At 43.2% G+C, this 144,179-nt stretch overlaps 1 protein-coding gene across 1 annotated transcript; it reads right to left on the bottom strand.

Moving 5' to 3' along the window:
* Positions 1-27,036: 27,036 nt before the first annotated feature.
* Positions 27,037-119,948, bottom strand: sema5a (sema domain, seven thrombospondin repeats (type 1 and type 1-like), transmembrane domain (TM) and short cytoplasmic domain, (semaphorin) 5A). The gene is made up of 21 exons (XM_061093947.1): positions 119,801-119,948; positions 110,027-110,126; positions 106,792-106,837; positions 97,620-97,682; positions 94,391-94,489; positions 89,889-90,102; positions 87,530-87,815; positions 86,113-86,248; positions 81,478-81,682; positions 77,561-77,768; positions 75,653-75,770; positions 72,824-73,005; positions 71,495-71,638; positions 67,425-67,572; positions 57,387-57,612; positions 42,006-42,215; positions 38,661-38,831; positions 38,233-38,388; positions 35,797-35,841; positions 33,915-34,126; positions 27,037-27,851 (listed from the first exon to the last, which is right to left on the bottom strand). The coding sequence occupies exons 1-21, from the start codon at positions 119,946-119,948 to the stop codon at positions 27,732-27,734; spliced, it is 3,237 nt and encodes a 1,078-aa protein (XP_060949930.1). The 3' UTR covers positions 27,037-27,731.
* Positions 119,949-144,179: the final 24,231 nt, after the last annotated feature.

The following is a 144,179-nucleotide window of genomic DNA, read 5'->3' as shown; positions in this document are numbered from 1 at the left end:
ATCCGCTCTCCTCGGCTTGCTCAGAGGGGGGGGGCAGAGCACGAGGAAGAACAGAGGGGCTTTCGGATGTCTTTAGACCACTTGGATGCTTTTTAACTTCCGCCCTCACTCGGAGGAAATGCTTGAGTAACTCACCCGGGGTTCCCAAAGGACTCAAATATAACATCGGACGGTATCTAGATCTCCATCTCCTATGTCAAGGAAAATCCAGAAATCCAGAAGGGTGATCCCAGGGAATCTGAAAAACCTGGCAGAGTAAACTTCTGACACACAGGAAAAGATGTGAAAAAATGACCATCGCTTCCATAACCACGCATTGTAACTGAACTAGTGTCACAAAGCACTCATGTTGTCCCAGTTATTCGATGCAATCAAAACGCCCACCTGGAAAAGGCAGGACTTCCTCCCCCTCTCCAATCAGAATCTGCATTGCCTGACAGAACCAGTCAGACCCAAGCCTGACACGTTTGTCACAAGAGATTTAAATAGAAACTAAACTAATCATACCTGGTTACACTTGACAGTTCTTTTTCTGTCAGGCGGAAAAATATGAACTCACCCACTGCAGGCCATTTCACAGGCCAATATCCTGGTGTTGCATATATATTGTTGGTGCTGCTGCTGCCAGACACAGCCGCACGGAGCCAGGTAACACCCGGGGTTGAGAAACCTCAGCTTTAGTGTCGGCTTGAGATCTGTCATCTGTGTCTACTTCATGTCGACGGTAATAGGCCGGCTCCCTGTTCCTCTGCCTGCCTGATCACATCTCCAGCCCAGGTTAAACATTGCAGCGTTGGGAATCTACCTGCGGGACCTCGGCTGCAGGAGAAGGAGCCTCACTTTGTGTGCAGAGACCTTCAGCCATCACTCTGCTCTCTTTGCTCCCCCCTCGCCTCACCGCCCCAACATTCTGCTCCTTATCTAGCCGGCGGAGGAGGCGCAGAGACTTCACTGTAATTGCTATGGAACAGAAAATTGGAGAGCTGCCATTCTAATTGCTTCCAATGCTCGGAGCCCATTAGTCAATGGTTGGAGACACTCTCAATAGCTTTGACTTTAATGAAGGTGGTTCACCTTTGTGTGGCTACAAGGTTTGTCTATTATATTTGCTGTGAGTGAAAATAACCCGGTTGAAACCCCCAAATAAGACGTTATAGAAAATCCCAGAGGGAGAAATGCTCTCGATGTCCAGATCTGCTGGGATTTAAAGAAGGTTGCAGCAAATCAGCTGGAATGATTCTTCACATGGACACGATTGTTCATTTCTGTTTCTTTTGGTACTTTGGTATAAAGCCATAAAAGTTGTTTACTTGCATGCATGTACCGTTTTCTGTTTCCCACCATTGCAACCTTTTTAGTACAAAGCTGGACCTCGATGAAATTCACACCGCTGCCATCGTCTTCTACGGAATCCAACAGGACGAAGACATGTGAAATAATGAGCTTGGCACTTTCCCTGGAGCCTCTCGCACTGAGTTGCTCTGAAATTTATGTTGAGGGCCGTTCCCGATCAGAAATAACTTGGCGCCATCCTTTCCACTTCAGTGGTGCGGAAATTGTCCTTCCATTGCTTTTCAGGGCTACAGCCGATAACTCCACGTCACATCAACCTGCGCCGTTGCATAAGCTTTGCAGAACACATGAAAACTTTGGAGAAAATGGAGATTGTTCCCCAGACTCCTCCGGCAACAACTGACTCAAATAGATCTTTACTGCGGCTTCCTCTCAGCGCTGCTGTAAAATGAATCTTGAGCGAGGGATACTGAATACTAAACACACCGAAAAGGTCAGTCAATATCTAATTGCTTTGTCAACTCAGTCTTTATTCATATCTTAAATATTTAATATCACCATTAACAATTCAGAGGGGCGATAGTCTAGTTTGGAATTGGGAGGTAGTATCGGGAGGGATCTCATTAAGCATTTTTCATAATGAATGACATCTTTCCTGTGAGTAACAGGCTGCTCAACATGGGCACTCACACCTCCAGGAGGGATCACCTTGTCTCCAGCGTCTCAAATGTAAAACAAAGGAAATGAGAAAAAGGTTTTATCTTATCGGGAGGATAAAAGATAAGAAACCGTGCGGCTGCTGCAGGCGTAGCAATTCAAACATTGTCTGCCTCCAGCTGGGAAATGTGGAAATGTATTTATTTGATGAGATTTGGGTTTTTTAAAAAGGTTCGCTCGACTCCTCTCTCGCACTCATCAACCAATTTGGGACGTATCTTTTTTTTTCTTCTTCCTCTCTTCCCATAGATGATAGACTTGCCCTCCGTGGTCCTATCAGCTGTAAGACTAATGCAGCACATGCCAGCGAGGTGGTCCTGGCAGGAGCGGAAACCAAAGTGGTGCAGATAAAACGCTGTGAGTCACGCGCCGAGGAGCAAACTTTGTCAAGCTGGATTAACACTCACAAGCTCCCGAGCAGGAAGGCAATTACTTGTGTTAACACTGATATCCACTGTAACGCCCCTTGACGACTGATTTCTGTTAGTGTGTGTGTGTGTGAGTGTGTGTGTTTGTGTGTGTGTAGGAGAAAGAGAAGAGATAAACAGCTTTCTTCCCTTCTAGCCTAACACTGTGTATGTATCCCATAGAGGCCTGCATGCAATAAACGCAAACAAACAGTAATGAGGTGACACAGTGGATGTGTGTGTGTGTGTGTGTGTGTGGAGGCTAATTTGCACCTCTTGAGAACTCTATGACTTCATTTTAAACTCCACTGCATCGCGACTAGATACCTGGGAAAGCTACCAACCTCCTTTCAATTAAAAAAGGAATAGGGGCAACAACAAGGAGCGGTGCTGCAAACCAACCAGTAATTGAGATTTTAGGCTCATGCATAGAAAACGTGGCCTTCCAGCTTCAAACGGCTTTTTAAGACTGATGGTAATATATTGTTGAGTTAGGTGTTTTCCGACGAGTTAAGGTGTCGGAGCTGCGATGAAAGTTTTCATGATGACAACGGATAATCTTTTGTTCTTATGGTTATTTTCTTTACTCTTGACACGGGGCATTCGTGCCTGAGAAGTTATGAAACATGAAACTTTCCCCAAACTTTCCCTGTAGAGTTTTTTTTGTTTTTACACTCGTCCCAATCTTCTGTGCTCACTTTTTTTTGTCTCCTACTTCAGAGGCGCTCAGATGTTGTTGCCGTGCAGCAAGGTCACCCCTATCCCCGCCATCACCACCTGTGTTTATCTTTTTAGGCCTCACACTGGCAGACCCCGCCCTCACACACACCCAGCACCCCCCTCCCTGCACCACACAGACACACACAGACACACACAGACACACACACACTTGAGCACGCAACTCAACATGCACTCTGTTCCCTGCATGCACGCCTCCCTTCCTGCTCCAGTTTGATTGACAGCTGATCACTCCGACTGACCTTGGCAGGTTATATTTCTGACAGAGTCTGGCAGAGACAGAGGGAAAGAGAAAGAAAGAGGTGTGTGTGGGTGTGTACGTGTGTGTGTGTGTGTGTGTGTGTGTGTGTGTGTGTGTGTGTGTGTGTATATTTGAGTCACTACCACAGAGAAACAATAGAAAGCCAGAGAGAGAGAGAGCTGACGAGGGAGACAAGGAGCATGAGACAGAAAGAGATGCAGACAAAACAAGAGAGAGACGGAACAAAAGACGACAGAGGTGGAGATAAAAAGCGAGACCGGGATGACTGAGTGTGCATGGTAAAGACTGCAATGGCTGGTGTGTGTGTTTCTGTGTGTGTGTGTGTATTTCAAGCTGTGTGCAGTCGAGGTAAGAGCGTGCATGAGAGCTCGCAGGTTCACGAGCGGGTCTCCTCAGAGGAGAATGGGGTGCGTCCGTGGTCACAGCCAATGAGGGACCGCTGCCCCCATACAGAGCCACTTAAACACTACACAGCCTCTTAATGTGTGTGTCTGCAGGGCGAAAAACATGAGACCTCGACATGAAGTGCCATCATATCCCTCCCACACACACACACACACACACACACATGCACCCACTCGCTAACTGAAAAGCCCATTTTCCAAGTGAACCTGCAGAGAAGCCGGCGAGCCAAATCAAGGTGAGAGCAGAGTGAACAGAAAGTTGGGAAGGACGTTTCTCTTTGTGGAGCCGTCGAGGCCGTGGGGCCAGGCGCTCGGCATTTACTTTTATTTGAATGAATTATTAAGAGTTTTTTTAAAAGAAGAGAAAGCAGTTTTATAACCTGCAGGATCTGAACACGTCAGTGCTTTAGTGAAATAATCCCTCACCCTTTTACGTGTGACATTACCTTTTGTCTAGTTTCTTAATGTTTCTTATCCTTTTTTTTTAAGGTTTTTGGTTCCTTCCTGTTCAGTGTTTCTTCTTCTTCCTTTAATGTTCCCTTTGGTTCATCTTCTTCTTTCTCTTTGTCTTTCCCCTGTTTATTATTAAACTCGATTGATTTCTTATACAACGCAGAAGACTTTGTATGAAGCCTTCGCCTTCCTTCCTCCTCCGCACGCACCCATTCAGCTCTATTATTGTCTTTTACCATAATGCATCTCTTTCTTTCAGACTTTTATGAAAAAAAGTGATTTGTCACAAAAATATTCTTAAGAAAGAGATTGTCTAGTTTGAACTTTTTCATATGTGTGATCGATTTGAAACGACGAGACAGAAATTCTCAAAGTTCACAAGTCAATATTCAATACACCCAGCAACAAATTGGACTATATACACAGTATATACACTAAATCCTGCAGGTTTCAAGGATTTATTATTGTCCACACTGAAAAATGTATCCCACAAATTCATTCTTTAAGATTTGCCTCTGAACACCAACCCTGCCTGTGTTGTCTGTGGTGTATCGATCGCTCGCTGCGGGACATCTCCATTCTTCTTCTCCTCCCGCTCGTCTTCATGCCTCAGCTTGGAGATCCATCTTCCCCATTGCCATGCTTAGCTCAAGAGAAGAAGTCATCGTGGACACGCTCCGGCTCCAAGCTGAGATCAAGCGTCTCCTCTGGCTTATTTCTTCACTCTGTTCTTCTAAATGAGATGTTTTCCGAGGCACTGCCTGCACATCCAGCTGTAAAACTGAATTTTAAAATTTGTGGAGTTCAGAAAAAAAGGAAGAAAAATCATCGCAGAAGTTTGTTATTTTATTCGAGGATCACAAGACGGACGCTTGATCCTCGCGCCTCTTCTCCAGCTGGAAACAGCGCGACAGTGTTGGTGGAGCTGAGGACGTGTTTCCTCTTCTGGTCCCATTATCTCCTAATGATGAATCTCCTCCAACAGTCGGCGTCTCCCGTGCTGCTCCGCGGTGCTCACAACGGGCTCCTTGTTAATTGGCCTTTTGACAGTGATGCCCACCCACCGACGGCCAACTGGGATTTGATAAATGAGGTGCTCACTTTAACTTGCACTACCTCCACGCTCGCTGTTTTCGGAGTCGAGTGAAGTGGGTGTTTGTTTTTCCATTGCACTTTCTGAAAGGCGAGGCACGCTTTGATGCGCACAGCCACTCGGAAGAAGAACCCCAAGATGAACGATGTGCGTTTGTGAGTGTGCGTACACTCCCTGAAAACGATGATGGGATGATCCAACACTTGTAGTGACTCAGCAATTACCTTTTGCATTTCCGCGCCTATACTGTCGTCTGTCGGAGTGTTGCATTTGAGAGATAAGATGTGCACAAAGCTGAATATTATTTTCTCAATGTGTTCGGCTGCAGAATATTTCCCAGGTGTATCAACCACTGCTGGTAAATGTCAGGTTCTTTCTTCAAGGCTCAGCATTCAGCAATCAAACAAAAAAAAAATCCATCACAAAAGAAGCAAAGATAAAAGTTTATTAATGATAAACCTTGGAGGACCAGCATGCACTGCAGCCTCAAAGCTCCGGTATCTACCCTGGAATGACTTTCAGGCTCTTTACAGAAGATCTACACAGACGACAGTTTCAAGATTCAATTCTTTACTATGCAGTTATGTAGGAATAAAAATGCATCTCTCACTGGTGTATGGCACACAAAAGAATACAAGACAGTACATAAGACACAATGCATGAGAGAAAAATACAAAATACTGAATAAAAATGGGAGTAAAGATTCAAAAGGAAGAAAAAGTCTCAATGAGACCTTAAGTACAGGGAATTCTGAACCTTCAATCCATTGTCTGAGAGTGGGTCCGTGTGCAGCCTGTGATTTTACATCCCTGGTCGACCAGTCCGGAGTGCTTGGCTCTACTCTCCACAGACAGTTGACTCATGGTGCTGCATCCTGGGAAATGTAGGAAACCATTACCTAAAGGTCCCTGATCCCATAGTTTTCTCAATCAGCATCTTACGGTGAGGGTCTAATATGACCAGACAACTCCGGCGAAGCTTGAACAATAACGATTTTAAAAAGAATGAGAATGGGATCATCACAATGTTGATGTAGGGTTTGAGTAGTGAACTCTAAACTAATTCTAAAAAAATTTGTTCCACCACACTTTAACTTTGATTGCAAGTGAATATGCGTCCCTCACAAATGAGCAAAGTTATTAATATCGTAGAAGCAGCTGAAATATGACTATAACCTGCAGGGGGCACTGAACTACTAGATTAACCTCAGGTCAACGTAATTTATGAGGCGGGGTGCACCGACTCCAGCAGACACTCTCCTGTCATAACTCAGCAGCGTTGCATTATTTCATATTTTCTGGTTTGACTCCCTCTTTAATAAAACGTCCCCGTCCCTGTGTCCTTGCATCCTGAGGAAACATTAGTTCAAAATACACTTGCTTGTATTTGAATGCGATCAGGAGCAGGTCAGTTCACAGTACTTTTGGCTAAACCGCTCTCTTTAACGCCCTTTCTGTTTTGCGTCATTGTCTTGAATTCTTCCACCACCGTGTGTCTCCTTCAGTTTACTTTTAATTCCTTCTTGTTCTCCCCTCCGCACGCCGCAGCTGCTTCCTCACGCGTGCTGCGTCCTGCCTCTTAATGGATTGATGTGAGCGCTCTCCCGGTGCTTTGCAGCTGCTTGTTGTTCTTTATTACAGCAGCGGCTCGGCCTTGAGGCGCTTTCCTCTGCTTGTCCCTCAGTGGGGCAACGACTGATGCCCTTGATGAGGTGGCCCTAGTCGCAGTCACAATCGTTAGCCAGCAGATGTGTTGTGTCACTGTTTATCCAGGCATCGGGTGCCGGCGGATAGCGTTTTTGCCAAAGTGTGACTAACACATCAGATTGTGTTTACAGACTCCTCTCTCCTCAGACATTATGCAGTCGGCACCAGTCCTCCCTCTCTGGCACTGTACAAACTCAGGAGCCACCGACCTGCCTGAGGACACATAACTCAGCCGGTCTCCATCACCTTGCATCCAAGTTTACAGTTGCCAAACTATGCGTGGTGACACCGCCCTCTGCAAGACGCCCGTCCCTGGGTAGGACACGTCAAAGTGTGCGATAACATCTCAAATCTCGGCAACGGAGGAGGAGCGCGTCCTCTGGCTTCCCTCCAAATCCTATTTGGATGGAGAAACTGATTAGAGGCTCCCTGTGAGAAGGCCAAATCAGATCATGTTTGCTGCCCCCAGTTTGATTAGGGATTAATTGTAATAGGAACCAATCCTCCAGGGAGTGGAGTGGAAATAACAAGGGTTACGAAGCTTCACACACACGCCGCCTCCTCCTCTGTCTTACTTTATTGCTTTTTGGTTTGGCTGTCCTGCCCTAATACTGCCTCATCAAAGGTGAAAGAACAAAACAGCTCGCATGCACAGTCATCCATACTAATTGCTTGTAATAATAAAGCGTGCTGCTGGCTCGCTTTTAATATCTAATGCCCGTTGTGTTTAATGGTCCTCCCGTTTCATACGACCTTAACAAGAACAATAAAGCTGCTGGTCATTTTTACCTCAAAGCAAAACTTAATTTATTGTGAAATTACTGGGAAATTCTCAGCCACTAATTACTGGCAGGTTTTACAGGGTGAAAAAAAAACATATCCTGAGTTAATTGAATCCATTGATGATTCACTACGGCTTTGTCACTGTTGCCGTCTATCAAAGAGGAGCTGGCTGTTCTCAAAAAATGAAATATGACGTCACATCACAGCTTGTTACGGTGCTAATTGCAAGAAATCTGTGGTTTGCATTATGCCCCACGAGAAACCACGAGGATCTTTTAGCAAGAAGATTGTTGTTCATTAGACGAAAGTAAACTAAATCTAGCTTCAACCTTCTGCTACGAGGATTTATTTAGCCCAATAATTATGATGGTATTGTTAGTAGCGTTGTTAGCATCTGAAAACAAATATGACATATTTTTTGGGGCAGATATTTCAGATTAAAATGAAAATAAGTCACTGCTCCACTAAACGGTGAGAGTCAGGTGTGTGGGCTTTCACCACATGGAATCAAAATAAGTGAAATCTGAGTTTCATTCATCTTCGTTATTATATTAATTTCCGGCAGCAGGAGTAAAATCTCAAACAATTAGAGCCTTGATGTCGATGAATCAGTAACATGCCAGATTTTATATTTTCAATACTGTGACAGTCTCATCTGTCAGTTACACTCATCATCTTCTCTTTGTTTTCCATACACAGACACAACCAATTATCGGAACACACCAACCAATATCCGATTATACATTAGCATTGAAGCGCCATTGCATCCCATAGTTGGTTAACCAGCCATCAATGCTCATTATTCCATGTGAGCTGACAGTCACACAGCACAGAGACACCACTGGATGCCAGGCTACATGCCAATATTCAAAGCAGCAACAGATGCACAACATTTAGCGCCGCGTTGCTATGTATCACATACTGCGGTGTAATGAGTGGATCTGATAACATCTATCTTCCATAACAACATCTAATCCTTTGCTCTCTTCCTCTCTTCAAATTCTCTCCCTCCCTCTCGATTCATTGCATCACAACATTGTAGGTCATTTGCACATCGGTGTTTCTTGTACTCAAGTCTTATTTGTGATTATTTACACAGCTTTCATCATGTGTTCCTTGGAAATCCATGTTTTTATAAATAGTTGATGTTTGAAAAAGTGCTGTATATCCAGAGTCTAGGCCTCAGTGGAATTAAAACCAGATGGTAACATCTCTCTGTCTTTCTCTTTCTCGGACATAACAAGTTGAAGGTAGCAAGTAGATGTGCTGCCTGACGGACACACAGAGGTGCAGAAACCTGGCTCTGTTTTTCAACAACACATTCCTTCATTCAGTCTAACTGAACAGATTCAACACTAAGTGCTTACTTCAAGGTCTCTGAAGCTTTAGTGCTGTCCCGCAGTAATAACTCATCTTGTATAAAAGGGCCTGCTCAGTGAGTAAGTATAAATTAGAAATGAATGGATCCATTTTTGTTTCTATTGAATTTGAGAGTAAAAGTCAAAGTACAGCTATGTGGAAAAAAAAACTTTTGAATTAGAGTTTTATTTGTAAGTAAATCACAACTATTCAACTGCGTAATGCCTAATCAGAACAGCCAAAGTACGGGTTTGGTCCCTCTCTCTGTTATTTTATTATAAATGGCATGATTGGATTATCAATAGCGAAGCAACATTGCTTTCAGCAGCATGTCATTTAGGTAGAGACAATTTATACACGTCAGGGTTTAAGGTCATCAGGAAAATCAGACGGGTTTAAACAAAAGTTCTGATGTAGAAATGTTGACCTATTTAACTTTTCCCTTTGCTATTTAATTTGTTTCTGAGCTTTTCAATCACTTGAAACCATGTGATCAATTTTGATTGAAAAAAACACTTGTATGTGTTGAAGCAGTTAACAACTAAGATGCAAAAAGACAAAAAGATCAGAAATCACTGGTTTAATCTTTGATCTGTTGCATTTAAAAAGCTTGGCGTGTTATCAGTTGTGTGATATATTTATCTGACAAGTAATTTGTCAGATAAATATATTGTAGCATAGAGAGAAAATATTCAAGTGGCTCAAAACTGTAGCTGAGTACATGTACTTAGTTACTTTCCAGCTAAGGGACTCATAGTTTAGCCAAGAGTCTTTGGAAGCATCAAGACAAAACTTAAGTTTGACATCAGACTTGCCAACTTTTTTGTTTTAATTTAGGATCTTAAACTGTGTGATCCTTCCATCACATGACGCCATGTGTCTGTGCTTTCGGAATTGGAACATCTGAATTTTGCTGAGGTTAAGACCAAGTGTTCCTCTGAAGGATTTGGCCTTCAGTTCAGTTACTGTACCGTATCTAGACTTTGGCACAAGTTCCTCAACAGAGTTCAAGAGAGATTGGAGTTTTTCAAATGAGTGTCCAGAGCAAGAAGTACATCAAAATGATACGTGATGGCATCCAGACAAGCATTTAGATGCAGAGTTGCTGTGATTGTAGACAAGTTGTTGAAAGGACATTCTGATTTGCTACTGGAGCACAAACGTGGTTTATCTATGAACATCACCACACTGTGATGTTCCTGAGGAGAAAGAGGTGTTCCTTTTAAATGTCAGTCTTTCAAAATCCTAAACCTCAAATGCCATAATTAGAACACACCACTGAATAATGTACATGTGCAACAAAGGAAGTATTTAGTAAAGAACATGTGAGGTTCGGTGTGACCATTCAGACTTGGGGTTTCCAACAGTCACTGCACAAGTTAAAACCCCTCTGATCTCTCCCCCCCCAGCGGGGCTGTATTATGATTGTGTTACACTGTGAGAACTGCCTGATGCTCAGTCACTGTAAAAGGCTTGATTGCTGTCGTGCCATTTGCAGTGGGTCTACTAGCGTTGGGGTTGCTTCATAAATCTCCCTCGTCCAGCCACCCCTGCTCCTCTGATCCCTCGCTCCCCTCGCGATGGAAGCCACTGACCAGGAGCAATAATAAGACAAAGTGCTTTAGTCACGCCCCATGAAGTTGCACTTCCGCAGACGCCGAAGAACGCAGGGAGGAAAAATAATTTGTCGTGTTTCTGGATTGTTTCAAAAGGCATCTCAATGTCTAATGAAAGCTAAGACAAGCAAACAATTTCAGTGATCCGAAGGCACCAAACGAATATTTGAGATTTGGGTTAGAGATCAAAATTGATGACATTATCTTTCATCACGATGCAACAGGGCTGTTTTGCTGGCTGCGTGGTTGATGATTTGCCGTATGTGAATTAACATAACCAGCTTCTGAGAGCAGCGAGACATTTGTTGTGTTAAGTACGTGTGGGTCTAAGTCGGAGCTGTTATTTGCTGCCTTCCGTCCTCAGTGGAGAGTTTCACGTGTGTGTATCTTCAAGGATGTTTTATCTAAATTATCTACTTGCCTCCATCTATTTCCTCCCATCATAGTGCCTGTGTGTTTGTATGTGTAGAGTATATATACGCATTCATAGTGTGTGTGTGTGTGTTTGACTGTGTCCTTGAATCTTTGCATGTGGATGTCAGTGTGAGGGTGTGCATTAATGCACGTGTGTGTGTGTTTCTCTCCATCTCTCTCTCTCAGGATGAGCAGTCCCATCCGTCTTCTGTGCTCAGTAATGGGGGCTCAGGGTGGCTCACGCGCGGCCCCCCTGATCCGTCCTCATTTGGTTGGCATTTTGTTACGGGCCAGACACTCTTCCCTTGACACAGAAAGAAACCCAGACTACCTCCCCCCCTCTCTCTCCACCTGCCAGCCTCGCCACTATTTGTCTTTTCCTTTTCTATCCTCCTTTCTCTCTCTGACTAACACTGACACAAACAAACACACAGACGCGCACATTTTCTTCCCTTGTCTGCGTCTCAGCTTTCACAGGATGAGGCAAAACGAGGACAAATTGATATGAATCCTACGGGGAAGAGGTCGAGGCGCGAAATAAAATAAAATAAAATAAAAAAGCTAGCGGCGCCCGTCTGCGACGCATCTGCAAGTACAAATCCAATGATATACTGCTGTGGTGTTTGCACTGCAAGTGCGTCCATTCCTCATAATGATGCCCGGTCGCACAGGAAGAAACTTAAAGGACACTCCAATGTCACAGCAGCATCAGATGCAGTGGGTCAGGTTTTAAGAGTTTGCTGTGAAGTCAGAATGCTCCCAATAGAAAATAATTTAAGCAATTTGATTTGAGCTCAGTGGCCAGGTTTCTCCTCCAGACTGATGTGTCCACAGTGGATTTAAAAGGGAGAGTGTTACACAAGTAAAGGCAAATAGAGTCAACCTGGGAGAGGTCATCTGCCTTGCCTGGCGAGGGACCACGGATAACACATAGAGGCGGTGCGCTGCAACGCACGCTCAATACCCTGTGGCTGAAAACTGGAGCCGACAGCGAGCTGAGACAAACCTCATCTCGGTTAAAGGCAATTCCCCTTCATAGTGGCTCTCCAGCCCTGAGCCTCTGGGCGCAAAACAAAGCCGGTCAACCTAATCATGAGAAAAGGTGAGTGGGGAAGGGAAGGAGTAAGAAAGAGATGGAGGTAGGCTGAGAAACCGCTCTCTGTGTATAAGGGTCTGCACATGAGAGAGTGAGTGGGAGATAGGGCTTCGCTACATCAATCCTGTGAACTCCAAGGCCCCTGGCTGGCTCTCAGTGGTGTTTATGTGTCTAAACCCCAGAATCATTGTGTCTGCTGCTCTCACAGTCGAACATAAAACCTACGAGATGTGCAAGTACCTGCTTTTCCTCATCCCACTCTTACACTTCTCTGCTTTCAGGAGTGAAATATGGACATTCTCCTTTTTTTTGCATACCCACACACACACACACCGCATCTACAAAAGTGTACTTACACCGACCCTCACTTTCATCCGGTGGAAATTTATGTAGCCTTTCAACTCAAAAGCACATCGGCTCATGCACGGCGGCACAGTCGAAGGGGCACACACCTGCGCACTTTTAAGCTTTCACTGCAGCGCACGGGAATAAAGGTCCATTGTGTGGGTGTGTGCGGCCAGATGAGCACTCAAGTCTAGTCAGCACATGGCTCCGCCGAGCTGCTGGATAGACCTACTGCTGAGCGCTGCAAGTACAGTACATCTCAATTTGTTCTGGAAGGGATCAAATTCTATTGCCTTGCAAATCTCACCGAGCAGCAGGCGAAGCACACAATGAATAAATGGAGAAGTGTAGGAAATATAATAGAGCTGTGTTGGAACCACTAGAGTCCAATCGGAGCCTGGATATCTATGTCTATGAACTATCTGTGGGGAGTCTGGCCCGAGTTGGATATGAAGGAAATCGATGAGATCCTGGATAATTACAGACTTCACATCAGACAGAATTGCTGATCATATTCCCATCTCGGAAGGGATATACAATGTAAACATCACTGTGTAAGTGAACTATAAAAAAAAGGATTACGCTCTTATCCTCCAGTTGATTCCGGTCCAAAGCCTGATTAATAATCGCGGCCGAAGTGAGGGACGTCATTAATCTTTAATTCAGAACTGGCCAGAGACAGAAAAGAAAAGTCCTTCCAGGTCCGGAGAAGGTTGAAGAGCAGAGGTTGAGAAAGGACGACTCTATCATAATTACCATCATCAGTCACTCTCGCTCCTAATGTATCTGATCCTCTTCTGGAAATTAAAAATCTCAGCACTTACAAGTAATATCACTTTGCTGAGGAGGAGTTTCACCGAGCAGGACAATTCCGTGCGGGTATATGATTAAATTACTTTTTTTGTCTTCAAGGTGCTCAGAGGTGAAATTAATCACAATTTGTTTTCAGTAGGAGAAGGGCATGTTGACAAACTAGCATTGATGTCACATGGGGTAATGATTCGGTTACATTCATTTAATAGGATAAGCTGTTTGGTCTGTGGCTCTCAGATCGATGGTGAATAAGTCGTGTTTTATTTCCATGCTACGACAACGTGACTAGACTTTTGTGGAAGTATTTGTTTTGAGGTAAGTTTCTAACAAGCTGAGTGTATTTCGCTTGTTAGCTATATTTCTGAAGATGAGGAGATTTACAACCGACAATATTCTGGGGCCTTTTCGCCAAGATGCTATAAAGTGTTGACTGGAATGTGAAGCCAACATGGGAGTGTCTGAAACCTGAATTCTCATGAATTACCACTAGAGGGCCACTCCACTCATTGCAAATACAAAAGGATATTGTAAAAATCAGCAATCATTTTCGTGGGCGTGCAGTGTCCTCAAGCCCTCAGTTGAGCCCACACTCCTCCAGATGTGATCACTTCTGGTTTAAAAAAACAAGAAGGCCCTCGACAAAACTGTCAATGTCAACAAACCAATAGGTGGTTTTAGTGTTAGCGTACTAGAAGGCTAGCTGATAAATTTACTTCTATGTGAAATCAAAGATCCGTTGTTTAAAAAATGATACACACAGGAGCGGTGTTCCTGCCGTTATTTGGACCACACCTGAATCGACTGCTTGACAAGCATAGCAACAGTGACTGAGGGGCTTAGTGAAAAGTCAATTGTGAGTATTGGAAATGAAAAAATGTGTAATGAATAAGCCCATTAAACCCAGTCTGAAAGTGCGGACTAGTTTCTTTTTCGGTTGCGTTTTGTTTGGTGAACTTCTCTCTCTCTCACTTCCTGACACACGTGCCGTTGATCAATAGCTCATCACAGGGCCCATTAGCAGAGCGGATGAATCTAATGGTGTGGTGAAATGAAGAGTTGGTTTAATCTGAAGCAGTAAAGCCTAAATCTAATTGATAGTTGTGAGGAGATGAGAGAATGGGTCGCTGGTTGCTTTTCTATAGGGTTCGGCAGGGGTACGAATTGATCGCTAATTACTGATTAATTGTCAAAAACACTTTTGGCGAATGAATTCACTAAATCCGTTGCAACTGGCAAGTTTGAGTAGAAAATAATCGCTCCTTGCAAATCAAGACTCTGTGATATTAATGTTTAATTTTGTTCTGTGCTGCAGGTTAATCAGCATTTCAAGGAGCAAATGAGTGTTTTTTTAATGATGTTTTACTCTCACTTATTAGAGCCTTAACACCAGAGTTTTACAAAACATGTTGATTGCTTTCCTGGCCCCTGTAATGATCATGAAGTGAAACAGGTGCCCAGTCGTTACACTTCCTCATTCTCCATTGTTTTCTAGTTAAAGGTAATCAATTTTCCTGTGTGAATGAATCCCCTTAAGTGTTCCTCTGCCCGTGTTGAGTGGTTCATTAATCAAATAGACAAACCATACCTCGGAGGGATGTTTGGTTCCCCCGGTGTAAATTCTGAAAACACCGGTGAAACAAAAGAAACTTCATAATGTGTTAAAAATGAAAGATGTTTCGGCAGCAGAAGAGACAATAATACGAGTAACTCCCTCTGTCTTGTTCCCTCTCTCGCTTGCATCCATCTCCACCATGGCCGCCGCCGCCACTCCCCTTTGTGCAGACTCCACTCTTCCATCATTTCTCTCTTTCATCTCCTCCCTTCCTCATGAGCGGGTTCATTCGTTATCCGGCAGGTGAGGAGTGCACCGTTCTTCACTCTGACCTCCACACTGTCACTAATGTCCCATCAGCCATGCGTCTTCATGCTCCCGCAGCCAAGAGTGAGTGTTTGGTCAGGTAATGTTTGAAAACATTCGTACTTTCAGTTTGCGTATCCCGTTCTTAGACACCAGCTGTGTCCACATGAGGAACTGTAATAAACAGTAGAGACTTGAAGCTGTCACGCAGACAATAAAGCACGAGGGAGGAAATGGGTCTGCGTTTCTGTGATTGACAACTTACCCGACACTGTATGAATGATCTTTATGCAATAAACTGCAGCCATCTGCTGAGGCAAACCGATAAAAACACTGGGAATGGGGCCCGCAGCTAATTATGCAAATAGTACTTTATTCAGGTTTGATGCAGTCACATCAACACCATTATATACATATAATACTCAGGCATTTATGATACAACAGCGGCATCAATCTCATCGGCCCGCCACCTACACGCCACAAATATCAGCTCCTTTGTCCCTTTCCATCAAAGTCAGGTAAATGTGCGTCTCAGTTATTAATGTCACACCTCAAAAGCCTTCCCATCCAGCGCTCCTCGCCTGTAACACCACCACACGCATAATGTCTTTTGTTAAAATTCTAACATCCAAAAACGTCAGTCTTAATAGATTGTCATGCGCTCTCTGCTCGACCAGTCACAGGAGAAAGAGAAAACCAGTCAGATAGCGGATGTAGTAATACAACAACAATTTTATTTTATTTCATTTATTTTTTATTTTTTTTTAGATGGGGCCTTAGATGGAACATTGACATGAACTTTTAAACATTCAAGTACTTTCTCATGAGAACTGCAGGTGCATATTTATAGCTTTTCATGAAACACGTGAAACCTCTTTTTAACCTGTGCAAAACAAGATATAAATCATATTAAGGAAAGTTTCAGATTAAATCAAGCCTGACATCGACCTGGGCACAAGTCACGTGTGCAGTGGAGATCCATTACATGCATGTATGAATGTAATCATTTACACCTGCAGGGTTGAAACTTTGTCCTCCCGACCCAGGAAAGATTTCTTTTTGCCAGGAATGATGTCATGAAATGATATCTGTCTATTTGTCATTTCACAATGGTAACCAATGTTACATCTTAAATCTGATAATGCTGAGGGACGTGTTGGTTCAGGCTGTTGGACATGTAAAGCAAAGTGACATCACATTTGCAGTTTCAAAAACACAAAGAGAACATAATGTCAGGGAATTTTCCAGCGTTGGCCATGATCAGGATTCAGTTACAGCCACGAGCTGTTAAATATACTGCAAACCTTGTTTAGACAAGAGCTGACAGGGCCATATAATCCCAGGTCTTAATACAGGTCTTGAATATTTAAGATTTATTGTTACCATGTGAACAGGATTCTTTTTAAGGCTCAGGATGTAAAACTTCCCCTGGCAACAGTCTCAGAGAGATGGAAGCAAAGTCTTTAGGACTAGTTTTCATTTTGGGTAATATGCACACTCGCTATCTTGCTGAAAATTAGATGACAACATCGATTCCACACTTGTGTATCGATCAGAAGCGAATCCAAAGATCTTAGACAAAGTGTGATGTGATCAAATTTTGTTCTCGCTTGTTAGGATTTCTGCAGAAATATCTTTTTATCTCGACCAATGAGAAGGGTACTGCAACAGTCCCACCAGCAAGATATAAAAACTTATATAAGATCTTCTGCATCTGCCTGAGACAAGAAGCCTCTTTGGATGTATTCTTTGATAGAGAGTTGAAGCCAGAATCAATAAAGAGAGGCTCGAAAAGAACACATTTCCAACTGCAGAGGATAAGCACCAACTAAGCTCAACTTGAGGAAGTTGCTGAACATTCAAGTGTTTGTGCTTTTGATTTTTTCAACCGGGAAACTTGACAAGGCTGAAGTCTCCAAGGGTCAGGAAGAGGACATACCTGTGTGTCATAAGCAGAATGATGGCAGTGAATAACGAAGTATTATGGTCTGTGATATAAAATATTCCACCTAGATCTACTAGCACGGATATATAACTGTTTGCCATTATCTGTGATTACATCGCGGCGGGTTATTTCAGTAATACAGTTTGTCTGGAAGTGTGATTTGAAATGCATGCTGAGTCAGATGCGCTACCAATTGTGCTCACAAACAACATTTTTTATTATTAACTAAGGATCGGCTTATTGGAGATTGAATGGTAATTAAAAACTATAGAGGGGTTTAGACTTTTCTTTTTTAATATTGCACCAGTGCACATTTTAGAGGGCTGGGCAAAGTTCCAGATTACAGAGGTGCTCACTGTAGTTAAAACAGTGTTGAGGAAAGAAAAGACCCTTTTAAAAATGCAGGAGGAACTGTGTAGAGAGGGCAGGAGGAAGTGCTGAGGTCCTCAACGATGTTCCAGAGTGACAGCAGAGCAGGTGGACAGAGCAGCAGTGCTATGGGAGGGAGGGAGTGAGGGAGGACTATCTGTGGCAAGAGTAGAAATCTGGCCTCAACTTCTTAGAGCTCTAAATTTAACTGACTAATTGAAAATAATTGGCGTTAAAAATATCCTCTGAGTTTAGAGGGAGAAGTGTTTCTTTAAACTTCTGGCAGAGATGGTTTCAAAAGAGAGAAGCTGTGGCACCACATACAATACAAGCACAAACACCAGGTTGAGTGTGACTGGGTTTACTGGTAGGCCTTGTGCACAAAAATGGGAAAAATAAAGAAAGTAGATAAAAAGAATAATGTAACTAATGCATTTTATTTCTTTCTGACATGCAGTTAAAGATTGTATACTGTAACTTTTAGTATAAGGCTTTGTAATGCTATGTTCAGTGCCATGATGTCTTCTTCTGAACTACAAACACTCAAGATAATAACATTAACAACAACAATAATAATACAATTCAGTAATTTAATTTACGGGTAAACAATTCACAGTTAACAGCAAACAGAAAACTATTCAAAGCTATTTGAGGAATAAAATTGAAAGATGTTAGAATATATAAAATTTTTACAGAAAAGAGTAAAAACTAAATAAAATAAAACACAAAAATTATTGAAATAAGACCAAAGCTAGGATTAGAAACAAATAAACACTTCTAAAAATGTGTCAAATGGATCTCTTGTTCCCAACACGGTACTTTACTTGTTACAAACCATTAACCAAAATGGTTAAAAGTACCAGTGTTAAAAGCTTTTTTCTAATATATATGAACAATGACTGCCAGAAGGAAAAGTACATAAGGAAAGTTGAGGGGAAGTGGGTAAATCTCAAACCAGCTACATAAACAGATGATTTGTAACAGCACTGAAGAATTGCTTCTTCTCAGGATGGCAAGAAATGGGACGGTGTGTTTGTCGACACAGAGATAATATGCTCAGTGATTTACTCGCGTATGGCTTCATTCCCACCTCAGTAACTGTCAGCGCTGCACTGATATACATGTGATCTGGATGTAAAAGTTCATACAAACAGTTTCCACAAGACAATATTCTGCTTTGTTTGAAGTCTCGCTTTAATATATCAATTTTTACAACTTCCATTGTTTGTCTGATATTGTTTTTGTTTGAAAGAGTGATTCAAATATTTTATGCCATGAATACATTTCCCTCGAGGCTATGTTGAATATTTCATATTGGATTTCTTGTGATATTAGATACAGTAGGTTGGATATGTTGCATGCAAATGTACATTAGCAGGTTGGGCTTCCCCCCCTATTTGTAATTCTAGCGTAATCAGCGGAGAGGAAAGTGAGAAAGACCGAGACAATCAGCCCAAGTGTCCCCTTAAGGCACGGAGGAGAGCAGAGTCTCAAGTGCAACTCAAGGGGATAATTCTCCAGGACTGAGATCAAGCAAAAAACCCTCAAAACAAAACAGATAGGATATTGGAAATGATCCTTAAACTCCCTCATTAATTCAGAATAACAAATTTCATTTTGAAAAATTATTTATGCCTCTTAGTTAGTGGGACAAACTGGAGTTACATTATTTTCCTAGATTTAGTACTGTTTTTAATCTTACCTTTTCATACTTCAAATATAAGACTAATTTGTTTCAGTCCTCACATAAGGAGGAAATTGCTCTGCCAGTTACAAAGACAATTTCATCCTTCAAAATAAATGAATGAGGGATTCAGGGATGTGATGTTTCTTTTACTTTATATTTGTCAGTAATAAAAATGATCAGAAGAAAGCAGACGTGATGTCGTGCACTTGAAAGCCAATAAAAATGTTTTTAAAAAAAGAGTAGAGGAGAAGATGGAAGTGATGCGGGACTGAGAGCAGACAGGAACAGCACCATGACTGAACTGCAGCTACCGAGAAAATGACATTTATTGGTGATATTTCATGTCATCATCAAGCTGGAGGTAGTCAGATAGAATATAGGCGACTATAAATGTCTGTGCCAGTTTTTTAAAAGAACACCTTTTCAGCCAATCTTCTAAAACAAAAGGTTGCTCATTTTGCTCAGATGATAAGAGGAGATTCAATATTTCAGAAAGAACCTGAAGGCAGATATAAATCTCAATTACCTTGTCTCAATTCCAACAATACTATGAAGGACGCAACACACAATTTAAACGTACACATAAAAGGATAATTTCCAGTTACTGATTACCATCTATCCCCTTACAACGTCTCACAATGCAAGGCACATGCCACTAAAAATCAAGCACTGGTTATAAAGAATAACTTATTATTTGCAGTATTAATACATATATTTTTACATATACCAAATACTACACAATGAAAATACACAAAACTGCTTTAAATGGAATCATCTGGTGAAGCAAAACCAAACCAGTTAGAAAACATGTGGTTAATATATACTTTCCTCATTGCAACATATATCCAATCCATCCTGGTGAAAGCTGTCAGTGCTCAGTTCTCTCTTTGCCGTATACCTGCTGCTGCACCAGTCACCTAAAGCTACGCTCCGGCTGCTGCTCTTCATATATATTTCATAGATTTCTGGGTTCATACATTTCTAAAACCAGAAATGTTCTCCACCCAAGTTTTAATCTGAGCTACATGAACTCCAGTTGACTTGTGGTTGTATCCAAACCAAAGAGACCATGGAGAAGTTGGTTGAGGGCATAACTCACACAAAGTTTATATCTTCAAAAGGTGATGTACAAATTAGCTGCCCTTGCCTTTTCCAACTTGTGTAATGAGATTATTCTGAGATCAATATAAATATGATATTCATTTCTGACATGTACCGAGTTTGGCTAGAGATAAAAAATTTTAAAAATGATATGGCAAAATAAAACTTATCATCCTGGAAAATAAATGAATACATACAAAAATAGGCTTACACTTACTACACATACATAGCACAAGTAGTATAATTTAAAATTAAAAAACAGATTTACACAAAGAATTAGTAAAGTTCAAGTTTGACATTTTCTAAAGCACAATCTTATCCAAAAGCAATTCAAAGCTAAAACTGTAGCAAGTTATTTGAAATAAAGTACAATGACAAAGCTAATGTGCCAATAATAAGAACGTATTATGTTTAACATTGAAGAATTGTTAATTAGGACTTAGCACAGAGTATTTTAGAAGTTGTCAAACATTCAATTAAAAATACACAATGAATTCAAGTGCAGGGTGCGGTGATTATTGTTCTAAAGTATAAGCAATGTACAACTCCTGTACAGAAAGGTGCATTTAACATTATTGTACAGTAAAGTCATATTGTCACAATAGAAAACACATTTCATTGCATTAAACATTTTGTGATTCCAGTTGGCTAAACTATTCTACAGATATTGATTCATTTGAAATCTGGATTGATCATCACAGCTCTGTCGTCGTACTTCTATGATCAGATTAATCAATGTGTGCTGAGAGAGAAATCTGATTCCAGACACTTTCCCACTATTGACACAATTCCCTGTAATCAAACACCGCAGCAGCCATCAATAGCCCTTGTGAGTGAAACTAGCGCTGACAGAGCTCTTCTGTTCTGAACGCCCTCCCTCTGCAGAGACACCGAGGAAGCGGAGCAGTGCCAGAGCACCTGGGCCCTCGGAGGAGAACCGGGGCTTGTGGGGAAGCTGGCAGGGAAACACCGAGGAGACATGGTGGGTAATTGGAGCGCGGCAATATCCGTCATCTTGGCCCGTTCCCTAAATAACAGCTTTGATTGAGGTGAATAGGCCCATAAAGGGTTGTGGTGGCACTGATAAGCTCCAGTGTGGCTTGGCTGGTGTTGCGAGGCGCTTGGCATCCACGAGGACACTTGGCTTCCTGCGGCTTAGACCTGGATCAGTGGGACGGGCACCTGGGATTCCAGATGTCTCGGGGTGGAATCTACGGTGGCATCTCTCAACTGGCATTAGCGCCCACGGTGACATTCATCCTTCAGTCTGGCATGTTGGAACCGGCAGCGTCGTGCCAGCTTCCCATCTACCCACACATATCTGAGTGAGCGCTTCTGTCTGACGCCGAAGAAAAAGCATTCGGGGCTTGTGCCGGAAACTGGACCGCTGTGCTATCTGGAAACTTGGAGAGCTTCGCCGACAACAGATGCTAATGAAAGTGTGGGATTCATGGCGGAGTCGAAGAAACAGAATTTTCAGCAAAGACGTTGGTGGATTGAAAAATATTTTTCTTAAAATGCTGCAGCCAGGGCGTAGCGGAGATTAAGAGGTACTTTGAAGAATCGCTCGCATCTCTTTACTTTGAATACGTGGTAAAGTTAATCTGGACGAAAGCCGCATTGAGGAATGTTTGCGCCAAAAAACATTAAAGCTGAGAAAATATACTTAAGGGGATGCTTGAACCCATTGGGGGATAGTTAGAGCATATTCTGTCTGAGTGGGTCTATTTGCAAAGTGGTAAACCCACAGCAGTGCTATACTGCGAAAAGTACACAGCGTCTGTGTGTGTACGGTTAAACCCGCACTAAGTGTTGCCCCTCCCCCTCCATACACTGAATGACAGGCGTCTGTAATCACTGTTATTCTCCGACTGCAAAAATACAACATTTCACGACAGCTCATAAATGGTTGAGTAGTTCTTCCGTCTTCCCCGGGGTTGTTCAGTCAACATCTACTTCCATCACTTCTCCCAGCGAGTACAAACACAACGCTACAGCCCACATTCGTCACTGGGTTCTCTCCCTCAAAGCATTTCTCAGAGTGCTACTGTGCTGCCTGCATGGGGTCTCACTCCCACACGCAGCTATTACTTCTTCTGGTTCTCCCAGCAGTAATAAATGACTTAACAGCTCTGGCAGGATTATCCACTGGCACCGAACACGACCACCACCACCAGCAGCAGCTGCGGTGCCCACTCGTAGACTGGGGTGGTCATTTTGAGACATTTGTTTACCGGTTTCCCGCTCGGGGAGGCGCTGAAAGGCCAGTTATCAGGCACGGTGATCAGTGGGAATGAGAGGAAATAAGCCCCGAGAGGAAAAGGATGAGGTGTTTAATGGGATGTTCATGCTCTGTTACCTGCCTGACAGGAACCATTTCACTCCCTCACCTTGTTTGTCACTCGGAGGCCTCCGTACGCAGGCTGCTAATTAACACAGCTCCTGCTGCTCCAATGAAGACATGCAGAGAAACTGGGGGGAAGAAAAAGGCCTTTTTTTGTGAATGCATTTTGTATTTATCAAATAAATATTTACTAAATTACCATACAGTGTTTCAATCGTTAATATTTTAACCAGCATCATCATATAATTGAGTTTAATATCTGTGTTATACAAAACGAGGATTAGCTTTCAGACAAGCAATGATGTCTGGACATTTGGCTTTCTATATGAGAAAGCAAATGTCCCAGTCGGATATTTTCCTCAGCTTTTCCTCCCAGCGCCCTATGTCTGGGTGAGACCATGTGAGAATACAGGACATTTTCTGGAAAATTCATAGTGAGCGACAGGGTGTGTTGGTGAAGTTTCTAACACTTGTCAAACACAAAACTGGAAGAATGCAAATCCAAAAGCTTGTAGATTATGCCAGATACAGTGAAACGGAGTGCACATAAACCATTGAATTGCACTGACAGAAAATGAATATTGCACAGCTCAGAGAGTTAGACCTGAGTTAAAAGGGCAACATCTCAATATATCTGGGGTTCTTTTAAATATATCTTTGACATGAGATATTCATGCGTCACACGTTGTCTTGGATTCACTCGATTGGAGAGGAGATTGGCAGCGAGACCTCCGGCCCACACTGAACACGCCAGACACTGATTTATGAGAACAGTCAGAAACACATAGATTTGCAAAACATCAGATTCAATGCAGTTTCTGTGCACGTTTACTTATTGCAAATTTCTTTTTCAAGGTAAACCAATTCAAAACTTAAATATACCATGAAATAAATAAATAACCATAAGAACCAACAGTGAAATTAAATGGCAATTATATATTATTTATATATTATATATATAGCACATTTCATTCAAACTGAATGTTATTCAGTAAACTCAACAACAAATGCATCACACATCCATAAACCAATTAGACAGACAACATAGCATAAAGAGCTCATATTCATAAAACACAATTATACAGCAGCTGACAAGGAAACGTGCATCACAAGTGGACAGATACAGAGAATCAGGTCTGAGAGAACAGAAATGTTTAAAGTTTGAAATGCTTCAGGGACCAGTTCTCCTTACTGCTCTACGATTGTACGTCTATCTAGGTGACTTGTTTACATGGTGGATATCAGTTTGAATCCCTTTAACATATCCTCATGAGCTAAGATTTCAGAAAAAAGAAATTAAGTTCGTATAAACTTTTAATTCTCAGTACAATTCCACGTGATCCTCAAACAAGACATCACAAGGATGAAGAGGCACAAATGGTATTTTAACAAAACCAGATGTTTGATATAATTACCCTCATGTCACACACGTCATTTTAACCATACGTCTTAACTCACATACTCTCATCCTCCTCTCATTGGTCAGTAGGTCGTTGATTCTTCCCTCTGGAGACACTGTCAGCATCACTTCAACTTTTATTGTTATTTAGTTTGTCTCTGATCAAACTTCACTTCTCTCTGTTTGTCTTCATCAGACTCGATCTTGCACCTGCTGGCAGTTTGCAGATGATGCATTTAGGGACCTTAAGGAAGCCACGCAACTGCCAGAAGTGGGTGGAGTTTACAAAGTCATCTTAATGCTACTGATTGAGTCGGAGCCCCCCCCCCAAAGAGAGCGAGCTGACAGGAAAAACTAATGAATAAGAAGATGACATCAAGAGTTTCTGTGAGATTCCAGGTCTCTGGAATCACCACTGTGAAATGGTTTTATTGTGGCCTAATCATCTACAGGTTGTGCTCTGAAGATTATAATAAAAAAATCTGATGAAACTGTCATTATGTAAATCTCACATGTGCACCTGAAAAGATCCTGGATTACAGCATTATTATTATTATTTTTATTATTATTATTATTATTATTAGTAGTAGTAGTATTATCAATAATATGATGATTATATTTCTTTTTGGTGTAAAAATAGATGTAGGGCTATTGAGAAAATGTACTAGCCATGATCTTAAAAATCAGAAGCAGGGATTAGTATGTAAGCCTTTAGTATGTTTAAATGTTACTTATTTAAACTTAAATTACATCTGAGGCTGATTGGAATGTTTTGTAGTTTGTTTTGGACATACACCAAAATCAAAAACAGATTAAAAATGGTTTTCATATCAAGGTATAGGAAATATTAAGGGAACACCCAGAAATGTCATCTGTTCTTCAGCAGGCGAATGTTTGTAATTTACTACATTTCATAACCTTTCATTCAGTGGATGCTGAGACCTTTGTTCAATTCGTTATGACAACACAACGAAAGGCTTCACGTTCGGGGAGCACTCATGTCGCCTATCTTTTTATAAAGTGCATTGTTTGGACTCAAGTGGTGTCAGACCAACACTGTCTTTGCTCTTCTGGAAAAATGTTCAACACACACTTACATAAAAACACCCTGCAGATTGTGCTTGTTCCCGTCCTGTGAGATCACATCTCATGACACTTTGACTTCTTTGTACTCAGCACAAACAAGCTCTCACCCTGTCCGTGTCTTCTGACCTTTAGCTGTGACCTTTAACAGTCCCCAAATGCCACCTTTTGGAAAGTCATTTATTGTCCTCAGTCCTGCTGTCAAATCCGAATGTCACGTGTCTGAGCGACACCCAGCTGCTGAGCTCATGTTGCTGGATAATTCACAGAAAGATGAAAAGTGCTGACGAGAGCCACTTTGCTGATAGTAGATGGAAATTTACTGTATGAATATTATATACGCCTCCGGTAATGATTCATCAATCAACATTCGGTGGGATCATTATGGAGCAAAGAGCTGTTTTATATGTCATACGTGTAGTTTGAAAATGCATTATGGGCACTTTCACACCACTTTCCCAACAACTGACCACACCCCCGCTGTCCCTGTAGCCCCATGCACAAAACTGTGTGTGCATGCTGCCGCCTTGCTTTCCAAAATGAAGTCAAGGTAAAGAGAGATTGATTTCGCCGAGTCGGACATAGCTCGGGCTGCGCATCGAGCTGGATCAGCAGCCCCCCCCCCCCGGCCTCAACTGACCAAACAGCGGGGGTGATTAATAACTCCCCCCTCCGCTGCCCTGTGCACACAGATGGGACGTCAGGTTGAAGGTTGATGGAGAACAGCGGTGCTACCCCCCCGTCATACAGATTAGAGATTGGACATCAGACGGCACCTTTACCCTGCTGCCTCATGCGATTTGTATCCTTCAGGTATCCTTCCACCATTTGTCACTGCAGGGCCCGGCTGAAGACTCCTTTAGAAATGGCTGGAGACTGGAGGGAGTGTTTTACTCTGCTTCTGAGTGATTTATGAAGTGCTGCTGCTGTGTGTGTGTGTGTGTGTGTGTGTGTGTGTGTTTGTGATTGTTTTACTGTGCTGTGCTCGAGGAAAATCAAAGTCTCCAAAGTTGTCAGAGTAAGCCACACTGGACAGAAGCGCGTTATCACTGTCTGCTCTCATTCAACCTGAAGCCATCTTTAGAGCTTTGAGAGGAAAATAAAAGTTTACGACCTCAAACCCGTGAAAATCTGTGCAACTCACACTCTGACAAGTCGTTTGTGTACGAAGCAGTTTTTAATTTATGCACAGAAAACACAAGCAAACATGTAAAAAGAGTTAGTTACAACTGAACCATTGAATAACCTAATATTCGGTTATACACTGTGAACGGAAATATCTCAACTTGATGAATGGATTCCATCTTCTAGTTTATGGGTAGCACTCCGGTCGGGGGTCCAGGAAAATAATGTTTGCTATGTTTCACCTGTACAGTTAATGCCGTCAACATCCTGCTCTCACAAATACATATTGAACTCAGAAGCCAAAGGAAGTGCGAACACTATCAAAATTCAAAAACATTTCTTTTTTTTTTTTTTTTACAAAAAATATAAAAAGTACGTTGACAGAGACTGAACGTGATGCAGGTTGACATGAATACCCGCGATTACTTGCCAGAATTCACATAAACAGTTATTTTTTCTTTCCAAAAGAAAAATCTTTAAACACTTGAGACATTGATTAAGAAAAACTAAAGACAATAAGATTTGACCGTAACCTCCTGTACAAAAAAGATGTCTTTCAAAGCAAAAAAGGAAAAAACATAAAGCTATTACACAGATTTCGCTAGACCCCTTAAAGAAAAAAAAAAAAAGAAAAAAAAAAAAACTTGACCAAAAAAATTCAAATATCTACATCCTGATTCAGGGACTGGGTTGAATATTGATCTGTCTGCAGCAGTAAATGGTCGACGCCCCCAGACATCACCGCAGCCTTTGTTTTTCCATACACTTCCGATACCGGCCCTGAACCTAAGCCCAGCCACTAGTCCCCAAACAACCTGGAATGCGCTCAATCATGCAAAATAAAACAGAACAGCAGAGAAAAACACGTCGGGATGAAATCATGCAAAGCCAGTTTTGTGGTTATTTCCCTCATAACAAACACAAGTCAGTTGTCGAGGCGTCACAGGAAAAGTTAAAAGGGAATCACGTTTCCCACAGTCACTTTAGAGTTTTCATTTTTCCCTTCTTGTCCATGTTGGGAAATCCAGCTGTCCGTTTCCCAGCGAGAGGCAAGGGCGAGATTTGCCCCCCAGTCCACAAAAAAAAAAAGAGCTTTCCAATTGTACCCCAAGGCACCTGAGAGAAGGTGGGTTTCCCTCCGTGGGCAACAACGTGTGTCTGTGTTTTCATTACATACCAGCTGCCATAGAGTCTCAGAGTGGGACTGTCCCACGCAGGGTGTCACGAATCTCAATACAAAGCACAAAGAAAAGAATACAGTGGAAATGGATGATGAGGTCGGTGTCCCCCCCCCCAGGAGTCTGAACTGCAGAATCTGAAGTTAATAGTCGTCGTAGGTGTTGAGGTCGGCGAAGTATGCGTTGGTGTAGGTCTTCCCTGCGAGCTGTGGGTTGAAGTACTTATTTCTTTCCTCCAGGATCAGGTTGTTTTTGTTGAGGGCCTGTGGTGAGAAACGAGGAGAAGAAGAAGAGGGAGAGAAGAGAAGTCAGTGTCGGTTTGTCTGTGACGTGTGAATGAAGTGATTATTCAGCCCGGATACCAAGGTAAAAGCAAATCCATCAAAAAAAAAGGGAAAAACAGGTGCAACACAAATCAATGGGAGGCCAACTCGCTGAATGAAACACACATTTCACAGAGCAAGGTCAAAGCATTTTGTAAACAGGCCGGGGGAAAAATAAATGATAAGCCACCAACAGGGGCGAAATTATTTTGATGCAAGTCTGTATGTCCACCTCTGTCATCTCTGATACGTGGCATCAGCAGTTTTGATGGCCTGTTTTGATGGATTGTCGGCCCTCTAGGACAAATCGGAGCCGTAAAAATCGATCGGAGCCGAGTCGCTTTTCTGTTAAACAATAAGGAAGAAGCCACGGGGGCGTCTTCTCTGTCCCCCTGTGCCATGGTAAACATAGAATGAGCTTCTGATGTGCGGCTCAATACAGCATCAGCAATTTGGCAAATGGATGTGTTCATATCCCGGGTGGTGTATACAGTGTGTGTGTGTGTGTGTGTGTGTGTGTGTGTGCCCGGGAGTCCCTCGGGGCAACGTAATTGAACACTTGATGATGCTGCGTTTGCGGTTGATGGATGTTTCCATCTGACACTGATAGGGAGCGACTGTGCTCGACAAAAAAAAACAAAAAAACCCCAACAACTCATATTCACTCATATTCCCGTTATGTGATTTGCACACAAAGGGAATGTAATGAACGCTCCCCCGGCCCCGGAGGACGGTTATGTGTCTCCGCAGGTGGCCCCCATGGCTGCTTTTTAAACAGCTGTGCTACGAGACTTGTTTCCGTCATTTACTTTGTCTCCTTGTCTTAGAAAACCTCTTTAACCGGCTGAGGAATGACTCGATTTGAGGTTTTTGTCTCGGAGCTGTAAACAAAATTTGCTCAAACTGCAAAGTAGCATAAGTGATTGAGAGGTAACAGAGGAGCATAAACAAAGAGAATCATAATGATTTTTTTTTTTTTGGATTCCCCCCCCCCCACCAGCTGTATTCAAGAGCATGGTCTTTCAGTTTGAGAACAGGGCTCTAATGTAAGTAGGGTTGCAAAATTCCGGGAATATTCAAAGTTGGAAACTTTCCATGGGAATTAACGGGAATTAACGGGAATTAACGGTAATATACGGGAATTAACGGGAATAAACGGGAATTAACGGGAATTAACTGGAAATGTTGTGGGTAATTTATACTAACTGTATAAATTATGACCTTGTATATGACTCATATACAGACATAAATATAAACATTTTGTTTTGTCATAGGCTGATTTGAGCCCTGAGGAAACTTTGGGCACTTGACTATATGCTTCTGCATCTTTGTGTCATTCTTAACATAGGTCTTTGCACAGTATTTGCTAATGTACACAGCCTTTCCTTTTACATTTCCCCCAATAATATCAACGAAACTTACCTGACTAGTCCTGCACACTACAGCAGGCCTCAATAGCCCTGCTGTAGTGTGCAGGATGCTGGGAATTATCTGTGCATGTGATGGAAGAATTCACAGTGGAGGGTTGAAACTCAACGTGCAGTGTGTGCTGCATTCCATTCATCTTTAAAATAGTGTTTTGAATGATGTTTTTATTGCTCAGCATTTAATTTGCGTATTTTTTTTCTTCAAAATTCCCCAAATTCCCGAGCTAAACTTTCGGCTCCTTTGCAACCCTAAACGTAAGGGGTGGGGCAATTTTAATTTGTTAGTGCTAAAGAGAAAATTCCAGAGCAGGTGTGATGTAATCCAGTGTGATCGCAAGAAGAACTTAAGCTAGAGGGCAGGAAATCAAAGCACAAGCAGGGTGTGTTCGAGTGAAAGCGTTACAAAATCTAAAAGGGAAATCAGTAAGTTCCGCTCTCAAACTGGAAGACACACTCCTGAATAAAAGGAGGACAAAACAAACCCATAAAATACAGGACGAAACAGGAAAGACATAAAAACATGCAAATGGAGAAACTTGTGAAAGAGAAAAATAAAGAAGGGATACACTGCCTTCTCACAAGCCAGAGCAGGAGGGGTGAAGGGATGAAGGGATGACGGGATCTGAGCAGAGAAAGAGAACGCCAACCTGCCACACACAGGAAGTGCCACAGGAAGTGGAAGGGCAGGGCACGGTGAGGGAAGAGGAAGTAGCGGCGGTGGGGATCAAAGAGTTGTTGTGTAGGGGGGGGGAGGTCAAGAGGCGGGATGGTTCAGAGGTTAGTAGAAAATCTCCAGGCCGCGCATGGACACCCCCATGTTAGCAGAGAGAGGCTGGTGCATGGCGGGGTCGTCCAAGGGCAAGAGTACCGACACGTCTGGCTGCAAGGGGGGGAGAGGAACGGGGCAAAAGGTCATCCTCAAAGAAACCCTCAACCATTCGCTGTCTCACAGGAAGTCTGGAAATGTAAAGACGAGCACGTGAAACTGCAGCCGCACGGCCGACTTCCCTGGAAAACTGCAGCAAATACTCCATTTGATGCTAAATGATAATACTGACAAATGTGACATCAGGGTTTCAGCCACAAAGTGTAACATATGGTGTCAGGCGTTCATCACTCCTTCTATAAACACCCGACTCAGCCATAATGTGCTTCTGCAAACTCAATTCAGCGCCACGTCTGAGGCGTTGGGGCGCGGTGAGTGACGCTCGGAGGCACAGTGCAGCGGCCATTTGTCATGCGGCTTCTTTTTGTGTTTCCACGTGCTCTGTCTTTATTCATATCCGCAGCTATTTGCAAACCGAACTTAACTGAATTATGCTTTATGCTCCCGACTGTAATTGCGTGAAGGATGAACGCTCCTCACACCTTTAATCTGCAATTAAACTGCATTTGGAGACGAAGGATCTGTTCTCACTCTGTGGCCGTTTTAGCAAACCACGTCTATATCTGTGAAGGAGTTTATGCTTTTTATAAAGTGCAGGCATCCAAAGTTTTATGAGTCCATATTGAAAATCAAATATTTTCACATAAACCTGGAAGTGATCAGAAAGTTGGAAGATTCAGGAACATTTGAAAACATTTGAATCTGCAGTTGTGTGCCTCCGCCAACCAGTGCTGTTTCACTCCTTCCATGTGGTCCTCACATTTTGCATTCAAGATAATAGGGTCACTATGACCTTGACCTTTGACCAGACACATCACTTCATCGGTAAGTCTGTGCCCATAACTCTGTTACTGTATATATTTTATTCTATTTTGTTATATATTGTTGTTTTTACATTGTTGTTTTATGTTCAGTGCACCAATGACACCAAGGCAATTTCCTGTATGTGCAAACATACTTGGCAAATAAAAGAATTCTGATTCTGATTCTGTCTAAGTGAAGTTTTTTTTAAGATAATATGTTTACAAGGCACAGTGACCTTGACCTTTGAGCTTCAAATTATTATCAGGTCATCCTTGAGTCCAAGTTAATGCTATTATAATAACATCATGTCATCTCATGTCCACAGGCACATGAGGTCACCTTGACCTTGTCCTTTGAACACTTAAATCAAATCAGTTCATGTGAGACATAAATTAGTTGAATCCTCGATTACTTCTCGGCCATGGTTTGAATTTAAGCAAATTTAGGGAACTGACCAACTGAACTGCTATTTACAAAAAGCTTACGTTGTTTCTCACAGCAGAATGTGCCACATCATCATCATCATATGCATCAACTCATCTGAGGCATGTTCAAGTTACTCAACTCAAATGGCATCAGAACTTCTTATTGTCAGTATTGAATCATGGCTAAAATAAAGGTTGCTCAGGGGGCATTGAGTTAAACTCTAATACTTTGCAGAATGTGGATCAGTTCTATCCAAAGCACGATGAGGCATTTCAAAGAGGATGATTGGAAAACGTTCTCTTTGCTGGTGAATCCAGGTTAGAGATTTATGGCGGTAACAGAAGGGTGTGTGAAGAGGAGACGAGCAGATTGATGGTGGGAGTATTCAAGTCTGGGTGTGTTTTGTCTACACCTGCACTGGATTGACCGAGGAGAAGAACCAGTACATTCTTCAGAGACATGTTAAAATCTCTGGACACTTCACAACTTTGTAAGAACTGCATGAAGACAAGAAGAGATGAAGGAGTCCTGACTGTCATGGCTTCTCCTCCACAATCACCTGGCCTTAACTCCACTGGACATTTAAGGGAAAGAGAAAGACGAGCGTTTAAATCCTGCTGAGTTAACATCAGGCTGTGCACAAAGGCCAGCTTGGGTCCAGATTGTCATCGATTCATCTTTTCACTCAAGTTGTTATATATCAATATTATCATTGGTAATGAATAAAGGCTTAAATTCAAACTTAATAGTTAAATAGAATGATATTTTGACACCACTGCTTGAGATTCACACATTAAAACAAACAGAAAACTGGCCTAAAGAAACAGGTTTTTTTCTCTGCAGTACAATAAAGCTGAGTGCGAGTTTTGGCCAAAAACTTGGAAGACGACCAGCTGACTATGTGCTAAAATCCTGTCCAGAGCAAAAGTGTAAGGAGCGGTCTTAACGGTGTGTTTATTTTCTCTCTTCACAAAAGCAAAGGTCACACCATAATTTTATTATATACATATTTCATTCAACAATTTTACATATTTCTTTCTATTTTATGCAGATTATTTTAATCCTTTAAACTATGTTTAAATGTTTTCATACATAGGAATCCTTTTTACTTCTTTTACCTTTTTTAATCCCTTTCCCTTTTTTTCTCTCTGCTTTTTGAAATCTCTTTTATTTCGCTGCTTTTAACATTTGTTTTGAACAGTGTTTTTTTTTTTACTTTCAATTTATTTCTTTTAACTTTGTCTCTGTGTTGTTTTTAGTCTCTGTGCAGCACCTGGAATCTTCCTCTGTGCATGAAACATGTTAAACAAAAACTGTTCTGCCTAAAGTGTGTATAAGTACAAAAATACCTTAACTGCATCACCTTCATACTGTGACATCCTCTGTGTAGTACTGCACAGAGTTGAGGGGATCAGTACAGGTAGACTATGCAAGACTTTCCTGCTAAAATGTTGCTATGGATACAAAAAAATTGAAATTTGATTCAACCAAAAATATCAAAAGAAACCACTTCACTATCGGATTTACATAATTTCATCTAGTTGAATGAAAACACTTTCAAATAGTTTTCAGTTCTGGACATATAACGAATCACAGACATGCTGATCACTGTATTCCTCTGTATTATGTGCCAGTGGGATAAAAAATATTATTGGTTAAAGTGGTTGAAACGCTGTTTAATTCAGAGCACTGTATTCTTGTAAAAAGCCCAGTGGAGCAGTGGACAAGTGCTAATCAGCTGCTCGGTCTGGCACTAAAGCTGCGATGTATCATTGGATAAGAGGCTGTTTGTGCCGTGAGTGGAGCCAGTTCACCAACGCTGGCTCTGCCGCGTCCAACTGTTTGCTCTCTGGGATTCAACAATAACACAAAGGCCCCCCCGTCTACCCCGGGAAATATGCAGATTGCAGAACCCACTTCGCTGATTACCTGCCCACCTGCCTGAGGAGTAAATTGCATTAGCGTGTTATGAGAAAACAGTGTATGACCACTGACACAGAACAAAGTCACACACTCTGGGACACACAGCAGAGGGAGAGGGAGCACACGGAGAGAGAGAGAGAGAGAGAGAGAGAGAGAGAGAGAGAGAGAGAGAGAGAGAGAGAGAGAGAGAGAGAGAGAGAGAGAGAGAGAGAGAGTGTGAACGGCACATCTGCCTATCTGTTACACGGCTGGAGAGTGTCAGTGCATGGCAGGAGGTGGCGTGACAGTGAGAGTCATGCAGTAAGAAGTGTATTTAATCACGACTGACACCGGAGGAAGAGGCACAGCGCTGCTCACCGACTTCTGTGTGTTTGTGTGTGTGTGTGTGTGTGTGTGTGTGTGTGTGTGTGTGTGTGTGTGTGTGTGTGTGTGTGTGAGTGTGTGACATCAATTGTTTAAGGTCAAAGAGTGGAGAAATGTTAGAAACTGCTGCTTTGCATCTACGCCTCCCGACCCACTACGCCTCTGCCTACAGACCTTGATGGCTTCCACCGAGTCATATTTGTCCAGCTTGTTGATGTGGTTGGTGATGCTGGTGTTGAGGGGGGCGGCCGAGATGGGGTGGATGACAGTGGCGTCGTGCGACTGCTGCTGGTAGCGCTGGCAGTACGAGTAGACGAGCAGCGTGACCAGGCAGCCCAGGACGGAGCTGCTGAGCCCCACGGCGATCATGTGGAAGAGGTTGAAATCTGCGAGAGGAGAGAAGGAGGGATGAGAGAGAGAGAGAGAGAGAGAGAGAGAGAGAGAGAGAGAGAGAGGGGTTGGGGGGTAATTCTCTTGTCAATTCACACAAGTGGATGTGGTAATTAAAACTGCAATTCATATGGTAATGATGGGGGTGTTGTGCACTGAAAAAAACACCTCTGGACTGATGAGGAAAATAAAGAATATATTTGTCTCCTCTTATTTCTGTCTCCTTTCTTCTTCTGTCTCCTCTGTTTTCTTTGTTTTCCAAAACCAGTGTAAAACAAAACTTCTGTGCTCGGTTTTGCATCTGGTATCAATATGCAAGTTTTTTATTTAGATAGCTTTGGGTGCAGTTATTGTAAGAATGTGTTTCAGCTCACAAATATGCTGCAATGATCCGAAACAGCAGCGGATTTGCATTAAAACTCCGGTCACTTTATTCACAAGGTGGCAAAAATAAATCAATTCAATTAAAACTGAAAATAGAGAATGTTATTGTTCAACTTCAACAGAATCCATACAACGCATTTAGCAATAATTATATCAATTAACACAATATACTTTAATTGTTATTGTATTTTTCCACTACAATAACCCTTGACATTTTGCATTCATTATACCTATGTGCTTTTTAATGACTATAAGAATAAGACTAAATTGAAAGTGGAGGCTTAAACCAAAGGCTGTATATGGTTTGTTCAGCTGGTAACAATTAATTAGTGTTCTGTATCAGGAGCATTGTTCTCCCTTGAATAAGCTTCAAACACATGTACAGGAGAGTGATAATTTGGGTGTTATTTCTCTGAGCAGTGTGTGCACGCAGCAGAGTTATTAGCAGACTGTAGAGTTATTTGCAGAGTGCATGTAGCCTGCTGCATAATGATAGTGCCATCACTCCATAGCCTGGATAAGAGGCAAGCACAGGACAGAAAAGGTCCCTCAAGCCTTGCTTCTCTCTTATTGCTTTGAGTGCAGCACACCAGTCAAAGTGATTTACTGTAGATGAGTCTATCTGCATTTTTATCAACTCAGGGCATTCTTACTGTATATCAGTGTCTAGCTGCAGCCGGGCAATGAGAGGAGGCTGTAGAAAGCGATTTTATTGATTCACTCAAACTCAAACTGGAACTGTTTTACTGCATTACAGTCATTCACCTTGGTCGTTTTTTCCAGGTTTCAGATATTTTTGCATAGGTGAAGCGAGTGAAGAGTTGGACATAAATCATGTGCAGCACTGCTCACGGTTTATAAGGTGGAAAAATAAGCTGAGCTGCGATGAATTTCAGATGGCGTTATTTCTGAAACAAGAGCGGATATTTATCGCTTGAAAAAATAAAACGTTTACGTCATGGATCTTAGATATCCTTCAGGTATGAGGCACTGAGTCACAGCCACAGTCACCCTTACCCTGAATAACCCTAACCCTGAATAACCCTAACCCTGGATAACCCTAACTAACCCTCAACCCTAACCTCCTATTCCTGAGTAACCCTAACCCCGACCCACCCTTACACATATCCCTAATCAGTACCTCAGAAATTAAGTTTTGCTTCATTAGGACAGGTCCCCACGAGGCCTAATGTTCCTGACAAGGTCAGTGTTTATGCTGTACTAGTAAAGCACGCACGCACGCACGCACACACTCACACACACACACGCACACACACATTACCTCCGCAGCGCCTCTCTTCCTGACTGGAGTGTGCAATGGAGACTTCTGACAAAGGAAACAGGGAAAAGCAGCAGAATTAGGACCAAACATCAGACACCCTCCTGTTAGCATAACTAATTGCATCATTGAGGGCGAGTGTGAAGATGAAGCTCGACTCGATACAAACCAGATTAATCGTTGAAAAAAAAAAAACGTATCTCGGCTGTGGCACCTGGAGTGGTTTATGAAAAGTATCAGTTCTCATTATAGGAAATGAAGAACAAGACGTTGCTAATGAACCTTAATGGACTACCTTTCCCATTTATGCGGATGGATGACAAGGTCTAAAGGCAATTGGGTAATTTCTACAAAGACCTGTGAATGGTTTTCAGGAGTATTATGTCCCGGCTAATTCAGACAAAAGGTTACAAATTAATATTTCAATCAAATGTTTATTAAAGCTCATGATGATTGATTCCTGAGGTTTAAAAAGAGCAGGACTCCACCTATGTATATACTGTTTCTAAACACGGTGAATATACAAACATCTTCTAGCAGCTGCTGCGGCAGTGTTTGCTGAGATACAATGTGAATAACAAAGTGTCCTCAAAGGTTTTAATGATCTCTATGTAGCACTGATCAATGCTCCTGGGTGTCTCACATTACTGGCTGTCAATAGGGAGATGCCTGTCTAAGCAGGATATCAATACTAATGGTGTGTGTTTGTGTGTGTGTGTGTGGGGGCGTGTGTGTACAGTATAGATGAATATTAAGGTTTTAGCAGGACTTTCTCAAGTTTCAAACGATTTTTTCCAAAACGTTTTCAAGATGTTATTCTCCAACTGGAGCGTAGCAGTCATAAAAGATGAAGATGCTTCAAAGGCAAACATGAGGCTGGAGGAAGATTAATTCAAGGGCATTGAAAGGCGATGTCAATTTATTTCTATCCTAAAGCCAGAAAAAACACATAAGTTAAGGTGTAAAGTAGTCGATAAAAGAAGTTTGTAAATAGTGTATTAGTTCTTAAAAACTACCTAAAATTCAGTATGCCCGACTATAGCAGGGGTGATGTCAATTTACAGAAATAGTCTACTTGTCACCTACTGAATAGGAGCCCCAAATTTGTGATGTTTTACATTAACGATTCACAATCGGAGATGCCCATGTAGCATGAAAGGAGCAGCATTAAAGTTGGTGATCAGAGACCTAGCCAATGAGAGCGTGCTGTCGGGAAAGTGTCATGAACCAGATGTTGCGTTATTGGTTTTCAACCGGAAACAGCGTGAATAAGACTGGATCATCTAGTTTTGAAAATCATTTGATTGTTGGGGTTATGTTGAAATAAAGCCAAATTTGCAAGTAGCACATCCACTGTTTAGTATATTTTCCCACCGATGCTGAAAGCTAGTAGAGTTTAAGGCAACATCAGCTCCGCTTGGGGAAATACGTCAATTCTCCTCATGATTCTCAATTCACAATTTCTTTCACCAGTTTCTTCATTGAGCTTGACATATTTACTTCATCTATCTATCATCTGACTCTTTGCTTGGGGCGTGTAGCTGTAGCCTTCGTCTTTTATCATGTATGTAGCCATGACTGCATATTTCAGACCCTGTTTCAAGGATCTCAGTTTAATAACTACAGTCAGCCCGAAAAAGCTAAAATTAGACGTGGCTTAATGAGTTTGATAGCAGGAGGCTCTGCCTGCCACAGATGTCATTTAATCTGGCAACAGTGAAGGTTACTGGCTAAAAATGTGAAGTCTGCTGACATTTAGGGCTTTTCCCTTTTGATTTGCACTGTTAACACCATAAGAACTCCCACACTCTGTCTATTCAACACTATAATCAATCAAATCAGGAACAAATTGTAATTAAAGTGCAAATCATACTTGAAACACAGATGCCAGAAAATACGAGCACTTGAATGGCCAGGAAACTGAATTTAAAAGCCACGTTCTCCTCCAACTTTTGAATAAAGTAAAAGTGCTGCTGTACGAGCTTATGCGTGGCCTGACACGACACCGAGGCTCATAATGAAACTAATATAGCAGCAGGATTATTGGAATGAGCAGACAGGCTGCCCTTAAGTGTGGCAGCCGGGTTCACGCCCCCATGTAATCATCTGCCGCACTCAGGAGTCCTTGAGCAAGACACGAATACCGACCATTCCCCAAAAGGGCTGTCCTGTCGCTGAACCTGACCCCTGACCTGAGATCAGTCCCTCCCAGGGATCGATAGAGCATTTCATTATCGCCGGGTTCTTTGAAATGAAATGAATTACCGCTGTGGGCATACGGTGGTGGGTAGTGGAGAACGTGTGTGTGTTTTTAAACTACATGCATGAGTGGCCAAGACATTACTAAAGAGAAGAAGCAAGTGTGGGCTCATATGGGCAACTACATACTCTTGGTGTGTGTGTGTGTGTGTGTGTGTGTGTGTGTGTGTGTGTGATCACCTGGTATAAAATTGGAGTCAGGAGGGCATGGCCTTGTTTCGCTGGTGTTTCCCGAGCACTGGTTTCCAGTGGGAAACAGGACATCGCAGTGACGCACACGCAGCTGGGCTCCGTTGGAGTCGCAGTGGGACCACTCGGACCAGCTGGACCAGCTCTCTGGAAATGGCAAAGACAGCAAATCTCACAGCCTGTTTGGTGTGTATCCATATGTTCGTGTCAGTGTATGTATAAATGTGTGTGTGTGTGTGTGTTTGTACTGCATATGTTTGTGTGCCCTCACCTGCATATTAGTCATGCATGAGGGCCGACAGAGTGTAAATAAAATAAGCAGTGGACCTGTGATGGATTGTTGGCTGAGTTGGGGCTCTAAGCTGCTTAACACTGAGGTGTGTGTGCTCTCTTTGTGTGTGTGTGTTGTGTGTAAATACCTGGACAGGCTTGTGTGCTGCAGAGTGCCTCCTCAGTGTGCAGGCCCAGGCAGATGTCCCCTCCATGAGCCGGCGGGGGGTTGTTGCAGTTTCGCGTCCGCATGTAGTGTCCCCCCCCACACGTCACGGAGCACTTGGACCATGAAGACCAGCACGACCAGCTGCCGTCCACTAAACCCAGAATATCAAGAGTTAAACTGTTTATCATACTTAAGTATGTGATGTTAGACAGGAGGAAAAAGTTCCTTTGGGTTTCATGTTTTCTAGGATTCAGGTTGCAGCTCAATTCAAAAGACACATTTCTTCTGAACATCAAGTGATTGGACGTCTTTTCAAAATATTTAAACTATGGATGTGTGGCTTCCTACGCCTCCTCCCTCCATGTTGTGCAAACTGGCAAATAAAAAACAGGTGAAATCCAGGACAATATCATCTCACACACACACACACACACACAAAACATATAAATACATGACTAAAAGGAGAAAGGGGAGAAATAAGCAGAAAGGGGAAAAGAGAGCAATAAAATGGTGGCAATCTGTGTCCATGAATCACGACCGACGTAAATACCCCCCACCAATCATCTGAATAAAACCTCACTTCATTGTGGCAGAGAGAAATTTCCTTTTCGGGACCACTTGAGATTTGCTTTTAAAGACCCGAGAACGGCTGGCAGCGCCGTGCAGGTAATTGAAGTTGCCGCTGCTCTTTGTCATCTCAGCGTAATTTCTCTATCACAAAGCGACACATAAGTCGATACCTGGCCCTCAATGACGGATCGTCTCATCCCAGGCACAGATGCAAGAAAAACACTGATTCATTTGTTTCCAAAGCAGACGGATGGCGGGCACAACACCTTTTTTCTCTCGTTCTCCTTCGCAGTATATGCTAATGCGCTTTAAAAAGCAGTGGATTAGCCATAGGAGGATTACAATTGGTCTACCGGCACGGCCTGCACGCCTCAAAATAATATCTCACTTTCAGAGGGGTGCTAATTGAGTATGTATTAGTATTCATTGCTGCTCAGGCTGGGTTAAGTCGGTTCCTTTGGGGGACAGCCGTGCGGAGTTGTTCATCAATGGACTGTAGCTGTAGTATTAATACAGCCTACGTCCCAGTATGGGTACTCGTATTAGCATAGTGATGCGGCGCAGGAAAAATCAAAGTGCATTTGCTCAACATTTTAAAGAGGAGCCCTTGTGGCGTCCACGCAGGCTGAGCGCCGCTGGATGAAGCAAATCTGATGATTCTCAGATCCATCCCCAGTCTTCGTCTGAGCACACAGCTGATAACAGCTCTACCCGATTAGCGGCGGCGCTCGAAGCCGCTGGCGAGCGGAACGCCGTGCACTACTACTGAATGAATTAACCGGCTGTAAAAATAGTATTGATGATCGTTCAGTCTGTCTCTTTCGCTTGCTCACAGCATGGCACCGTTTATAAAGACAGATCGCAGGGGGGGGGTGCTGAATACGTCACAAAGATCCAGGCGTTTAGAGGGATACCTAAGCCCTTCTCCGGGGGGCTTGATTAATAATCATCTGAGGCAAAGTCCTGCTTGTCTGCGTGGCGCCCGGCGCTGGATTCCGGGTTTTTACTTTATGCCAAACTAAGTACTGGATTTCCATTTAGACAGCTTACTCCCCTTGTCAGACAGAGTATTCTTTTAATTAGAAAACGGTTTCCTCTTGCTGTCTACCACCAGAGCTGTGTTGAAAATGCATTGTCTCAGGGCTTTCCACAACAGAATAAGGCCTCCCATAGCTGGCAGCATAATTACCCAGCGATGTAATTACACACTGAAGCACCACAGGGATTTTCTCTTTGATTCCTGGTGTAAATTGGGGTCTTCGTCATACCCCTTATCTGCCGCTGATTTCTTTTGTTATTCCTGGTGATGCGGTGGGTTATTTTGCCAGTATAATTCTTTATCTGTTAATCAAGTAAAACATAGCTTGAATTTGGTTCGGAGCGGTGGGTAGAGAGCAGGTGGTGTAATTGACTCCTGGTCATGGAGATGTTTTTCATCTTGCAGGGAATAAGTGTCCTGCTTTCTGTGTAGCTGCTTTCAAAAAATGCCCTTAACTCCGGATAATCTCCTGAAACTATCCAGGGGGCTGTATGTGAGAAGGCATTGTCGGAACCAGAGCAGTGTTAATTTTGTTGACGATAACGATAACAAAAAAAACTAAGAAGGATAAAAATGACTAAATGTGACTAAAACTAATATGCATTTTCGTCAAAAGACTAAGACTAAATCGAAAATAGCTGCCAAAATTAACACTGAACCAGAGGCTCCGGACATTCTGTTGTGTTTTATCCAACAGATAGTGTCTGATTGAGCCCATGTGAGAATACAGAGATTTTCTGAAGGATTCAAACACAAAAAACAAAACATGAAGAATACAAATATCTCTCAAAAAGGTGCAATGAATGGAGAAGACACCAACGAAGATGTCAATTTGGAGCTTTTTGGTGATGAGGGCCAACTGCTGCATTCTTCCTATGTGACAGGCAAACTACAGACAAAAGTCATATATATATATATATATTAGGGCTGGGCAAGTTAACTAGTTAATTACGAGTTAACTCATCACTTATTTAACTCAACTAATTATTTTATCTCGCATTAACTCAGGTTTGATTATTTATTGTTTTATTGTGAAAGTCAGGCTTTTATTTTGTGAAAGTCTGTTGCTGACTGCTGCGGAACCGGAAAAAAGAAAATAATTGGCGGATAAACAACCATGGATAAGGCTACGGAGCTTTTACATGGCCATTTTCATTTTAAAGTCCTTCCAGACGGAGAGTCGACAGAACCAAAGTTATTTGTAGCCACTGCCAAGGTGAATTTTCTTATCACCGGAGTACTTCCAGTCTAAAATATCACCTGAATGCAAAACACACAGTTGATATCAGCAAATCATTCAACGAAACAGCGAGCGGAGCGAGGCTTCGGCAGACTACGTTAGACACAGGGAGGAGTATAAATTTTTCATAACGAAGAGGATAACATTAATGCCCTGGCAGTGGCATTGAGCTTTAACTTTGTATTTGCTTTGATAACATTGTTAAGTTGAGATTTACACTGAATATTTTATTTAACTGCTACTGTATTAAATGCTGATGTTAAAAGTGTTTGCACAACAAATGTTATGGCACTTTCGTTCATATGGCAGAACATTGAAAATAAAATTGCGCTATACACTACTTTTTAATTCATTATTGGATTTTGCGTATACAAATGCGATTAATCGTGATTAATCAGGGAAATCATGTGATTAATCGCGATTAAAACTTTTAATCGTTGCCCAGCCCTAATATATATGTAGTTTGCGTTTCTTACCTGGACAGGGGGTGATGTTACACTCCTGATACTCCTGCGCCGCCCCGAGGCAGGTCTGACCTCCGTACTTGGGCTCTGGGCTGCTGCAGGTCCTCTTCCGGCTGCGGATCCCCCGGCTGCAGTCCCGGCTGCACTGGGACCAGGAACCCCATAGCGACCATCCGCCGTTCAACGTGTGGCCTGACATCCTCCCGAGACGGAGCACCTCACCTGTTAGGTACAAGAAGATCCGACAAAACCATTAATGACACTATGGTCAAGACAATAGGTACCACAGAATCTCCCGTGAATAGTATCTCAACATTATAACGTCATAACGTAGGGACATGGATGACATGTTGTCCTTCACCTATGCATTTGTTTGACAGAGAGTCAATAACAGCTCTTGGTTAGAGCGAATGCCTTCAGCTGGGAGATGCTTCTTAAAGCTTCAGGTTGATTTGTGCTGAAAGAACAAGAACATGCGGTATCTCAGTAGATAGAAAGATAGATGAATGGATGGATGGATGGAGAGATAGATATATAGATAGATAGGTAGATAGATAGATAGATAGATAGATAGATAGATAGATAGATAGATAGATAGATAGATAGATAGATAGATAGATAGATAGATAGATAGATAGATAGATAGATAGATAGATAGATAGATAGATAGATAGATAGATAGATAGATAGATAGATAGATAGATAGATAGATAGATAGATAGATAGATAGATAGATAGATAGATAGATAGATAGATAGATAGATAGATAGATAGATAGATAGATAGATAGATAGATAGATAGATAGATAGATAGATAGATAGATAGATAGATAGATAGATAGATAGATAGATAGATAGATAGATAGATAGATAGATAGATAGATAGAGTTTCCTGCCAACACGCTCGCTCATCGAACTACATCAGCTGACTAATCTGTGTACTCTCATCTGGAGTGAGTCGAGCAGAGGATTCCTAATGAAATATGAAACCGTAATTTCTATTAAACTCTAATTACTGCGTGCATTAATCAGCACCGTGGAAATTTGCCTCGTGGTAAACAGACAGAGAGATGAAGGATGAGACAAAGAAGAAGAGATAGAGAGAGAAAGCCCTTGGCACTTTTTGAATGAAAAGTGTGAGCTTGTCGGTTTGGGAGAATAATAATCAAATCCGGTGAAATTACAGCCACCGTCCAGGCACTTCTCTGATGGTTCACTCATTCCACACACTGGGCTGTTATCTGGCTTTTTTAGATGATAATGCGAGACCTTTGTGTCCGTGCCGTTTCTGCTTTGCGTCATTCTCTTCCCACACTCGTTCTGCACTTTGCCTCGGAGGGTGAGAGGCTAGAGTTGTTTTTTCATCTCGTTGAAACGGACATCGGAGGCACATGTGGACAGCTGAGGCTTCACCACTCAACCATTCTGCAGTGAACTTTCTCTTTTGTCAGATTTTCTATTGAATGTCTTATGTATATATGTATGTAGAAGTTGGTGCTGCACTTAATAAGCCTTAGGAACTTAAAGTGATAATAATTCCTTCTTCCTCTTCATCCATCTCCTTCTTTCTTTCTTGCTTTCACATTAACATTCCTTGATTTTTTGCCTCGTTCTGTCTCTCACTGTCCTCCAGACTGGCCTTGTTGTTTTGTCAGCGCCTTCCTTTCACCGACAGTTATCATGACGCGGCTGCTTTGTATTCTCAGCGTGAGGACAGTGTGTTTACCTGACACAAACCCTCGACCTGTTCATAACCATGGGCCGACCTTGGCAGTGCTCGGGGCCGACTCGCGGCGGCATCAAGCCGGCCCGAGAGCTGACAGGCCCGCCGAGGCCCCCCCCCGCTCTTTATCGATTCTGAGTAGTCAGTGCCACGGACAGCCCGGCCTGCAGCTGTGACCCGTGCTCTTTATCAATCCATCTGTAGCCCAAGAGACTGCACTTCGGCCCTGAAGGCAATGGATCCCTTCCTAATCATGCTTCTCACACATGCACACTTAAACTCACGTGATAAGAACCTCACACGGACACAGGCACAAGCGCTCAAACGACAACGCACACCCCAATACAGGGATATACCAGTGCAAACCTCTACACAACACTATGCTAATTCCCACAATACACACACCTTGCTTGGCTCCCTTTGCTTGCACAAGCTTTGGCCTGAGACTTCTTTAATACACTGTGGGTATTGTTAATTTCTACTTCGCAGGGGCTGCCATCCCATCACCAAAACAAACAGCGTGGTACCCTCCCTTTTCAAATAGGTAGCGACTGAATCTATCGATCCGCACATTGCCGGGGAGAATTAATCCTCGGTCTCCTGACGCGCCGGGCTCAGCCAAAACATCCAGCGTCGTCCCCACTGCAAAAGAAACTAGGACACGAAAAAAAAAGTTTCCCTCCCTCCCTCCCTCCCTGCGCTCAACCTCACACCCTGCTCAAAGGCAAAAAACACACTGTAAACAAACTTGTGAACTTTCGTGTGCGTGTGAAGGAGAGAGAGCGAGTACAGACGTAGGAGTGAGGAAAAAGACGAATCGGGACTCATAGACACGCAACGCTGTGCAATCTAACGGGGGGGGTGCATGCTCAAAGTGAAAGACGTGAGAAGAGAGGGGAGAGAGAGAGAGAGAGAAGCAGAGATGGTGATAAGATGATATCTGCAAACCGGAGAGATAACGGCGCTGTAAGAAGTACAGACGTGTTTACGACCCTGGGTTGTGTTTGTGTTTTCTCATGGTCGATATCTCTCCTCCCATATGAGTGTCAGTATATTTATATATATGTATTTGATGATCATAGACTGTATATAATGATCGACAACATGACAGATCCTAAAAGTGAAGCCAAAGTTCCCCAGCCCATCAAATCCTATGTCCTCCATGTTAGTGGATGGGACATGGACCACAATAAAAAGTTCATGTCAAATAATTCTTTATTCTTGTCATTTCAATAGTTCTCATCAAAATGACATTTGTTCAGATTCAATTATCCGATAAGTTTTGTTTTAATGAGTTGTTAAATAATAAAAATAAATAATAAAAACAGGATGATACTCCAAGATTGACAGCTGAGACTCTCATTTTCAACTCTGCGTCTCCTTTACCTCTCCCCCAGTTCAGCCACCACAAAAGTTTTGCAATATGCAGCTTTAGTTTGAAGAAAATACTACTAATCTGACAGCAGACAAACGAGATAGATGTAGAAACGCTGATCTGATCTTGATACTTTGATACGTCACTTACTGCAAATAAAAAAGGAGATAAAAGCTGAATGAAACAGGATATTAACTTTTTTTGTTGAGCCGGGTGATTTGCCGGCTGTTCTCTTCAACACCCTCCAGGTCCAAGCTGGCATGACAGAACAGAGCTCAAGATACGGAGATGTAGAAAAAATCGCTAACCCTCAGCCGTGAAGGGAGACACACTGTCATGTGTGAAGAAAGATTTATCGGCACAAGATTGAACGCTGGACCACACCGAGAGAAAAAAAGAAATGGAGAAGTGCTTCTGCCAGCTTGTCCTAGATTCTCAACGACACATTACTCTTCCTCCCTCTACCTCCTCATTTACTCTCTTCCCCGTGGAGGAAAACAATTTCTTTGGATGTTGAATGTCCATATTTGTGTCTAAAAATGTGCGGCTGTTTTCGCATACTTTACGTCATGGATTATAAAACCACACAGCAGCTGTAGGTGCTTGCAGTGTCACAGCAGTATTCTCTGAGCTGCCCGGAGATCTGCAAAGAAACGCGCGACTCACAAACCCTGTCGAGCCAACTAAAAGTTTTGTAAATGTGCAATTAAAAAACTTGAAGAACGTCACTGCTCAGTGCTCGTGCATGTACAGCAACTCAGATGCACAAATTGTCAAGGGTACACATGCAAACCTACACTTACACTTTCATACCGTTATTGGATTGAAGAGGTTTTTATTCACCGTCTCTCTGTAATGTAAGAATTCAAGGACAGGAAGCAGAATCTCTGACCTTCTGCAACAATGAGCTATAAGAGTTGACTCTGTGATGTTTACTGGTTGAATAATAGTGTGCTGCCTCGGTTAAACACCATTTAAGTTGTGTTTCTACACCATTAACCTCAAAGCACACACTGTTTTCATCACTGCCAACACCTGAATGAGGCCTGACCCCGCTCTTCTGCAGATACGTTTTTTTAACTGATATTTTAACCTCCGTTTAAAACAAGAGCTGCCTTTTACAAAACATCTCCTTTCAGGTGAGAAACACAAAGGCGACTACAGATGCTCAAACAAGCGTATCGGGCCAATAGGGGTCGATAAAGTGCACATAAATGTTCTGAGATTACCAAAGAAGGAGTATCTATTCACAATATCAATGAGTGTGAGTTTCTTTGTGTTTGAGTTGCTCCAAACTGCTCCAGTAACACCACTTTGGGGAGGATGTGAAAGCACCTGCATGTTTGTGGATGACCTTCCACATGCAAGTTCTCTGCCAGCTCATATTTATACTGTGGTGAGAATGGAGCGAGAGCAGCAGCTGGTTAGAGGGTGGAATATCAGTTTATAAGTTAATGGTGTGCTTTAGAAAATTGTTGGGAACAATGTGAATTAGGTGCAGATGAATGTTAACGGGTTTAAATAAGCAAACGACTGGTGCTCTTTATTTTGTTTCACGCAATATTCTGCCAGTATGAACTGACCGAGGTTGAACTTGACTTGTTTCACTGTAACTCTTGTGACCGGCTTTGTGTTTAAGTGGACAAGGCAGAAATAGGAAATATATAAATGATAAAAAAAAAAGCTTCTCTCCATCTATCCCTCTTGCCAATACAAGCACAGGTAACACAAAATACCAGATGGCGCTTCTGGCTGTTGTCGGCTTTAGGTGCATATTTGTCATAAGTGCAGATGCTATCAAAAGAATGATTCAACTTCAACGACCCTGAAATTGCCAACAAACATAATAACAAGATAGAAATTTATTTTTCTGCCAAAGGAAACTTGCGTCCATCAATAAAACAGCCCATTTCCGTTCGCTTGATAAAAACCACAGCGCAGCTCTCAGCATCCTGTCGACCTCAGAGGAAAGACAACCAGGGTTAGAAAGGAGACGGGCAAAGACAACTTATGATGAGCTTTAGCACATCACTAAATCCTGATGTGTGAGAACAGAAAACTTCCTTTTTTTTGTTAATCTTCATTGTTTAGAGATGCCATCAAAACCTTCTGCTGTAATGTTTTTGAAAGAGCTCAGAGCCAGGATTTCTTGCAGGAACCGCTGAGTGACTTTGTGCCAACAAAGTGGATTTATATTTTCTGACAGGCAGTGTTGCTTTAAAAAAAAAAAAAAATCGCCTACGCTGGGCTGCAAATGTGTTGACACGATGTCACCAAAATCTGTGCCACTGAATGCTTTTCTGGGGGCGCAGGTGAAAGAGGCAGCAGCTTATTGACAGTCCTGTTGTATCCAACAAATGTGGTGTTGAGGATAATTGTAACAAGGTTTTGAACTCTGTCTGACAGTAATCTCAGAGAGGGCAGGGGTTATGTACACAGCAGGCAGAGAGGAACATATGAGGGAAGATCTTGTCAACAACACCTAAAATCACCAGATTAGGTGACCTGGTATTGATTGGACAAGGCAGAGGATCACACATGTATGACCTATTTGACTATCACATACCATGATGTATTTTGTTGTGTTATTCTGTGTATGGTTATTGTGCACATTTCTGTTTTAAGTAAAAACACACCCACACATTGTTTTCTCTGCCAATGACGATTTGGCAGAATTTCAACAAGGAAGATGTTTCTTGGTCTTTTGTCCGACTGTGAGTAAGTCTGTCTTTCAGACTTCAAGACTTCACAATCTGCTCCTGCCCCCCCCATCGCGGCAATCTTCAGATTTTTGGGGAGATTTAGCTGAAAGCTTCCATTTCCCACCTGCTGGCTTCACTCCACCATCACCAGCCTCGAATCATCACGTTCTCTCTTCTACAGGGTCTGTGCACGTTTCAACAAGTCAAACGTAAAGCTTTTTAAGACCTATTAAAGATCAAATTAATTAAATCGAGACCCATGTCGAGTATGACATGTGAAGGAATATCAAAGTCCAAGAATTATTTACACTTTACCATAATTGAAGATAAGGTGAAGTAGCCTAGTAGAGAATAACCCTGGATGTGCCAAATGATCATGCAAACTTCAGGCAGACAGGAGACAGTATCCGTAATCATTCTAACAGCCAGCCGAGTTCACTACAATGAATTCTGACCAGGATGTAAGTTATCAGTTCCACTTTGGTTGTTTTTAGCTTTATGACAGTGTGCATTCATTTGTGAGAAAAGAACGACTGCACACGGGGACATTGCAAACCATGCATGCAGCCAAAACAAAAATCTAGTTTTTCATAGCACTATAGAAGAACCATTGGATAAATGTTAATATGATTACGACCTAAACATATGTAAGACCTAGTAAGTTATTATATATAGGGCTGGGCAACGATTAAAAGTTTTAATCGCGATTAATCGCATGATTTCCCTGATTAATCACGATTAATCGCATTTGTATACGCAAAATCCAATAATGAATTAAAAAGTAGTGTATAGCGCAATTTTATTTTCAATGTTCTGCCATATGAACGAAAGTGCCATAACATTTGTTGTGCAAACACTTTTAACATCAGCATTTAATACAGTAGCAGTTAAATAAAATATTCAGTGTAAATCTCAACTTAACAATGTTATCAAAGCAAATACAAAGTTAAAGCTCAATGCCACTGCCAGGGCATTAATGTTATCCTCTTCGTTGTGAAAAACTATACTCCTCCCTGTGTCTAACGTAGTCTGCCGAAGCCTCGCTCCACTCGCTGTTTCGTTGAATGATTTGCTGATATCAACTGTGTGTTTTGCATTCAGGTGATATTTTAGACTGGAAGTACTCCGGTGATAAGAAAATTCACCTTGGCAGTGGCTACAAATGACTTTGGTTCTGTCGACTCTCCGTCTGGAAGGACTTTAAAATGAAAATGGCCATGTAAAAGCTCCGTAGCCTTATCCATGGTTGTTTATCTGCCAATTATTTTCTTTTTTCCGGTTCCGCAGCAGTCAGCAACAGACTTTCACAAAATAAAAGCCTGACTTTCACAATAAAACAATAAATAATCAAACCTGAGTTAATGCGAGATAAAATAATTAGTTGAGTTAAATAAGTGATGAGTTAACTCGTAATTAACTAGTTAACTTGCCCAGCCCTAATTATATAATTTCATAATTTAAGACTTATTGAGTCAATCCCCAAAAACCGTTTACTATATCAAGAAATATATATTTGCATATTGTTAGGTACCTTTCCAATTGGTCCCCTCTCACTGAAATATATTTGTGCTAACTCAGTTACCTGACTCCAAAAGTTACACACTTGTTATTCTGTCTTGGTTTCCTTTAGGCACCATGCAATGTATAACCTAAACTTATTCATTTGTTAGCTCCAGAAGTTCTGCTTTTTTTTTTTGGATACCAGTGCGGCCACTGCAAACGAGAAAGTGTTGACTGTAGGGAGAGAGAGGGAAACAGAAGGAACAATAAGGACACTGGAATGGCTGTCATCCGTCAGAGACATCCCTCAGCACCGTCCTGTGTCTACTGTGTCTGCTCATGACATCCGTGCAGAAGAAACTAATCTGGGGCCCATGAGAAAGCCCTGGCCTTGATACCAGATCAGCTGAAGTGAAACACATCAGGCTGCTGACACGCCACCATTTCTCCCTGGGAGAAAAATAAAGCCATCACTCACCGACACCAGCCAGTAAAAGTACAAACCCACTACCTTCTGCAGAAATGTCTCTTCATCTCTCCACTGCTTTCTTTTCTCTCCGAAGGCCGGCTTCTGTCTTTGTGAGACGCGAATGGAAAATAATGCCTAATTTCTAAACCTTTTTAAGCTCAATTTGCACGGCCGCTGCAGCATCGCTGAACTATTAACTCTTCACATTATGTAGAGATATTGATTAAATAAGACAAGAATATCTGTTTCACTGATGTTCAGCTTTGAAGAAAACATCAATGCAATGGTCAATGGGTGCAGAGAGCCGGCCTATGGCAACAGAGGGAGAGACTAATAACAGAAGTTTTATGTTGCAGGCTGACTCGTGATAGACAGGCAGCTGGTGTGAGGTCTCGGACAAGAGCGAACTCCATCTGCTGTAATTTTAGATTACAGCGGGATGGCTACTTCAACAGAGACCTATGATGCCTTTTCAGTTGTTATACCCTCTGTGTTCTTTAGGGTTTTGTGTAAGTAAAAGTTCTGGTCTGGGGTAAAGGGAACCTGGATGAGGAGAATATGTCTCCTTTAAGGTTCCCAATAAAAAATAAACAAGAAGTATTTTTTGTGGTGATAGCTTTGCGGTGATGTTATGGAATCGGAAGGCAGGAATACTGGAGCTTTAATAGATCTATCCTCCGAACCCCACACTTCCCTGGTAATTACTGACTTGATTTAATGCAATATTAGACTATGTAGATGCAGTAGAGTGTAGGTTAAGGGTACTTTTACTATATACTAAATTAGCCAACTTTGTATCTCTACTTCATTAAAATACAGTTTAACATTGACTTTGATGATAATTATTGTCACACATTTGACTATTTCATATTTTTTCTTTTATTATTATAAGAACTGCAACCTTCAGGATCTAACTACTTCCTCCAGCACTGATGAGCACACTCCTTCTGTGGGTTTGCAGTTTCTAACTTCATGCATGCCTTATCATCTCCTCCTGCAGATGTTTTTCCCTCCAGCTCTTAATTGTTGTCGGTGGGTTTATTGTTAGACGACATTCGCTTGTTCGCCTCATAGCTGCGTGAGCTGCGTGAGCTTGTGGATTATGGAACATCAGGAGACAAGTTCTTTGTTCCCTGTGTTTGTCCTTCAGGCAGCGCTTTTCCTTAGGATTGGTGCAGATTTAGCAGGGTGCTTATGTTGCCCGTGGGGAGGCACTGCCCTCAAGGCTAAAGTTGGTGAACAAAAGACTTCTGTTTGCAGCAAATGACACAAATTACTGCATGATTACCTGTAGTACATGAGAAGTCTACTGATACGTATCTTTAACTATTTTGGGAAAGGTATATAGTTTAACCCCTCGCCCAGAGGAGGATAAATACCTTATTATTGCATACGCGCACCACTACACAAATGCGGAACACAAAGCAGGCCTGTCAATCCTTGGGTTTCTCAAGCTAAACGGATGTATTGTAGAAAGAGTAATTCAATGTTTTGGTTTTAAGCTTTTTAAAACGCCTAACACAAGAGCAAAAGTTCAAGAAATGGATGAATTAGTCTGACAACAGCTGCAAAAGCAATCTTCTCAACTTATACTTAACTTAACTTAATTAATGTTCTTTCCAAGTCAATCAATCAATCAAATTTGATTTGCATAGCCCATATTCACAAATCAAAATTTGTCTCATAGGGCTTAACAAGGTGCGACATCCTCTGAACTTAACCCTCAACAAGAGTGAGGAAGGAATACCTAAAAAAAAGGGGTAAACATGCCACATGTGAGGGATCCCTCTCCCAGGATGAACAGACGGGCAATAGATGAAATAACTGTATCTACAACATTGATTAGAAGAAACAGTATGTCAATCTTTAAAGTTTTTATCGCGATCCACCATCCTGTCTAAGGCACGGATTATTGACGAGCTGAGATTACATTACATTACACTGGCATGAGGGCATTAAGGTTCATGTCTGTTGCGGTGGACATCTCTGCAGCGGTCTATCCGTTTGCAGTCACCAGATTGGTTAACTAATTATCACGGGAGGAAAAATCAGAGCACCTTCTTCTCTCTTGGTCTGGGAACACGAGACCGTTTTTATTAAGCGCATGCGCAACAGGTTACAAGTGCACGCAGGCACAACATGCTCCGTGACATCATTACCTGTGCTATATAACATGGCATTGCTCACTCAACAATGTCAAACCAACAATGGTCTCATTTGTGACTTGTACTGATAATGCATGGCCAATTGTGGAACAGAATTTAGTCCAATGTCTACTTTTTTACCGGCTATGGGGATGTTTAGATACTTTATTGATCCCGAGGGAAATTAAGGATTCCGGGGGCTTTATAGGGTTTATTGAGTTTATGCTCAAGCAACCCCAGCTAACACTACTTAAGATAGCATAATGTTTTCCAGACACATGAGACAGTCCTCGTCCCAAACACCTTAATCCTCGTAAACATTGGAACTTAAAATATATTTTTGAAAACACAAAGTCATGTGTAAGCTAGCAGCCAAGCAGGCTCATGCTTCAGAGATCTGTTCCCTTTGAAAATCAAGGATGAAATGTTGACTAAGACTTTCCAGTGGTACATCTGTTACCAGCATCATTTCAAACTGCATATGTGCCGCATTGAATTTAAATGCTTGACACTCTTAATTCTACCCAGAACTCTATGAGCAAGACATCGATTTTCTGGAATGCTACACTACTGCACCATCTATAAAGAAAGACATAACGTTATGGAGGAGTGTGCAGTATGTAGAATGTGCAAACATCAATTGTCCTGTGTAAACCACCTTGAATTATTCATTGTGTATTAATTCATAAATATTATATGAAAATGTATTATATCAATGGAGTGAGTCAGGAGATAGTCACGTAATGCGCAAAAAAAAGAAAAAAGGCCAGGTTTTATGAATTGTCTTTTGCTATATATGGTCATTCAAAAACTCCATGACGGTACAGGCAATTATGTAAATGATGAAATGTTTGGTTTTTCATTCAGGCATGTGATTTATGATGAAAAGGAAAAAAAATGGCTAGCACAGAAACGAGACTAATCGCTGGGCGTACACGACAAGAGGGGTATTTAAATCACTACAGATCTTAAGTAATTAACTCATCGCTATCATTAAGCCATGATCACTGAAACGAAACAAGTCAGTATGTTATACTGTATAAAAGCTCATTGTAAATGCTTGGTTAAATCATATACTCATAATTTATCTCTCCTAATAAAGACAGATAGAGATCTTAAACACAGAGGGAGAGAGAGGCTGGGGAGGGGTTTGGAAAGTCACATGCGGATCTCGCACATCTATTTATTCTCCCTATCGATGGGGGATTAATTCTGTGCGTCACAGATTAGACCTCCAGGTCACTAACACGCAGTGCGTCTCTGAGAACAATTCACATCGTCAAACGTCAGGCCTACCTGAGAGCTCTGATCCTCAAAGCTACAAACACCCAGACTTTATGTCTGAGTCGAGAGAGACAAAGAAGATCTGAGACTACGAGGCAGGATGAGCTTTTTTTATTGAGTGGCTGAGAAGTGACATCAGTGGGACATGAAGAGACTATGAAAGATTCTGTCACATCACATGTCATGTATCGATTTCAGACGAGTAAAACTGTAACAACCAACTTCCTAATCCATTGTATAGGTCCTAAAATGTTGATTACAATTCCTTTATAATTAGAATTCCTATTAATGTCCAGTTATCGATTTATATTCTTATACCTACTCATGTGATTATTATCTGTAATGTATATGTAATTGAATGTGACACTGTATCTTTAATTAGTTATTACGCACAGCAGCCAATCAGGAAGCATCGTTTTTACTTGTTCCGATCTAAAACGAGATCCAAACAAATTGGAGGTACAGTTAATCACGCAAAGATTTATCTTAACTTTCAAAGAAACTCAATTGCTCTGAATGTCGTTGCGAGTCTTGTGCATGGTGGTTCTCTGCCAGTTTCATCATTACAGGTTGCTGAGGAGTTAGGATCTGTAAAGAAGGGTTTTGTGCCATTGCATCATTGTCAAGCTGAACCAAGCTGTCTCTGCCCTGCTGTCACTCTCTCTCTCTCTCCGTCTCTCTCTCACAAACACGTTGACAACACACTCATCTGTCACAGTCGCACCGGCCATCAGGAGCAACAGGAGGAATCTTGCCGCATCGGTGGGCCAGTGGACCGTCAAAAACCCATAAAGTTTTTATTGTCCTCAGCAGACGGTCAGAACTCTGCATTTCTGCTTTAGCTACGCCGAGTTGATGTCACTTAGTGTGATCTTGCCAAGAGAACAGCATACACATTGTTGGATCAATAAACACACACACACAAATAAAACTGTCACACACGTCAAACAAGAGACCACGATATTCGATTCACATGCTACACTAGTTAATAAAGAAAATCAAAATACTTTAACTGGTACGATTTTCTAAAGCAATCATTTAGAAGTTATCCCTTTGACCAAAAATATTCTTCAAAATGTCCTCGTGGTTATCAGCTCTTTTGACTGGACTTCTGTTCATTTTTCCAGGCAGATGGGCACTGCATAAAGAGTTGGAGTGTTATAAAATATTTCTACAGCCAGTACTAAAATGTAAAGCACAATGATACAGTATCTAAAGTCTTTATGCACTGGGCAGGTGTGTTCATAAAGAACAGATTGCCGTGATTTAATAAATGCCACAATCGTGTTTCATTGTCTTTAGTCAGAAACAGGAATTAGTCCTTGAGAACAAGGTTTTTATTTTGAGGTTTGAATGACAATTTCTGAGGAATGTATTTATGTCAATACATATTCTGACCATTTCACTTGAGATCTTGGCCAAATAAGATGTTACCACCCTGCCCTTTGAAAAAAGCATGAATTTGGATTTGTCTGCATTCATCACCTGATGAATGGGACTGAAAGTCAAAGGCGGACTGCAGGAATTCTACGGTTTGTACAACTAAGGGGCACGAACAACTGATAACTGAATGTCTGCATAAAAATATGAATTATAGATAAATGGTGATTATAATAAACTTACATAAATGCAGAAAAAAGCATTTTGACCTTTAAGAAAAGTTAACTGCTGGCTCAGGCCCACCATACATCTGTGAGAGGTTGATGGTAGGAGGAGGTCAAATTGGAAAAATGTCATGTACACACACATGGACACACAAAATCAAACGCACATTTCCACCCAACAGCAAAACTGGCCAACAGGCACATAAACTCTGCCCCCCCACATACCCACACACACCACTGCTTTCCAGATGGATGACAGGTTTGATAATGGCTGAAATGAAGAAGTGGATCACCGGACTCAGTCCTCTTTCCTACAGTTATGACTTAAAACTCCTCGGAGAAGTGAATCATATTGAAGTCTGTACATGAACAATCAACCTGGGACAAGAGCAGAGTCGCACACAGAGGCCACACACACCACCATAGGTCTTGTTTTCCTTCAAACTCTACAGCTGGAGCCAAGCTGTCGTTTCTTTTTCCCGAGAATGAAATTGTTTCATATTTTCCATCAAAGTTTCTTCCTTCAAATGCCGTTGAGCTTTAGATGAAAAGAAAACCAGGTCTGATGTTGAAAAGGTATTTGCTTCACTGAAAATTAACGAGTGAATGGAAAAACACACATTTGATTTCACAGTTAATCGTTCATTCTTCTTATAAATCTAACAAGGCCATGCTTTGAGGGAATGTAGAACAGCGATTCAGCCTTGGGTGTTTTTATACCATTACTTATCGAGTTAAAGGCCAAAATGAGCAGAATGTAAAATCCAATAGCGTCATGACTGAACCCAACTGTTGATGATATTTGGCACTGAGTGTATAATGAAGTCTGCTTCTATTAACACTGTCATTACCAGTTTCTACATTTCACCTGCAGCAGCGCCGGCACATAATACGCACATCAATGAGCTTCGTTAACCGAGTTTCCAATGTTTCCTGTGAGCAGATATGAGAAAAACAACACCCATGTTTGTACGCTGGTTGTCGAGTGGATTTAAAGTGTGTACTGGTGCTGTCATACATCCCCGTCTGCCCGCAGCAAACTATAGGCTGCTCACATTCTGCGAAACAGGCGAACACATTGTCAAAAGTGACGGCTCAAATCCCAGCCTTGGCTTTTAAATTGGTGTAATTAACACCGAAACTAATCTGATTTCAGGGCTTCTGGTGAAAACCTCTAATCAAACACGTCGTGTCTGTTACTTCCTCGCGCTAATCGGGAACAAGGCAGACCTATTAAAGCTCAAGTCTTTGTTTCCTAATGACTCGGATGTGTGGCTGTCACTCTCGTAAGGGCTTCCAGGCTGCAGTCGGGTTTTTTTCCTCCGTGCCTTCCCGGTGCTCGCCTGAAACCCTCCAGGAACGTTTAAACATCGGCTTCAAAGGCCGAAGAGAACAGCAGCGACGGCGCAGAGGGAAAAGACGGAGATTAGCAATCACAGATGAGGAAGAGGAGAGAGATCATCAGAGGAGAGAAAAGCCCACTGTTAGGGCGCATTAAGGCTGACCTGTGTGATTACGGCGCCACGTGGTAGCGACAGACCACCCAGAGACATAAGTGAACTCAATGTGATTGGAGGTCGCCGCAGCTCAGCCAGGCGCTAACCATAAAACAATATATGCTTCCCTCTCGGAGGCAGGGAGCAATATAGACGCACTGTGAGTGATCTCTGGTCGTGTTTACTGTGGTGTGGTGCCGCCCCGCCTGTCTCCCCTCTAATATGGATCCTTCCACTTGACAACATAAACAACTTGTCAATTAGCGGCCTGTGTGTGCAGAAGGGAAAGCGTTTCATTCAGCAGGGGCGTGGCCGCGGGAGACCGTGTGGTGCATTAACTCGGGTAAGAAGAAAGAACAGAAGTATTGGATAAAGAATGGCAAAAACCGCCCGCCACAAGACCAGCTTCTTCCCGGCTGCAGTTGGCCTTATCAACAAGGCCCGGGACCCCCACCTGACTTGGACTTTTACTCCGCCCCCACACCTCAAGGATGTGTTAAATTGATGCATTATACTGCATTACATCGCATATTGCAATTTGACACTGTTCTACTGTTTTTCATTTTTCATTTCACTTTTTACTTCACTTTTTATATCTTTTATCTTTTATATATTTTTATATATATATATTGTTTTTTATTGTTTTTCTTATGTGTGTTGTATTTATTGAGTTTTTATGTTTCTATTTTCATTGTATGCACCAATAACCAGAGCAAATTCCAGGTATCTGTAAACCTACTTGGCAATAAATACCTTCTGATTCTAATTCTGATTCTGAGTTGTAAACTGCTGATCAGCTTTGTGGATTGGATGTTCATTATCATGTCTGATGCTCTGATGAGAAACAAACCAAAAGCACGGGAGCTGATTAAGATTCTGCTCTTTAAACTTTTTTGCAGGACGGAGAGAGAAAAAGTTTGAAGAGGCAAAAAATCTCACAAACAACAGACACGTAGAAAGAAGGAAAGACCTGAGGCGAGAGGCCAGTAACTAGCCTGCAGAGACGCAGAAAGCCAGTTGGAGCGAGATAACAGAAACGTCCAGAGGCTGAGCTAGCTGGAGAGAGAACCATCTGTCTCTCCCACTCTGCACTCACCGTCGGTGGAGCAGCCCGTGGAGCCGTCGCTGGAGCAGTAGCGCATCTCGATCCTCTGCCTCCCCACTTCCAGGAGGCTGGGGTCCGGGATGCGAGCTTTGCAGGTGTAGCGGAAGCGCTGCTCGTAGTGCCCGCCGTTGTCGGAGATGTTGACGGGCGTCCAGGGAGTCCAGGGCGTGGTCTTCTTCAGGTCGGGACACGGCAGGGTGTTGCACGACTGGTGCTCCTGCAGCCAAAGAGACAGACACATTTCACGTCATTGGGGAGTTTCTTGTCTATTTCCCTGCGGGCGCTTTTGCCTGGAGGTGAATTAGCATGAATTGGCGTAGGAAGAGATAATCACAAATCATTAAGACAATAATTAAGCATGACAAGCTGAGAGAGAAATGTCTGGTGCATTTCCCAGGCATAATAATGGATGGGACAATGCCTTTTGAAACTCACAGCAGTGACAAATGAAATGAAACTGGGTGTTTTATGAGGAAATAAAAAGCCTTTTCAAAGCTTTCATCCTCGAAAAAAGCCTCTTGATTCCGGTTCAGACGGGTTTTCGGTATGTTACTGGGTCCAGTACCACTCAGCCCTCAAAAATAAAATCAACACAGGCATGTTCAGCTGTTCTCAACACAGCCTGCCACTCTGCCAGCACACACCCACTAAGGATAGAGTCCCATTAGGCTTTGCTTGCTGCACATGGCGAGAGGCAAACAAGCCGGGCAGGAAAGGTCATTGGTCAAGTTTAATTTATTACCAGGGGGGATGGATGGAGGAGGAGGAGAGAGGATGAGGAAAAGTTAATAAAGAGACACGAGGAAGTGGAGGGTAAAGAAAGAAGAAGGCAATAATGGCAAGTCTTTTTCCCATCTGCATTTGGCTTTGGGAGCTGGGTAATAAAAATGAAAACATGGCACTGAAGCTCCAACAATATATGTGATTCTCATCCCGTATATATATAAATTTATATAAATATATATATTTGTTTTTTCCCTGAGCCAATTTGAGCAACAGGCCCCAAAAAAAAATATATATATATTCCTCCTTTTCTGTGGTGCGATATTTGATGATATGATTCTCAGAGATAAAAGCTGGGTAATAGGCAGTCCAGACCCTTTTATGCCCAGATAAATAAATAAGGAGGTGGTGATATGCCTGGAGAAAATGACACCACAGAGGAGAAGGTGAGATGACTGTCATTTTCCTCTCTGCTTGTTTATTTATGCTGAATAGGCCTTGAGTGACTGCCAGACCTTGACAAAATAAGATAAGAGTTCCTTTCTGCACATCCGTCAGCCCGTCACATGGGATGGGCTGACAGGTCAGCTGAGGAGAGCATTATACATCATACACTATGCAGCTCTACTTGTCTTCCTATTCCCTCCTTCCATTCATCTATTTATCTTTTCCTTTATATGTCGCCCCTTCCTCTTCTTCACACAGTGTTCATAACTCGCTTTGCGTCGGCTCGTCTTTCTCCCTTCTCCTTGTTTCTTTTTCTCCGTGTGTCGCTGCTTCATTTCTTGCTCCGTCTCTCCCCATGCGCCTCCCTTTCTATCTCCTCCTCTCTCCCTCGCTCTTCCCAGGGGCATCAAGGTTAAAAACACAGGAAGGATTTGGATTCTGTTAGGGCCCCTGTGATGAATGACGGTGTCACAGCCACCGCACTTCCTGCCTCCCCCCATCCAGCTCTGTAATCGTCTTCAGGCATTAATATTTAACATGATCACGCACCGCAGACCGTCCCACAATCCATGATTATCAGCCAATAACCAAAAGGAAGGGGGAAGAAAAAAAAAGTCAGTCTAGGTGTCTCTCCATCGCCTACAGCGACAGAAAAGCGACAAAATGGCATGAATGGAGGGGGAGAAGGCAAACGATCTGTGGGTGTTTGTTGTGTGAGTTGTTGATGGTGGCCAAACACAATAAATATTTAATGAGGCTTGTCTAGTAAGCGTTTTTCCCTGTGCTCTCTGAGGATTAGTGTCGACGAAGAGGGTTAAGGAGATAATTACTGGGTTTAAAGCTAAACCTCATTCAAGGTCTCAGAAGGCATCCACATCAAATACAGCTAAAGTTTACGCAGCATCGTGGTCAACGTGCGAGTCTGATGAATATGTCCAGCTGATATAAGATTTTTAATCCAATATTCTGTTTTAATTAACAGACTGCAGTTTTTTCTTTCAATGAGCGACGCAACAAGTGCAGAAATGGAGGAGTTACGGACGGGCTCTCAACAAGCGTTAATCCAAAAAGCTGACACTGCAGTTTCTCCGGTTCTCTGCGAAACAACTTTTAAGTTTGAGATCAATGAGCTGAGAAGTTGAAAATCAAAAAGATCAGAGCAGAGACGGACGGAGATTTCTGTTTTATGTGTAGGATAGAAAAAGAGATTGTAATGAAAATCTTTGGACAACCTGAAGAACAGAATTTATCTGTGGCTTCCATATCTCGAGAACCTTTCCTCTTATAGGCCCTATGGTTGAGTGTTGTATATGATGCAATTAAGACACACAGTGCGTTAAATATTGATCAACTTTGAAAAAAAACGCAGAAATCTGGATGTTTAAATCAAGTTATAGAAGGAGATAAAAAGGAGACTAGAGGGGGGGGAGAAAGAAAATCAGAGGAAACGTGTCCAGAACTGAACACACACGACCTTAAACAAAGCAGAACTAACTCTCTTGTCCTCCATTATAATCATTAAACACACAATTGGTGGATCATTATCCCATAATTAATCATTTGTGTGGACAGGAATAGACTCATGACCGTGTGTTGGATGAAATTGCTTAGGTGAATGATTTATGGGACTTTTATTTCGAAAATTAAATACACAAACAAAAATAGTACTTTATCCAGGTGCTGAGCAAATAAACCTGAATGTATGAGGCTGAAGACCTTGAATCTTAATTATACTACATCCAATAACTATGTTGAATGCTGGTGGACAGTTTATTGCCTTTTACTGCAGTAAAAAAGAGCCTCTTTATGGCAACAACACGTGAATACAAAAATTTTCAAAATAATAAAAACAGTCTCCTCTTCATGAAGAGTGCCAAAGTTTATACCGTGTTTGAATAATACATTCAAACGTAGATGTGAAATAAACACATCTCTTAGAAATCCATAAACTCAACATATACATACTCCTACAAGCAAATTCCATAATTCCATTCAAATGGCATTCAGCAGAGCCAGAGCAGAGCAGAGGTCATGTTAGGCATACAGTGCATGCTGTTCATGCAAATGTGGCTGTTTGAACAAAAGGGACGAGCCAAGTTTGAATCTAACTTTGATTCGCTGCTGGAAAAACATTTAAGCAGAAGAAGCTGAGCGTTATGATTTAAATGTTTCATCTCTTTCCAGTTGATGTGGCCGGCTGATAAAACTCGGACACATTTCTCTTCACTCGGCCACACTCACTCATTTCACTCAATTTCAGGGAAATTAAGCAAAAGTGAAAACAAGGCAGAACGCAGTCGGATGTGACAAGTGGCATGTGGAACACAATATTGGATTCAATTAGTCCACTGATGTCAGCTCGCATCCGCGTCCCCCCCCCCCCCTTCAGGCTACAACAGTGATATGCATTATGGGCAAATGGAGAGCAGTGATTTTATGCCGTGCAACACCTTAAACGGGCAGCTGCTCTCAAACTGGCACAGCGATGTGTTTCTGGCTGGAGCTCAGGAGAGCTGGGTGGGGGGGGGGGGGGCGGCCGATAGCATCTATGCTGCGGCACATACACAAGCTGCATGGTGGGTCAGTGTGGACGTGGTGGTCTCAATCTGGCACTTTGCCATTGAATTGTGTGTTTGTGAGTGTGAAGAGTGAAGCCGTTGCGTGTTTATAAGTTTATGCATGGCTGAGTTATGGATTTGGGCTGTTCCTATCTCATTCTTTCTCCATCCACAGAGCGCATGCTGATTCTTTTTTAGGTGTTACATGCTGAGGGGATCAAGGCGGAGGAGGAGAGGGAGAGAGAGAGAGAGAGAGAGAGAGAGAGAGAGTGAGAGAGAGAGAGAGAGAGAGAGAGAGAGAGAGAGAGAGAGAGAGAGAGAGAGAGAGAGAGAGAATGTATGAATGTGTAGTGGAGGGTGATATACATTGCATGTCACTGTACTTGTGTGTGTGTGTGTGTGTGTGTGTGTGTGTGTGTGTGTGTGTGTGTGTGTGTGTGTGTGTGTGTGTGTGTGTGTACACAAGGCTCTCTCTTGTATACAGCTGCGAGGTGAATAATAGGGAGTCATGCCTCTCCAGCCTCCTACCATCATTATACTCATTATACCTTGTACTGGACCGGCTGACTGTGTTTGTGTGTGTATGTGTGTGTGTGTGTGTGGTCCAGGTATTACTGATCTTGGGAGGACCTAAATCAGTTAACACAGTCACCTTATGGGGACTTGCTTTCCTATTGGGAATAAAAGCAAGTCCCCATAATGTAAATCTTTATTTGAAGGTCACATGTTTTACAGTTAAGGTTAAGGGTGGACAAGTAGTAACTATGGTAATGTTACATAGTAGGTCTACAGGAAATCCATGTGATGAAGACACGTCTGTGTGTGTGTGTGCGTCAGTTTGTGTTTGTGTGTGTGTGTGTGTGTAACAGAGAGCCTATGTGTTGGTGTATAGACAGGAGACTATACACACCACCACCCTGACATTTAAGTGAATGGTCCTGATGTGAGACGTGCGAGTGACTAATCCTCCTCAGCTCCTACGTCTCTATCTATTGTGGTTGGTGTCCGTGGAAATCAACGCCTAATGTTCCTCCAGTCTCCATGACACATCAGTTCAATTAGCAGCGCCGACCAAAACACACTTAGTCAAACACTGACTCCTCTCTCTCTCGCTCTATCTCTCTCTCTCTTTCTCTCTCTCCCCCACCAGTCTGATTCCATAATGAAGCCCGGCAGGGAGCAGGTCTCCTGGCTACACACCAGTGCCCGCATGCAGGCACACGCACACACACTCACACACAATACGTTACACTTTGTAACACGAAAACACACAAGTACATTCACACATCAGTCTGCCTACACAGGCACCGGCTACTTAACTTTCATTTCACAGCCCGGCCGCACGTCTGAACTCCTCGCAGGTAAATAGAACAGCTCTCGATATCATTTAGCAGCTCTTTGCATCGGCGGCTGTGCCTGGCCCGGATTTGACTTTAACTGAACTCTGACAGACAGGGTCACGATGTGGCGCTCAGCCGAGAAGAATGGTCCCTCTTTTGAGAGATATCTGATGTGCTTAACTGTGTAAAGCAGAAGGTACCACAGTGAATCATATCTTCCTGAAGACTTCACATATCTGAGAGTCGTCTTTTTATCTAAAACAGGAATTTAAAAACTGCAGGATACAATTTACAGATCAGAAGCAATCCTAATTTCTCTCTCATATTTTTGTGGGAGTATATACTTTATTTTCTAATGCATTGACTTCAAACTAATTGCTTAAACAGGCATGCAAAACATTCGGAAGTTATGTATGCGACACTGAATTCATGTGGTATTAGTCTTAAATTGGTTGAGAAAAAAAAGAAAAGAAATCATTAATGTAATGCTTCTGTCCAAACTGCACAGTCTGGCTGTGAGGAGAATCAAATTACGCGGAGCTGGAACTAGTTGCCGGATTATGTTTTATATTAAAATCAAAACAAACACGATGACTTATTGTATTATAATAAAAGCGCATCATTAAAAACTTTTTTCAAACGCATGATTTTGTAAACGTTTAATTTTAGCCAGGAAATCAGGCAAGAGAACCTCAGGGGGGGGAGGAAGCTCAGAAGAGAGAAAGGTGGATCTAAACTTCAAATTAAAACTTCAAATCTATTCACTGATGTCTGCAGCTGCTCTGTAGGTTCTGTTGTGTCTGCCTAGACTCTCACGTATTGGCGATGATTGCTTTTCTGCTTTTCTCTTATTCTGCTCTAGACAGAGATCTTCATCTCAATGATATCTCCTGATTAGATCATTTTACATACAAGGGCCGGTCTCCTCCGGGTGATAATTATCTTTGTGTCATCAGCCTCTTTAATGAATAGTGACTCATTGCTTCAGTGTTTTCAGGGAAAGGAAAACTTTTCCAGTTCATCCCAGGTTGTGTGCCTGTGTCGCCACGCTGGGAAACAGCAGCGTAAGTATTGTGCTCCGGGTTCGGTAACGTACGTCACCGCTGGGCCACCGGAGCCAGGCTTGTTTATTTCCAGCCTAGATTTTGTCGGTTTCTGTGGGGGATTGAATCCTGCAGATTTAATGAAAGCGGAGAGATGGAGCGGCGCTGCATGGACCAGGACTCAGAGTGATGAACTTGCAGTCACGGGCCTTTTATATCAGCAAAATGAGGCACCGAGCACCTCAGGACTAAGTACTTCCCTGATGATAAGACTGTGGAGGCTTAAGGCAATGACACACAGGGCAACATTATGGCAGGTTGGATGGAAATAAGGCACCTGGAGAGCAAGTTCCTTCTAATCATGTATGTTGCAACTATTTTTTTTCCACGGCAGCAGAGATGCTTAGTCAGTAGAGACGCTTGTGTTAAATTAAGGTGTCCTTGACCTGAATCTCTACCGGCTTCATTTCAGCTACTTTGTCCCTGACTCTGCATTGTGCTTCAGGCATGAGGAGCCTCCTGCCTCTGGGCTCTAAAAATACCAACGTACGTGTTGACCTGTCTTCGCTGACATGCATCACGGTGACCATCAAGGAAAGAAAAGTAGATTCAGAATGTCACAATCTCCAAGAGAAACTGAGAAACTGTTTTTTCCGGTTTGAATGACCTACAAGCAGCTTTCACAGGATTGCATTATGACGGAGTCATGCAGGAAAGTTTGGCAGTGAACTGGCGACTAGCTAAGCAGCTGAAATGTCATTCAGAAGGAGAATTAGTGACAGAGCCTTGTTGCTGGTGTGGAGCTGCAGGAAAGCACCACTGCAAAACATATTACTGATCTGAAACAAGACACGTAAAACAAACAATTTCCAGCATTTCTCTCTGTCCGATGGTGAAACAAGTGACAAAATAAATTGCCCAGCTTGCAATTTTTCCCTCCGCCGAGGAGGTTATGTTTTCATCTGTTTGTTTGTCTGTTATTTGGCAGGATTACGAGTTACGATTACTGAGTGGATTACCATAAAACTAAGTGGAAGGATACGGTTTGGATCAGGGAAGAGCGCATTACATTTTGGTGTGGATCCGGATCAGGGGCGGATACAGGATTTCTGTTCACTTTCTTTAACATGGCGAGAACATAGCGTTTTCCAACACTTTGGTTGATTTCTGACATATTTAGGGGACTGAAGTTTGGCGCAGCTCATAGACCATATGGTTGATTGCAGCTTGACTGATACTAGGGGACTGTTGGGCCTTGGCAGTTGTTTGCACTTTACCATTATAGTTTTGCATTGGATCATGGCAGAGTTTGATTTTAGGGAGGAATTATCTTTATCTTTGGACTGGAACTGTTCTATGTGCATGTAAAACAGTTCCAGTGATCATATACTAAAGAGGTTAGATCGATATGTTTTCAGTAAATTAATGTGGTTCACAAAGGATGTTGTGAAAATTGAAATTGACCTTGATAAGAAATGGAATTAGGGTTCAAAATCACAACAAATGTACAGCTACATCATGTTTTAAATGACTTTTTTCACTTTCTTATCACATCGTGAATGTTGACTCTCTACATCGTATTGAAGGCCAGTGTCACCAGCTTCATTCCACTTCTACTCTTTTTCAAATTTCCAAAAGTTAGTATTTCTCGTGAATTGCCGACCGGTCTGTCATTACCGTAAAACACCAAGCAGATGTTAGGTCTTCTCTGTCGATTTATGTCTGGAAAAAGGCCTGGATCTGACCACAGGTGGCTGCAGCAATATCAATCTTACAGGTAAACATGAACGCACAGACGCCAACACCTCGACGGTGTTGGTCTCATCAGGTCTCAGTGGGGTGTGTCTGAACTAAAAAAGTAGCTGATGAGAAAAACCTCAGTGTGTGTGTGTGTGTGTGTGTGTGTGTGTGTGTGTATGGTCTCCTTCTGTTTAATAAAACATGGATCTGTCCGGGGGAAGTGGAAACAGACAGATGGCGCATAAAAAACAAACTCTATCACACTTTTTACTTTTTTTCAGAAGGGAGGGGAGGGGGGGTCCTCAATTAAATTGAGAGAACATATTCCCATCACCCTTGATCTTTAAGTGTGAAAGACGAATACATTTGTCGCTATTTTCCATCGGATGTTATTTGGAGTTTTAAAGTTTCCCTTGCCGAACTCTTAAGCTGCAGCGCTTTAGTGGCTTTAAGTGCATTGAGGCAGTTGTTATACATTAACAGCTGTGCGATTAAGCACCTTATCAGAGCTGTAAATGAAAGGCAGCAAATGTTTATTTTATCTGAGTTAATGTGCAGCTATAATACGAGCCGAGCTGTCGGAGTAAAGCCTTCGCCGGGACAGAGAAGGTGTCTGTAGAAACCTGCATGTAATTACAGCGCTTGTGCCTGAGATGGCCCCAATTAAGTCCGTGTCACAAATTTGGACGACAAGAAGCCGAAGAGTAAACAAAACAAAGTTAAAGTCCAAGACTAATGGTGACGAGAGGAGTGTAAAAAAGATTAAGTGGGTGAAAGTGACAGCGACAGTGGAGCTCACATGACCTTTCCCACTGACCCGTCTCAGCTCTCACTGGCATGTCCACCTCCATGTCTGTAATCATGTTCCTTCCCCTGACACGATAAGGACCATCTCTAACATCACCCGCTCACTCAGCCGTAGATCATCTCCGAACTGAGGATGAATAAAAAAAAATACCCCCGTAGACAGAAAGTCAGGGACGAGCTGTCTCTCTTTGAGAAAGCGACGAGATTCCCTCGCGCTCGCCATCAGTTTCCTTTTTGTGAACCAAGCTCCACCAGGAATGCTGCAGCGTTCCCAGAATGCTTCAGTGAGGATAATGGTTGCCATGCAATGACAGGAGTAAGACAGCTGTCATCTGGCAGGGATGTGTGTGTGTGTGTGTGAGAGGGAGTATGTAGGGAGATACAAATAGCTTCAGAGAGTAGGGTGTGACTAAATGGCTTCTAAACGGAAGGTCAATCTTTTCATTTGGGCGTTCTGCAGCCGCTAATGTGTCATGGACAATTATCAGATACTATGATGTATATGCTCTAGAGCCTGAAAGGCCTCGTGTGGGTTATTTCATTCTACTGCTTGTGTATTATTTAGCTTCACAACGGGCCATTACACAATATGTAGGTTAGGCTTTTTAGCTCAATATGATTTGGTTGCTGAATCCTTTTTATCAGATTTTGTTTTTAAAGCAAAATCCAAACATCGCTTTGAATCAAACGTTCAGCTGGGCTTTGTCTTTTACCATCGGCAACTCAGATTATACGTCAGAATGGTGAAGAAAAAACCTAAACAATCATAGAAAAACACATTTCAAGGGTCCACTTGCATTCAAAAGCCCCTGACCCATATTCTTTAATCCTTTTCCAAGAGGGACACAAGAAGCTGCAGCTATCATGTACATTCCCTTTTATTTTTGTACCAGGCCCGTGGATGAGGAAGTGTGAGAATGTGTATGTGTGTGTGTGTGTGTGTGTGTGTGTGTGTCTGTGTGTGTGTGTGTGTGTGTGTGTGTGTGTGTGTGTGTGTGTGTGTGTGTGTGTGAACCAGATATAACACGAGCGTCACATCATTCTGTCAACAAGGCGAACGCTTGTATTTCAACACTTCCTTGCATCATCCGCGCTTTGGAGAAAGCTTTGTGGCAGAAAATAAGCCCATTCATATGATGGGTGATTACTGTATGTGTGTATGGTATTAAATAGGTCTCGGTAATAAATCTGATGGCTGCTGCCACTGTATAAATATAGCCCGGGGATTTAGTCATGTTAGATGTTCCAGTTTCATCACGACTCACTGTTCCTTGCATCGAATGTCTTCCCTAAAAATTGAATGGAGCGAGAGAAAGACGAAGACAGAAAGATGGAGCATGTGAGAGCTGCTGTTTGGGGCCGACAACATACCTGACCACACCCGGGGCAGTCGTTGCCGTTCTCGCAGGTTCTGCGTCGCGACTGGACGCCTCCGCCACAAGGCACGTTGCAGCGTTCCCATGCCGACCAGGCCGACCAGTAGACATGAGGCGGGCAGGGCAGGTGTTCGTTACAGTACCTGGGAAGGAAGGAAGAGGAACAAGCACGAGGGATGAGCGTGTGACTTTATTTGATCGGATCGTCTCATTGTGATCAGGGGAACAAAGACCTGGGAACCAGAAAATCACACAACCAGCAGTTAAGAAAAGTTAGACAGGCAAAAATCGGGCAAAAAATAAATAATAGGATCACTTGGTTAAGTGGTTGTCATGCAAGACAACGAGCTACATGCGTAGTTACACCCACTGAACTGAAACAAGGCCAAATGGTTTGTATTCCTCTTGATGCCAGGCTTCCAGAAAAACACCCGCCCACTCAACCAGGTGAGGGCCAGTGAGCGTGGTGCGGAGGTTTGAGTCCTGCCCGATGGTCGCTGGTTCGGTTACAGCCCGGCTCTTTCTTCATGCCTCAAACTTTTTCATTAAAGATAAAAAAAGTCTAAGTTTCCTTGCTCAATATCAGAGATAAACTCTCTTGAATTTTACTGACTTCTAAGTTTCTTCACTGATCTACAGTTCAACAGCACGTCTGAGCGAGCTGGGGATCTGTCTCTATCATTTAGTCAGGATCTTCTCAGGAGAGATCACACCCACTCACTAAAGATACATGCTGCAAGAACAAACATTCAGAGTGGGAATGAAAGAGACACCGTTATATCCCTATATGGAGTCTTCGCTCCATCAAATAACTCTGCATTTAAACCTCATCTGACTGCAAATCACATGTCATGTGAAGGGCACCGACAATGTCACCACACCACCAAACCTCGCCGCCGGAACCGAAATAGCTACGAGGAGTCTGCGCCGCAAGACAAGGACGTCTGCGAAAAAACCGTGTAAACTTCACTTGAAACTAACTTTTACAAAACCCAGCGCATGTCTCTGATGTGGCCGCGGAGTGCAGAGAACACTGTGCGAGCCCGGAAAACATCTGATGGAATTACGCCACCGGAGACGAGTCTGTAGAACATCTAATAAAAGTCCACCTCAGACCGTAATGAACATACATATGCACTTTGCACAATTTATTGACGCAGCCTATTAAAAAAGCCCCAAAGATGCATGCATCATCTCTAATTGCATCGTTTTACAAGACAGGATTATAGCGATGTCTAAAATACTTAATTACTTAGTCCTCATTATAACATAACGATAGACGATTGCCAGCCTTATTAGAGCCATATAATTTATTTTATATCTTTTACACCCGCTATAAAATTGCTTTAACTGCTATTTTGTTGTGTTTTGGCACATGACTTTTGAGGAAAACCGAGTCTCCTCGTGCTGAAATAGCTTTAATGTTAAACCCTTCCTCAGGAGGCTCAGGCTGGATGTTTCCATTATGCTTTTTTCTCACAAATACTCTGCTATTGTTCATTGGTAAATCAAAAGCTTCATTCTGTATACCCTGGTAGTAAAGGTCCTGGGAGGAGTGCGCTCGTTTCCCACTTTTACTAATCCGTGTGCTTGCAGTGGGATGAGACTGTGGGGAGTAGAAGTGAGGAAGAGTGTGGATTACAATCGGGCCGGAGAGAAAGAAACGGAATGAACGCACTTACACAGACATCCACCCATGTGGGGTTCTACGCACATACCCACACACACACACACACACAAAATACCACTGGTGCAACACAGTAGAGTATAAAAAAAACGAAAAACTGCTGCGATCAATATGAAGCAGATTAGAGCTTCGGAATCATCATCGTACACAGTGTAATCATTTCAGACAAGTCGGCGGCTTTGCTCCATCTTATCTTATCCCCTCTTCTCTCCTCACGGAAAGACACAGAGCCGATTGGACTAAGGCAACGCTGCTAATTACTCACGATAGGCTGAGTAAGCAGTGTGGACCGTGTCAGAGTGCTGGGAGAAAAACCAACAGAAGGTTTCTAAATGCGGGCATTAAAGCAGCCAGATTTAAGCCCGTAGCACTGCTGTGCACGGGCCGGTCTCAGCACATTTGCTTCATCTTTTAAAAGGGCCTGGCTGCTGCAAACAATCAGGGGCAGAGCTCGTGGGAAGGCTGCTGGCTGAGAGGGAAGCGGACGAGAGGTGAGAGCCGAGGCTTGGTTTGGTCTTGTGGTCTTTTTAATTTTTGCGAATGTGTGTGTGTGATCAAACGAGCTCACACCATACGCACACGTGTGGAAACAGAAGGCCGGTGCATTCATCTGAAGAGGTGACTCGAGGCAACATGGGAAGTGGAGAGTGAGACTCACTGCAGACACCGCTGAGAGGACGACTGTTCTCCGTATAATAAAAGCCTGTTGTGGTATTAAATAATTATTCAGGGTGCAAAAGCTGAAGAATACCACCAAACAAAAAGCAACTTTCATTTCAAGTGTTTTTTTTGTTCTTTCTTTTTGGCTTAAATGGAAATAAAGCAAACTCCCTGAAAGAACCCAGACCCCCTGTTTTCATGCCATTTGGATTCAAGTTTGCAGAGAAGACTTATTTTTCACACATGGGCAAATATAAACAACAGATGTAGCGGAATTCTTTGGCCACGGCTACGCAGGCCAGACATCCAGTGAGAGGTTTGCCCTACTTTGTTCATTGGGATATACATTTCTGTCACATCTGGATACGCTCAAATGAAACACACACTCCCCCAGAAAAAACACTAGCATCTTCATCTTACCTGTCACCCCCTGAGGCAGATGCAAACTGACTCGGCATAATTCATCTGTTAACACACTCTATCTCTATGTCTGCTCATTTGTTGGACTCACACACACACACAGACCCACACAAAGATCCTCACAGCTGGTTACCTACAGTGGCCTAAGGTGTTTTAAATAGCTGAAACAGAGCAAGTGCGGAGAGCCAGAAGAGGGAAGATGGAAAGAAAGGAGATTAAAACTCGAGAAGAGCAGAAGAGACGGGCTGTGAATACCTGCCCCTGGTCTCCCATGGCACCAGCCGGTGGTTTGTCTGGTGAGTAACTGGTCTGTGTCGGTCACTCCATCTATACTTTCCCTCCTCGTGAAGCAGACACTTTCTCAAGGAGCGCTCCACCGGGAGCATTAGTGAGTAAAAGGAAGGGGACGATGGGAGGTTAGAGGAGGGAGAGAGGAAATGAAAAAGTGCAGAGCGAGGAGGGGTGGGGGTGGGAAAGAGGGATGTAATATATGGTTCATCCTTGAAGGCCGTATCCAATTACTTGTCCATTGCAATGCTGTTTCTGTTGCCGTGGTGATGATAGGTAACCTCTTCCCCTCCTCTCTCCCGCCCTGCACTATCAGCACTGTATCTTTTTTGCACTTTAGCGCTGGTTAATGGGAGTTGGATGAAAAACATGGGCTCTATCACAGACACTGCAGGGGCCAGTCTGAGCCAGGGAGGCTGAAATAATGTGATTTAACCAGTGTAGTCAACATTTTCAAACACAATGATCTTTTGCTGATTTGGCAAACCCCCCAGATAACCACAATATATTGCGAGGCGGATACAACTTTAACTTTGAGTTGGCTGCACTCGAGACCTTTTCTACCTGGGCTGCTTTATGTATCTCTTTGTGCTCCGTCACACACTTTGTCCTTGAGGAAAAGAAAAAATGTTTTTCCGGCCTAGAAGGTTGCTTAGGAACCAAACAAACATCTTTAAAAACGCTATTATTCTACCCCAAAGCCCCCAAAGCTTCAAAACGTAGACTCGGCCTGTGTGTGAAAGCCAGATAATTACCCTAGCACAGGCCTATCCCACGCATTCCTAATTGGCTGTCACAAAGTTAGACAGAATATGAGGAAAAACAAGAAAAGAAAAAGTCACAGTCAAAGTCGTCCCTCCTAATTGTAGGTTGCACATTATGGAGCGAAATAGCTTCTTTCTGGCGTCTCTCACACACGGACAGAAATCCAAACATGTAGAGGATGCATTTTGCTTTAATCAGCACACGTGTTTCAAATGTAGAAGCGTGTGGGCGCGTGTGATGCGTACCTCTCCTCGCGGTTCTGGCCCACACACACTCGCCCTCCGTGGCGAGGGGTCGGGTTGCTGCAGGAGCGCTGACGGACCTGGAAGCCGATGCCGCAGCTGGTGCTGCAGGGAGACCAGAGAGTCCAGGGAGTCCACGCGCCGTTTCTATGGAGACGCAACATCAGAGTGAGTCACTTTAGCCATTAATGGTCAGGTGGCCAAATCATCACAACATCACGATAAGATGATCATGGCTAGATGTTAAATCTTTCTTCTGCCAACTTTATTGTTTGGGAATAAAGGCGTGGACTTGATTTGACACATCTGCACTATGAAGCACCTTGATGTCTCCGGTGCTTAATGGTCAATTGAAGGAAGAATATTAATGCACACTGAAGTTGACATACTGAGAATTGAAACTGTAAAACTAGTATTTCTAAATATCGACTGCAGTTCTCTTCCAAAATGTCGCTTTTTTTGAAAGAATCATCCAAACAAATTCATACTAAATATCTGTTACAGAAACATACTGAATGTGCAGAGGTTTCAAGCTTCCTTATACCAACAAAGTAAAGTTTTTATTAAGAGAACCGTTCATCCGTGAACTTCACGGTCAATGCTCCTTGGGTCCTTAGCAACACTGCCGCTAAGTTTGAAGTCAATTGGACGAGTGGTTGTCAAGAAAATCGAACTACAGATACACGGACAGGCAGAAATAGATTTCTGTCTTTGTAGTTAGATACACACATTTTTCATGCTGCAGTATATATGTGAAGGTATAAAGTCTGTATAAGGTGACACTGGCAGAACTAATGTCATATGAGTTGAGGCCATGTGATTCAACTAGCGTTTAAAACAGTGAATTTATTAATTAGACAGTGAATAGAAAAGGAATCAAAGGCTAATTTGAAAGACTGTTAATAATTAAAAGAATATGTTATATAATATTTCTATGTTACAGCCTCTCATATGTGAGCTTGTGCTGCTTTTGAGTTTTGACGTTGAGCAAGGGGGAAACATGAATAAAAAAAAGAGAATATAGCAATGAGAATAATATTATCAGTGGCTTTCCCTTTACTTAACAAACATGTATCTTTCATGAGAGAAAACATTCACATGCTCTGTTAAATAAGCAGATGGAAGCGCAGCAGCATCATCACAGTTAATTTGAACTCTGTAGAACGTCAGCTGAGAGCCGACAATAGGATTACTAATGAATAGTTGTGAGGACGCAGGGAACAAGTCTATATATGTGTCTCTCTCTGTCTTTATCCAGCTGTGGAGATGTTCAGAGAACACTGATAAAGGCAGCCGGATGATTTGCAGATTTGTTCCACTGAAACATTTTACCTGGAGCAGTTTGCAACCTCCACACTGATCCCGTGGCAGTGCTGGCCCCCGCACTGAGGGGCCGGGTGGTCACAGGCTCGCGTCCGACACAGACAGGCCCCCGCACTCCCACCGTCAGTGTGGCTGCACATGGACCAGCCGGACCAGGCTCCGAAGCCTCCATCGATCGTCACATTACGGATCTGTTGGGAACACAACAAAAGGAGCAGAAATAAAACATTTGAAGGTAATAGCTTTTCTCTGAAACCGGTTGCTGCATTAGACCGGTGCTTTCGGTGATGTGTTGCTCTGGGAAACGCAGCCGATGGCTCCGGAGGATGCAAACAGAAATCAATTTCCTCTCAAACAGATGCAAAAAAATAACTGCACTGCACCGTTTATAGCCCATTCAAATCGGGGCAGTTACAGGAGCACAAATGTGCCTTAAACACGGGGAAGATGTATGAAAATTGTCTGAGGTTATGATGCGATTCCGGCAAAGCAAAAAACGAGTGATTCAGAAAGGCAAACGAAAGCCGGTGAATGGACACATTCCCACAAGGTAATAATATGAGGAAATAAAAAGCGGCCACATAAATAAATATTTGAGACGAAACAGAATGAAACAAGGACGGTCTTCGATATTCCAGGGGAGGTGAATTACGAGTGATGTCCCGGCCGATACGAGCTAAATACAAAAAATCAGATGAAATGAGGCATGTCGCTGCGATATTTCAGGGTGATTTAAAAATGCAAAAGGAAGACTTTCACACAAGGAGAAGAGACAGCCTCATCATCAGCTGCTTTGGCAGAGGCAGGACTAACATGTCGCCCGTGCTCTCGCTGGTAATTGAACTCGGCTGTGATTCTAAACGGTCGGCGCTCGGCTAAGACAGAGAACATTTGCATCGCAGAGAGTAAACAGCCCCTGAAAGGCACGTCACATTTCTTTCAACAATCATTTGTAGCAGAGGCTATAAATTATACGGTACATGCATCCGATCTTATTTGTATTACGTGTTTTCTTTGTAAATAAACATATCTTTTTAGGGATGAGGAAATGCCCAATTTCTTTAATTAAAAAGGAAGGATAGAAAGGAGAAGACACCAGAAACGGGATTACAGATCATTTCTGAAGGATGATGTTTTCTGTGGATACATATAATTTCTCTTTTTTACCGAGCAAAATTACAATAACTGTCTCCTTTTTATTCTGTAACATCATGTTTTTCGAGTGGATGCTGATTAAAAACTACTTTTACGGAAGTTTTGCCCGTCACTTTGACATCCAGCCAGTTTGGCTTTGTGCAAACTGTTGATGGCAAAACTTTAAACGTTTTTAAAAGCGATAAAAATCTTCCTGTCCGGGTTTCATGACTTGAATTTAATTGCGGCGAGCGGACCACATTCGTCTGCTTCAGCCATTCCTCTCTGTCAGCACACAACGTTATTACTGCCGCAGCTAATTCATGCTCACTCTGAATGGATGGACCTGGTTTAACAAAGGTTAAGTGAATTAATAAAGATTCCATCAGAGGTATAGGCACCGGCGGCCGCCTGCAAATACATCAACGGAAGGATTAGTGGCTGCACGGCTGCTGCAGGAATAATGTTTATCTTCTTTGATCAGTTCCTGCATTTAAAGTAATAATCTGCCATTTGTGGAGATGCATTTTTTTTAAAGAAGATTGACATCTCCCGTTTGGGTTTAATTTGATGTTAGAGCGAGGAGACAGTGAGATAAAAAGAAAGTGTACAAAAAAAGGGACAAGTTGTACTAATATGAAAATGTGCCAGACTATTTCCTGGCGAGGAGCAGCAACTCCCTGTTCACTACTAGACACACAACTTGTTAATTAGTGAGCTTAAGAGGGGCTGGTAGGTGGAAATGTGCTCTATCGCTTCTGCTCCATATTTTCTTTACAAACAGGAGAAGCATAAATGTTATCATTTAATTTTGGGAAGAAGGCAGAAAGGGCATTTTTCGTAAATATTAACTATTAGCAGTTTAGATAGGAACGGAATGGAATGGATTTAATGAAAATATGGCTTCAACTAGGATGTCCCTTTTTCGAACGCTCCTTCAAATGCGTCTGAAAAATGATCAACAAAAGCTCCAATGGATGACTCCTTCTCAGGGCCACCCTTAACCAGCACCTGAAGGAGGAGGAGGGGGGGGGGCTCGGAATTGGGACACAGCTGAAGCCGAGAGCTAGAATGTGCCTGTTTATGCACATGTGCGTCCACGATTGTCTGTGTCCACATGTCTGTGTGGTCGCAGTAAATTTCCGTTCTGCCGACAGACACCACTGGGTGCTCGGGGACTTCGGTGCCAAATATTCCTCTGAACACGAAGCCAAAACGAAAAGGCTATGGAGGCACACAGCCCTCTCTGCTGCGACCGGCTTGAAAATGATGTGCGAAACACTGAAAAGAAGCTGAGCCAGGCTCAAACCGAGAGGCTCGCCCCCCCCCCTTGCACTGCTCCCCAATTTGGTGCACATTAAACTAAACGGTGGAGCTGTTTGGCTCGAGAACAAGTGGTCAGAGGTGAACGAGTGAGGCAGAACTCTTGATCATTCTCGGGGGTCAAGTGGCTCAGTCCCAATGTACTTTTTCCTCCGATACAGCGGATATGTTTCCGAGGCTGCTTTGAGGAGCTGTTGCTTGTAAGTCGTGGGAGCAGATGAGAGGATTACATCTATATGTCAAGTGAGCACGGATTTCTTTTTTTATACCAACTTGAAGTTCTGAAAGTACGGATCAAAGAGGAAGCAAGAGCAGCAAAAAGGAAAAGTGAACTTCAATAAAGTGAGTGAAGATTAGGTGGCAGCACGGGGTGACACTCACGGGGCATTTGGTGATGCTCTGCTCCCATTGGCTCATCCGGACGCTTTCCTCCAGGGTGGTACATTTCTTCAGCAACAGATCCCAGCCACAGTACGGGTCCCTGGCCCCCACACATGCTCTGGAGAAAGAGAGAGAGAGAGAGAGAGAGAGAGAGAGAGAGAGAGAGAGAGAGAGAGAGAGAGAGAGAGAGAGAGAGAGAGAGAGAGAGAGAGAGAGAGAGAAAGAGAAAGTAGTCATTTTCTTTTAATGGACTTAAGGGAATATGAACCTGTCATGCATGAATAGAGAGGGGGGAAAGACATGGAATCTGCCATCAGACTGCAGGAGGAGATATGAAAGGAAAAAAGACGAAGTGGGACAAAGGGAGAGACAAGACGGGAGAGGAGAAAAGACGTCAGAGTAGAAAGAAGAGAAGCAACTCAAGAAAAGAGACAAAAAAACAGAAAGGCATGAGAAGAGAAATGTTAATTTTTATTTACTTTTGAATGTGGAGCACTGGGATGTTCTACAATGCCTGCATCGCATCAGCATTGTAAAATGATGTCTAAACACAATTTGCCGACTGATTTTTGAGGTAATCTTCTGCCGACGACCAGGATTACAATTGTTCATTTGCATACAGACACACACACACACACACACACACACGTTCCTTTCTGACTCAAATACCCTATCAGCCCTACAAATAGCAGTGATAGCTGTATCTGTCTTTGTCGTATCTGCTTCAGGTGCTTTATTGAGTGCAATAAAAAGCCTGATGTTACTTTTTTTCTTCTTCATGCAAATGCGAATCTGCAGCGACAGCCCACTGACACATCTCTGAGCCACAGGCGTCAATGCAGCCTGACATGCCCTCTGCGAAATGTAACCAAAATTGTCTGCGGGTTTCGTCTGCAGACAAGTTCACTCGTGAAAAGGCGGAAGATCACACGCATTCATCCGTACGTGAACGTGGAAAAGGCTGAGGGAGGCTGACGTAGCGTCTGGGTGGCGATCAGAAAGCCGAAACTTATGGTGTGCATCTGCCCGGGAAGGGATATCAGGGGTGACGACGGTGGTGTTAAATGACAGGGAAGAAGAAACAAGCTATTACCTGTCTCTCAGAGAGCCTAAAGGGCCTCACAGATTGAACAGCGCCCATCAGTGAGCTGCACAGACAGCCGTCTAATATTTCAAACAAGTCACACCTCAAAGAAATGTCAGTGATGAACCCAGTAACTCTCTTTGTAGCTGCCGGTCCCTTCGCGTGGTTTCATTTCTTTTTATCTGTTGTTGCTGTTGTTTTTTCTTTTTAGTTCTCTCAAAAAGAAGAAGAAGAAGAAGAAGAAAAAGAGAATGTCACCGAGGTGATGAAGTGCCGTAATGGCTGCGGTGAATAACATGGAGTCACAGCAGTAATATGAAGCCTTAAGTCTTCTGTGCATTCCAATAACGGCTCAATGTGTGCGGAATAGGGAATGCAAGGTGTGAGCCCGTGTCCCTGCGAGTGATGATGGATGGGATCCCAATTTTGTGGTGAGTCTTCACAGCTCGGCCTGTGTCTTGGGTTTTCTTTGGCAATATTTATGCCTTGACGGAGCGTCTTCCTCACAGACGGAAACTCAATATATCTGATAAAAACACGCACGGCTGCAGCAGAACCGTGCGCGAGACGGAAAAATGCACATTTTCTGAGACGACAAGGGGAAGACAGTGAGACGGACGGACGGATGGCGGCTGTGGGCACCTCCAGCGGCTCAGACAAAAGCTGATTTACTGGGTTTTTAAATCTCAGCAAAGGCCCCTGACCAACAACACAGGCCTGGCCCTCTCAGATAAAGAGCATCTTATGAGAGAGGGAGCTTTAAAAATTGGCTTTTGTGGCAATTTCCATTGAGATTAATGGTGTCTGCGTGTGAATGCACTCACTCCCGGCTCTTGTGGTAGCTGCATCTCTTCAGCGGGATCTTGATGACCTGGTCCCTCACACCCACGTAAAGCTCGCTGCGGCTGTGGAGGATCAGCAGGCTTCGGATCGGCTGCCTCTTCCTGGGCGGGAACAGCTCGATCTCCTCCAGCAGGCAGCTCCCCGTGGACTGATTGAGAGGGGACAGCACTTTCCTGATAGTACCATAGTCTGGAAGAGAAGAAAGGATTCGGTCACAAAGAAGAAGGAGGGTGTTTATCTGCACGAGTGAAGGTGATTCGGCGAAGGAGAGGGAGGGTTTTATAGAGGAGGAAAACAACAACAACAAAAACATCTTGGATAAGCAAAACTGAACAATAGCTGGCACGAACTCAGCGTTTATCACCTAACAAACACTTCATAACTAAGTCAAAAAGACTGTCGGGGGCTGGCGTGCCAAGCCTGGTTACGCCATCAACACACGGCGCTGTCAATGTAACCAGGGAGGTGCATCCTGCAACTGAATACATGATTTCTGGCCTCACTTCTCTTTAAGGAGATATTCCGAAGAAAGAAACCATTTAGTATTTCTGAAAGAGAAGCGCGTGTAAATCAAACGTCATTGTGAATATGTCCTGACCTTTATTTTAATGTAAGGTCGGCCCCTGTGAGATAAAGTTAGTGGCAGATCTTCTTTTGGGGAGAGCTAAAACAAACATCATCTATTATACATGAAATCCCCTGCGTGCAGAAACAAGTAATTCGGTGCAGGGCGATGCCAGAGGAAGGAAGGGTGAATTTGCTAATAGGTGCGAGGATGTGAAAGTTAAGCAGTGCCCCGAGCGGGTGTTGGGCAGTAACATATGACTCACATGTTGTGTGTTCGTAGTGGTTTGCTAATGTTATTCAAGCCTTCAGGTAGCAGCCTGCAGCCTCACTGTGAGGAGGCACATCTGGAGCTGTGTGCTAACTGCTGATGTGCAGTAAACACAGCCAAGTCATCTGATGCTTGTTAAAATAAACCATATAGTGAGTTATTTCTTCTACAATGAAACATTAATACAATATTACGTTACACAGACAAAATGAGGAATAATAAATGTAATATAATCTCTGATAATTTTTCATAACTGCATGGAGCCATGGGGCCCACATTCTCAATGATGTATGATATGGACTGAAATACAATGTGATGTAAAACCTTTCTGCAAATAATAACATACTGGTTTATTTACATTGCTATGAGAAATTGATATACGCTACAATACGATGATGATGATGATACAAAGCCACCACACTATTCCACTTGCTTCAAGATGGCACCGCAGTACTTTTATTATTGTTAGTATTATTGCAACCCCGATTTTAGGTACTATGTATTTATATGGCATAGTAATAATGACTTGAATAAGTACTATTCTTTGCTTCACTATTTTTATGTTTTTATATCTTACTTTTACTTGTCGGTAAAGCAGCCACTATTCTAATCATTCTTTTTTCATATAGGTGTTAAAATAAAATGTGACATGTCAATGTGGGAACTTCCGTTAATTCAAGGCACCTTTGTATTACTTGTTTTTTTTAAGTAATTACTAAAGTAACAACCTTTTTCAGTGAACAATATTAAAATAGTGTTAAAATGATATTTTTAGCAGTTGAAAATCTACCTGATGCAACTCAGGTGCAATTCTTGCTCACGGTTGAGGTCATGTAATAAAGTTTTATTCACGTTATACAGCGAACGGCAATAAATAACTGTGATACATTATGAGTGACCAATACAAACAGTGGGAGACAAGAACAGCTAACTGGTTACCAGTGTGTTTCTCCTTTGTCAGACATGACTAGACGAGCGAAACCACAGGCAAAGGGGATATGACGCAATTAAAAGGCAACAAAAACTAAATGTCTCATTACTTTGAATCAAATTGGGGATTTCTCTGCTGTTGTTGTGTATGTACAAAACAAACAATATATATATATATATCAAAGGTCTCACTGTTTTTAGACATGTTAATGAAGAATTTCTCTATATTATATCTTGAACTGAGTTCTGTTCATGCTGACTGAAGGAGTAAAGAGTGGCTTCAGTGTTGAATTTGCTAACGAGTGCCGAATAACAATTTAGATGAAATCCTGACTTCTTTGGCCCCTAACTTAGATCTATCGGGTTCTCTGCAGTGGCCCCAATCAGCAGAGTGCGGTTGAGCATTAATAGTGGCATATGATTAGGTACGGTGTGTACGCTACCCAGTGGCCTTGGCAGCGTTTCAGATGTTTTCATTAGTGTCTGGTTTGTGTCTGGGGAACTTGCAGTGTGGGCAGCTCCGGGTCTGACGCCACATTGATCATGGCACCATGCAAACAATGAGAGGGGAGTTTTTGAGGGAGATGCCAAGCACGGAGGCAGTGAACTGGAACAGGTTGTGTGTCTGTGTGTGTGTGAGTGTGTGTGTGTGTCTGTACTGCCAGCGATACATCCTAAAATAACACTACTACAGGAAGATCATGTTGACATTTCCCACCGGGGCCTATGCTACATTATCACAGCGAAATGGGTCACTGTGTTCAAATTCTGTTCTGTACATCCGTCTGTTATCCATACACTGTGTTGTGTCATAATACAGAACAGACACTGGAGTGAATCTGCCATCGTGTTGATACAGTTTTCAGCTCTTTGCCAAGTCTAACATCACACAGTGTCTCGCCACAATGATTAAACAGTGTGCTGATAAGCAGGCTGTCTCATGCAGTTCATGCAGTATGAGGGTTAAATTGGAGCCGTGTGTGTTTGTTTGTGTATTATTAATTACCCGCCTGTTTTCTTTTGACACGTCTCATGCTTACTTTGCGCTCTTTGTGCAGGAGAGCAAAGGAGTTACATGTTTTTTTATGCGCGTGTGTTCTGTCAGTGCATATGGAGAACACATGGAGGTAAAAAGTGATTAAACTTGTGTCAGCAGACCGAGCTTTGATGTCTCCTCAGAACCGAAGATCTATTGGCTCCTTTATTCTTGTTGCAGGCCTGTTTTCCTCCTGAAAACATGAACTTCAAGGGCCTAAAGCAACTGGAATTTTAAGTATTTATCTAAAAAGATCAATGTTCATTAATGTAGAAGCAACAATTATTGCATATATTATGTGCAACTTAAAATCTCTGTCTGCCTGTCTGTCTGTGTGTGAAACACATGCCCCCGAGAAGCGTTATCAGCTCAACACTTGGATTGTGTATTATTAAGGTCACAGGAAAGTGCAGTGTCAAATTTGGTGCGATTTGAAGATGTGACACGCACTATTAATAAACTTTGAAGGGAAAAGGTGACAAGCCGTCTGTAGCTCTGGGAACAAACAGAGGTGACACTGTCGATCACGACAACAACTGATTCTCCAGTTCGGGTTTGGGCTTCACCGAACTCTGAATAAACAGGGGAACAGCTCATTGGACAGCAGGGGTGGTGCAGCTTTAGGGTTCTGCGGACTGGTCACTTTTCAAAAAGAAATCTGCAACCAGTATTACCACAGGCCAAACAGGAGGGTTTAGAACAGGCCCTAGAAAGCAGCCTTATGTTTCAAACCAGTAAACTGATTGGTGCACATGCATGCATGCAACCCCTATCTAAACCGTACACTCAAACATAAAAGACAAAACCACATGTGAAATAACCAAAGTTCCTTAATGTGATAATAAAGTGTGTGTTTATGAAGGAACCTACTGCTCATATTAAAACAGCCCATTGAGAACATGTGCTTTCAGGGACTTTAAGAAACCACCAAATCCTAGGAGAATGTAATAAATGAAGCATGTAAACATAGACGCTAAACATGGATGAAAACAGACAAATTTTGCAAAACATTTAGCCAAGCAATGGATACAAATCTACACAAACAGGACACATGTGGAGACACACACACACACACACACAATGCTACCAGTACCTACCAGTCGCCAGGTAGATGATGTGAAACAGCATGTCTTTCCCCTGCACCACATCCACGGCCACATGAGAGAAGCGCACATTGTCCTCCATGAAGTAGGGCACGGGAACCACGGGTTGGACCACCTCGTGCATCAGCAAGAACTTCTGGGCGTCCTGCAGGTTTCTCTCGGTCAGGTTCACGTAGGTGCCCGAGTCGATGGTGCCGCACTGTGGGACAGGAAAAGCTTTGAGTGACGACATTGCTGAAAGCCGTTGATGATGCAAGCTGCGATATTAATAAGCCTGGGAAGTCAGGGCCAGAAATCCAGAAATCCGACAGGAAACGTGAGGGATTGAATGATTAAACGAACGAGGCTTTAAAGTCAATTGCTTCCTCATTGCAATGGTTTGCTGTCCTCCCAACCTTAAGGCCTTGTAGTCAATACACTGCGGCTGATGGAACCAGAGTAAATTAATGTTTAACTGAGCAAGGAGTTATCTATTTTATTAGATTCCTCCTCATATGCATATATATTGCTGGCGAGGTTTATTGGTCGCCCAATAATAATGTGTTTTTCAGAAATATGCGTTTTAAGAATGGTTTCCTCTTTACGGCTTCATAACAGATACTCGTATTTTATAAATAAAAATGTTGCAATATCATTCACACAACAGAGTCCCAGAGGGTTGATACAATTTTTTTCGGGCCTCAAGTATCAAAATTACTCACACATGAGATTTCAGGGGCCTAGAAAACACTGCAGTTCCAAACACAGTTGTTTCCACATTAATAAACACAAGTAGATTTGATTTTTTCACGCATTTGGTTTGGTTATTGTTGACTCCACATTCACTCTCTATGTCCCGGTGGAGTTATGCTGCCAATATCTGGTATGGAAGATATTTCCCACGGTTCATTCGTGAGAAAGAGTTCAATAAAGGGAACTGCTTGTATTAGATAGGAAATTGTATATTACGTAAGACACTGTGATCAGAGGCACTTCTAAACGCCACTTTCCAATGACAATACCCAAAGTTGTCATGTTGATAGGTTATTTTCACATGGTGTGACGGTGACAATATTCTTCTTGGGGGTGTAAATGAAGTGTTTTCTCCACCAAACGGAGCAGGACAAGGTGACGCTCACAGCCGAGCTGAGGCAGAGCTGGAGCAGTAAAGCTAACCATGCATGTCCTCTTCGGTAAAAGAGGTCCCATGATGGGGGATCAGGATTGTGGATTGAGATCCCATCCGCAAAGAATAGGCCGTCTCCTAGAAAACGAATTCACGCCGCGCTCCACCATCACACGAACCCTGCGGGAAGTCGCTCCGGGCGAATCGTACACAGGCTCGTCGAGCAAGAAATGAAAACGGATGCCTTGGGTGGCGATTAGTTCCCGCTGACCAGCTCCACCAGCGGCAGCACCGGGACTTCAAGCAGATCAATCCTCGGCCTTCTCCTGGAAGGACAGATGAGAAACGCGGAGGGCTTCCCCCCTGAATGGGAAACGGATCAGTGACCTCGCTACATCAGGAGATGGGGGAAATTAAAGCCCCGGAGGACGAGGGGAATGCGACACTGTTGTGTGTGTGTTTGTGAGCCGCGAATATGCCTCCTGCTTATGGCGAAAATGTATTCCACTCGTCTGGTGTCGGTCGCATAATGACATATGTCTCAGCTTTCCTTTTGTGGTTTGTCCTTGCATTGCGTGCGTATTAAATCCTAAAGTGTCCGCGTGATGGTATTCCTGCCACAGTGAGACAAAGCATAGGCGCTGACCATTGAGGTGAATGCACAGGGAGATGGATGCTGATGGTTTCCGCGGTGGAGTCAAGGTGAGGGACATCATTTGGCTGACGGCCCGTACTACACCCAGCTGTCCGGCTCATCATCAGCGAGCGGCCGCCCTGCCAGAATGATGAGGGCCACGGAGATGTATGGCGGGTGTACGACATGTATTTGCAGAATGGGCCTTTGTTTAAAATGAGATCCTGAGATATCATCTCAAACATGATATCCAATATTTTGTTGGCTCTCAATCTAAACAAATCATTCATCAGATGTAAAGCAAAGAAAACTGACATCTCACACAACTTTCTATCAGCATTTGGCTCCGAGTTTAACTTTACATATTTTCCCATATATGGAGCTTAGTAATGAAGGCTTTTTCTTTTTTTTTTTTTTTTTACAGTAAATAATTACAGATGGACAGAAACCCTATACAACCCAGAGACGTTATTAGCTCCTAATGCACAAGGAACATGACTCATTGCCCGAATAAACCAAGCGGGATCAATGAGTGTGGTTCAAATAAATAGGGGGATTTTCTCTGCGGACAGACGGGGAATTAAGCTCTCAATCAATGACCAGTGTGTGTTGTGATGAGTTCACAGTCATAATTATCCCTATTTGGCAGCAGTCTATAACCCTGTCTTATGTGTGTGTGTGTGTGTGTGTGAATTTGTCTATAAGATGTGGTCAGTGGCTTTCTCCAGGTATATATCCCTGCAGGTGAATGTGTGTGGGTGTGTGCGCACGGACGGATGAGAACAGACAGGCCATAAATCCTGAGCTCGTAAATCTAATCCCCCAACATTGACAAATGCTTGATTAAGATGTCACTGGAACCTAGATAAAGTGCGCATCAGTCTAGCGCTGAGGAGAAGCTATTGTACCGGGGCTTAAATGGAGAGATGGGGATAGAGAGGAAGAACTGATCCTTGTTTATCCTGGAGGAACACCAGCCTTATGAAAGCCTATGGTACATGGGAACCCTTCTATTATGTACCTGAAGTGTGCTGAACTGGATAAATCTGTGGTCAGCGTTGACCAGATAGTGAAAATTGTTTTTTCTTGAAGCCGGGCAAAATGTGTATTGCTAGCGGCTGACATGCAGAGATATGTGCATGCGTGAAGGCAGGGAGACGCTTCACATGTCACAGATTTGTGGGTGTGTGCATGTGCCGTTTTTTGTAAACTGTCACAGCTAGCACTTTTCCTGCATGAGCATGTCATTAAAGATAACGTGTGTGTGTGTGTAACTTCTCGATAGCAGGCGTCACGAGGCGCCTTGCCTCTGCCCCGGTTTGACGGAAACATGATGGAAGGGCCGTGATGGGAAACACGTGTGGAAGTGAGACGTGTGTCATCCGCTGGCAGCCGGGCGTCACAGGGAATTCAATCCTTCATGGAGAGCCGCGTGGATTAGCTCCCTCAATATCTGCTAAGCCTGTTACAACTGAGAGCCACTTCTGCCGCTAATAAAACATTCCCCCCCAGTGTCATCGGGATCGAACGGCGCCTCATATCGGGATGAAGTGCCCCGGCGTTGCTTGGGGATTGCCACCCCCCCTCCACTTGTTCCACCACAGAGTATAAACATAAAGTGGCATTTGTGCAAAACAACAACAGTTTATTAGGACGGAGTACAGTGAAAAAAAGACGAAGGCATCTTAAAGGAGCGACTGCACGATTGTTAAAGTCACCGAATTTAATAACGAGCGGTCGTGATGTGTGTTCATGAGCAGCGAGAGGGCTGATTCAAAGAGAGAGAGAGGGAATTAGTGAGAGTGACACCCTCATTGGGACTCAGAGGCATCGGGATGAACACATACATTCCATCCGCATACATTTCCTCAGGCGTGCACCCAGCTGTGCACATTGCTTGGCTGATTGGGTGTTGGGTATAAATTTCCTCTCCATTAGCTGTGGATTTAAATTCACACACGGAGTTTACAAACCATCTCAATAAACATGGTCTTAGCCATTCAAGCAACTTGGCTCTAGAGATGGAAATGTCCTGTTGTTTTATTGGCTGTTATCTGCACCAAATTGCACACATGCCTGATTGTTTTCATCAAGATCCATAAATTAATTTCCAAGAAATAGGCTAGAATGTTAAAATAACATCCAATCTCACAATTTAAATAAAGTGTAAAAACACAAATGGATCTGCACCAAAATGTAATGGACTTTTCCCTGATGAATTCTGCATCGTTCCAAGTGTCGGTAATCGGTAAGTTTTTAGATTTCTGCGTAATCTTTCACAAAAACAAACAAACCAAGAAACAAAAAGACAGTGGTGAAAACAAAACCTCCTTCACTATGATTCCAAAAGAATCATACAACCTGGCACTTATCCTCTAGCGCCAAACAATTCAAGTTTTTTATCCTAATTACATCCTACTAAAAACCCTAATATTAATTAAATATTGATGGAGTCACACTAGATCCATCTAAAATCAAGTCATAACTATGTGGATGGAGAGTCTTTAAGATTAAGATACATTTATTTGTCACATGCACAGACATGCACAAGCACACTCATGCAATTGTAGGGAAATTTAACCTCTGCTTTTAACCCATCTGGTGCAGGACACACAGAGCAGTGGGCAGCCATGTACGGCGCCCGGGGAGCAGATGTTAGGGGAGTAAGGTGCCTTGCTCAGGGGCACTAGACAGGGTAGGGAGAATCCTCTTGGATTTTTGGACAGATCAATCCAGGTTCGTCTTTTTGTTGTTTCTCCGTGGAGTCGAACCAGAGACGAACCAGAGACCTTTTCTGCCCATAGTCCAAGTTTCTGCCACTAGTGCACCGCCTCTCCTTTCCTTTGTCTTCTCCCACCAACACACACACACACCTGTACTGTTGTGTTACCTGAAAGTCCGGGTTGGGGTTGGGGTACGGCAGCCAGGCCGACCGCGAGTTCTCCTGGTACTTGAAGGGCCCGTTGAAAGCCTGTGTGATGGCACTGAGGTTGAAGGCACACACCGCAGATGCAGCAATGCTGTTCCTGAATGTCAGGGAGAAAAAGGGGAAGAGGAATCCAAAGGATGAGAAGATGGAGGGGGGGTGGAGGGGGGTGAGAGAGGGAACCTTGTGAGTAAAGACATTTTGATAAGGAGCAGCACAGCAGCAGCAGCAGGAAACTGTAGAGATTGTGTTGCTATTTGTAAAGCTGACCTCACTATGTTTACTACGTTCACCCAAAAATACAAATCAAACCCCGGAGGAGACGGATGCAGACGTTAGTGTAAGTGATTGTCATTATTGGACTGTAAATCAGGCGAAAGGACACAATTAAACTGTGCAGCTTGTCTGATTAACTGTTCAGATCTCAGGCCTGAAATACAGCTTTGACTTTTTAAGCTGTCAGTTTCAACAAGTACCATCTCTCCCCGCTGAAGAGAAAGTAAAGAATGAGAGTATTAACTCTCAACTCATACTGTGGGACTTGGGCGATGTGAATTATAATCCATTGCGGCTGTTCATTAAACTCTGTGCCTGCAGGGGGAAATGTTTCCAATACCCTTCAAAAGACTCCTTTTTTCAGCGCTGCGAAGGCATTGACCATAAAGAATAGATTACTCAGCTTTTAGTAAATGTGTGTGTGTATGTGTGTGTGTGTGTGTGTGTGTGTGTGAGCAAGTGAGTGAGTGTGTTTGTGACTATGAGAAAGCACAAAAAACAACAACACAGCGAGACAAAAAGAGGAAAAGGTTGCTCTGTTTGTGAAACAGAAAACAATAGTTTACATCCCTTCTCTTCCAGGCTCTGTTTGCATGATACAGTGTAATAATAACCTTCTTTTATTAGATTTCAAATTTCAGATGGCGGCTACATTATGCAACCATGTTTGTCGATGGTTTGTGAGTTCAGGAGAGGGTTTATATTTGAAAATTAACTTATTATTCACTTGGACTTGAACAACACTTTCATATGTCTTCAGTATGTATGGCACCATAAGGTCACGTGCCGGGTTCATTCCCTATGATGCCAACATTTCGCTGACTAAACTGAAGGTTGCCAGGTTGAAACAAGAAGAAATTAGATTTCATCTACTCGTCTGAAATGTATGACAGATTGTTTGGAAAACTATTACGAATTTTGGAATCTTACTACGTTGATTAAACTTGTCATGTGCAAGAACAAAAGGCGAAACCAGGGACGGGGGTCTGGACTTAGCTAACGATTCATTGTGGATTTAAAATCTGATGGAACACCGTCCCGTTTTTGAAGTATGAAGAAAGTAAATGATTTATGATTGGGTTTTTAATCATCTCATGCTACTCACACGTTGGTGGTGAAAATGCCGTAGAGCAGCTCCAGCTCTGGCAGGTAGAAGGTTCCCTGCAGCTCGTTGTAGTTGAAGGGGATCTCTCCGGGTCGGGAGCAGTTCAGCCTTGCTTTCATAAAGGTCGTCCACGTGTCCTCCAGGAGGAAGCGTCCGCCGATATCGTTCTTACAGACTCGCCCGGCGCGGGAAAACACTGTGCGGCCGCAGTCGTGCTCCACCGCGTTTTCTCGGAAGAAGAAGTAGGTGAAGTTGCCGATGTCGTAGGAGGAGACGAAGTTGGGTTCTGTCGAAGAAGCAGAAATAAGATGAGTGGGAGAACGACGGAGAAAAAAGCTGTAATAAAAAACTGAAGACAGCCGAGAGAAAGATGGAGTATGAGGAGAGAGAAGGAGGGAAATACCAGAAGAAAAATATTTAAGGTTGAGGCGGAGAGAGAGGGGAAGGGGCGAGTGAACAGGGTATACGCCATGACTGATTGACTCAGTGTGTGTGAGCGTGCGGCCCCCCCACACAACAGCAGGTGAAGAGGATTAATAACTACGGACCTTGTTATTAATGGCGTTGTGTTGTAATAAGAAAACTAATTTTTCACTCCCCCCCCCACACCTAAAGGTTGGAATGAGAAATGGCCCAAACAGGTGCAACGTAATAACTCTCGGCGTATCGGAAACACGCGACCTACACAACACTGTCACCACGAGGCGTTCATCTTCATGTACGACACTATTGGATCTAAACTGCACACTTTATTCCCCCTGACATTGATTTAATCCACCTTTAAATGAAAGCGTGTTTCCCCCCCCACCAACCACTCATTTCAATCCTCTTGTCCTCGGCCCCCTCGGAGAGCAGGAGGGGAAAAAAAATCAATTTGCCATAAAATTAGTGATTAAACCTTTTCTCAGAAGGTTGAATTCTTTCTTTTTTTTTCAATTTATCTTAAATGTGAATCAGATAAAAGTCACTCGCTGACATGGAACTGATTCACCCGCTCCGCTGCGGGCCAGCCACCTAAAACGTGTGAAGTTCTCCGACCTGCACTGAGGAGCCGAGTGTCTGAAGTGGGTCCGAGCTCTCAGGGAAGACGACATTGATTTCGGATAAATATTATATCTGTCACAGAAAAAGCGGAGATGAATATAGAGATTTCTTTTAGTTGCTTAGTAACTTTAGAGATAATTGCTTTTTTTTGCAGACAAAAGGCAACCGAACATTTACGGAGACGGAGTGGTGTTCTCCCCTGCTGCACCGCTCTGCTCAGCCTGGTCGTGAATGGAGAAGCAGCACCATCCTTTCACCGAGAGGGCGGCCGATTCAAACTCCCATGTTGGATAACCATCTGCCAGGCTTAACTATGCTTGTGCAACCCACTGAATCCCCACCAGCTGGAGCGTTGATGTCACTTTTGTCCATTATTGTGTTTCTTTATGTTAAATATCCATCCTGTTTAATGTAGCATGTTTTACACCACAGTGCCCACTCTAAATCGACCAGATTCTGTTGTTTTGCATCAATTATAATCTACATATTTTACATAGACTGAAACTAAAGCTTAATTACTGTTAGGGTTGCAAAATTCCGGGAATATTCAAAGTTTGAAACTTTCCATGGGAATTAACGAGAATTAAGGCGAATATAGGGGAATTAACGGGAATAAACTGGAAATTTTGTGGATAATTTATACTCACTGTATTTACCTTGTCATATACAGACATAAATATAAACATTTTGTTTTGTTATAGGCTGATTTGAGCCCTGAGGAAACTTTGGGCACTTGACTATATGCTTCTGCATCGTTGTGTCATTCTTAACATAGGTCTTTGCACAGTATTTGCAAATGTACACAGCCTTTCCTTCTACATTGGATGGGGTGAAATGTCTCCACACATGAGAGAGTGCACGTGGCATTGTTCTGTAGAATAAGATGAGAAAAAAGTTTGTAAAAAAACACTAATGCAATGCCAGAGATATAAAAAGTTTCCGGAAACTTTCCGGAAATATACTGGAAACTTTCCGCCCCTTTGCAACCCTAATTACTGTTCATATATGTGGTTTATATAGAAGTTGGACTTATTTACTTTACGTGTTATTTTTTCATATATTACATCTTGGCCATCGCAGAGGTCTGTTCATCAATCGACAAATCTTGCTTTTCAAAATTAAAGCTCTGTAATTCAGCTAAATATTAAGCATTGCAGCAACAAAATATTTGTGGCGCTTTTATATTGTAGACAAATTCCTAAAGAGGAATAAGAGTTTATATCAATGTTGCTGCCATGATTTAGCTGCAGGGTAAGTTTTAAACCACTAGCTGCAGGATTCCGACTGCCGCTGTCGTATAAACTACAACATTTACCATTGAGCCACTTGGAGTTGTATTGGGCCGTGCGCAGCGGTGGGAGGCCGCCCAGGCTGCGGTAGATGGCAGGATCTCGCCCGGAGAAATCCATGGCAGTGGCGGCATAGAGCTCCCCGCTGGAGGTGATGAGGGCGGTGGAGTTGTGCAGCGGGTTGTAGGGACAGCGCGCCATCCCACTGATCTGATCGTGGATCTCTGTCAGATTTGTCAACTGAAACACAGAGAGAGGGAAGCAGCAGGGAAGAACATTTTAAAATGGAAAAACAAATTGTTTTCAGGACACATACATCAGCCCTAAAGGAATAGCAGTATACCTTAAGTTGAGACCGTAAAAAACTAAGATACAATATCTGTGGGAGCAAGGTGCATTTTTGTGTTATTTCTAAATAATGGATGATTGTAGAAAACCTGCATGAAAATATAGTGGAGAGTTGGAAAGGGCGGCAATAAAATCCAAAGAGGAGATGTCTGGTAATATTTAGTTTGTTCCTGCCAAACACACAGTGAGATATATAAGAGGAAAAACCTCCAGGAGTAGGAAACAAAATCAGCAAACACATTAAGAATCATTAGCGGTGTAAAACTCACAATCAGAGCAGCTGCCTCTAGTCTAATGTTAAGAAACCACCTGTTAAGAAAGCAATAAAACTCCTACAACAGGCGTCTTAAATCAAGTAAACTCTTGAATGTTGAGTTTCCCTGGTTTGGCTTCTGATGTCTGCACCACACAGCCAGCTGTTAGCCTGGTTGTAACATTATTATACCATAGCCCATCTTTAAAAAAAGGCTGTGTGAATTCAAAAGAGCCTTGATGTAGGATACAGTCTTTCTCTTTGCATTCTGCCTTTGAATACGAAGCCAAATCCGACTCCCTGCTTTTTAAAACATACTTTACAGCATGACGCTGGCTTAGTCCTGACACACTGCACTGGTTCCTACTTAAAAGAAAATACAGGCCATAGCTCGGTGACTCAGACCCGAATACCGAGGACTGAAGCCTTTTTTTTTTTTTTTTTTTTTTTAAATCCAAGATGTAATTACAGTTTGTGGTGCACAAGTAAACACGGTATATGAGGATTAGCTCATGGTTTGAACTTCCATCCAGGCCAATCTTAGTGTGGGCTAAAAGTAAAAAAAAAAAAAGATTGCACTGCTCCTTATCTCCTGTTTTGAAATGTGCAAAAGGCAATTAAAATCGTTCTACTCGCAATTTTTGGTCAATCAGTCAGGTTCCACTTATTTGACTCGGGCGGCGGGAAGACCTCGGGGAAAAGCTGTCGCCTCGAGTTCCATCTCACCTCGCTCCTCGCACTTTTAGATTTCTACCGACTGAATAATCTGTGGGCAGCTCTTGCACACGGGAGGTCACACTCCATTCAGGGGGGGGACTACTTTAGCCAATTTCCTGGAGCCGGTCAATTTAGATGAAGGGGGTTTCTGTTAACTCCCGCCACCTCTGCTCCATCTCAAACCACAACAACCACAGAGCAGCGCTGTCTGAGCAACGGCCTCGGATGAAAGCCCGGCATTGACCGGGCTTGTTCCGTGGGCTGGAATAGCCACACTGAGGTCAATTGGGTCATTTAAAAAAAATAAAACAAGAGGCCGGGAGATAAATAGATGGACTGCAGCGCATCCGTTGCATTTGGAGGAAGCGGAGTGAAAGTGGTCTCTGTAGTGGAGCCAGCAGCTGGAGGATTCTGCTCTTTGAAAGCTTTTTTTTTGGAGAGGGACGGCTCACAGTTGAGACAGACCGCTGTGAGAGCCGGTCGGAGGCCACGTCTGGTTTTTACTGACACATTCTCATGGCTATGGAGAGGATTTTCAGTTAGCCTCAATGACAGGGAGCGTAGCCACAAGCACGACATGTGTTCTGAGATCTATTAGTGGATAGGACCTTCACTGATACTCCACTGCGGATGACTGGGTGTGAACATCATGTCAGACACAACATCTTTTTCTGGAGGCCGCTCATTCTGAACGTGGTCCAGCCAAAAATATTTATCTAAACAGGCGATAAGGGGAATAGGCATCCAAATGCAATTCTTAAACTCAATTTCCAGATAAATGTCAAAAAGAAACGCAAATCAATATGTGTGTGTCCCATACCACTGTGCAAATATAAGGAGTTTGTTCACCGAGTTTAACAGTTGCTTCATAACAATTCTTCAGTCGGCTTTAATTATGGCACCGCAGACACAACAAAATGAAGTTATTGAGAGAGCGCCAGTCAAACTTCAAATGATGGAAAAACAACGTCGAGAAAACAAAGCCGAGATACGGAATTAGTTTGTTTCATGTGCTAATTGGACGAGCTCCTCGTCACCTGTCAGTTTCCACGGCACTTTGCTGCATAACAGATTCATCAGAAGGCAAACTTTCCCACCTCAGCCGAGTGTAAGAAGCGTATTAATGATATGTCTGAAAATGCAAGTGGTTGATAGAAACTAGTTTGACAGATGGGGACGCTTTCCCAAAAGTCTCACTTAAACAAAACTGTTTATAACACCCTCTATAGGAGGTTATTTACTTGAACAATTATCTAATGAGAGTTACAGATATAGACCTAATGACTGGAACAGTGTCACTCTATTAGAGCCAAAATGAGCATATTGTACATTTAATGTTTGATTTATATAAGTACATTTAATTGCCGTAGGTTTTTTAAATGTGGGTGGGGACACTTAACGAGAACTCAAACAATAATAAACATTGTTATCAGCTCTGTAGTCATAAGGTCCAAAATCACTGTCTCCATCAGTCTAACACCTGCCATTATTATCTTAACATCTGCAATCTGTGTCATTGGCAGATTATCTTGATTGTTTACAATTAAAACTTATGTTAAAACTACAAGATGATAAGGAAAACTATTTGTATTTTGGTGCTTATTCTGAATTATAATGAAAAAACACAAGAGTAACAACATATATTCTTTGTTTAAATTATCTTTCACAAAATATACTATTTTAAAAATAAAAAAGACCAAAAAGAACATATAATTTGAATTTTGTTCTATGTTTGACTGAGACTTCCCCGAATGACTTGTCATCCAAAGAAACTTTTCTCATCACTCTTTCATCATGATTATGCTCGTACACAACAAATGGCTAAAAGTCAGAGGAAGCAGTTTAATCTATAACCAGAGCTCTGATTAAACTAATAGAATTTTCTGCGGCCCCTGTTCATCCATCACAGCTGATAGTAAATCTTCCTGAGCCTGATTCCCTGGACGTTCCTGTGGCCGTCCAGTGTTTCACATTAGCGGACCCTCAGTGGATAAATATGACAGTGCCTGATGAAATACTGCGATAATAATGTCATGACATTTTCTGCTATATGTATTTCCACAGTGGTAAACAGCCATTATGAGTCAGTGACCTTTGTATGCAGTGCTTTTGGACAAAAACAAATGTCATCATAATGGTAAACCCCATGCTTCCTCCTCCTCTGTAATCCCACTGACGCAGGTATTTGATTGGGCCCGTGAATTTGTACATGTTGTTCTCAACTTAACTTCAGTCGGCCTCTGTCACCAATAGGTCTCTTAGCTGATACTTATGCAGAGAAACATGGTTTTTAGCACAGACCAGTGGTTAATTATATAAAAAAGTAATGCTCTTACTGTGTCAAGACCCTGCTGTGTCAGCATGGGATTTAAGAAAGAGAAGTAAAATACACCACACAGAACTACAATTAAATATAGAGGAAAAGACAACATGATTATAAAGAGAATATAGAGGTAAATAATTGCAATGAGTCATGAAGAAGGGCAAATCAGCACAATGAGACAAGGACTGTGTTTACTCATACACATGATTATTGGCAGTAATGAGCCTCAGACAATATTTTGATTGCTGTGTTCGACAGGTTTGAGGTGACTTCTGAAATAATCACGCTTGATAAGACTGATAATTAGGCTACGTCACTGACTGCATCGCAGGAACAGCTATGAGAGTAAAGCCTGCGATATGAAAAACACGACTCAGTCGCACCTCCATTAAACACGTTGCTCATCTTTGACCTTTCCTTTCTGACACCGTCGGCTCAATCAATAGCACTTCGGTCTTATTTGCAGTGTTATCAGACTTATTCTGTATGAAATATCACTGTTATTCAAGGATAATGGCTTATGAAGGTCTGTTTCTCAGGTGTTCACTTATGGATTTTCAGTGCTACAGTGACTAATAAATGTGACACATGCAGTATTACAGAGATATAAAAAAACACTGGAGCCCCTGCAGCTGCTGTTCACATCCATATGCTGCACTGCAGAGTGTCAAAAGGCTTTTCGAAGCTTCTCTCACTTGTCATGTTTTTGTTTGGTCTCTATCCCATCTATACTACCATGGAGGAGGCACAATTTATATCCTGTAAGTTAAGACACTCTGGCTTCACTTAAGGGGAACAGTCATGTCGTCCATTTTTACATATCTAGGTCTATGGTATGAACCAAATATAAGAATCATGGATGGAGGAGAGGATGCACTTGTTCATACCGTTCGGTTGGTGCAGATGGGGGTGAAGGCGTTGGTTCCACAGGTAAACAGCCTGTTCCCGTTCACCAGCAGCACCCTGATGTAGTTCTGGCATTCCTCCTGCGGAAACACACCGGGAAACACACACACACATCACAGTAAGCAGTTAGCAGCAGCACCATTATCCGTCTATTGACATATAATGTCCCAATCGTTGGGCAGGGGGGGGGCGAAACTACACTTTATGCCAATAAATGAGACAAAAACCTACAACCGAGGGAAGGCTCCTCTCAAACGTGGCCAAGCCTGACAGAGTCAAATCACGGCTAATGCCTGCAACGCTTAGCTGTGTCACATCTTAATTCAACAGGCACCAGATGGGGGGAGGGATCTGAACGAGGTGGAGGACAGACACATGCAGCAGGGCGTGGGAGAAGACCACTCAGGATCGGTTTAGAAAAATCCCCACGGCTGTTGTTGACCGGTCAAAAAGTGAATTGGAAGTGCAGCCTCTAATATTCATCGCTCAATCATGTTTCTCTTTAGCCTCGCTCTCTGCATTAATCAATTCAAACCACTTGTCTGTAATTTATGGCGAAGTACATGCTCACCACTCGTGTCTTTGCTCGCTCGCTGCTTTGAGGTTTTTTGGCCTGACTTTTGACGAACAAACCACTCGGTTAAAAAGCGCCAGGCGAATAGAGCAGGGCGGATGGAGAGAATGATTGACGGGATGATTGATTGGCGTGAGCTCTTTCACGGAGGTTTTCTGGGGGGATTAGCATCGAGAAAAAAACTCACAGTTAATGTAACAACGAGCGAGTCGGTAATCATGTCAGAGGGAGCGGCGTTTGTTTTGTCCTGGGACGAGGTCCTAAAACGGTAAAGGGGCCGCGGCTGGGCTGAAGAGGGGTCCTCGTAGAAATTTAAAACCTTGTAAATCTGCTATTGTCTGAGCCACTCAAGGTGCTCAGGCCAGCACCACACCCCCTCCCCCCCCAAAAGGGTCTGATTTAGGAGCGGAGGGCACCGCGGCAGAGATGGAGGGAAGAAGGGAGAGGAGCAAGGGGTTTTATTTCTCCCCATCAAGATAGAGGTTGACTCGTAAAACAACTTGTTTCCTGGTGCTCAGCACAGCTTAAGCACGTGTGTGTGTGTGTTTATGTGTGTGCCTGTTCATAACAAATGACAGGTGAGTGTGTGTGTGTGTGGTTAAACTTATATTGTATGCCTATATATCTGTGCTATTTGTACATCTTGTTATGTGCTGCCTGCCTGTGTGTGTGCGTGGAGAGCTTATTTTGAAGGAGTCCACGTAATTCAATTCTCCTTTGTTTCCACGGTAAATACCGGCGTATTTAATATTTGCACAGCCTCACCGTGTTGACTTGTTTATGAAAACTTCCTGACAAATATGCCGAGTCCGAACTGCAATACCGAGCTGCGGTGCTGTTGGCTCTCGCATTATAAAACAAAACAGAGGCGGCAATCAAGTCCTGTCAAGTCAATTTAACTCTCCTTTCTTCTCCTGGTGCGAATAAATCAAACACATAGGAGAAGAGCGGACGTGTGCATTAGGAGAGAGAAAAAAAAATTACAATCACTTGTAAAGGCAGTGAAAACAGAGGCGAGGTATCTGTGTAATGGCTTAAGCGATGGTATATTGGTGCGCACTGAGTTAGGTAATAAACCATCGAAAGCCCTGTCAGCGGCAGGAGGATGAAGACTTTTAATGCGGTTCTTAGTGAACAGGAGCCGATCCTCAGTGAGCAAAACAATTGGACTCCAGCAGACAGCAGCGACTCTGAAGGACCGAGTTTGGCTTTGGTCTGTAATTCACAATCTTGTGCTGGCCAGTATGCCTATTATGGGTCTCTAACCACCTTTCACAGGGGGATAAATACACGGCGGTGCACGCACACACAAGCACACAAACACACACACACACACACACACACACACACACACACACACACACACACACACACTCTCACACAGTGAATAGGGCTGGGCAGTTCTCTAAACCAGCTGTTGGCTAGAGAGCCCATGCCAGCTATAACCACAAAAACATACAATCGAGAACAAAGAAGAATCTACAAAAACAATGGGAACTCCCTCTCCGGGTCATCTATAAATAAGAGTTAAGGTGCGGTCGGGAACCTTTTAACTTCACAACAAGCTGATTTAATGCCTCTTTGAGCTCGATCACACATACAAAGCAGGGATACCCAGCGAGTCTATATGTTGCGGCTGAACAGAGCGCTCCATGTTGCTCTCAAGCTTCGTTATGTTTCATCATAACTTGACAATTTCTTGATTTCATGAGCTCTTTGGTTGTGATGTGTTCTCTGGAGGTGTTTCGACACGGCCTGTAAAGCGAAAGAGAAATCTGTGATATCTGTCTTCAGAGGTTTAACTTTCTGCTTTTTTACCTGTTACTATCAAGCAGCACTGATGCTCTGGAGGTAAATTCATCCATGTGCTGTTTTTATGTAAGAACCAAACAATCAGCTGTCTGGAAGATTGCTGTAGTTGAATATCTAGCTAGTTATACTAGTAAAGGGACTTTCCATAAATTTTACATGTGGATATCAGTTTATCAGTCGCCTCCTGAGGCTCTGGAGGGCGCTTTGTCAAGTGTGGGAAAATAGCCTGTCATCAGAGTAATCTCGGGTGACTCTTAGTCATCACATTTTTAGTCACAATAGTGGCCTCGCTTAATGCATGGCCATGTCACCGCAGGGCCAACAGACTTTAAGACCGGCTGCAACGTCTGAGTGCTTCTCAGTTTCCAGCTGGATGAGACATGTGAGTCAATTCAATGATGTCATCGTCCCCAGGACAAGTAACTGATCTCTCCACCTCCAAATGTGATCAGATCTTCAGACCTGAACTTAGCGCTGACCACTTGTGATCGGATCACCCAGGACGGATGTTGATACCAGGTCTGAACAGGATCGAATAGCTATCGGCTGTAGATTCTCGTGTTGCAACAGTGTGTGATGTTTGAGATTTGTTGGTATTTATCAGACATGCAGTGTGTAGTGATGAGATGTTATTGAGATGCATCTAACAACAGCTTCAAATAACAGCAGGGACGCACCCGAGCCAAATTCATGAAATACACTTTACAGCGGACAAGGACTTTATTTCTTAACAACACCAGAGCTGAACCTTGTTTTCCTCAGCATCGTGATAAAGCAATATACCAGTGTGACATTTCTGACGCTCCGGCGTCACTTAAACTCACCTCAGATTTTCCACGGCTGAAGCAGGCTCCCTTGGTGAACTCATCGCAGTGCCACTCAGCCTCCTGGAGACAGAGAGAGAGAGGAAAAGCAGTGTCAGGCTCCCAATAAACCATCAAGGAGAAGCACACATCATAAACATTTCGGCGCCATGTCACCACGAACCACTCTGAAAACCACTCTGGGAACCCAAACAAAACATTGCTTGGCTCTCCGCTGTGGCGATTTCCCACCTTTGTGAAGTCGATTGAACGTCTGGGGACTTTGTGTGAGATAGTGCGGCTGTAAAAATTGCCGCAGACGACATGAAAACACAGAAAACAAAAAGATAATGAGCTTCATACGCCGGCTGCAGCACTGACGGTTCTGTGACTTTGGTCGGAGGAGAAGATTACGACAGGAACGGTGAAATGATTTGACCTTGTATCTTTACTCAACTCTAATTTGTACGTGTTTTATATTTTTCGCACCTGAATACACACCGGCCCAATCAGAATGCGTTTGTAGTAGAAGAACAACTTCATCGTCTATCCGGTCTGATATAAGGTTTATTTATCGATATATTTAATACATTTTTCTTTAGACATTGCTTACAGTTAAACTCTCGTCAAAGATGTAAAAGAACAAAGTCACCCTGGCATGATGTTGATTCCATCTTTCTTTTCCCGAGGAGCAATACTTTTTTTATAAACACATAAAACATATTGATCCAAGAATATTTCTAGATACAGAAACATGAATAAAATATGAACTATGCAATTATTAAAACATTTCAGATATGGCCATATTTCTCTGCTCCTCTCTAACGACTCTCTGGTGCCACAGCCCGATATAATCACTTATTTCACCGCAAGAAACGAAATGAATGTTCTCATCACAAGTGTACAACATGTTGTCGAAGAAAAAAATCTACAAAAGGAATGAATGATCTACCTATTATGCTTTTAGTTTGAAAGCAATTTGAGCCGGACCATGCAGTCAACAGTATCCTGGCACAACTAACACGATGACATCATCACGGGTATACACTGCAATGAGGTGGAAGACAGAAGCCTGAGCTTTCTGGTTAAAAGAAGAAAGGTTCCTATGATTAAATGTGTTTTATCCACATGATGTATTCGCTACATCGTGTCACACGTAATGTGAGGAGACACGTTAAGCACATTTTCTGTTTTGTGCCCTTTATTTGCGGCGCCGTTGACGTGCACACGCCTTTAGTCTTCCACTCGCACATGCACACTCACACCACAGCACAAGTTGATAAGCCATGTTAAACACAGACACAGAATCCAATTAAGGTGCATATCAAGCGGAGGCCTCAAAAAGCGACAGGGTAGCGAGCGCCGAGCTGAATGCCAGTTTGATTTATGTGTGAGGGAAAAGGAGGGTTGGGGAGACAGAACAGGCGAATCCCTGGAGAAGGACGTCAATGTAATTTACATGTGAGCGAGAAACAGAGCTTTTAAATTTTTACTACAGGAGGGAGAGGGAATGAGAAGATACTAAACCCTTGTCTCGTCTCCTCCTCAGGTGAAGACACCGCTGTGCTCCAGTTTCTACAGTTTAATTTCATCGTGACCTCTGGGGAGGACGGGGGGGTTCCTCATTGAAAAAAGGTTTCCTCTTTATGAAATGACTGTTGGCCTCTGGACGGCACTCAAGCTTGTGACAAGGCAGAAGAAGCAGCTGTACTCCCGCCAGCTCCAGTGTGACTGGCAATGACAAGTTTAACGCCAAGTCACAAAAAGTCTCCCAAAGTAAAAACTGTTCAACTTCTGAGAGATACGACTTTCTGGCAGTAATAACCTGGTTAGTGGCCACAGCCTCAGGACTGCACTCAGTGGGAATACAGTAAATACCGCTAACTGAGGGAGAGATTTTAGATTTCACCTTGGCATCGGGGCTGTTTAATGCCAGGACAAAAGCCGAAGCCCCCTCAGTACTAAGCAGAACTTCTTTCATTTCCTCTTCCAGAAGGCTCTGGGAGTTTCCTCTGTGTTTTATGACAAGAACTTTGCCTTTTCTCGCCTCAGTGGCCTCTCCACTGGGAGGCATAGAAACTGCCGTATGTACACACACACACATAAATGCAGTGGCAGGGGGCAGCTGAGGGTGTGTGGTGCTATTCAGAGAGGATAAGACATGGAGTATTAATGGAAGCGGGATGCTCTCTTCCTCGGTGTGTGTGTGTGTGTCTCTGTGTGTGTGTTGTGTGTCAGTTCACATTCCAGGCCCAAGCAGGCTATTCTGGGGCCACGCTGCCGCCACAGACACAAACCACACTCATCAGCACAAAGCAGCACGCACACACACACGCACACACACACGGTCCCAGCTGAGTTGAATGCAGGCGTTGAAAAGTGCTCTCACTTATCCCATTGGGGGAGAAATCCTGTTAATGGCCAGAAACCTGACTTGTGTTAAACAAATCAATCATAACACAATGCAAAATTACAACTAGATCTCCCATTAACGTGAGAAAAGTGGGTGCTTTTGTCAGCGCGGCCCGATTATGTTATTCGTCGTCATTCAACGCAGTTAAAAACAGATTTCCGGATCGCTTCATCTCGAGGACATCAACTTTATGGCCAGTGAGGAAGTTTACGCTCGTAAGCCTGTAAGTGGGGGGATGTGTCGGCGTCATTGACCGCTACAGCCGCACTCTGTGACTGTGCACCGTCTCCAATGGTCCGGATTAAAGAACAGAATCACAGCCATGAAAAGCCAAGCACCAAGTGTCATTAAGACGCATTAAAAGCTTATTAACATGCTATTGTTCGGCCAATGTGCTCCTCAGATAAATCTGCCAAGAACTGAAATTTAAAAAAAAAAGATCTCGTTAAATAATCATTCTTAGCGCTCGGCGTTACAAAAGCCGTTCTCCGAGTCTTGGGGAAGCAGTGAAGAAGAAGATGAGAGAGGGGGATCACATTTAGGGAGCGAGGTGAGGTGGTGTGTATCTTGAATAGGCCCCATAGAAAAGTTCAAGACCACAAGCCAGCTGTTTTTAGAGGATTGGCATTTTAATCAGTTATGAAAACATTATAGTCAGCAAAGAAATACTTAGATCTGGCACACAAGCCATTTCCCCTTCACATCTGTATCAGGGTCACTTGCAAGGTTGAACTCTAAACTGTGACCTGAATGTCATCTTATTAATATTAAACGTGGCAGATCCAGCAGAGATAAATATTTGACATGCATTGTGTTGGCCTTCTTAAGATCTGTTTGATAAGTTTGTCCGGTAAAAACATAAATCAGTTTAATAAACTATAAATGCCTGAATGAGCCAGTACTACAATGTTTCGGGAGCCTGTTCTCATGTCAGATCATTTCATGTCTATAAAAATCATTTTCCGTGACTGCCAGACTTAATAAAGTGCGCAGTAAAAATCGCTGCCTAATAAATGATGGAACAGATGAGAACATTTATTTGAGGATCCACCAGAGAGACGTGGGGAGTCGGGGCGGGGGTGAGGGCGGCCGGTAATTTGTGGCTGAAATAGGTGGTCGGATAATTAGACGCATGAAGAAGCCAAATATTAGTTTAATGGTTAAACAAAAAATAAGAATTTTCAAAATGACGATAATAAATGAGCATACAGCCGCGGCGAGTACAGTAGGTCAAGGTAGAATCAGGAAATCTATTATTCTGCGGTGACGGGATGGAGAATGAATAGAAAGACTCTTTCAAATCCTTCTGGTTAACCTGGGGTGTTGTTTGATGGAAAGTCCGATTGATCATCTTATTTTTGCCACGCTAGACTACTTTTGAGTGATGGAGGATAAGATGTGATTGAGGTGCAGAAATTCAAAAAGAGGCAGAGGGAATTCACAGTCGATAATGGACATTTGTTGCTTCGGGGACGCTGAAGAAGAGAAAGAAATGCAGAGATTTGTTATGCGTCTCTCTCTCTCTCTGTCTCTCTGCCCTGTAAAGGGCAGAATCCTCAGAGATGAACCATTGTGCTCGAGCCTCTCCTCAAACCCTCACACTGAGAGACTATTGTCACCGGGAGGTGGGTGTAGGAGAGATACCAAGGGAGCCGGTGGAGAGGCAGAAGGCGAAAAGACAGAAAAGGGGGGAATTAGAGACAAACAGGCAGAAAGAACCACAAAGAGAAAACAGAGTCCAACTTAGGAGTCAGCCACAGCGAGCGAGACAGTGTGGGCAGATTCAGTGAGACGGAGGGTGGAGTGAGGAGCTGAATTCCAAAACAGCGCTGTTTCCAGACATGATATCGAATACATTAATATATTTTGCATAAAGAGGGTCCAGAGAACACACCCGCTGCTGACAGCTGTCGAGCTTTGTGAAATGACTGGCTCCTTGTCTCATTACAAGAGGACTGCGGGTTGAGAGCGGGAGCCGGACAAATCCAGCCGGGGAAAATCTAATCTGTTTTATGAATAGTTGATATTAGCTCTTGATGTACTGGTGCAATACTTACTATGTAGACTGATGTGTGCTGATGTAAGCTGTCGAAAGATTAACACATTAAAATCTGTCTTGACGTCGTGTCGGAGTACGCGTGCAGGTTTGAGTTGCCACACATCATCGCCAGCCCATAAAATGATCAGTCAGCGTTGATGCGGACCCCCCTGCTATGTTTCACATTGCTTAATATCGCCGCCCACTCGCTTAAAGAGGCCATCAAACTCCATGATATCACAGAACGAGCCGCTATCTGTATCTACAACCCCATTGATGATTTTTATTCCATGCATTTAAATGGCCAAGTTAGTGGATTCTAGTAATTGAATTAGCGATGCTGCCAGAGCTATGGAGGATAGCTTCTGTTAGATACTGATTAGCACGGCTAATTGTCTGTCTGATGAGGTGTAATTGCAAGAGACAGGGCCGGTGAAATACAACAGGTGACACAGCAGAGGGCCTTTTGTTTTCTTTGGAGTCTCCTGTCCTTCTTTACGACATGACAATACGAGGGGACAGGAAAGAACGGGGGGGGAAAAAAACACGGAGGCACAATATACATCTCAACACCGTGTCTGCTGCCAAGGGGAGCTGTTATGGATAGTGTTTTCATGTGCCAGTGCAGGACAAGAGAAAGAGAGAGAGAGAGAGAGAGAGAGAGAGAGAGAGAGAGGCTGGAGTGAATATCCACTATTTTCTCCTCTGGTGCTGTATTGAATGGTGAACAATGCCGCTGATCCTCCTCATCCCAGCACTTATTGACTAGCACCGGGCCACACTGTTTCTGTTGAAGCTCGGCCTCATCGTCCACATCCTGTTTCGATCAAGCGCGGTAACAGATGGCTAATATCGGATTCTTAAAGGGATGTGGTTTTTTGTCATTTTCATTTCTTTGCTTAACTTGTACTTGCAAATTAAACACGTTCAGGACCAGCATAAAAGAGCCGTCTTTTATTAGACCAGGTGAGAAAGGGATAATGATGGCGCTACAGCTAAAGGACGGCGGGGGGGGGGGGGATCACAGTATTCAGCGTCATGAAAGGACAATTATTCGAGAGGCACAGTGTTTGACGCAAACGCTGAGAGGTATACATGGAGCAGGCGTGGCCATTCATCAGCCCCGGCTACACAATGGTAAATGTAATACAATGCAAATGCAGTAGGTCCCAATTCATCAGGGTTTGTCCCCTTGTCCGCAGCCGGCCATGGACGGTGCATAATGGCGATGCCAGCCTCGAGTCCCCTGCCCAAGGTTGGCATCAGCGGAGGGCAGGGAGCTGAATGAGGGACGGAGGGGGCGGAAGGACAATACTGAACAGATGGGGGATATGAAGGGGGATTCACCTATAGGATATTTTTCCTCTGTGGCTGCAGTTTTTATAGCTGATCTTTTGCCTGTGGTAGCTCTCGATGTCTCATTATCTGTACATGCAGCAGAGCTAAGCCCTTGTTTTCTTTTTCTAACTTGAGCTGCACAAAATTTGAAAGTACAGCAAGGAGAAAAGTGACCACCTTTCCCTCTCAACAATGTCCAGATCCAGATCAGAGAGGACAAGGGTAAAAGGTGGACAGGTAGAGGAGGGCCTCTCCAGGCTGTTGAGACACCGCAGAAATAAAACTTTAAGTACCAGATATTAACTCCAATCAGGGCTATTGGGATGAATGAGTCATGTTTCAAGGTCTGACTCTCCCCACTTCCACCCCAAATTACCATTCGCTCTGAGTACGTGCAAACAAGTTCATGTAATATGGAGGATTTTCTGTCTCGTGTACTCTGACAGTGCAGTGCGGCATTGTCCTGCACTTCGATGAGTCCCAGCCGCTGCTGCTGCACAGAGTTGCTCACCTGTTTATTCAAAGTGTATGAATATTAACCATATTGAATGTCCATATCGCACCTAATTCAACACAGCACTTCCTTGGACTGGGCAGCCGTTTCTTAGAACTGAATCCTGGTTTGACTGGGGCTAATAAGAGAATCTAAATTGTCCATAGGTGAGTGTTTGTTTCAACATGTCGGCCTTGCGAAACGCTGGCGGCCTACCCAGGATGTACCAGCTTCTCCGACAATGTCAGCTGAGATCGGCTCCTGCTCCCCCCCCCCCACGACCCTGAAAAGGATCATCCATGAGATGTATCGTTTTCAAGATATGTGTCTGAGGGAGGTCTCCTAGAATTATTGGATAGATGATCCCGAACGTGTGGCCATGTTGTGTAAACCCTTCCTCAGACAAACCTTTGTATTTCTCCTAAGTGACCGAAGGGGTGGTACACTGGCCATGAAAGAAATCAAAGTTCTCAACATCAACTCTTTCGACAAAGGTCCTCTTTTCTCTCCCACTCCTGATGTTCTTTGGTTCCTCTATTCTTTGTATTATTACCTCCAAGCAGGGAGGGCGTTTACTGAGGAGATTAAGGTTGCCGGGGCTCAGGCTGAATCGATCGTGGAGTCTTAACTCGATGTGTGCAATAGACCAGCGGTGTTCAGCTACCACCCTAAGTGTCACTACTCTCATAATACAACAGCAAGACTTCCAGGTATTCAGAGTTCACCTGCTGTCTCGCCGAATGCTTGAAAATAACTCTGCAACCAAGTGCAGGACGAGTGGGTGGGATTCACTTTACTCTTTTTAAAGCACCAGAAGATCTCGCCCTGCTTTTTTTTTTTTTTTTAACAAATGTTTCATGCATGTCCATTCGAGATGAGGTCAGCCCATCATCAATCATATGGTAATTACAACCACCTCCTTAGCGTATTACAGGCTGTTTGTATTCCACTGCCTCGAAGCCTTGTGCTCCGTCAAACCATACACCGCCTCCCTCTTAGCGCCGCCAGCCATGCAAGAACAAATCACTGCCATCGAGCATTATCTGACAGGGCGGATGCATGGGGATGGGGTGAAATCACAAAGACAAACGTGGGCGTAGCTTTTTAGCTTTTTCCTTTCTCCCCCCTTCTGCAGGAACAGAGAAAAAGAAGAACCTCATGCGACTCCTTTTGAACATCTGTGCAACCGAAATAAAAACGCGCTGGACGACTGTGACAGTTTGAGCTCAAACTTTCTTTGTTTGCTCTGGCACTCGCTGCAAGTCTTTCATGTCCAACAACAATAACACTGACAAATATATGTAAACCCAGCCACAGAGGCAAGCGGATCTCCGTGCAATTAAATCTCCCCTATTCCATGCAGGAGTGAAAAAGAAGCAAGGAGAGAGAGAGAGACGCCAGAGGGGGGGGTGAATAGAAAAACAGCTTGAGTGCTCCTCATACTTCAGCAGTTGAACTTCACCTTCCCCTTGACCCTGTTGCTTGGTTCCAGTCAAATGCAAAGCAGGGACTAGCGCACAGATCATCTGAAATTGGCCCTGGGCCTCGGCGAGGGATAACCAGGTCCTGTTCTCTCAAGAGAAGACATCTTGATTGGGTTGTTTGAATCTCCACGCTGATTATGCAGCGCCAGCCGAGCGCAGGACGAGGTAAAAGAAAGGGGGATGATTGGGTGAGTGGATGGCAAAGAGCATCTTTAAAAAGCATGTGTGTGCAGTGAGCGGCCACAAAAGACGGGCTCGGCATGCGTCCTCATCTCGCTCGGCGGGAGGGGGGTTCCTCCGTTTTCTTCCCTCGGTCTGTGAGCTGTTCCACTGCTCCCTGAATCCTTTGAGTGTGCCGCCCCCCCCCCCCTCCCCCCCGCTCCCTTCTATCCAAAATTCTGCCTTGCCGCTTATTAAGTCTGACCGTTTTTCTCATTTATGCTTTCCAGGCGGATTTATATCAACACCAATTCCCTTTATTCTCCACGTTCGTTCCGTCCATTCATCCTCCCTCGCAGAGTTTCTCTTTCACTCCCTCCTTATCCTCTCCCCTGGCTTTCCATGGTGTAAATGGCTCACACCGTGAGTCTCCTAGCCATGGAAGAAGCCTGGCTGCCCTAGAAGTGAAACCTCTTAGAGCTTCTGTGTTCGTACGGTAACTCAGAGGGAAGCAAAATGCTCAGCTCTATGAGGGGATGTGGGGAAAAAAAGAAGTAATATGAGAAGCTGCAGGAGAAAAAAATGTACAATGACACCATTTGAGAGAGAGAGAGATGAAAGACAGACTGCGAGTAGAATAATTGCCACCTTGAGTTTGCTGGTATTTTTGTGCAAATTTAAAAACGTGTCACCACAGGCAGGAGTCAGTTCCCTGAAGTTAGCACACTCTAATTTCTATTTAGCATTTCCAAACATTGTATTCCCTCTGTGCGAATTTTGTTGACCTTTCTACTTTGAGAAGAGCAGGGGAATATATCAGATATGTAGGCATCATATTAAAGAAAATACACAATGTGCCAATACCCTGTGGAAAAGCAAGAACGGAGTGAAGCTGCAGGGCATTTCATATAATCTCAAACTGGATTTAAACACCAAGGGTATTAACACTGACTCGACTTCACATCAACACTTTCTCCGCGTCAACCCACGGTGCAGTCGACCAAACCCGCCGTCACTCCAGCGGATGGGAAGCTGTTGTGACACGCGAAATGCTAAACCATTTTACTGTAACAGCTTTAAGTTGTGGGAGCTGGCAGCACCGCGCTACAACTCTATAGAGCTGTGTTTACAGGAGACAGGCAGCGGCGTGGACGCCTGTGTGACTGTAAGAGTTGTCTCAGCAGACAGGGCGAGTACATATTCACCCAGAGAACGTGTGTGAGTCAGACTGATGGAGAGTCGGAGAGACAGGCAGAGGAAACACTCACCTGGATCAGTGTCAGGTCTTCCAGATTCAGCCTGAACAGGTGATTTCTGTGAAAAGAAGGGAAACATGTCAGCTGACGGAGATGTTTTCTGCAAAACAAACTAAGAAAAGTGGGGGTGTTGAAGCATTCTCCATCAACTATACTGTACGGTATTTATCTGTGTTCTCTTTATAGCCATTTCTTCTCACTGTGCCTGTAGCCATAAAGCCAACAGTACAAATGGATCTCCACCTCAAAAAATTAAGCTTAAATAACACTATTAAGATGAGACGTGAAAGTGGCGCCTAAAATGGAACAAGTGTCTATTTTGCTCTCATTTCCCCATCCAGCGCACATGGTGTTGAAATACTACATGCATTTGAGTGTATTCATCTTAAAGACCCCTCCAGTGAAGATCAGGTTAATATGACCCCCAAGAGCCTTTTTATATGATAAAAGACGTATTTTCAGCAAAACAAGCAGTCAACAACAAGACTGAGTATTTCCACCTGAACACTGCATTTTATAATAATCGTTGGCACATTTCTTTCTTGAGGCAGTGGAAAGCACTTGAACTCTTAGCCAGCAAATACCTGGTCTGAAGTTCCAGTTTTTTCATCATCCTTGTCAAAAGATGGCACCTACATTATTCACAATGGAACTCAACCACCACCTTTTCAGTCTGGGATTTAACAGTTAATGTAGCCTTGAGCTGCCATCGCTTTAAGAAAACTACACAGATCTCAAAGCCTTTTATCGACAATCCCAGATTTCGTCGTCTTCAGCTATGGTGAATGTAAACAAGTAAAGTCACCAGTTTTGTGCAGCACCATCTGGAGCCAAAGAATTCTTTATACAACATTTTCCACATATGCAGTAGTGCTCCTTTTAGAAAAATGTGATATCTTTCAAATTTAAAACTGTGAAATCTTCAGCTGCTAAAGTTTTCCCACTAAGCAGTTCAAACCAACAGTTTCATCGGTGACCTGAGAAGTGGAAAGAGCAAGGTCAGGTTATTCATGGCGACCATAGTCAACGAACAGCTGGATTCAGCAACCATAGCAAATGACCGACCTCTGAGTTTCTCCAGACCATAATTAGAAGGTTTAACAGACGTGATAAAGCAACACGTCAATAAAAGGATTTATCCTCATACCTCCTGGTTCTCTGTGTACGAGGAGCAGTGAGAGTGGGAGAGGCTGAGAGAAACATTAAAGCCTGGTGGTGAAACCTCACTCTAATAAGTGTCTTGCCTGAAGCGTTTCCAATTTGCAAGGCCCAAACAAAACACTTCCATATTTATTTTCAACTTGTCAAGAAATATCTTATGAAAGCCCTCGCAAGAGCAATATGCTGGAGCTAAATGTCTGAGGATGTCGGGTAAAACCATTATGGAACACAGAGGGGGAACACATGAAACCTGATGAAACCAGACAATTAGGACTAAAGGTGTAATTTAATCTTAATTTTACCTTTGAGATTTCTGTATTATCCATTTTTGATAGGTTTGTTCTATGGGCAAATCGCAGCGTAGGAATTTGGGTCCGTGCACAAAACTCCTAAATAATAATAACTTTTTAGAGATTTACCTGAAAGATGTTTAAAAATCTATCATTTTTAAAGAGCAAGCACATTTTTTTTTATCAAGCAGATAACTCATTTTGAAGTTAAACTCTTCATCACACACACACAAACACATGCATGAAAACACTGCCGAGATCCATAAATCTACTGAAGAGTGGCTTTCAGCCAGGTCCCCTGTTTTACTGTATTGATATTTGCATTGATCCCTCATTCCTTCCATTATCACTCATCCTTCGAACTCAGCCTGCAGCCATCCATCCAGCCACAGCATCTCTCCCAGTCGGACTCAGGAGACACCGTGTGGCACACACATTTGAACCAAATCTCTTGTTTGATCTTTTGAGTGCTGCAGATACCAGGTGTTGATAGGATTGACTGAGCTGTAGCTACAAATAAGACGCGGACACAAACACATTGTGAATTATAATAAATAACATTATATTAAATTATATTATATTAAATTATATTATATTATATTATATTATATTATATTATATTATATTATATTATATTATATTATATTATATTATATTATATTATATTATATTATATTACATTATAGATTGTGGTATTAACTCCACAGGGAATTTACTCACCTTTTCAACCTTTGCTTTTAATCTGTTCACACATAAACACACACACACACACATTTCCCCTGATTAGACTTTAACATCTAAGTACCTGCAGTACATTAGTAAATTCCCTGGGCTCACTTGTTTTCTGTTTATTTCGCTGCTCTCCTTCCTGCTGTTATCTCCTGTGCCTGTTGTAGTGAGTTTCTCTCTATTGACAACTAAAGCCATTAAGAGAAGTGCACAGCACACTTCATCTGGAATCAGCCAGCGTGAATGCATATACTCCTGTTCCTCTCACACACACACAAACATGCACACACACACGCACACACACACACACACACACACACACACACACACACACACACACACACACACACACAAAAAAACTATGTACAACGAAACAATCTCCGAAGCCATTGTTGTCTGACTTTTGACATCTATAGAGAAACTGATCATTGCCCATGCAACGCACCAGCAAACATTGGGGAAAAAAGGGACAATGAATGACAAGACAACAAAAGAGGGAGGCAGGAAGGACGAATGAAGTTGTGTATCTAGACATTATTCCCAGGAGCTGTATGCGTGAATGCAAATGTCCAAATCAGTTGGAACAGATTCTACAGTGCAAGCTCCCTCGTACAAAGTGTGTGTGTAATGTCCAAATGATTATCCAGAGGATTTCCACCAAGCGTGTTGATGACATTTCAATATCCGACTGGCTGTGAAACCAAGAATACAAACATCTGACAGTGAAGAGGATGGGATATTTACATAAAAATGGCCAAAAAAATGTCAAACTAGTGAGGCGATGAGATTCGAAAGCTTCCGTTGACCAAAGCTGTCAGACACATTTAAGGTTTGCAATAAACAAAACACTGTGACTTCAGTTTTTGCATCACATCCTGTCTACTGCAGGCTCTACTCATGCGTCACCCCTCAAACCAAACAGACCTATTTTGAAGTAAGTGAGAATCTGATACCGACAACTCCAGTTGTGTGCTGCATGTGTGAAAGTCGACTCCAGACAATGTCCAGACCTGCTCAAGTGAGAAAACAGCTTGGGAGAAGATAAAAAACCTCAGGATGTGTCTTACCTGGCACCGACGATCAGTTCGTTCTGGCCGGGGTCAAAGGTCAGCTGAGAGTAATCCACTGTGCCCTCCGCCTTGAACCTGAAGATCCACGGCTCCATCTCTGCCAATGACACGACAGGAGAAAAACAACGGTGAGCCAATCGGAGCGGAGAGAGTGTGTTTGCGACTGCGGGAGACAGCTGTGGTGATGAATGAGCTGCTGTTGACTTTACACAAGACACTTGAAGAGAGAAGGGATTTTTAAAAAGGCCAGAAACGACAACTCGCTCCACTGCTGCTGTTATTAAGACATTCACTTATTCAACTGCAGGTGCATTAGTTTAAAGCTTTGTTTACTCCTGGTGTAAGTTCCCTCAGACTGGCTCGAATACGTGTGCGGCATAAAATTCTCCAATTAATGAGGCAGGAAGCAGCAGACGTGCCGCAGACTGTGAATGAGACTTTGCTCAGTAGTTACAGGTCATTAGTGCTAATCGCTGCTGACATGTGCGACAGGCTGTTGCCACACCACCACACGCCGACCGGCAGCAACACTCTGCAGAGGTGGAGGCTACTTAAAAATAATTAGCTGCGTGGGACGGCTGTGTACCTGCCGTCGACAGTGAGTTATCACAGCTTGACATGATTCCAGATCTGAGAGGCTTCAGTTCAGCCTCCTTCAGACTGAACAAATCCCACTTCAGACGCCGCCTGCTCGATAACGGGAGAGGAAACGCCGGGGCCAGCAATGGCGGAATGCAACTCGGGTCATTTACTCGAGTGGTTAAGTTTAAGTTGAGAATAATTGCACTTCTATTTTACACTACTTAATAATTCTCATCTATATTTCAGAGGTGGGAAATTGGACTGCATTTTTAATAGCTGTGGTGCATTGCAGATTAAGATTTACATATTAAAAATATTATAAATACCTAACACATTATGAAATGTGATGTATAGTTAAAGTTTAAACTACCTAACAGTATGTAAAGCATTTGAAATGGGCTCCACGACAAATGGCAAAAATATGAAACTGCTGCATATGAATGCATCAGAAATAATTATCTATTATATGATAATAATACAACCCTCACACAGGCATTTCTCTGCATTGCGACTCCAGAAACTCATGAACTTATATCAATTTTTGAAGTAACAAGAACGTTTTGTGCAGACCACGTTAATTTCACAAGATAAAATGTGACAAAATGTGTAAAGCCTGGATGTTTCTGTGTCCAACAAACAGGATTACATGTGATCACACGTGTCCAGATGTTTCCTACATGTGGCCCTCACCATAACATGACATGAAATCTAGTTACTAATACTGAAACTTGACCTGATCTCAAAGGTGAAGAAACTGTAATTTCCTTTTGCCATAGCCCATAAATCTAGATTATTATATTTTTGTGTGTAGGATGCACATTTATCATTGCTGTATAATGCCAAAGTTCAGATTTTTTTTCCCCTCTCTCTCACAAAGCATTCACAAAATTGCTCAGGTCAAACTCTAAATTCTTACCAGCGCTCTCGAATACTGGAGGAAATGAAGAGGAGAATGAATAAAGAATTAAAAAAAAATAAGGTTAAGAGCTGTCCTCGGTTGATAAGGTCACTCGTTCAAAAAATCATTTTACATGGATCACAGTGCTCAGACATTAGTGCTCCTCTGGCTACATGTCTTTAAACCACAAGTCCAGAGCCGAGATGCAAGAGGGAGAAAATGGTGAAATTTAGTTTTCCTGCGATATGACTCAGTAGGAACCTCTTTGATTTTTAAATTCCATTAAAAACTGTACTGTTGAGTGAGTGGTTTCATGGATGAAACGTACACCCTGTGTGAACCGTGAAAACTGATGAGATTCCAAACGTCCCCCCCAGTTTGGGGAACACACACCTACACCTCCACACATAAAGAGCATTAGAGAGAAAGAGAGAGAAAGACAGAGATATCCCAGACAGTCACTGACATCTTATCCACATCCATGCCTGTTCTCATGGCGCCCAATGCATTAACCCCTGACCAATCGAATCTCAGGCCCGGGGTGGTTGCTGAGCGATGAGGACGGCCTGTCTGTCATCTGGTCACCTGATAGGTCAGTTATGGGCGGTCAATCAGTCATTTCGGTGACTAGTGCTCTCCATCGCTCGTCACATGCCTGATCCACTGTCATCATAACTTTTCCCGGCAGTGCTGTACACACAGATCGGATTTCACTTGACGAAAAACGTCTCCATATTTGGGACATTTTCTGCAGAGAGCGATAAATCAGGATTTTTTTCTCTCTTAAAGTTACTCTACAGATCTCAAAAAAGTCTGAGCTATTAGGGACGGTTGCTTCAGTGTTTTAAAATCATTCATCGCTACATCTGTAAGATAATTCCAGACGAAAACATTTCAAAGGGACTTTTTTCAAATTACCGGGAAGCCTTCCAACCGGGCCGATCAGAGAGAGAGAGAGAGAGGACAGCTTGAATACACTCCTCAAAACACATTATCTACTTCTCCGCACACCTGTCAGACGGCATTTCAAATGAAAGCGTGTTCTCCCCTGACTGCATCACAAGCGAGTGCTTCGGGTCCCGGCGACAAACGAGGGATTTCGGAGCGATTCCCCCCCAAAAAAAGGAGACAGACAAACAGAGTGAGAAAACGGGAGCTTCCAAAGAACTTCCCTCCGCTCACGTAAAGGGACCGAACTCTGTCTCCCCTCGCGAAACAACGTCATCTGCTGTGAGACAGTTGTTCCCTTTCAAGTTGCCAGTGATGAGCACACGAGAGCGACGAGAGGAAAAAAGCGTCCTGAGTCTGGTTTTGCATTTTCATTAGAAGTCGGCAAATAAATATCTTGAGAGATCACGATCCGACTTCACCCCAAAGTTTTCATTTTTCAAAAATTTTGGAATGTGCCAACCCTTCGGCACCACTGGGGTTGTTGTTTTTTTATGCCATAGAGCGGATCCCTGGCATACTAATGGAGCTGTGGCACCCCTCGGGGGGGGGGAAGACGCCGCTTGACGAACTTCTCCCCATAAATCTCCCTGACTCACCGGGGGAGGCTCGCTATTACAGGGATGGAGTGTGTGTGTGTGTGTGACAGAAAGAGAGGATATTTGTTGGGGTGTTCAAAAAGGGGGGCAAAAGGTTTTAATTGAACCGCACTCAAGGGATTGATGGCTCTTTGTGACGAGGCCAAGGACTATTCATAAACATTCATATCCGGCGTGGATGGGCCCTCCCAAGGCTCTGTAATGAAATATATACCGAGCTTCCAAAAGTCACACTCTCGGGGGTATAAGCAGATCGTAGTTTGATGATGCAAAACTGTGACACACTTGAGAAGACTTTCAAAAACAACGCTGCGGGATACTGACTCAGCTCCGCCACAGACACTAATCACAGTGATTTGATCTCTGATCTATTTATTTGTCTTTAGACGGGTGGTAATAATTTTAGGGGGCACCCACAGGGGGTTTATGATCCCGTATAGAGCCAACAAATCACCCTTATTGTTAACCTAGAGGAAAAGGAAACAGTAGGGCAGCCCTCAGCTAATAAATATCCTCTAAACCCCCCCCCCAGTCCTATTCATTATCCCGCTTCCTCGAGTTCAGCGCTGCTCTTACATGGCTTCATGTTAGCTGCACTTTAAAAGCATATGATAATGTTATCACATCAGCACCAGTCATGCTTTTACAGGAGACGGCTGCCGATTATACGAAGGCCTAATCACACACACACACACACAGGAACGCACATCCCTTGCCCCCTTCTTCTGCTCATTCCCCATCTTATCCTCTTAACCCCTGTCTTCCTCCTCCTCCTCGAAATAGAACAGCCCATCACTCACATCCTATTTGTTATTCCCCTCTCTGACACGGCGAAGTTGACACAAAGACAAAATGACAGGGTTGTATAAATATTTACACCCAGCATCAGAGACCACGCCAGTCTTCAGTCTGCCAGCGCTCAGAGTTACAGCTCTTCAGCGTTGCCGCGCCGACAGCCACGGCCACATGTGGAACCAATTCTGAAACATGAATGTTTTTTTTTCTTCCCCTCAGTGGTGTAAATAGAGGGTGGCAGTAGGCACTTTGATGGATGGGGAGTAACTTGAGGCTTAACGCTGCCCCGTGGAAATGGGCAGGAGAAGAATGCCAACTAATTGGTGAAGTTGGTGAGAGGAGAAAAATATTCCTGGAGCGGTTGAAAAAACAAACACCTGCCGATTTTTGTGAAAATCGTAGGAGCAAGGAAAGGTTTGCGGCTTCTCTCCATTATGTTATTTTCAGGAAAAACAAGGAGCACATTTCACAGCTAAAAGTTCTAAAAGTCAAATTAGCTTGGCTGTGCTGTGGCCTGAGGGCAACAAGTGAATCATGCAAAACAAAACCACTGCGAAGCCACAAATAAGTGCAGGAGAAAATATTGAATCTAATGTGTATTTAGGAGCTTTTGCCTGTGGGGGTGTTTACATATCCAAAAATATGAGCAGACCCGTGCCAGCTTTTGAAGTGAAACCACGGCTCGGACACTGCTGACCTTGAACGTGAGTAGCGCTAAAGTTAACGTTGGGGAATTTTCCAACTTTAAAGACCTCTGATGGTTTTAAATCTAAAGCAAGCACGCCCAGATGACCAATTGGAGGATCCATGATCCTGGTTTGTAGCTTGTTGCCTTTATGAATGCTATGAGGCCATTTGTTTATTTTCCTGCTTTCGCCCCCCCCTCTCTCTTAACGATGTGTTAGCCGTTCAGGGACGATAAAAAGCCGAGTCCGGTCTGTGGTTGTAAAACAAGTCTGATGGTTCTGCTCCTCGGAGACACGGCCCTCGGCTTGGCCTGTGAAGCCATTGTTTACACTTCAGTTTATACCCTTTAAAAGCCTTCAAGCCTTCACATGGGAAAACTAAAATACAACGCTTTATCAATACAGTAGATTTCAGCTTTAAGCGACAATAACATAGCAAAAGCTTGATTATAAGACTTGCTATAACATATCTTTAAGAAATGGGGATTAAATCTCTCAACGCCCCTCGTAAAATAATCATTTGAATGAAACATTTATATTGGAGCTCTATTTTCAGAGCATAGCGAGTTCACCTTTTGGGTAAACATTTGGAGCACGGCTGCTAAACTTTCTTTCTGAAACCCCACATTTCTGAAACCACCATAGAAAGCAGAAAAACAGCCTTTGGACTACAGCATCCTCGCACCACAGCAGCAGTTCTGTCAGCCAAGTGTTGTGCCAAGTCAGAAAACCACCGTCCCTCGCCGGGTCAGACCGTTGCGGGACACGCCCTTCCACAGTCAGGCCACAATCACATAGAGAGAAAAGGAACACTGAGGGGGGAACACTCTCGGTAAACCCTTGACCTTGGCTTCTCACGACGAGTCACCACCGCTCTTTGGGTTCTGCATTGTTTCACTTTATTTTTACCAGCCCAGCTGAGGCTGTGAGCTGTTCCAGGGAGTCTAGGAATCTCATTGGACTCGGTTCAGATTCAGTGGCAAGAGCTACCAATTAAAGGTGAAGCCGAATATCACTCTTTTGCTTCCAATTACCCTACTGTCAGCTCCAGCCTTATACTTGAATATAGGGGTGTCTAGACTGTCTTTGTACAGAGCAAGGGTTGCTGGCTCTCTCTACTTAAAGTCTTTATGCTAAGCTAAGCAGCTGTTGGCTGATGTTTCAGCTTCAAGCAGTTTTCAGACATGAACTCCAGAAAATGTCTAGAAAATGAGGTCCTGACATATTCTGTAGTTTGTTTTTCACATATAAAGAATGCAGCAGGAGGTCGTCGTGGCCAGACACTTTCACAACAACAAGAAAAAACTATATATAATGAATATAGTAAAGTTCAGGCAAGACGTGGTGCCAGAGTAAGGCACGCAGGAGGCAGGACGTGACGTATAATTTTAGCTGCGGCAATAACATGTTTTTGTTTAAACCACATTGAGACAAGCATTATATCATATCGCCAAAAGCTCTCGAATAACATCTTCCTAAGTTGACCAACCAAACTATATGTATGGCACCTCTTTTTCACCCTGAGATATCGGTATTCACTACTTTCAGTTTAGCGTCCGTCACATGACATCCACACGTCCTTTCCTTTTAAACAGCTGTACAGTTGAGCACTGGCCGTACAGCTCTAAATCTATGTGTGTGTATGTCCAAGGTTTTCCCTCAGTGGAGCGGGATTGTTGTGTTGTTGTGATCCACAAGGGGAGGTCTAATGTGTTTGTAGTTCTCCCAGCTTGGCTGGAGATGACACGTTCACATTCTCAACGACCAGGGATTACACAACATTACATGGCGCACAATGACTCACAAAGGAAATTGAAAATAGGTCTAACGAGAGGTTTCTCTTCCCTTACACACGGTTTGTGCGGCTGTGTATGTGACTGCATGTTCCATTTATGACTAACACTTCTTCTGCGTTTACTGCGAAAAAAAAGCAAAGGCCTATAATTTGGCAGGCTTTAAAAGCTATGTGTACTGTACAGCTCGGAACAATGAGATGCATTTGAAGTGCACAGAGACTATCATCAGGCCATGAAAGAGAAGTTATCGGGGAAAAAACGGAGTGAAAAGCTCTTTGGGAGACCAGGGGATTCAGCAGCTGCTCTGCAAAGGTGCTGATTCTGGCAGATTAGGGTAACTTAGTAAACAAAGTGCAATGATGAAACTCGTGTTGTAAGGAAACTTCCTGTCCCCACATGACAGCAGAAAAACATCTAGTAGTCTTGCAAAGTCTGCGGTGCTTTGGACCATGGCAACAAAACTGATGTGCGCGTAGTTAACAAGCTTGTAAGAAAACTTTGGATGAACTTTTAGGGATCAACACCCTTAACAGGCCAATGAAACCTACATGCATACCTGTTTCTGGATCACTGCAGTTTAATTTAACGAAAAATAATTCCACCTTTTTATGATGTGCATAGACTCCATCTGGTTTAACACGTAACCTAACACTCCCAAAAGAGCACACAAGTGAAGTCAAACGCTGAAGGCGCGACTGGCTGTAATTCACTGTGAGGTGACCTGTGAAATTTCATCCAGGTGCCAGCCGCCGTGAGTCAAGACTCAAAAGTTGCATGTCAGCGTGATCTGGGGAAGTGGAGAACAGATCATCTTCCCCCCTGACATGATGGGAGAGAACCAAATGACGAATAATCACACTTATTTCGATTCCCGTGGGACAGAGAGGTACACGATATCACGCTGATCCACAGCTTCCCATTTCTAACATTAGCAAAGGGCCAACACTTTATTGAGAAACATGACGGACAGAAACACATTGCTCTGAAAGTTTAAAAAAAGGAAGGATGATAAGGTAAAGATACTGCGAGGTGGAATTGCAGAAAAAAAAATCTTCCTCGTTTTCACAGATGTTGAATTAATGTTCTGAAATCTCCTTAGGATCTGCTAAGAACCTGACAGAGAATCAACATGTTTATAAGTTTTCCACAGTGTAAAGTAATCCAGCTATGGCACACAAGAAGAAATTGCTTCGAGCTTATTTTCAGTGTCAGACTTTGAGAGCCCCTACTCCAGGAAATGAACTACTCTGTCATGTGTTGGTATAGCAGCGATAGGAGATGTAAATTACAATGTAAATGCTCAGCTCAATTCTGAACGTGTCCTCAGGCTTCAGGCTTCCGGAGGAGGACCTTAATGAAGACTTTCCAAATGTGGTACTTAATAACGTACTTAACACGCTACGACTACAATATGTCTCCGTTGAAGCTGCAGAGCCTCTAATCCACTTCGCCGCAGGAAGAAACCAGCGTATCATCGCGGCTGATCACTCAGCCCTAAAGACACTGATCCGCAGACAGCCAGTTCCTCTCTCGTCCTTTTCCCCTGTGCAGTTGCCTTTGTGTTAGTGAACCATGTCTGATTGCTTACCGAAATGTCGACCCCCTTTATCAATGCTCCCATAATTCAACCCAAGCATTAAGCCACCGGAGCTTAATGGGCCATTGTGGTACATTAGAAAACACAAACGCATTGACCACGGCTGACCCGCCAGGCTGGTGTGTGGTCCTCCGCACGTAGGAAGCTCAGGGCGAGAACGTACCGCGTTAGCCGGGCAGTTAGTCATCATCACTGCAAGAGGGAGGAGTGCTACCTCAGCTAAGAATGAAGTGACAAAGACTGGGGAACAAAGACGGACTGAGAGCCTGTGCCGGGCGGTGGAGAGGAGTTTTTGGCCTGCATGGATCTTAGTACACGCCGTGACCTTGGTCCTTCAGTCAACTTAATCCACAACAGATAGGATGTGATGATCTGACTGGAAGTCTGCTGGACTGAAAACAGCTCATTGACATTTTGCTGTTGTGTAGAGAGACCGGAGAACTGCAAAGATCCCAACTGATACTTCCCTTCATTAATTTAGTGAGCAATGTAAGAAAGAGTGTCAGGACAATGAACTGTATCTAAAAACTGCAGAGCCTTGTAGTTAAAGTATACAACAAAGGTAATTTCTGCTATGTACATCTTCATTTAAGGAACAACCGAAAAGGAAATGAAAGGAAAGAAGTAGAAAGTTTTCTTTCACAGCCTTAAAAACTGAATATGATTAAAAGTTTTCTGACGATAAAGCAGAAACCAGTAAAAGCAAGAAACTCTTGAATATATATGTCTGTCTAAATTATCACATTTTTATTAGACTTTGATTTCATGCAGACGTAGACATAAGCAGGGTTTTCATTTCTACTCGACAACAGGACTGAAACATTGCTGTTTTCTAGAAATAGTTGTAGTTGGCAAACTAACTGTGCTAATGATGCAAGGGCTCTTAAATATGGACTTTTTGACAAAATATATGATATCATGCTTTACTATAGTGCATCAAGCTAGTGAGCTAGATATGCTAACGTTAGCAGCTTACTTGAGTAAAGTAACATTATTGAATCTATCCCTGACATTATTGCTGGTGTTTTTGGAAAGGCCAATAAAAACTAAAATACCCTTCAAATCGTTTCAATTGCAAAGTATTACCCAATTGTACTATTTCAATAGACAGCGAGAGACACAGCTTGATAGGTAACAAAGCTATGATTAGACAATAATTGTCTGAGATTAACCAACGGTCAATTCACATTAAATCAACTAATTTTGAATTAAACTGAATTCTATGTGTCTTAAATCGAATCAAATGTTCAGGCTCATTGTTTTCAGGTTCTTTTGACCCAAATTATTTTGGGACATGTTTATAATAATTCCCATGTGGATTTTATATTGTTAATACAATTCTAGAGGTGGACTATTGTACTCCAGATTACTTTTGGTACTTTCAACAAAATAAGCCAATGATAATAATAATTTCTTTTTGTGAAAAGGCAGTGGAGCATTCTTGTTGTGTCTCCGTTGCTTGAGAAAATTACCTTAACAATTGGGCTCTGTTAACTACCTGCCCGATAAAAATGTCAATGTCTAGTGTTCCTTTTCCTTTGGTCGTAAATTTGCTTCGGAAAGAGGATTGGCAATGTCTCCGTGTGTGTTTATGTCTCCTAGCAACAGTAAAAACGTCCCGATGAAACGGTGCAGAAACCTTCCATATGTGGTCTACAAATCTAAAGTGGAGGGAGAGGATGATGGAGGGGAGAACCTGATTAAGGTTGGGGTGAAAGACTGAAGGGAGGGAGAAATGGATGGAGAATGAACGGATATAAATTACTGGGTACAGAATACTGGGAAGTTCACAAAACCAAGGAGGAAATAAAAACTTCGATGGTCTCACCCCAGTGTTTGTGTGTGTGTGTGTTTATGTGTGTGTGTTTACCTGAGTGTGGGACGAGTGGGTGCTCCATCTTGTGACAGGGTGACTCAGGCAGCAGCACTGGCCCTCTCCTACAGGCCACGCTCGCAGGCCGCAGGACCAGCATGCACTGCAGCAAGAGCAGTGCATGCTGGGTAAAAGGGCGTCCCATGGGGGCCTGAGCTTGGCTCACTATTCCTCAGGCCTCAGGGGGCCAAGACCATTGGAAAGACACACCTGGAGAGACAGAAGAGAAGCAGAGTCAGGTTTGGGTTTGAACAAAGGCTGATGTCACGAGCGCTGAAAAGCTTTAAACGATATATCACACCTCTGTATCACTACGATCTCAAAGTATTCATGAAAAGCAGTAAAAATAAACCCTAACGAAACGTGAACGAGGGAGGGAGGTGAAAAGAAGAGCGAGTGATGGGGGGTGTTGGGAGTTGTTGTTGGGAGCAGCTCGTTCTCCTCACAGGCACCCAGAGACCTCACCTCTCTCACCTCTCTCACCCGCTGCGTGAATCACACGTGGCTCTGCATGAACTCCCAACACCTAATGAGTGCGTCGTCTCATATCTCATATTACATCCCTTTGTGTGTGTCTTTGTTCCCACTGCAGACTACTTAAGTACTTTCTTGTACTTAATGATGAAAGGCAGCCATTCTTACATGTGCGCTGGGTGCATTCGTGTGTTTTCCATTATTCCAGAGACTGTTTCTTTCACGAGTGACGGATGCGTCAGCCGCACGGCACCCCCTCCTCGCGGGTCAATTAAACCCTATGGCTGCTGCAAGTCTGATTTGTTTGTATTCACACACCCGTATCCTCAAATTGCTGGATATTATACTATAACACTTACAGCATACTCATTCGTCCTGGAAAAGCCATTTGCTGCAAGAAAAACAAAGCCGTTTGCGACTCAATTGCTTATAATTTCTTTATTTTATGTGTGGGGGTGCATTGATAAGTGGTCTGGACCATCTACATCATTACTTTTTAATCATTCATGTCATGTCTGTTACAAGGAATGATTCACGCCGAGAACACAACAGAAGAATAAGCCTTCCCGAATGTATCCCACATTATGAGTGAATATCTTAGCTATAAAAGGGCGAGTGATGGCAATTTGGCTTCGCTAAAATGTATCATATTTGAAAATGTATTCTGCAGTCGAGCCTGCGGAGCGGAAATGGGCTTTTCATTTGTTGTCCACTAACTCGGGAGGGGCTGGGGGGGGTGGAATGGGTTTTGTATAGGAGGAACAGAACAATCCTCCGTCCATGACAGATCTGATTAAGTGGTGAATAGGTAAAACTATTTTTTTTGCACATAGAAAAATCTGCAGGGTGCAAAAAAAAAGGAAGAGAGAAGCCAAACGGAGCGTGGTGGTGAACATTGGCTCTCTGCAGACAGACCTCGTCTCGACTCCTCTCTGAAGTATGAATCGTCCTTAGAAAGCTTAGAGTGGCTCTGGGGTAACATAACACACCTAGAATGGAAAGTTTACTCTGACTTTAGTGTGAATGAATAGGCTTCCTGACCTTGGGGCATTTATGGAATTCATTTAAAGTCCAATGTGTCACCGCACGCTGCAGTGGGGATATGTGGTTTGCCTTGAACCCGCGGAGTAATGTAAAACACCTGTCATCCGCAGCAGGGGGGGGGGGGGGAGCAAGTGACAGCCACTGCCACTTGCCTCTCTCTGTTCCTCTCCCCGTTCGTCTGGATGATTCACTCGTCTGCCTCTCTACTCTTTCGTATCCGCTTTAGTCGCTCTGTCATCTTACTTGTCACTTTTCTTTGTCTGCCACTTTCCTTGACAGTTCCTACCTATTCTTTTCTTTCCCTCCTCCACCGGAGAGCCGTTTTACCTGTTGCAGCTGATGGTGAGCGATTGGTTTTCAGCGGGTCGTCTGTTAGCTGGAACGTTCCTCTTGTCATTTTTCATTGAGTCTTATAAACTTTTATGTCTGCATTCACCGAGCGAAATATATTTCATAATCTGCTGGGCACAGAGGTGAACTTGACATAGGAAATGAGATTATTGCTGTTTTTGCAGTCGTGCGTGTAATTTAAAAGGGCCGCGGGTATTCACACACTCCAACACACACAGACTATGACAGGAGCCGAGGTCAGAGGGTTTGTTGACCTTGCTCCCTCCGCTACATGCACACGACCTCCTGTCGGCCTGTACACGTCTCTGCACACGTGCAAACACATGTGTGCGTATTTGAAAATCACACCAGTTCCACCATGTTGTACATGTATAATATCCACTGCTATTGCAAGCTATCATGTGGCAATTTCAGCTTTATTCATGTTTTGTAGTCTTGTGGTGAGCTTCTGAGATTTCAAAAGTCTATAAATCGTAACTCATAAAGTCAAACTTATTAGAAAAGACACTACTTGCACAATTCAATGTGATAAGAAATACCTTAAATGAGAGAAACCACTTTTGAGAAGAAAATATTTGATGAGTAATTTAACTTTTTAGTTTGTACCAGCAGGTTCTATCTGCTCTCATGAACCGGGTAGAATATATATAACCTGTACTGCAGCCGGCCACCAGGTGACGATTAAAATGCTTCGGCTTCACTTTTATATTCAGTCGGTGCATGATACATAAAGGGACCCACTAATAAAACCATTACTCAACCAAGTATCTTAAATTTAACCATAGAATTTTTAAAGAAAATATGTAAAATAGCAGGTTTGATTCAGAAGGAATGGAGGAATCTAAATTATGTTCATTGGGACTTTTATTTGAATTTGAATTTAATTTATTTTCCTATTCAGCAGTCACAGCAAAAATAGCATTTTGCATATTTAATGTCAGAGTCAAATTGCATATAAGCCCTCATTGTGTTTGCCTTATACTTCCAACATCTGGTTTGAATGAAGCTCCACATGCTTCCATTGCTGCATTAGCATGAAGATGAACCCTAATGAAAACCTGCCATCAGGCAGTGACACACAGGAGACCTCTAAACTCTGACATACTGTAAATATTTATAAGCCATAAATAAGAAAATGCACATGTCACTTTAAAGGCCCTTGGATAACCTGATTTACAACACACGTCATTTGCATCATGCCTTTTTATTTAAGTAAGAGTCAGCCAGGAGTTGATTTAAAACCAAACCATTGGAACAGTTGTTTCATTCCCCTGAAGTGATCTCTGGTGCATCCTATTCTCTCTTTAACTCACAACAAGCCACGCACTGACAGGTCCTGTGGGAGAAAACTGGAAGAGCTTTCTGAGCTGTTCGGTGGTCTAAACCCTAAATCATCTCCAGGGCATCAGTACAAGCCTCCTCCACCACCACCACCTCCCCCTCCTCCTGCTGCTGCTCCTGCTGCTCCCACTCCTACTCGTTTCTCCATCTCTCTCACACTTCTACAAATATGGACACACAAGAGCGCTCGTGCAGCGCCTGAGCATTTACAGCACATACACACACTGAAATCACCTTGGGACCAGGTGATGGATAACAGCAGAGTACATTCAGGGCACGGAGCAGAGGGAACCCGAGCAACACAAAAACTTAGCATGGGGTAAACGATGTTGTCATTAGAAATGCATGTACGGAGCAGATAATAATGTATAATACATCATGCAAGCCGAGATAGTGTGAACTTTGATGTTCTATTGATGTTTTGGGGGGTTTTAATTGGGTTTTTCTTGTGTATTTGTATGCATAAGAACTGTAAGAAAGGTTAGTACTCGATCTAACCAAACAGAGTATGTTTCTATCCTGATATGCACTGTTTTTCTCTTTCAAACCTAGAAGGGCATAGAATATAGCTAGAATATACCGTAGATGCATTGAGATTAGATACAATATACAAAGACCATTTCTGCAACCTTTGTAAAATGTATCATAAAAATCTGATATAATAAAACATGCATAAAAGAAATCCCCAAAACATTGAAAAGTGCCCAATATCACAATATTAAAGACGGTGAAAAAATAATCTCCTGCAATCGCCTAGTTAAAGAAATCCATATTGGAAGGTATCCAACAAGTTTGAAGACAATTGGTTCAGTAGTTTTTGTGTAATCCTGCTAAAATACAGAGAAACTACAATGAAAACATAACCTTTTTGGCGGAGGCAATAAAAAAGTAAGGAAACACATTTACAGACCATCATCAGTACCTTGCTTTATTGCCCACACAGTTTTTGGCTATTACAAACTCATCCGGGTTTTATCCGAGGTCGTTTCTGTCTCCAGAGCAAACAGTGATCCAGGGAAAATGTCGTAAACACAATCAGACATCCATCAGTGATGTAGCCTTGCATGAAAAATATATATGAGCGTTAGCAGGAGCATTTGAGGGGACTTTTGGGACCAAGGCACTAAATCTTCATTCTCTTCATTGTAGTCTTCAACCAAACCTTTAAAACTGCAAAGCCTTCAGTAGAAAGCATGTGGTGTGGTGCCTCCTGTACATAGCCGATCATACAGTTTAAGGAGGTTGTTACCATCTTTTCAAGTTTAAAAACAAATACCGATCAAAATCTATATCCATTGGAGTCTGGGAAAAATGTCATGATCCGCAGACCCGTACTTTAACTTTAGCCATTACAACTAAATGACAAACCATAACTCTGACATCACCCTGAACTCACAAACCAAGTCTTAACCGTCAGACATGTAAAGTAAATGCCCAAAATGTCCTCAATTTCCCCAAATGTCTTCAGAATCAGAATCAGAATTGTTTATATTGCCACGTATATTTGCATATATTGGAAATTGCCATGGTGTGGGGTTTTTTTTGGTGGTCTTTATGCCAAAGGTAAAAAAACTCACACTGGTCCTGTAAATGTGCAGCCGCTCACACACACACACACACACACACACACACACACACACACACACACACACACACACACACACACACACACACACACACACACACACACACACACAATGCTCTACATCTTTGCATTTCGGCCGGTTGAGGTGTCGGCTCACTAATCAATTGAAGTCTTCCTGCAGTAACGAGCGGAGAGAGGATCATATTAACAACCATATTGATTTTGTCTGAGGGCGACTTCATGGTGCTTACATTACATCATACATAATGAATGGACTCCCAAATAATCGCCGGCTTTGCGATCGCCACAGCGACACACGCTCGCACATAAACAAGTTTGTCAAACACGAATGGTACAGATGATCCATCTGTCCAAACACAGTCAGAGTAGTGTGAGATTGAGGTCACACCACAGTGCTGATGGATGCCTCTCTCACTCTCTCTCTCACTCTCTCACTCTCTGTCTTTCTCTGGCCAGAAGGGACACAACCCAGGAAAACCAGTACCGACTTTGCTTTACACCAAAGCACACAAACACGGAGCTGCTTTTCTGTACATATACGTGGCTGTTTACGATTTGTGAGGTAGAACGCTTGGATGCACCCGTCTGGGTGTTTGGCTGTTTATCGTTCTGTCTATCAGGAGAAGTTCTTGCCAGCTTTTGTTTGTTGTTCTGCGTCTCTGTCTGCCAACTGGTAGCTACGATGTTGGCGTCTTGTGTTTGGACCAAAGCAAACAAACACAAACAAACACAGAGAAGTGACGGAAATGTTTGCTTTTTACTTTGCGGTCTGACAGGGACAGCTGTCTACTGGATTGTCTGACAGATTAGTCTGCGATTGAGCTAAATTATTGATTGATAAAAAAAAAAGCAATGACGGGAAATGACAAATGTCTACAAATGTCACAGCTCAGCAAACCGCCGTCTGCCGGGCCAAAAGTACGACTGATTCCCCGGCTGAGTGAACGACAAACTAGACGACCAGGCGGGCAGACTGAATGACAAGAGATCTGCCAAGATAACATAATATAGACGAGTGACTGACAGAGACTGATGACTGAGTAAGCGGCTGCTGCGTAAAACACAACATGATTGACAGATGAAGAGACCGGCCGACTGACCTCTATTCTTTCTTGGCTGTAATGAGGATTTTTTGTTTTTTTACTGACATCTGTCAAATTATTCAAACTTCTATCGTTCCTGTCCCCTGCCCCTCTACGTTTCTACCTTTCATTGACCTTTTCCCTCTGTGTTAATCCTTTCAGTCAACCTCAGTCCACCGGGTGTCTCACGGACTCAGCGGTGGATGAAACAGAAGAATGATGGAGCGATGATATCGCCGTCAATTGGGTTCATTTCCACACAGCAGGGTCCTTTCCGCTCGGTGACCTCGCAGATCAGGGGACGGATTAATTCCGTGTGAAGAAATGTCCATGTCCTTCGAAGAGTGGGATTGGAGAGCAAACATGGACGAGAGGCCTTGTTTGTTTCTGAACCTTATCTGTGGCGAACAGTGTGGGCTTTCGAAGCGCAAATCAAATGTGCACATGTGCGGTTTGTCTTTTCCAGTCTCTCACACGATGACACAGAGTAAACAGCTCTCTCAGTTCTCTCTCCAGCCCAGTTTGCATTTCACACTCCACCTTCCTCATTCTGAAGCAACTTCTTTCTGCTGTTGGATTCAATATAAGTCATCGTCAAGTCTCATTTACGCTGCCTCTACGACGTACAAATAAAGATACAAAGTCACAGCCCACATGCGTCCTTTATATTGGCATGGGTGGCAAGCATTACATCCACTGGAGGGCAGCGCAGTGTTGAGAGTTTATGACAACGACAAATATGGCGAAGATGGAGGAAGTTGTGATAATTCACCTCTGAAGAAAGACGCTACGATATATATACACAGTGGAGGTCCAATTTACTAACTCGCAAAAATATCTCCTCTAAGTTCAGACATTGTAAAAATATCTGTCTCATGTTCTATTGGGTACTATCGGCTACTATTGGCAATGGTTTTATCGGTTTCGTCTGAAACCATTAGCTTTCAGAAGATGTGCACAAATTCTGACAAAATGAAGGTTTACGGACAGAAGGCTTCATGTTTTTGTGTCAACATTGTCTCCTCTTCACCCCCCAAAAAACACAATAACTTTCTAGTAAACAGACATAACGTGTGTCTTACACAACCGCTCCTGGATGTTGGCGGCCTTGGCTCAGCAGCCAATTGTACACGGCTCATCTGGTACTATCGACCCAACTGCACTCATACATATTATATCTATTACTTATTCATTTGAATCCTGAATACAAAGTTTTATTTTTCCTTCACTCTTTTGTTGCACCCTAAACTAAATCAAATCTAAGGCCACCGTAAGACCTGAGCAATGCATGTTCATAGTGAGAGGACCTTGTATCGATGTCTGTCTGGACAAATCAATAGATAATGTGATCATCTCACTTTGTCTCTTTTCAATTTCTCAATTACTGTACAAAACAGCACAGCTTCACTGATTGAGCCTTCAACTGAATTAGGTGAATGGCATCAATTGTGCAGTAAAAGCAGATTTAGCATTTTTGCCTGATAACTCATAAGCCATGCAAACAGGATCTTGGATTGCCTTGAAATTAATAACATAGGTTACATCCATTCTTGTCAAAATTGATTTTTACATTTCTCTCCCTGCAATAGCGTTGGTACACACGTATCTGCACAACTGAGTGGTGCCGTGACAGCTACCACAGCTCAGCAACACGCAAGCAAAAGACGGAAAAAGATCTCCAAAGCAGTGAGGAGCAAAGATACATTCTATTTCTCCAGATTGTTTTTTATTATCTTGAGTTGCTGTTGGTTTGGCATTTTAGAAAATGCTAAAATCAATAAATTGTTTCTAAACTTTCAAAGAAAGTCACACTTGACTCTAGACTCTGGAAACAGTTTCTAGTTGATAGTGACAGGGGATTGGGATGCCTGGCTGCTCATGTGTATTTCTTTAGCGTGATCCTGTATTTTTCTCAGTCTTGACTTCAAAACTGTTCCACAAACAGCTCTAACTTGGAATAAACTCCTAATCAAACAAGTAGTAGGTTTGCTTAAAGACGTGGAAAAACAGATAGTTGTGCTTTGTTTTGTTAACACAGCTCAGGAAACAGCTGCTGCTTCCTGGTGCAGCTTCTTCGGCGCTGTGCTGAAAAATCGCAGGTACTCAGCTTAGTTCAAAGTTTGTTTACAGAAACTTCTGTTCAAACTTTACTGTGGGTTATCAGGGTCATTTAAGATAATGTTACACACCCTGCTGCTGAGTAATGGTTGTACATATCTATACCGCTGCAATTTATTTGTATTCATTGCGCAAACACAATGAATTTTAAACACGACAAAGTTTGTATACTGTGTCCATAGGGGCGTTCTGTATATCACACACATTAGCAGACAATCACTGAGTCAGAGAAACACTCACATGGACCGACACACACACACACGCACACAAACGCACACACACACACCAACTCTCTCTTTTTTGCTAAAAAACACCCAGCAATTTCATGTGCGTCCCACCCTAACTCTCCAGAGGTTCCCAAATCCTGCTGTTATTTTTACTCAACTCGCTTATCCTGGAGCGCTCATGCTGAAGCACGACCACGTGCATCGAGCGCCTACTGGGTGTGCGTGTGTGTGTCGACGCAGCACAACCTCCAGACAAGGGACGGCTGCAACAACATGCAGTGTGCGGCAGGGAAAAAAATGCGACATCATGCCTGATAGGAGAGAAACATCTGCGTGAAAATCTGCTCTCACACGCCACCAGACAGCAATTACCAGCATGACCTGGCCCAGTCTTCGTGCTTCCATGATTGCTGGAGGTAGTTCAATCTGACCTGTGACTAAAAAGCATTACGGAAAGCCTGGCAGGGTAACACTTTGAATACAGAGCAGGGCTTTCGAAACTGTGCACTTCTAAATTTAGGTCAAGGTAAGGCAGAGTCAGGACTTGCAGCCACCTCTATAATTACAGAAAATTAATCATCTCCCAGGTTGCTTGGTTGGTTTCCTTTCGGCTTTTGGCAACTGTGCTATGCAAAAAGATACAGGGAGAACGTGCTTTTAGATACTGTATTATTAAAGCTTGGACAATTTTGCTTTTTCACTGAGATTTCGCTCTGAAGATTGATACCAGCTAACTTAGCTCATGTGACACAAGGGCTCGATAGCCTGCTTTTGTCCAGGGTTAATGAAATCCAAACATTATTTCCAAAACTCACTATTAAACACATTCAAATCACATGCATTAGCATAACATTTTACTAACAGACAAATTCTCAACAAGAAAAAACTGATAATTTCTCAAAAACATGTTGATTTAACAACTTGTTTGAGATAATTAACTTTATCAAAAATACCCATTTTTCTCTAAAGATCCCAAATTAACATACAAGACACATTTCTCATTTGTTAAATCCGTATACTTACCTAAGTGTTAAATTTATAGGTCGGACTATTTATTGACTCTGAGCAGTTTCCAGGCAACCGGAGGAGACTCCAGGAAGTGATTGTTCCCGACCAAGTAATTATCTGACAAGTAAATTGGCACTTTGTCATTTTAGCAAACAAACAACACACAACGTGTTAATTGCTCAGCTTCAGAGGTGATGTTCAGGCTTCGAGTCGTTATGCTTCGCTAACTTATCCGGCTTCTGGCAAAAGTTTTACATTCAGCGTACAGTGATGTTGATGATGTCAGTCTTCTCGTTTTAATCTCGGGAAGTAAGCGAATAAGTGTATTCCCAAAAAATGTTTAACACCAAGAAAACCCCTGACGAATTTCAAAATGTTAAAAAACAGGAGATTCAGAACAGGGAATGAAGAATCTGTTTCATTAGTGAGTATTTAAACAATCTAGGCCTAGTGCTGGTGCAGTTAGAGCATGTCCAAATACAACAGGTGCACAGTTCGAAATAGTCGGAATTAATGTATTTATTAGTCATACCTGTGAATTGAGCATAACTCATTCCCTTTAAGAGCCAGACGGATGTCTTGTATAATGACTAATCTGCCAGTTAGTTGAGAGAAAGCTTCTCTCCAGAGGAAACAGTTTTCTGCAACAATGACTTCAGATCATTGATTTTTTGTAAAAGTCATTTGTCTCCAACGCTTTCCTATGCCTCATTTTAACACCATGGGCCTCAAATTGGCCCAAATGCATATTCTATTTAAACAACGTGGGCGGAGAACAGGAAGTTGACCACACCGCTGTTCTAAAACTACTTAGATCACGTTGTGTTCGCTACAAGTTTTATGTCTACCTGTAAACAGGCTACTGCTGCTGCTGCTGAGAGGTGGCTGTGCAATACGTCATCAACTTGACAAAAAAATGGAGTGGTTGACCCAGGCACTGATCAGCTATTGAGACGGCATGGCTGACACATAACCCAAACCCTCAGGCTGTTCTGTCTGAGCTGCTCTCAATGTCAAGGAAGTGCTGTTCACAGGGAGCAGCTTGTCACAACATCCTTGAAGCGCTCGGAGAGGCTTAAATCTCAGAGAAGAAACCACTGTCCCAAAAAAAAATACATCTCACTGAGAGATGATGTTTCTAGAGCAAGGTTTTACAAAGATACTTCACTGACAGGAAAGCCAGTGCTCTCTCGCTACCAGCCACCTTAAAGAAAGTTTCAGGGTTCTTTTTCAGTTTCAAAGTCACTGATTACTTTTAATTAAGAGCGAAAAACTGAAGATTAACACAGATCCCAGAAACCCAAACTGATTTGCAATCATAAGACAAGTTTGTTGTCACCCTGGAGATGATCAAAACAATCCTTTTCACGGATGTTTGAATAATAAAGATAATGTGTTGGCATCAAAGATTCAAATCAAATTCAATGCTTTTGTTCTTTGTGCGGTGCATCGGCAGAGACCCATCCCCCCGAACGAGGAGAGGTGTCACCTCATGCCTGATCAAGGCAGCGGATCGAAAAGGACTCAAGACTTAACAACAAAATAACTCACACAAACATACATAAAGGGAACACAAACATTACACTCTTGCGCTCCAACAGACACGTACACATTCACCTGGGAATGCAGCGATAAGGAACATAAAGCTGGGGCTGCTGAGGAATGGTGACATTTTTAAAGCTTTAATTACATGCTTGGCTAACGGGTAGCCGACTGTCTCACCAGGAGCAAAATTACACTATCACTGTCTACAGCTGTGCATAGATGCGAGTCTAAAACAGCCATTCGCACAAACACACCTGCTTTCTGCCCCTCGGAGGCAAAGGGAGGCCACCTCGCCGCGCTGCTGAAAATCAAAGGTAACTACCAACTACGGGAACAGCTCATTGATCTAGACTTTCAGAAAACAGCACAGGCGTGGCTCAGAGAAGAAGGAAATACTACCTTAATGCAGGAAGAGTGCTAAGTAGAGTCTAAATGAAAAGAAAATTACAGTCATCCAAGGGTAAATTCCTCTTATTGCGCTGACAACGTGAAATTAGTCACTGGAGACTCTTTTTTCTTTTTGGGTTCTGCACAGTGTGCTGCGGTTTTGAATCATCCAATTACTGATATTGTAATCAATCATATCAGCTTTGGTGGTGACAGGATATGACTCTGGGAATGATGGATGGAATCTCTTACAGATACGATTCCTCTGCAGGAGAGGTCGAGCCCCTGAGCTGCAAACTTACAACTGTACAGTTTGTTCTGTTAAATCTTCCCCGGCAGAGGTGCAAAAGTTAAAAATGTACATTTATCCAGATGCTGCACTTCGGCATTAATCAGATTTTTAGGTTTTACACTCAACTACGTTCAGAGGTTAGCTTAATACTGTACTTTTAACTATTGTACTCTCTGCTATATAGAGCAGTTACTGTGAGGATGCTTGAGAGGCTTAGGAGGTAGAGAAAGTCATCTATTAACCAGAAGGTTGGCGGTTTGATCCCCGGCTGCTCCAGTCTGCAAGCCTGAAGTGTCCTTGGGCAAGGTACCGAACCCAAAATTTACCCTGACGGCTAAGCTGACCATGTGTGAAGGAAAAAGATCTCCAAAGCAGTGAAGGAGCAAAGATACATTCTGCAACTTGTACTTTAAAGTGCTATTGGAGAAGCGCTACATTGTTATAGTCCATTGTGGATTGTGGATTTATAGCTTCCGATCTGGTTAGGGTGTTTCTGAACTCGAGGCACTGATCTACTGGTTTTCTCATCACTTCATGCATGACAACATGGAACACTAAAGAAAACACACTTCATCACAGTTGTTGAAGTCTTTTCAAAATCAGATCCTTCACTGACAAAAGTTTGATCCAGTCAGAGTCAAAGGGAGGCGGAGACCAGGGAAGTGTACCGTAATCAATCTTCCTACGTTCCTTGCAATCAACACATGCAGGATAACAAGCCTAACAGCCTGCCAACTTCTACAGCCCAGTAATTGTATGCCTGAGAAACAACAACAACCACCTCTTTGGCAGGGGGAAAAAAATCACAGGCACGTTTACTTCAACACACGTAGCGGATCTGATGGGGAAGGAGCCATAAGGAAGCTGCCTAAGGATGACTCGTCTTGCTGTATCTGAAGAAATGTGGCAGGAGGGATAGTAAATTAGCTCTCGGCTCCACTGGAACCAATTAATTACCGGGGCGTGTGCGCGTCAGTGTGTGTGTCCGTTGAGTGTCTGGCCTTTGTAATTTTTCTCCCATTAACACCAGAGACAGGCACAACAGTAGAAAGTTATTGCATTAATGAGAGGGTGAGAGGAGTTTGGTTAGCGGCAGCTGCTTTAACATGCAGCAGAAGTGGTCTTGTGTGTGCGTGGGTTTGTGTGCGTGGGCGAGTGTGCGCGTGTCTCTCTGTGTCTCCGTCTCCCTGAACATGTCTCCCAAGGGTAAGGTGGAACAACAGAGGAGCCGAGTCGGATACGGCGCCTGCAGGCACCCGATGTGATCGTGTCTCTGCTAAACCAAGCAAACAGATGTCCTCTCCCTCCGTCTCGCCTCTGTCTGTCTCCCCCCCTGTCTTTAATGTGCACTGGTAAGGAGTGAGAAGGATTGTGTTTCCCCAGGAGCTGAACGCACGTGTCCAGGTAACCCCCTCGAAAATAGAGACACCAGAGAGTTGGAGCCACTTTCAGAAGCAACCTGAAGTCCTTAGCCTCGGGCAACTTGTGTCTCCGTATCTATTAAAGCCATGTTAAAGCGAAAGGCTGCTGTCGAACCACGGAACTACAACTTCAGTAACTTTTCACTAGAGGAAGACTTTATTAGTCCTCGGTGCAATTAAGGAGGTGCGGCCATTGAAACATGTTGGTTCTGCATTTATGCATATCACACAAACACTGTACGTCCTGTAATTTGTGCACAGTGGCAGAAACTGAAATATTGCAGACATTAAAAGCTCATTAATGCTTTAGAAACAGAAACAGACAGAGCTTTATTTTAATACCCATCGTACATTTCGTTCTAGGAAAGCTTACGGATATGAATAAAACAGACAAATCAGAGCGGTACCACAGGAAATCTTGGGGGGGGGGGGGGGGGGCAGTGTAGCCAATAATTGAAGCAAGATGAACCTAGGACAGTTGGTAAGAAATTAGGCATCTTTGTTGTTACTTCTGACTCTTTTGCTGCCCTCTAGTGGACGTATCTCTTCGTATGTAAAGGTAGCATAAAATGAGCATACACACACCAACCGAAATAGAGTGTTACTGTTAAATATAAATATATCAACTGTATATACATTAATTTGAATGATAAGTCCTCCAAGACCTTCTTTTTTTGTTTTAAATGAGTCGCTCCTCTTGAGGTCATGGGATGCACATAATAAGAACGGCTGATTAATAAGCTCATTTACATCCTGTGAAGATGGGAGTGAGCGAATCAAATAATTTTTTTTTGACGTGTCTTTGAAATCCAAACATTAAAGAGGGTCACTCTGACCATCAGTGCCTCGGTGATTAGGAGCATGCAGGGAGGTGGTAATTGCGTTTCCTCCTGTGATCCAGTGTATCTCCCCCCACGAGGGAGGCCGGGCTGTTTGTGGAGCAGCGAACAACAAACACAAACGCATCTCTCGCCAAACACACTCTCTCTTTAATAGATGATAGACACAGAGATGTCCATCATTACAGAGCTGCATCTAAAAGCCTGTGTAATGAGGTTTTCTCTTGAGAATCAAAACCACAGTTTGCCTCAGCACTGTCCCTAATGATGTCTTACAAAATGGTGGAGACGTCAATCAGACAGCACATTTTGTTCATCACAACAGAAAATCACACACAATTATAGCTGTACTTAGCTTAATGTCGTCCTCATGCTAATGGTATAAACAACCAATATTAGTTTAACTTCACCCTCAGCTCAGAGCCTGATTATAATGCTTTAAATGCGCAGGGGACTGAGAGGGTGAGGGGAGGGAGCTGGATGCGAGAGGGTCACTGTCGGGACATTGTCAGGCCCAAAGATACAGAATTGCGAAACACCTCTGCCACACAGGAAGTGGAGGATATCTCCAGAATCCCTTGAAGTAGACATTAAAGTGGTGGGGGAACACAGCAGTCCCAAGCCACACCAGTCCATTGGCTCCAGCTCAGTTACGCCCAAAGCCAGAGGTCTCGGGGTTGAGACAATGCAAATGCAAGAGAGGGTGGAGGCAACGTAACGTTTGATAGCGGGCTAATGCAAGTGAACGCTCAAATTAGTTGTAGAGCCATGTGATTACCATTCCACAGAATGTCCAATAAATCAATAGCGACACACTGCCATCCCTACCAATAATGTATTTCACCCAGGTGAGCTGCAGTTGCCTCTCAACCCAAGGCTGCTGCAGTGAGACCGGATCACAGTTTGTCTCTAAACACCATTTCCCAAGTCTGATGATGAACTCGTCCACATTTGATTAGAGGTCACGAGTTTAAATATAAATCTCACAACGTAGAAATGTCCCAATGGGTTGAGCCTATGGTGGCATCGGCCTCGCAAGGTCCAAGGTCATGAGCCATGTTCAACCCATGAAATGTTCATTATTTGGAGAAACATAATACCAAAACCGTCACTAATGAGTTTCTTCAAAACAAAGTCATATTAATTAGTCGCAATATCTCTTTCATTCAATACAACTGTGTAACTGTAAGGTTAAAAAAAAGAAAGTAAGACCACAGCACACATACCCGCATCATAACCTCCTCCACATCATGCTGTGTACATTCGTAGGGCCACTGGCTTAATGACCGAGTTGTCCTTTAGCATGTGCTCATTAACCGCTGTGACGAAGCCTTTTGTGCAGGTAGACTTCCTCTGTTAATGCCAGTTGGAAGGTCGACAGCGAGCCATGGGTGAATCAGTGGGTTGCCTTAATATAAAGAGGTTATATAAGTAAAAGTAGCACACGTTAACCTTCTAAAGGTGGGATACTAACAGCAGTGTAGCTGTCAGGTTGATAATTGACTTTGCAGCGTTTACATAGGAATCCATAAAGTTCAGATTGTACGTAGCACTTTCACACGCCGCACTCTGCAGACAGGGACGGGAGGGGACGCATCAGGCTTCCGAGGGAAGTAGAAAAACCGAGGCTCGGGCTGGATTTTCTCCCGGTGCCATTATTGATGTTGATCCCTCAGCGCGTCACGCTGCACTCTTACTAATCAGGTCTCACTGTAATGTTTCCACACTGTCTCCCTCTCGCTGATCAATGACACTCTGCCCTTCCTCAAAAGCACCAAACTTCAGACATGGAGCGTGGCCTGCACAGTTAATCCACTGCGCCGGTGTACTGCTAAATCATCAACACGCCACATTAGACAGAGGGAGGGTGGAGAAGAATGCTAAAGAGGGGAAATTAGATCAGAGGGGTGCAGACCACACACACACACACACACACACACACACACACACACACACACACACACACACACAAACACACACAGAAAACACAAGCAAACACAATCTACGGTTTGAGCAATCGCTTTTAGACATGGTCGTCCCCAGGTCCGATTCACAGGATCAGTATTTTCCCGACCGTGTTAGGCAGTTCAGGTGTCGGCTTGAAAACGACAGATAACAGCAAATCATCACTTCCCAAATGTGCTTCACAATAAAAGCCTTTCAATGTGAAGGTCATGCGACGCCCTTTGCTTGAAATGCTGTTTGCAGCAGCTAATGTAACAAAGGATTGATTTTTGTATCTAGTGTAATTTTGCCAGAAACAGTACATGCATGGACAAAGTAAATACAAAGTGAAAGCTCTGATGTGCAGGTGATGCCACAGGAAATGTCAGGGAGAACAGGAAAGTCGATAAGATTCATCCTTTGGGGCACCTTGCATATTTGTAGCCAATTGTACGATAAACCTTGAGATTTTTGTGGAGATTTTTTCCGTCTGGACCAAAGTGGTGGAATTGCCAACCCTAAAGGCAGCAACATGGCTGAAAGAAAGAAACGCTTGATATTATCAGGTTGCTTTTGATTTGTTAGAAGATCTGCAGAAACCAAGAATAAGAATCTAATACAATTTCTTACACTTTACCAGATACTGTGAGTGGTAGCACACAGGGAGGGAGCTCTGTTCTGAATATGTGTTCACCCTCAGGTCAGGCTTTTTTAAAAATGAATCCAGGGTTGTTGTATTGTCTAAAAGAATGATCTAAGCGAGTTTCATGCTGTGAGGATGGAGGATTATACAGATTCTAGTGTTGTGACAAAGAGACGTCAATGGAACTGAAACTGATGGTGGATTCAGCTTCAAAAATACATATATTCTCTTTCTATCAAGTAACATATGTTAATATAATAGACTGTATCTAAAACTTTCCTCATCCAGGTCATGGTCCATCTATCTATCTATCTATCTATCTATCTATCTATCTATCTATCTATCTATCTATCTATCTATCTATCTATCTATCTATCTATCTATCTATCTATCTATCTATCTATCTATCTATCTATCTATCTATCTATCTATCTATCTATCTATCTATCTATCTATCTATCTATCTATCTATCTATCTATCCATCCATCCATCCATCCATCCATCCATCCATCCATCCATCCATCCATCCATCCATCCATCCATCCATCCATCCATCCATCCATCCATCCATCCATCCATCCATCCATCCATCTATCTATCTATCTATCTATCTATCTATCTATCTATCTATCTATCTATCTATCTATCTATCTATCTATCTATCTATCCAACCATCCACCTATCTAATGCTTGTTTAACAGCAAAATGACTACTCATTAGGGGCTCATATTATGAAGTGCTTTTACTTAGTGACACACACACACACACACACACACACACACACACACACACACACACACACACACACACACACACACACACACACACACACACACGCACACACACACACACTCACACACACACTACACCAGCCGCTCTCATCACTCTTCAAAACAACAATGTTCATTTCAACTCATGTCATAACTGCCTCATAGCAACATCGCAGCCTTTCAAGACTTTTTATGACAAACATTTGTGAATATTTGAAGACGTCAGGCTCAAACAGCTAATTCTGAGTCCTTGGGGTTCGGTGCCACGTTGTCCCACAAAAACACTGACAACACAAAGCGAGTTTCCTCTAATTGACCCAAATGAGCCGCGTAACAAATAGAAATCACTTTGATAATGTGTCATCACTCCAAAACGAGAGAGGGAGAGAGAGGGAAGCATTAGAGACTGCAAAGAGTGAGTGTGTCTGTCTGTGAGCCTCAACAGAATCTGAATATTCGTGACCTCAAACACCATCAGTCAGACTCAGAGGTGATTGAAGCGTATGTTTAACATGTTTTCGTCTGGGGGCAAAACTATTAAGATGGAATCATCAAAACCTCACCTCGCCATTTGCCTCGGAGGCAGGAGAGCGGGTGTGTTAATTGTTGTAAGAATGCATGTGTCAGCAGGTTTACAGTAGGAGAGCAGGTGTGTGTGTGTGAAGGCACAGTGCGGCTTCAGGGTTTTGTGTCGCTGTTCAATACGTGTTTTGTGTGCGTGTGGGGGGGAACTCCAAGGGTTCAGGGATAAAAGTGGGAAGCTGGAGTCTCTATTTGAGCCAGTATTAACTCTGGGAGCCCTTGTAGCTGCAGGCTCCTCCGCTAACTTGACTGGGCAGGCATGGGCCAGGTGCTTGTGCCCTTCTCCGTGCTGAAATGAGGGCTCGCGCAAGGACAAGCCGACACACACACACAGACTTTAAAGGGACAAACACACACTCACAATCTTTACAAGTTCCCCCTCTTTTATTTCTTCTTTCTATGAATTCATACATGCTGCCACATCGCCCTTCCTAATGCCACCCAGCAGCTTTAACAATACCGTCTAATCATCTGCAACTTCCCCGGCCGATGAAGAAGACACACACACACAAGAGCCGGTATGGCATGTGTGTGTGTGTACAGCTGTGACAAGTCTAATTTAAGCTCACAGCTAAATATACAGTGGAGTGCAACGCTGCCCCTCTGAACCGTGTAGCTTCACGAGGCCTTTGATGGCTCGACATCAAAGCTGGATATCATCGCTTTTAACTATAGTATATTAATTCACTTTCTATGTTTAGGTTCTGTCTTATATTGCTGCGGAGGTGAAAAAAAAAGGGGGGGGGGGAAAAGTTAATTTGCCCTCACGATGCATATTCATGAGGCCCACGCACATTATGATACCTCAGAGCCGCACAAGACACTGAGCTCCTTCGATTTTTGGTCGACTGACCTACATTCACCGCCGAAATGATGGCACGTATTAATCCGGAGATAGCTTCCTGTGTCATTATGATAATAATTACTGGTTGTGGTCCTGATTAAAAGCCCCCGCACCTCCTCCTAAATCCCCGGGAGTCAGTCACGAGAACACCGGGCGTATATTTAATGTGTGGTCTCCGCTGCTGTTGACACACCGGTGCCGGGGTCCATCTGGGCCTGATTGTAGGCAAAGAACAGATGTTCCCGCCTGTCTGTATTTATGTTTGTTTTTCTGTGTGTAAGTGAACGCTTTCTATTCTACCTTGACGCATGTGTGTGAGTGTGTGTGTGTGAGTGTGTGTGTGTGTGTGCACAGCTGTCTACGTGACCCAAATGTATCTATTACCGCTGAAATGCTTCTTTGTCTGTGTGAGTGTACCTGACCCACTTGTAACAGTTTGTTTGCTTGTTTGTTCCTCAGCGAGTAGGTAGTGTTGTGGTATGTTAACACTTGTACGTCTGTTGTTCGCAGAGGTTTATCTCGTCATATTTCTTATATTTAGACGTCTCCTCCTTTAGGCGTTGACGTAGTGTGTGTTGTTTTGCTTTTGAGTCCCTGCATTTATAGAGCTGAAATAACGACATGATTTATGAGCTAGTTGACTAAACACAAAAAATAGAAAGATGAGAGCGCTTTTGTTTTTTCCGCGCTAGGTATCCATGACATTCCCCAGGTAGTAGCTGCTGGAACAACTGGAATAGCAGTGGGAAATCCATCCGGCAAAAAAACAAAAGTAGGAGCCTGGTTGTCAGTAGAGGCCTCAAAGGGAAAGACAGAGTGATTCACCCTAAGGGTAAAACAACAGTGAACCTCCAACACTACATGCACACCCCTAATTATCATCTGGCACAAAGAGAGAGTTGCTGCATGGATTGACAGGGAGGGTTCTCCAAGTTTGGCCAATCAGAAGACAGTGGGCTTTTAAGGAGATCTGAGCTGAACTGACAGGCTGCATAAGAAGCAAATAAGAACTTTTTTTGAACTCTGATTTTCTTTTTGAACTGTGATTTTATAAAAAGCCTCTCTTGGGGCGTCCCAGAATAAAAACACAGAGCTAAAAATTATATTGCCTCTTTAAAACCAGTTGGAATTCTTTCTCCTCCTTGATACTTTTAAGACAAATTTATTTTGCCATGTTTTGCTGCAACGTCACTGGGGAACGCCATCGGCTCCTCTGAGACCTATGGATTCAGATAACACCTTCATCTGTGGGTTTACTAAAACATTAGCGTGTGTATCTTTGCAGGAGCATGACTCCAGCTCGAGATAGCTCTTTTGTATTATATTCATCCTATACAGTGATTCATTATATTAAAAGGAATCTCATTGGATTTAAAGGTGAAAAGTTCCAAAATAGAATAGTCTCTGTACTTTTCTGAACGTTTAATTTTACAGTTACGAAGCAAACAGCTTAGATGGAGCAGTACCAAGGGAAATCGGGAGTTGGCAGTGTAGCCACTATTTAAAATTAAGTGAGCGCGAAACACAAGGAAGAAATGTCAACAATTCTGGGACATTTTAAGGACAAGAGTAAGGTAAATTGGAACTCACGTCATTTACTACACTGTCACGACACGGCCGCCATGTTTGTTGTAGCAAGAAACCGACTCTGTGCTGCCCTCTAGCGGATGTATTGCATAGCAACCATGTCAACGATGAGGTCTCATGGAAATTTGTGGGCAGTGACGGTTATATCCTTTGAAACAGATCTCTTTTTGTACACAGAGGCAGCATAATTAGCCCTTTCAATAAAAATGTTAGAGGTAAAATGGTAAGATCATTTGAGACGGGTAGATATAATGGTTGGGACATTGATATGGATCATATCCCAACTGTCAACACCCAAATCGACGGCCACGGCGTCTGCCGTTGAATTCTTGAAGGCTCCAGGCTGCTCAGCTGTCTGACGAGACTGAAACATGATGAAGTCACAGATTTCAGTCTCACACCGAAACTGCTCATCAAAACGTCAAGAGCAGAGCAAAAGACTGGAGAGACAGAGGAGGTGAGAAAGTCACTTGAGAGAGATTAACGCAGAGAGGTTGGCGATAATGACAGGAATCCAGGGAACAAAAGGATTGAAGGAGATGCAGGACAGGATGAGGAGTAGAGGTCGGATGAGACGAAATTAGGGTACAGGGCAAGGATAAAGGAGGTGGGAGGGGGTTTAAAGAGGTAAGGCCGGAACAAAAGGAGCGGTGAGCGAGGAGGAGAAAAGGGAGGATTAATAGAAGCCGAATTCAGATGGAAAGAAGGTAAAGGAGAGAGGGGAGTTTAAAGGCACTTCAGAGGAGTGAAAGGAGGATCGGAAAGTGCGGCTTTGCCGGGAAGAGTGGGATTTCCATAAATAACGCACACCACATGCCGTAAAAAGTGCAATCCCTTCCATCTCTCCGGCCCCGAGTCCGGTATGTCATGTGTCAGGAGGGCAAGTCCCGCGGAGGTAATTGAATCAGGACATGAAAACAACAATGTAACAGGCGCCGGGTGAGGTGGTCAGGCACAGCTGGAAAAGCAACAGGTCGCCCGTTTTAAACTGAAAGGAAAGGAAACACCGGGGGAGGCGGCAGTGTAACAGCGGAGTATCTGGGACCGCGGCGCCTGGAGAGCCGACTCCACGCAGACTTTCGCGAGAACCACAGGTCCAGGTGCAACACAGAGAGGATCTGTTTAACATCCAACTCTTTTCTGAGACCACCTCTGCCTCAGAATGTCTGTTTCTGAAAGAAACCAATTCACACGCAAAGAATACCAGTAATGACCCAGCTGCTTTTACATAGCCATTTTTCAGACATGAACTCCGGAGAATGTCCGCGTAATTGAGTCTGGGCCAAGTCTTAAATCTCCAAAACCTTCAGGTGAGGGGTGGAGCAGCAGGCGGAGGCACAAAGTAACGTATTCATTCTGCTGCGGAGACTTTTGGTTTACGGCTTTTATCACTAAAAGGTCTCTTGATAACTTTGTCTGTGTCTTCTACGTGTGTTTCATCCAGACATTTTGGAGATTCTTCTTTTTTTATTCGCTTAGTCTGTGAATCCTGCCGTCACATCAGCTCATTCGGACCTTCTCCAGAGATTTTGCTAGGCCGCTGGTGGGAGAAACTCCACCGAAAGTCTGGACACTCTCACTCAAACATTTGCGTTCACACATACAACCCCTGCAGAGACTGACATTATCTGGAGTTCAGTGCACGTCTGAAAGCAGCTTAAGATAGGGAATGTTGCGGGTGGAAGCAACTAAAATGGGCCCAGTCAGCTCTAAGTGGTGTGTTTGTGTTCCTGTCTGGGCTCAACAAGCAAACTACTGTCGTCGTAAAGCGGAAATTGCCCATGAAACCGTCTTCTCTACCTCATCCCTCAAAGTGAAGAAAACCTGGACGTGAAGGTTCATTCTGGAAGCAGCCAGTGAATAAACGCAAACACAACTAGGTGTAAACGAGCCTAACAAGGGGGGAAAAAAGTCTTAGTCATGTCTGCCACCATGCAGGCCAGACTGTTAATGTCTGCACTTTTTCTATTGGACGGGCCCCCCCGGTCCGCCTCATACAATTATGTTATTCTCCCGGGGCTGTGCGGGTGGGTGTCTGCATTGTGAGACTGGGTCTGGAGGTGATAAAACAGCAGAGAGCACATAAATAATGACTTAATGATCCCTCCCCTCCGCCCTTAGTTAAGAATGATGACGCTGGAGTTTTTTTCCCGACCCAGGACGCTTGGCGAAATCCACATGTGGCCTCCAGGTGTGCTGAGCTGCAACTCTCTCACTTCTCAACCTCCCAACTCAGCCATGTGTGCGTCCACTTGTGCTTTTGTCCATCTTTTTTCATGATCCCCGCCATCCGCTGAATATCCAACGATAAATCTATTCTTTCCCTGCGCGAGCATTCGTCTTCTCGCAAATATACTGTGCGTGTGAGAGATGTGTTCTTTTCTCAGGAGAGTGATGCAGCCCTGATGATCCGCATCAATCAGGCTGCGTTTCTCTGTTTATACACAATGTGTGAAAGTTGCTGTGGGTGCGTGTGGACGTGTCGCAGAAGGGAGAACAGGTATCTTTGATTGACAGACTGCGTGGGACCAGACGCCGGATTAGACGTGCGGCTAAATTATGGTTTATTTACTGCGGCAGAAATAACAGTATAGTTCCTGTAATTGTTTCCTACGGTTTCTACCAGTGCTTTATAACAATAGCAGTAAATCACGTGACTCATGCACTGCAATTAGCATCCTTTACCTCCTGCACTGTAATCACACTCTGCAGCTAAATGTGGATGACGGAAATATTTGTGTGCAGTTTCCCGCAGAAGATATTTTTATTTTATTCTACGCCAACACCTTGAAGCCTTTCGCCTGCTCCTGAAAAGCAATAATTTCGATGCAGGAGTTTCTTCGATACACATGGTGGAGGAGGAAAACCGACGACTAAGAAGCAAAGTGTCTGTGACCTGCAAATTGCTTTAATTGCATCAGTTAAAACCGATGAACCCTGGATCAGCCAGAGAGGGTGAGGACTCACACGCGGAGCATGCGTGCTCGCACATATCTGCGTGCAATTACTAAAAAAAAACATGTCACATGTTTTTTTTGTCACATGTTTTTTTTTTAAGTAGGCAAGAAGGAACATATGTGGAATGAGAAAGTGTTAATTATGATAAATGGGGATCAGGGAGGGTGTGGAGCTCTGCTGATGACAATGATAGTTTACAGTGAGACCTGCCGCTGCCTGTGGCCTGAAAACTGCACCGGGAAGCCGCGAGCGCTGTAGCTTCGTGGCCGCTAACACACAACACGAGGATGGCTGGTGTCCCACTGTATCCGGAGCCCTGCACTGCGACCTTCCACATCAGGGGGAGGGCGACTGGAAGAGATTATTTCCGTCTGGGGATGAATAAAGTGTTGTATAATATTATGGTTTTCACTGCAGGCTGAGAAAGCAAAGGAGGAGAAAACGTTTCCCTTTCTCTGAGAACAGTTGTGAACGGTTTGTAGATCTCCAGCTACAATGCAGAGGCATTAAAAGAAACCTCATCTACCTTCACTCGCACAATTACCTCCTGAGTATCGGCAGCCCTGATGGGCTCTCGCAACAGCTTCCATTTCGCAAACTCCTTTTTGTTGGCTCTGCTAGAGTCAACAAAAAAGAGAAGATGTTGTCCCTGCAGGGAAGAATCCCCCCTCCTCTATTTTTGCCCTCAGCTGATGTTGTGGAAGGAGAACCTTTCCACCGGAGGAGCCTTCGGGGAACAGCGTGGAGCACAAAATAGATCTGAACGCCACAGGGCCCTAGCTAAGGAAGGGCAGGGGTCTATTTTTAATGACAACAAGAGCACGGCAACAAAGCGTTGCGGTACGGCAAGTCCAGAGGAAATGTATCGCCTGCGTAGGAGTTCCCTCCCTCGCTGGGCCCCCCCCCCCCGAGTTCTGCAACAAGCTTAAGTCGAAAAAAAAGAAAAAACGCACAGGTTTTCCTGCAACGAAATCCACTTTATCCACCGTTTACATCGATTTCACTGAGATGATCTGCGGCTTATCCTCATTAAGGGAAATGCTAATTTCTCCTCCAAATCCCCCGCTGGGATGATGAGCGCTGAAACGTGGGTGTGCGCTTTCACACCTTTCGCCCACAGCTGCATGTATGTTTCTCTGAAAGTGGCGGCAAGGGGGGGTCGGGGGTCAGGGGTGGAGGTCGCGTCTGGTCAAGCTGAGGTCGGTCGACAGGAGCAGACTCGTCCCTGAGAGAAGCCGGAGCGAAACAACTTCACGTTCTCCATGTTGGTACACGGGGATCTTTCTCTTTCTGCCGCTGCCTTCTCGCTCTG

Source organism: Limanda limanda, chromosome 20 (genome assembly GCF_963576545.1).
Source record: "Limanda limanda chromosome 20, fLimLim1.1, whole genome shotgun sequence".
Lineage (NCBI taxonomy): Eukaryota > Metazoa > Chordata > Actinopteri > Pleuronectiformes > Pleuronectidae > Limanda > Limanda limanda.
This window is presented reverse-complemented; position numbering and strand designations above follow the sequence as displayed.

Excerpts from the sequence above, each read along its gene's own strand:
- sema5a (XM_061093947.1), bottom strand. The coding sequence starts at position 119,948 with ATGGGACGCCCTTTTACCCAGCATGCACTGCTCTTGCTGCAGTGCATG. Across the intron at positions 77,769-81,477 it reads CATCATCTACCTGGCGACTG|ACTATGGTACTATCAGGAAA; the intron begins GTAGGTACTGGT and ends CTTCTCTTCCAG. Across the intron at positions 71,639-72,823 it reads GAGGTTGCAAACTGCTCCAG|AAACGGCGCGTGGACTCCCT; the intron begins GTAAAATGTTTC and ends GCGTCTCCATAG.